The 144,179-nt window shown below is 45.2% G+C and overlaps 1 protein-coding gene across 1 annotated transcript; it reads right to left on the reverse strand.

Moving 5' to 3' along the window:
- Nucleotides 1-8,657: 8,657 nt before the first annotated feature.
- ARGLU1 (arginine and glutamate rich 1) lies at nt 8,658-116,771 on the reverse strand. Its single transcript, XM_085622897.1, has 4 exons — nt 116,110-116,771; nt 80,537-80,762; nt 77,998-78,081; nt 8,658-9,473 (listed from the first exon to the last, which is right to left on the reverse strand). The coding sequence occupies exons 1-4, from the start codon at nt 116,508-116,510 to the stop codon at nt 9,309-9,311; spliced, it is 876 nt and encodes a 291-aa protein (XP_085479023.1). The 5' UTR covers nt 116,511-116,771; the 3' UTR covers nt 8,658-9,308.
- Between the last annotated feature and the right edge of the window lie 27,408 nt (nt 116,772-144,179).

The following is a 144,179-nucleotide window of genomic DNA, read 5'->3' on the forward strand; positions in this document are numbered from 1 at the left end:
TTCTGTATAGTCTGCGGTCATGAATTAGATGCCTTCCCTTTCTTTTATCTTTACCAATGTACATGTTTACAGCACAATGAGACAACTAATTTATTTAGGTCTGTTTACATGCCTGTCCTACTTCTGTTTGTGACTTCGACACGCAAACCGCTGGTTGTACAGGTCTATATAAGCATGTGTGATTTGTTATTGGAGGTCATGTTACAATATGTGCAACTTGAAATACATTTCACGGTAATAGTCATTTGTTAAGGAGTGAAATCCTCTTCTAGATAGGCTGGGTTCTCATATTATAAAACTATTTACTAGGGAATACCAGAAACATTTAGCCTAGATGGAATCCGTGAGTGATATTTTTCCCCATATCACTTTCTCAATAACTACCTTTCTTGAAACTTATGTGAGGTCAATTATCCACACCATTTACAGTCTAGTGGCCTCACCAACACTATCTTTTCTTGTTGTTTCACTAGGACTGTTTTGTTAAAGGCCACTCAGTCTGTCTTTATACACATTTCTCATAGGTTTCCACCATACACCTAGTTTGTGAGTACGGGAGACGCCCCGCCCCCACTTGGAACCGTGAAGCTCAGATGTATCCTTCAATAGTGTAAGTGGCCGTGGATTATAAAATACATTATTATAACCACTTGCATGTAAATACACTGCTTTTGTTTTACATTAACTGTTAATACACATGAATCACTCACTCTTCAGTGCCCAGAAGTGAGCTCAGTATGCTAAAAGTTGTATATATTTGTTCTGGGGAACACACAAAATATAATAGCCTATAATTTTTAATGGTTCCTTCTGAGAATGTAGCATGCCACGATATGCTGTGGGTGAGGCGACCTCTCAAATATCTTTTTGAGCCAATAGGCAAGGCGATTTCCCCACTTGGGAAAATAGATCTATTTTTACCAATTTCCTTGTATACCCAAGCACCTCGTTTGTATTCAGTATATTGATAAGAGGATGTGCCTAAGTAGGTTTCTTCCTCTTCTCCCCTGGTGACTGCATTGCATTTGCAGATAGTCTGAAGAGAGACTGGTCCTTCATGAGCATTATTTTGGTGTTTGGCTCCGCTTCACTCGCTTCAAAGGAGTCAGTGAATTGGTCTTGTCAATCGACAGAACACACAAAATCACCCATGTGGGAAGATTTAGGGATAGCTAACAAACTTCTGCAGGTATTGCTGGCAATAGAGATCCAGAAATGGGCAGGAATTTCTGCTTTCAATGATTCTTTAACACAAAAGCATCTTGAATAGTTTTTTAGGTTGGACACCCTTGGTTAGTAGTCCCCCAAACATTTGGACTTCACCCCTCCTGTTTTGCCTAACTTGTTTTTTGTTTGACTTTACCACTGCTACAGTGCTTGTGCTTTCTCCTTTTAACATGGTAAAAGTGGCCTACACGCAATTGGCATATTTCATGTACTTATAAGTCCATAGCAAAGTGGTACTACGGGTACCCAGGGCCTGTAAATTAACTAATACTAGTAGGCCTGCAACACTTATTGTGCCATTCATTTAAGAAGCCCTTTAAAACATGTCTCAGATCGGCCACTGAAGCCTTTGTGTGTAGTTCTTAAACTGTCATTTCAACCTGGCAAAGTAAACCTATTCCAGGCCAAAACCTCCCATTTTAATTTACATGAGTCACCCCTAAGGTAGGCCCTAAACTGCCTATGGGGCAGGGTGCATTGTATTTAAAAAGTTAGAGATGTACGTTTAAGTTTTACATGTCTTGGTAGTGAAAAACTCCTATTTTTCACTACTGTGATGCCCAGTTCTCCCATAGGATAACTTTGACTAACCTTTTTACTTTTAAGAAGTGATATCTTAAGTTTGAGAGCATGGAGTAAAGTCATGTTTGGTGTCTGAGGAATTGTAATTTAAATCCCTCTTTAATGGTGGTCAGATTTTAAGCCACAATTTTGAAAATGGCAACTTTAGAAAGTTAGCATTTTCTTTGGTGAATGCTACCTGTTTCCTGGGTCACATGGCTATTTGCATTGTAATTGCATTTATATAGCGCTTACTACCCCTGACGAGGCGTCGAAGTGCTTGTTTGGCGAGTAGCACACTACTCTGGGACCCATAGAGGATTGGTGTTGAATTAGTATAGTGAAACATGCAAGTACATTTTAAGTGGTGGATAGGTTAGTCAGTTATTTGGAATGATAGCACAAGGATAGAGGAAGAAAAAAGGTTTGTACTTGTATAGCGCTTGTTACCCCAGATGGGATGTTGAAGCACGCTATTCAGGAAGCCCATAAAGGATTAGTGGTGAATTAGTATGGTGAAATATGAAAGTAATTTGAGTGGTGGATATTACTCAGTCAGTTGGAGTGAGAAGATAGAGGGATAAAAGGGAAGAAAGGTTTGCATTCATATAGCACTTGTTACCCCTGATGGGCATTGAAGCGCTTTTCTGGCGAGTAGCACGCCACTCCGGAACCCATAAAGGATTAGTGTTGAAAATTAGTATAGTAAACTATGAAGTAATTTGAGTAGTGGATATGTTATTCAGTTATTTGGCTAGAGAAGGTTAGGTGGCGGGATAGAAGAGGGAAAGAGGTTTGTATTTAGATAGCGCTTGCTACCCCTGATGGGGTTTAGAAGCGCAAGTAGCACGCTACTCTGGAACCCATAAAGGATTAGTGTTGAATTAGTATAGTTGAATATGGAATCTGAGAAGTGAACATGTTAGTCTGTTAATTTTGATAGAAAAGGATAGTGGAGGGATAAAAGAGTGAAGTATTTTTTTTTTTAAGGTCTTAGCAGTAGGATGAGGCTTTTGGATGGGTAAAAAGGAGTTTTGGATGGGAGGAGTCAGAGGGAAGAGTTTAGAAAGGTTTGTTTTAGGGTATCCGTATAGTAAAAGAGGTGTCAGATGATGCAAGGAGGGGTAGAGTAGGAGAGAGTCTAGAAAGGCTTATTTTGGGATCATAGTAGTGGTATGGGGTTTGGGATAAATGAGAGTGGATGTAGAGGATATATTGATAGATGTATAGGATGAGAGATAGGGTAGTGCATTGGAAAGAGTAGTAGAAATAAGTCTGAGATGAGTCAGAAGGTTGGGCTAGAAGATATATTGAGAGAAGTATAGGCTGAAAAATAGGGTAGTGCATTGGAAATGCTAAATTAATAGTAAGTGATAAATATATAGATCCATAAGTACATTGAAAGTATATGGATACATAAAGGAGGTAAGTATATGTAGATTAAAGATATTGATAGAGGCACAGGATGAGAAATCGGGTAGTGCGCATTGGATATGCTTTTTCTGGAGAAAAGTAACACACATAGATCCAAGTACATGGAAGGTACATAGATGCACAATGGAAGCATGTACATGTAGACCAAAGATGATTTTTTATTTATTATTATTGCTTTCTCTCAATATAATTATTTTACATGTTTATACAAAGCAATACACAAAGATAGGTACATATCTATAGTGAAAACAAATGGTTATATACAGAGGGATATGCTGTAAATTTCTCTTTGCGTATGGTGCTTATGTGGGGAAGAGACAATTCTGGAGTCGTTTTCTGAAGATAAGGTGGTTGTCGGTGGACCTTATGTTGGGGGGTAAAGAGTTCCATAGTTTGGCTGCTTGAACAGAGAAGGATGTGCCACCCATGGTTTTTTTATTGACTCTTGGAATTTTGAGGCGAGATGCACCTTTAGAGCAGAGGTTTCTTTGTTGAATGTGTTTGGTGATTTTATTCCTGATGAAGAGCGGTCCCATTCCATGTATTGCTAAGTGGGTGATACAAAGCAGCTTGAACTTAGATCTTCTGGCAACCGGTAACCAATGTAGGGCTTTCAAGGCAGGGGAGATGTGGTCTTGTGGTTTGATATGCAAGAGTAGTCTGGCAGCCGAGTTCTGAATCCGTTGTAGTCTTTTCAGGATGATCCCTGGTAGAGGCTATTGGCGTAATCGAGTTTGGACAGAACAAGGGAGATGGTAGCTTGGACCTTGTGTGGAAATCCCAAATGAGGCAAAATTCGTTGCAGCGTTATAGTGCCAAAGCTTGATCTTGCTAGTTTGTCCACTTGGGCATTCATCCAGAGCTTGGAGTCCATTGTCATTCCGAGGTTTACTTCCTTCAATACTTTAGGTGGTGATACCAGTTCATTAGGCCATGTGGCAAGTGGGTTGTAATGTTTCCAGACGCCACACGTGAGTATTTCAGTTTTTGAAGCATTCAATTTGAGATGGCTCCAAGTCATCCACTGATCCACGGCTCTGAGACAGCTGAAAATTGTTGATTTTCCAATGTCTTTGGGGCATTCCAGTTGAAGGAGTATTTGCGTGTCATCTGCATAGTTATAGCACGTGAGGTGAAATTTATTGATCAGTACTGGTAATGACTTCATGTTGATGTTGAAAAGCATGGGTGAGATGATAGAACCTTGAGGGACCCCTGCTTTTGTGGAGTACGATTTGGAAGAGAAAGGTGGGGTATGGATGACATTAGTTCTGTTTCGAAGGTAGGACGCGATCCAGTCTAGAATTTGTAGTTGGCCTTTCTGTATTCCTCCCAGACAGCATCACAATAGAGGGTCTGAATGTTGGCAGGATCGGCCCGCTCCGAATTGCAAATGTGTGTAGGTGACAGCTCCGGCCCGCCATCCTGCCAAAGGCACTGGCCCAACTCGCGCACAAAGGAGTTCACACACAAATTACGTCACACTAGACAATATGGGGCCAGGGCAAGGAGGCAGAAAATTCCATACATTTCTGTAAGGGAAAAGGTATACAAATGGGACACTCAGACTCACTCATCAGTACTCTTCCCGGACCTGTGGATACTGCAGAATGACACCCTTCTTCTTGAGGCCTGCCCTGCTTGCTGAGAAGAAAGACTGGACCTGCTCCCTTCATCCTATACTGAAGTGACTCCAAAGGTCAAGCTGACTGATCTGAGCTATAAGGACAACAAGCTACACAGGCCGTTCTGCAGCTGATCTGCTACAACTGGAACTACCTGGACCTGATGGTGTCTGCTGGAGTGAGTTCCGGATCCCGCAGAGGTGCCTCCAAGGTCCTGGACCATTCATGTGACAGGGGTGGGCTCCTCCTGGAAGAAAGGGAGCAATCCTGAAGTTTTGGGCTACAGTGAGCAGGCCTGAAGATCTTGGCACATGTGCTACCATGAAGCTGAAGTAGACCACACTCTTCGTGCCACAGTGACAACTAGCAGTGCGAGAGCTGCACTTTGCACTACAACACCGCCAGACTGAGTCTACTGCCAATGCGAATCTTCAACAATGACAATCTGCGACGCCCAAGAGGATCCTTGTGCTACAGCACGATCTAGGACGCTCTCCCTGCTTCTCATGGCCTCCTCCACAGTGAACAGAACTCTATGCGCTAGACTCTAGAAGGGACCTTTAGCAGCAGGACTAGCCTGGTCTCTATCAGGCCTGCGCTCCTTTGTGGTCAGCTTGAACTTGAGACTTTCACCTGGTCTCACACAGCCAGATCACAGCGAGTGGCACTTTGTGCTTTTGGGCGCTACAATTACCTTGAATCTTTTAAATTACATCTCTAGTTCTGACTGGATTTGTTGTCTTGGTGTCAATTTAAATTTTCCTCTTTTTCTAAACTTTATACTTCACGCATTGCCTCCCAGTTAAGCCGGACTCCTTTTGTGCTAAGTTACCAGAGGGTTGGTTAATTTCATGACTTTGTGGTTCACCCTGACAGAGACCATGGTTGTTGCTTGAGAAGGAAATCAACCCTCAACCAACAACCCAATTTCTCACAGTTCTCTGTTTCTCTGGAATATAGACTCTGGTCTAAAGGGTTGTTTCTGCAGGTTTACGGACGCCTCTTCCGTACTAAGGTCATATAGGATTTTGTACAGTTTTCAGAGTAAAAGAAAGTGGTGTTGTACTTTTCCCCACCAGAGTGACATGCAGACTGGAGAGGAGTTAGTCTGAAAATGGAGTGATTTTTCCCAGTTTTAAGCACACATGTTTAACCCTGCCTTTCCTTATAAGGGGTGTATTGATGACGGACGAGGTTCAATCCTGAATTGCTGATGGCACCATCTGCCTGCCTCTATTGAGATCCACTGAACTTTTCCGCTCGACCAAAAGCTTAAAAAATGTCGGCTTCACTAAAACACCTGTGCCACTCCTCCTCACATGAGGGTGCAATCAGGCTTCGACTGAGAAAGGCAGGAACACTATTTTAGATTGCACATCATGCCTTTGGGACCTTGGTGCTAACCATGACAATTTCTTTTATACCAAACAAGGATAGGTCTGTGATAGTCAAGTCAGTAGAGTGGATCAATTCCCTGATCACTTGATTTGAGACCAGAGGATACTCATGAATATCTTCTCCGCACTTGTTGGAGGTTTTTTCATTAACCTATGGATGTTCTCTCACAAAGATCTGTTGGAACTACCCTAGAGCGCTGTAGGACTGGCTGCTTTCACAGCTATCGCAGCTATGCCACATACCTTTACTGATACAATGCCCGATATTTTGCCCACAGGTGACATGTAAATTTCAAACAGACTTGTCTTTTCCCCCTCCCTCCTTTTTCCTTCAGGCCCACAAAAAAATACTAGAACAGCCACAAATCAGCAATCTTTGTGATGGCTTGAATAAGAAACACTTCTTCTATGAGCTTGGAAAAGCGGAGAACCAAAGTTCATGGTCTTTAGGAAACCTGTGGTTGGAGAATCTCCATTATGACACATGAAGAAGGGTCTGTCAGGGGACCATTGAGCTCTGCAAGGACAAATACATCAAGAAATGTAATGTCGTCCACCGGGGAAGACCCTTGATGGTGGTGACAGTGTACTATGCAGATGTTAAAGGCCCATCATCCGCATCCATTCAGAGAGATCATTGACTCAGGGTACTCTCTTCCTTTTGGAGATGTGGCTGGCTCGGTATGGCGAAGGGGAGCGAGAGAAGCAGGAAGTATGCAAAGGATCCTGAATGCCTCTCGGGTTTTGGAGAAAGAACAAACAACTATATTAACATTGAAATGTCTTCAATCAACACTGAAGACCAGTGTGACGATGAGTGGGGAGATGTTGAATGATGAGGCTTCAAACGACATGAAACCAAACGGGATTGCATGTCAAGTGCCTAGATGCTTATTTGTGCCTTAATATCATTTTGAGATCCACGATGTGGATACCTCAACATCGACCAGAAGTTTCAGCAGCGACGCAAATGTTAATGTTTCTATTACAATCCGTGGATGATCTTCTGAGGCGGTGCTTGGAGGATAATGGTAACATGCTGCATTTCTAATTTTTAAAGGAAAGAAAAACGTTAAAAATACAAGTTATAATGGATCTATATTTTCCATTGTAACTGATTGTTAACGTAAGTTGATTGAATCAAACTGTGCTCAATTTATTTGCAAACAATGATTACTACTAAGGAAGATCCAAGAAATCCCTTGAAATACTGTGTGCAGTACAACTTTTATTATTCATTCATTCACTGTTTTAAGATTTAGGATTGTAAAAAAGCTTCACTTGAAATCCAAAAAGGGTACTTAAGGATAATAGTTAATCTAGGTTAAAGGTTACATACATCACATTATTCCACGGGAGGTACAGAGGGTGCACAGTCCAACCAATGAAATAAAGCATTTCTTTTTAGAATTGATTTGTAAATCCATGGATGGGAAATTACATTGCAAATTGAATGGTAGCCTGATTTGAGAGTAATGCGTTTGGATTATATTTACACACATATACATCTATGTATGAAAAAAGTAACCCCATCCGATATCAAGATCATCTGCAGTTAGTTCCTGCTCAATCTAAACAAGTTGATTAATCTTTTTTTCCTCTTGAACAGACTCTAGATACAGAGAATGCATTACATGATACCTTATTTACGGTCAGTGTACTGCCAATAATTTCCCAGGGAAAAGAACATGAAAAGATCACTGCAATCCGTTTAAAACATGGCATACTACAAAAGTAGTATTGAAATGGGGACAGTTCATTTTTAATCAAAACAAATATTTGCAGAAAACCAATTTGATAACCATGCCTAAGATTTGGTACCCGCACATGCTGTTTAGAAAAGTCATTAAAACTGCCCTTGATGTCAATTCATAACTTGGCATTCTATTTAGTCCCAGTTGTTGTTGCATTGTCCTGTTTATACCGTCTCTGATACACTAAAGCAATGAGTAGGTATGATTGGAGAGGTTCATATACAGTACACATTGCCACACTTTAAGAAAGCGCTACATAAAACATACTTGTATTTATTCAACATAACAAAAGAAATCTTCATTGTTGACGTATTTTCCTCACTCTTAAGATGATTATCATCAAATATTTTTAAAGAGTGATCCTGTGCAACAGAATAGAATCTAAAGAAAAAAAAGAAGATGATGGTGGAGGGGGACTATCCGATGCACACCCATGTTCCTCTTCAACAAACTAAATACTTAGTGATCGGGGACTGCGCAAACATCCAGCAAGTTACTAGGGCGTATTAATCTACGATAATTGTGGCATTGCTGTTTTTATGCAATCGTTGCACTACTTATTTGTAGGTAATAACTGATAACCACCAACAGAAATGATTACTTTACAAAACCAAGGAGCAGAACACTTCGGAACCTCATGAAATAGTCAAACAAAATCCTTGAAGGAGCGCATTTAAGACTTTATTTTATTCAGTAAATTGGGTTATTTACACAATGGGTTTGGGAAGCTGGCTTTGTTTTTACATTCTGATTAAAAGATTCACCAGAGACAATACTGAACTTTATATATTTATACACAAATTTGTTGAACTGATTAGACCATCTGTATCCTTACCTGTATCAGGAACACCAAGTGCAACAACGGAACAGTATCCTAGACACCGTCTTAATACATCACAGAGGTCCAGTAATACTCTGGGAAATTTGTTGCAAATACCAAGTAAAAAACAAAAAAACAAAAAGCAGATGTGTTTTGTACAAAAATCTGAGTTTGTAAAACTCTGACATAGTGGGTCACTTAAAAACCTTATCAGATCTTGTGCTGCAATTGGTGACCTAATCCTTTCAGATCACTTCCGGAATCAAAATGGAACAAATACATTATTCTCTAAAATACACCGATCTGATAAGGATTTGACCTAATAGAACTCAAGTTAAAAGGAAAACAAGTTAAGAAATTCAGAGCACAGCCCCTATTAGAACAAACTAACTTTCCAAAAAAAAAAAAAAGTCAAAAGAAAAAAAATAAAAATCACTTCAACATGAAGCTACTATACAAAGTTTTTTTTCTTAGAAAGTTCTGTGTATATTTAATCAGGAGTTTTTAATGAAAATGACAGTTTTGGCCGCGACTTCCCCTTTCCCAGGATCATTTTTTGCTCTTCCTTTTGTTGACGCTGCCTCTCCTGTTCAAGTTTCATCCTCTCCTCATGAATTTTTCTTTGCTCCTCAACAATTTTTAATTGCTCTTCAGCCTGCACATAAGCATATATAAAATTATATTAATACAAATATATAAATCTTTTCTTTACCTTATAGCGAAGAGTACAGTTTTTCAACATATGCTTATAATAAAGAAGTTACATTGCATATTATATAGTTGAAACTATAATAAAATGTGATTAACTAGGGCGTGAACATTACCACAAGACTCAATGAACTATAAGAATCTGAACATGATAGGTTTATTAGACTTCATACAAGTTTGTCCCTGCAATTTACTGCCGTGGATGCTGGCACACAAGTACCATTTCCCTTTTTAGTACCCAACTACAGGGACAGTCTTCTACAGCTGAGGTCTGTTGGTTGTTTTCATTATTTGTGTAAGTGTTGCATGTTGGTCTACTTCTATACTGGAACTGTCCTGGAGAAAATGCACATCTTATATCCACTGCAGATGTTGTGGGGAATGCCAACAGAACTCTGGCTTGGCATAAGGAAGGGGATAAGCCATTTAGTGGACAGAACTGCAGGTCATGACAAAAAAGCCAATAATAAAACTAAAAGGGGGAAAAAGCAAGCCCAAAGATGGATAGAGCAGGTAGAAATGAAATAGGCAAACAATGGGGAAAACAGTCTTTGTTTCTCATTTGAATTTTTAAGCTTCAACGTACAGAACAAAACCCACAAATACCTTTTCACTGCAGGTAAATACATGTTCAGCTGAGTATATTCAACACACCATGCAAATCAGTAGGGCCGCTATCAGCACTCCTTTAAACATCAAAGCATTGACATGCATGCTTTGAAATGTCGACATGTTTCAAATGAAAGCTTTCTGGTATTAAGACTATCCAAATATATGTGCCCTGGATAATCTGATAATCTTACGGTTTCAATTCAGTAACCGGGGGGGGGGGGGGGGGGGGCAATGGTACCATATCTAAAACCCACCAAGAGTGCCTAGTCAGCCAATCCCCAAAAGTCTCCATATTTTGCTTTAAAACTTCAGGATAGAAAGGCATTTCACCTAGCAACACATGAATGTTATATTGCATGGGGCAGCTTAACCCTTCATGACCTTCTTGCAAGCATAAGTAGGCTTTCGCATGTGTTTAAGGATATACAGTTACATTGTTTAATGATCCTACCATACACACTTTTAACCTTTTCTGTGTTATTCCATTTATTGACACACCACACTAAGACTTAAGAGGAAAAGATGCATTGTAAGATGTAAAACAAACATTTAAACCAGTTTCAGGTTTCTAGAAGTTTTACCTCCCTCTCTCTTGGGAACTTTGGTCTAGTTATAATCAATTTCATCATACTATCTTTTATATTCTAGCAGCGATGGAGGCTTTGTTTGGTAACACTTTGCCTTTAGTCCAAAAAGTTCTAATTTAGCATTAAAACACTATCCTTAAGCAAAATTGATACAAACTTTAGGGAGTGTTTTTGCATATGTAGAAGTAGACTCTGAATAATATATGTCTTACTGCCAAGGTCCCATAAATACGTGACTTGTAAAGTCCTTGTGATGTCACATGTAAACTTTGGGCTGATTCAACTCTGCTGTTAGTCTGTTGGAAAGCCTGACCTAGGAAGGGTAGTGGGTTGTGTTATACTCCTTCCACCTCTAAATAGCTGCCCTGAACAAATTAAAACGGATATTCAAGGCATAGCCTGAATGCAGCGAATCGCTACAATTTAACACAAGACGAGGCCAGTTTGACTGTGTCATATGCTAAATGATTGGTATTTACACTTGAGGTAATTTAGAACTGCAATTAGAAGATGGGTGAATACTATTCATCCAAGCTATTTGATTTGCAATTTATTTTCTAAAAGCACTGCCAATTCTTTTCAAATAAAATTGCCTTTAGGTGTGCAAAATGAAAGAAAAATAAAAGAAAAAATAATACAAATCAAACCATGATTAAGGATAGAAGGCAAAAAAGCGAGCATTTTGCAAGTTTTTATACAAGTAATCTATTGCTTCTATGTGGCAACACATAAAATCCCTTAAATCCAAGAATCAAATAAACTAGAACCAATATCTTTATGGGACTACAAAACAATACCAACAGTCCTACAAGCTAGTCTTAAATACGTCCATATTGAGTTTCCATTCTTTGTTCAACTTCGGTTTACGTTTAAATTTCACTACTCGTTTATCATTATTTGAAAACAATATTTTGTATGTTTATCTAAACCACGAAGGCTTGCGCTAACATTGATATGGACTCTGAAAGTGGAAAAACTGGTAGTTGGGACTCTGATATAATCATTAGGATAACCTCAATTACAGTAACAAACAACTTTTCTAAAATAAAAAACTACAAATGGTTCCTTTAAGGTGGTCAGCAGTGGACGTATTTCTTTGGCTGATGCCAACTACGGAGGCAGTCACAATATACCATGCTGAAATGGTTTATGGATGTTGGAAGAGATATTAAAGTTGAAAACTATGAATGGAGAAAGAAAACAAAATGTAACCTGGTTAATCTATTCTTAAAGAAATAATGTGCTAGGACCTATTAAGGTATGCAGAAATAACTGAGTAATACTCGAGTCTCCTTTAATCACAATATTGGTTAATGGGTTAAAAAATTATTATAGGAAGTGAGTGGATTATTTTTTTGATATACTAGTGATTTGGTTGATAGTGTTTCCAAATCAAATTCTTTATGGCAGCCTACGTTTAACAGATTCTATGGCAGTACCCAGAGGCAAGGATTAGGCTTGTCTTTCACATTTATTAACCAGCAGCCTTTCGAAAACAACAATTTTTATTTAAAAAACGTTTCCACTGTGACGTTGGGAGAGTCAGACAACAAATGTAAATATAGGGGTTCCCCTGATACTTAATGGGGTTCCTAAGTCAGGGATACAAAAGCAATTTTATAAGAATATACTTAGGCAACTACAATGAATGGAGACACCAAAGCTTAAATACCAAAACCCAGATCACAAAATGAAATAGAATATTTTAATTATATAAAAGAGAATAGAATATTTTAATTATATAAAAGAGGATAGAAAATTATCATAAATACATATATTTCAATCTATATATCATACAATAAGCTAAACATACCTGTTTATTGTTATTTGACGTAACAACCCCAACATTGTCATTCTTCTTTATTCATCCTTCATTATTTTTTAAGCTATCTAATATTTTAATATTGCATAATTATAATGATAAATGCATAAATATGTTGTATATTTACATCTCACATGGAGGACATATTCTGTTAATCTCCATTTAATGACTTATTTTTTCCGATAAAATATAATTTAAAAAAAAACTTTTTACCAGTCTACAATGTTTTTTTCGTCAACTGTGAAAGTTGTTTTGGACAGGTTTTTCATCTCCATCATGGCTTGTTCCAATCACTACGTGCGTTTCAGCTTGACAGCCTTCATCAGGAAGCCATGTATATTAAAAACCTGGTATATCTCAGTACTTCCAGGTTTAAGACTATCTTTGATGGAGTCTATGGCAAACAGGACCGATGTTCTTGACCATATACGAGGCAGAGTCAATTTACAGTGGAGCTCAATGTGATATGCGCCTGAAAGTCATTCTTTGGTCCAGCAAGGAGCTGTTGCAGAGTGTTTCAAGAATCAGGGATTCACACGTCGAATACACCAAAGAAGAGAGAACACCGCGTCTCTGTGCTGGTATCATTACGCGGTGGCGCGACCATGATGTGGTCTTTCTGTTAGTATCGCCACTGGACCATGCGTCGGGGGTGGAGAATTACCATTTAGCATGCGCATCGACAGCGCCTCACAATCCTTTCAGAAACCGCAATTATTAAAAAAACAATGTTTCCACTGAGGCGTTGGGAGAGTCCTAGCAGACTCTTTTTCTTCACTGCTCCAGCAGCATACAGATAAGTGCCTTTCATGTTTCTTGACACTCGGAATTGCAGTTACTTAAATTGACATTGAGCTGCTTCATTATCTACCGTCTCACTTGTTGTGCGAGTTTGCCTAATGTGCGATTTCCCTCCATTTGGGCGACCGTGGGACCGTTCTTGTTTCTCATCTAGCTGCTATTTAACTGCCAGGCTCGTGGTGCAGTCATCTGGCCGCAAGGGGGCCCGCACAAGTACTGTCTAGCGCTCAGCGCGTCTCTACGTTCTGGCGGCCGGCACGCGACAATTTCACTGTCAGATTTCACTGAAACTCATCCAGCTGCGACTCAATACGGGGAAAGTTTTAAGAGTTTTAAGAACTTTAATTCTGGGCAGTTTTCCACTGACTATTTTAAAGTCCGTTCCATCACCAGCAAGCCATTCTCTGAAGAATTTGATGGAGAATGATAAAAGGCCCAAAGGGCAAGGCCCTGTAGAGGTGTGGTCAAAGCGACTCGACAAACATTTTAGATATATTTCGATACGCAGACTGTTAAAAGCGATCGAAACAATACCGATGAGGGGAATAGTGTTGCACGAAAAGAGCACTGTCGCGGTTTCAAACCAGAGCACAGGCACACACATCCGAACCCAAAACCAGTAAGAGAACAATCTAACAATGGAAGGGGTGCCCATGTGCATTATCACGAAGAGTCACCACTACCTCGTGACTCCGACTTCTTCGAAGAAAAACAACTTGCACACATCCTTACCCAACAATAGATGGCAGGAGTATGCAAAGCATGTGCATCTACAGCCACACATGCCTTGAACAAGACCTTTATCAAGAACATTCCAATTAGGAGAACTACCCCTTTCACTAGCAAACATGTAATGCAATTGAAATTGCCCAGGGGATAAGTAGGATGGTCAAGGATAAACATGCCAGTTTTGAAAATAAAATGAGACAGGAACAGCAATTTTCAATTAGTGTGGATCGCAAAAGTGTGACTCTGCTTGTGTGCTTCACAGATGTGAACTACACTGACAAGCTTTTTTTCGGTGCATTGTTTCCAAAGTTTCAAAATCAGCTAGAAATGAGAAGGGGGTTCATCCAGTTTAAATATGAACACTACAGTTAACTGTCTACGTAATATGAACATCATTTCCTTCAGAGATCAGAGCAAGGTTTGAAGAGCCATAACATTTATCTAAAAGACTGATATGCAATGGTGTGTAATTCTGTGCTCATACTGCAAGTTTGAAGCTCCAGCCAGTAGACATTCACTTTTAGATCAAAGAATCATCTGTCAAGGAACTCTTCCAGAGTCCATAAGGAGCAACGTTGATGGATGAGTTTGAGAGGACTCCACGTGGGAATACAATGCAATCAATTTGAGCATTCTTTGGGAGCGCCATGGAAGTCAGATTTTTCTGCAAAATAAGCAACTGCATCTTCACAGGAAGACCATGACTGCTGTGGTATCTTAGACTGCTCAAATTAATTAAAGTATGTGGTGGGAAGATAGGGAATTGGCCAGCGGGATGTTTAATTAAACCAATGGATGTTAGGAAATGGACCTCCATTGCCCTAACTGATTCCTGGGTGCAAGAACCTTCAATCTCCATACACTCACACATGGGAGTAACTAACTGTGTGGGCACTATAGAGCTCTCCTCACCCAGCAGTGGAAATGCTTCTAAATAGAAGGGTTTGGTATTATATCCCTCATTCCCACACAATTAAGCCATGCACAACTTGTGCCATGACATCACCATAGTAAATCTTGAATTATAACTCATTACGCAATCAATAGGATAGACCAGCAGGAATTAGCTTAAAGCGGACAGTGAAGAACAGCCACAGAACAGTGTCTCGAATTATAAAGGCAAAACAAGTTTTAACAGCTTTGGAAGTACCTTCAAAGGTGCATCTGATGCTGCAGGTGGTGAGGGCTACACCACTGCTCCAAACAATTCTGTTGTGGGGAGTTGTGATCATTCTTTTCAGGCGTAAGCAAAAGCTTTTGATGAACCAGGAAGCATTGAGTTGATTGCACCTGTGTCTTAAATAATGATAACAGAGGGTCTGAGGACAAGTAAACAGCCCTGTAATCTCATTGTGCACCAATGCAGAGCAAGGAACGATCAGGACACCTCTAATGACACGGGTCCAAAAGAGGAACAATTATAAGGAAAGTTGCAGTTTTGTAGGGCTCTAGGTGCTGGTTGGCACAGGTGGCGGTGTAAGTTAAGGGAGTCAGAAAGGCACAAGTCCGTTCTAGCAGGTCTCAGACTTCGTGGAAAAGTACACATGGTCTGAACTCCAGTGAGACATGAGTTGCAATGAGTTATCAAATGAGGAGGAAAAGCCTGTAGGCAAGTAGCTTTGCTTCATCAGCATGCCCAGCAGCGACTGGACTCTCCCCAGTCACACTACGTGGTCTTAAGGTTGCAATAAAGTTCGAATGGCCAGTCAGCACACGCAAACCTTTGATTCAGACAGACTTTGCAAGACAAAGCTCAACATAACAGCACGGGAAGAGCTGAGATAAGGCAGGTTCTCTACATAAGTCAGTCTCTACCTTCTTCTCTGTACAGACTTCAGCAAGTGCTTTCCTCAGTCTGAATATATTTCATACTCATTCAAGGGAGAAAGCAGTTATACTGCATTTAGATTCAACCTGCATCTGTACAAGTGTATACAGCTCATTCAAAGTCAAAACGTGAACTTAGAACATAAGAGTCAGAGTTGGGATCAAGCTTTCTTGCTACTAAAATTTAAACGTAAAATAATTTGGAGGGAACCAAAATGGTAACTTACCTGTACAAGACTATTTGCAGCTTGATGGCTTTCTGGATTCTGTGCATTATTCGCCTTCTATTGATTGGGTCCTGAATTGTCCGTTTTCTTCTCTCTCTCTTTTTTACCTTGACTGGGCGCATTGGACTACCACTAGGTACTGTGTCAGTCTTGGATGACATCAGAAGTACCCCCAGGAAGCTCCACTGTGTGACATGCAGGTGTGAAAGCACCTTTGGGAAGAGTTTGTGATAGGTTCTCATTGCTATTCTGTCCTTGTGTTCTTGGATGTATGGTTCCTGCATGTTGAGTGCCTGCTATTTGCTAACCTGTGCAGCACGGTTATGACTACTAGGCAGGCCATATTTAAGGCGAGAAACTGGAGTCCTGCCATATGCATGGGTTCAAAGGGTGGTTTCATTAGTTTTGTGAGAACCAGCTTGAGGTTTCATGTGGGTGCTTCTCTGGGTGGTGCCACTCTTTTTGCCTCTTCCACAAAACCTTTGGACCATTGGCATTTGGAAGAAACTCCTTCCTTACTAGGACACCGCTTGTGTACGCTAGAATGGCTGCTCGGTGTCCCTTCAGCATTGCTTAGAAAAGGCATTAGCCAGGTAGGTGTGCGATACATTTCAGATTCTCTCCTCCGGTGTCCTTATGTTTGTAGCTTAGATCATGTCTGATGGATTGTCTCCCCTACACACTGCAAATCTCCGCACTCATTTTCTGGTGGAGGTGGTAGGGTGGCCGGTGAAACCAGAAAGTGTTCAAGCTGCAAAACTATTCCTACAGGGGAATAACCGTTTCGCTTTGCAGCACGAATCTTTCTGGATTCACATGCTGTGCCTTGTGTAGCAGTATTCTCTTGTCCCTTGGGTGTTTGAGGACTCTTCCCCACCAGTGCCTCCTTTTTTTGCTTGGATGTCACCACAGTAATGTTTAGTAACGGTCTGTACTGAGGACGATGTGGCAGCCATGCAGATGTCATTAACTAAGACAATATCTACGAGGGCTGGTAATGACCCTTTCTTCCTCATGGAGTGTGCCCCTGGGTCTTTTGTCCAGTGCCAGACTGGAGCAGTCACATGAGGAGCCTGACTTTTGGTATGAGCGGTATGCATGGTGCCATCATGCCCAGCAGTTTCCCCAGTCCTCAGTGTCAGAGATTGCTTCTTCTGGTAGAGTCGAACATCTTGCGCCAAAATCTAGACCCTTCTCTGTACAGGGAACGCTCACTCGCGTTTTGAGTCTAGTCTGGTTCGTAGGAATATTTTCCCTTTCTGGTACTGTGGAGGACTTTTCAAGGTTGATGAAAAAAACAATTTATGCGTTTGCATAACCTTGTTTGTGTTGTCTCTGCACTGCTTGTTCGATTTTATTTTGTCTTTATGAGCCAGCATTTCAGGCAGTGGTATAAGTGGTTCCCCTTTCTTCTTATGTGCGCAACCACGGCAGCTAAATATTTTGTAAACACCCTCAGTGCTGATTTTACCCTGAAGGGCAACACTGAACTGGTAGCGCGCCAGGTCTATGACAAATGTCAGGAACGTTGTTTTTTGTTCATTGGTACGTGTAGATGTGTACTTTAGGTCTATTGTTGTCACCCTTTCTGAGGAGTGGGATGACCTCTGTGTTTTCATCTGAAATTTTGTGTCTAAATGTATCTGTTCAGAGCTCTAAGATCCATGATGGACCTTAGGTACAAGTCTCGTTTTGACACGAAGAAGTGGGATTGCTCCTCTTCGGACAGTGGTACCTTTTCAAAGCTCTTTTCTGAAACAGGTTTGAGGTTTAATTTTTTTAAGTATTATCTAAGCAATATCCGTGACGGATTATGTTGAGTATCCATTTGTCGGAGGGGATAGTGTGCCATTCCCTAAGGAATGCTCCGGTTCTGCCCCTAATGGTGCGGAGTTCAGCAGAGGGTGCTCGGAGGAGTCATGATGCTGCGCCTCTTCAACATCCTCTCCCTTGAAAGGACTGCCCTTGTTGTCCGTTGTATTGCCATTGTGCTGGAGTTCTCTTGCTAGGTTGTGTGGCGAATGATGTATGGGAGGCTGATGGTTGTGAACCTCCTCATGCACTCAATTCCCTTCATGGGGTGGTTGCCTTCCTGAATTGTAGTTCACCCATAGATGTGTCTGTCTCATTGTCCTTAATTCCCTAAATGCACTCTTCAACCGACGATCTGAAGAGGGACTCTCCAAAAAGGGTATATTCACCACGGCTGCCTGCACCTCTTGCCTGAGTCCAGATACTCTTGGTCCAGGGTGTGGTACGAGTGCAGAGTTGCCTACTGGAGGTGTCTGCCACGTCTAGGGCTGACTTCACACAGGTGTTACTGATAGTCTTGTCCTCCCTGACAAGTGCCTTTCCTCTCTCCTGGTATTGCTTTGGGAAGATGCTACTGGTGGGCATATCTGTTTAGGAGGGCGATGGGGGTAGCAAAACTCCACTGGACTGCCGCTGACCTCAATTTTCCTGTCCACCACTTTGTTTTCTCCATCGTGTGATGGGCCCACTGATTAGGCACGCTTGTGTGCAAAGGAGATAATGGAATGATGTTCTGGAGTACGGTCTTAAGTAGGAAGTACGACTCCACTTCTTCCTCACAGTTATGCCGTAGTAGTTTGCTGCTGTTTCACCACCATGTTATACACAGATGTTGCCAGGGGACGACAGCGTCGATGGGTATGTATCCATACCTTCCTCCAGTGAGTCTGTGTCCCACCAGTCCATCCTGCCACGCCCTTGTAGGGGCTTTAGTCTAATTCCTCCTCGAAGGCCTTTCTATTTTCAGCTACATTTGGCGTTGGCGTGATTTCTAGCTCTTTTGCCTTGACCGATGTTACCTTCGAAGGCCGGAGTGAGATCATGTATTCCCTGAAGGAGTCAAACAACTAGTTTTCTCTTTTGATTAAGTCCTTTATTTTGGCCTGAAGACACTTTTCGACATCAACCACCTTATTCTCAGCGTCTACCATTCTTTTAATTTCCGAAAAGGGAGACATCTCGCTTCCATGCCATGTGCCCCCTTTCGGGGCAGAGGCTGATTTAGAGGGTTTGCATCTTGCTGTGGGGTGTGTGTAAGAGTGCATCTGTCACCTTCAAGCTCAGACTGGGCCTCTTTTGGGGTCTTTCAGCAACAAATCCTTCTGCGCCTATCCCTTCTCGGCTTCTATAGTCTCCTTTTCAGAATCTTGCAGCTGTGCCCTTCCTGCATAGTTGTCATCGTACAGCTCCGCTGTCCCTGGGGTCTCTTTTTGCAGCGGTGCAGTGGCACAGGGGCCCACTTCTGCTCTTCTCTTATTCTAAGAACTTGTTGAAACTCAGCACAGGAATTGCAGCCCTCCAGTGTGTGATACATGAGCAGACACAAGTTGCACACTTGATGGTTGTCTTTCTGTGCAAACTTATGGTGGCACTTACGGAAGAAACTTGAAAGGCGCGTGTTTCAAACCCTACCAGCATTCTTTTGCCATGCGATAAAGGGACCCTGTGTGTGGTGTGGTTGCTTACAGCCATTACATAAAACATATCTTCAATTGAAATGAACATTACATTTGCAGACGTACAGTTTTACTGATAAAGGTCTACAGTGCACAAACGATACGTGGAAACATCACCTAATGTTCTAATTGTATTAAAATATTTGTTTCCACTACACAATTACCAAACAATTTGCTTTTTGTAATCTGATATTCTGAAATATCTGCACAGTTCATTTAGATGTTTTGTGCTAGAAAAAAATACCCAGTAGAGCCTTTTTAAGCATAGCCGGAGTAGCCAGCATAATTGTCACATACATCCTCCCACTTTGAAGTCAGAGAAAGAAAAGTAAACACCAAGCTCCCAGGAAGACAGATCCTGACATTTGACTTCGGTCTTTGAATGCACAATAAATGTGATGAGATAAGAACAAGATGTAAAGGCCTGTTGCCAGAAATCGAGCACTGGTGGCACACTACAGTAAATAGGGTTTGGGCACCGGAAGGTAAGAAACTCAAGCTGGCAAGCCTAAAACAAACCGAGCCAGCAAACAGAAAGCAAACAAATGTGAGTTACAAACTGCAAAGTCATTGGTAAGCAATGGGCAGAACGCATTCCGAGGTGAGCTTTCCGAATGTCCCCAAGATGTTAGCAAACCAGAAAGCTGTACTGTCTGGTAGGCTTTAACCTTAAAAAAAAACAAGAGAAGGCACAAAAACGCTCAGGACCCAACCACTAGATAGCAGAATGCACAGCATGTAAATCCAGAACGATTCACACTGCAGATCATTCCAATGTGCATCATCTGGTGTTCTACGGCTCTACTGCAACTAGCCAAAGATACATTTGTATCTTACTGAAGAGGAACTGGGTTAGCTATCCATGGTACAAGAGTTCTTCGTACATTTCATTTGTATTATGATCAATCTGTTATGGACTACAGAACACATTCAATACAACTCCTAAATTGTGAAACCTAGGGTTCAGAAGAGACAAGTAGATTGTGCTCTTCAATTAATGGTCATGTTGTCTATCGGGAAGTAAAAAATCTACCACACTTCAGAGACCAAGCCAAGGCAAGGTCAGAGAAAAAGGAAAGTCAGTACCTCTTGAAGAAGGGAACTGGAAGCTGTGAAAATGTATGTGCATTGGTGAAATTTGCAGCATAATGCACTGTATGTTTCAAATTTATATAGCTCATGAAAGAGTTTATTCACTGTTCAAGTAAATTTATGAGAAAATACCAGCTCGACCGAGACAGAAGTGGAATTACCTTATAACAGTAGTATCTCTGAAGCAATGATCAGGTAACCCCAACGAGATAACTGAAGGATGAATGGTTTCATGAAGCCATCTAGAATCGGATCAAATTAGGAGTCTCAAGGTCTCGCACCAATAAATATAAGAGGGCCCATAACGGATGTAGCAAGTTTCCTCACCTCGCTATGAGCAGTTGTCAATGGTACAAAAAGAACTATGTATTAGTACCTCTTATTTTCAATTTAGGACTCCTGCAGCTTTTGCCTCTAGGTAATTGGCTTTGCCTGAGGGGGTCTGCTTAACATGTATAATGTAAGCTTTATGGAACTTCAGAATTCTGAAAATAAATTTTGCGGGCAAAACAGCAGAGGAGTTGTGAGAAATAACAAAAGCAACTGGTTGTAAGAATTAGAAATAAGGATTAAAATGATTAAGACACTACTCTGAGATTTAGTAGGCTGCAGGCTAAAAACCCTTTCTGGTGGATCTGGCAAGAACCCAATTAACCTCACGATTCTACTGACCTCGAAGTTCAAGTACTCTGATTGGAAAATGTTGCACAGTACTATAGAAGGTTTACCTTTGGATGGTATTAGCATATAGATGCACTCAGAGGACACTCCTGAATTAGATATGAGGTTCCACAAATTGAAATATAGTTTAAACTCTTACATGCATGCCGTTTCTGTTCAATTAGTAACGTTCTGTTGTGACTAAGAACCTCTTATCCTCGGCCGGTATTCTGTTAAGGTTGGTCCAAAGACAGCACAGCTGGAAGCAGATATATAATTGATAGGAACTTTGGAGTGATGGATGCTGGCAAGCGATGTGTGCAATCAGGCATGGTAAACAGTACTCTGTGCCTAATGATTGCTTTAAAGGCTGCGAGGCTTGAAATAGGATGGACGGGAGTCAAAGGGAGAAATCATAACTTTATAACCCAAGAAACATACAGAAATCTCTACCACCAAGGATGACTGTGTAAGAGGCGATATAGTCTTTTTTGGACGATGAAAATTAGGCAATGCCTTAATTTTATGACTGTTGTGAGTTTGATAAGCAGACCACATCATACAAAACTAGTATATTAATCGAGAATCGATCACATTACTGTGACCCGCCATTTGTGGAGAGGCACTCACTGGAATCGTAGTTTCTTACATGTAGGTGTAGTTTTGCAGCTTGAACTTTGTCTGGATTCATATGCTGTGCATTATTCCGCCATCTAGTAATTGGGCCTTTTTGTTATTGGTGGGCCTCGACACGTACACAAATGTCTGATCAGTCTATCGACGGTGCACTCCCTGGGATAGGCGGTATGGTCATCTGGAGGCAAGTTTGACATTTTGCGCTCAGTGGTGTAGAAAACAGATCCATTTCTGGTGTTTCCCATTTCTGAAAGATCTTTCCAATAGCTTTTTGGTTTAGTTTCCATTCGTGGGAGCATTAGGCTTGTCTGCTCAGTCAGTCCGCCTCAATATTGTCTTTCCCTGGCAGATGAACTGCTAGGATTTCCATCATTCTCTGAATTGCCCACTTCGAGTTCTTGGGCTAGCTTCGACAGGGGCAGGGATGGAGTCCCTCCCTGTTTTTTGATGTATAACATGGTGGTTGTATTGTCTGTTTGTATCAATATTGTTTCCTCCACTAGCTCTTACTGAAAGACACTTAAGGCTAGGAACACAGTTTTTAATTCCAGGATGGTGATGTATTGTACCGCATCCTATTTCTTCCAGAATCTTCGTACCTTGAGGCTTCCCATGTGAGCTCTGCAACCCATACGAGAGGGGTCTGTTGTAATCGTCACAGCTGGAGTTGGCTGAGCAAATGTTCTCCCCTGTGTTATATGTGATCTGTTCCACCACGCTATCTCTTCTTGTACCTTTTGCGTTACAACAACTAGATCTTTCCAACTCCCTGTAGCTTGAGACCATTGGTTCTGTAGTCATTCCTCTATTGGTCTGATGTGAAGTCATGCATATGGGATTAAAGAGATGCATAATGACTTCATTAATATTTTCCCCACAGTCCGCACTGTCAGAACTTGCCTCTGCCGGTAAAGCGGAGTTTCTGTTAATAGTGATGGTGTTCTCTTTTCTCTGGGAAATACCCTTCCTTGGATTGAGTTGATCCTTGCCCCCAGAAATATTTTTTTCTTGTTCCGGTGTTGGTGATGACCCTCAATGTAAATAGTGTCCTTATTATCTGTTGTATATGATCTCTGCACTTGTTGTGGGAGTTCTCTTACAAACCAGTTGTCCAGGTAAGGACAGACATGTATGCCTTGTCTTCTTAAGTATGCTGCTACTGCTAGGAACTTTGTAATTACTGTTGCTGATTTTATCCCAAACAACAGTACTAAGAACTGGTAGACAGTTGAATTCACCACAAACCTACGGTATTTCTTGTGCTGTGACTTCATTGGAATGTGCAAGTAGGCATCTTAAGTCTATAGTTGCCATGTAAACCCTTTATTGCAATTGTGGTATGACCTCTTGCAATGCTTTAACCTTCGATCTTTGCGTCTTTATAAGCCTGTTTATTAACAGTAAGTCTAGAATTGGTTGTAGGGATCAGTCTACCTTGGGAATTGGGAAAATGGTTGAGAAATGTCCTTTTCCGATTGCCTGGATACCATTTGTATTGAGTTTTTGTCCAGCAATTCCTATAATTCCTATACCTCCTTGAGAAGACGAGATGTTTCATCTTTGGAATGGGCCTTCTTTTTTGGTCCACATTCGGGAGGAATTTCATCTAATTCTATGCAATATCTGTACTGTAGTTTGTTCAGAATCCATTTGCCAGCTGTTCTCTTCCTCCACTTCTGAAAAAAGTCTTTTATTTTGCCTCCCACTGGTGTGTATAGGAGTCTTAGATCTTTGTTTGTGCATCTCACTGGTGGTGTTCGTGAGATGTTGCAGGGCTTTGCCAAGTCAATTATTGGTTGGAGCCTCCTCAATGTGGCTAACTCCATCTTCACCGAAAGGGCTGTCGTCCTTGCTGTTGGTACAGCCAGCTCGTTTGGCTGGTGGCCGATTGGTTGCCTCCCTGGTGGAAAGTTCCAGCCTGGAAGCTGCCTCTTCCTGTAGGCCCGCACGATGATACTGTCCCCTTCGTATTACCCCCTAAACTGCAATGCTTCCATAGATTGTCATTTTGTTGTCCTTTTTTAGCTGATTGAATGCTACCATAAGTAGGTTAGCCTCCGCCTCCGGCTTGAATCCTGAAATTCTCAGCCATGAACGGGGTAGGAGGGTGATTCCAGTCATCATATGGTGGCTGGATGTGTCTGCTGTGTCAAATGCCAATTGAAATGCTGTTATCTTCCGCCAAGTGTGCAGCCCTCTTTCTGTATTGTTCAGGGAGGTGCTTCCTCAGTTCCCCCATCTTTTCCCACTGTTGGTAGGCATGGCGATTAAAGGAGAGCACTGGAAAATGCAATATGCCACTGGTCCATCCTCTTGCTCAAAACAACAATTTTATAAGAGGGTCAAAAGCAGAAAGGGACTTGGTTTAAGGACTGGAGCACCTCCAATCCCTAATAGACACAATGAAACCAACAGAAGGTGCACAGTCCGTTCAGAACAAAATAGCAAACTAATAGTTATTGTAAAGGCGTATATGAGATCCTGCGAATAATTGAGACACCCCCCCGTAGGAGATAGGAGTCCATCAGCCCACCCTTAATGGCGGAGCATCGTCATCTGGAACTCCAAGGAATCACTGTCTGAGCCCGAGATCGCAGATCACCAAGGACTCTGCCTGGTGCGCAGGCTAGTGAAACCCAGAAGGAAAATAAACTCCTGCCAGGGTGTATACCCAAGTAGTCGAGGGCTCCAGTGAAGTGCAGTGCTAAAGAGTGATGTGAGGTTAAAAATGAATACTTGATCAAAAAATGTGTTTAATATGGATTAACCAAGTTTCATGTCTAAAAGAACCTATAGTCTGATATAGATTTTGCAGGCTAATTCTTGGTTCGTGTAAAAAGTGTGGTCACACTTTTTACACGAACCAAGAATTAGCCTGCAAAATCTATATCAGACTATAGGTTCTTTTAGACATGAAACTTGGTTAATCCATATTAAACACATTTTTTGATCAAGTATACACCCTGGCAGGAGTTTATTTTCCTTCTGGGTTTCACTAGCCTGCGCACCAGGCAGAGTCCTTGGTGATCTGCGATCTCGGGCTCAGACAGTGATTCCTTGGAGTTCCAGATGACGATGCTTCGCCATTAAGGGTGGGCTGATGGACTCCTATCTCCTACGGGGGGGGTGTCTCAATTATTCGCAGGATCTCATATACGCCTTTACAATAACTATTAGTTTGCTATTTTGTTCTGAACGGACTGTGCACCTTCTGTTGGTTTCATTCCATCCTCTTGCTCTCCTTGTCTGGATCCTTAGAGGAGTACTTGTAGTTTGACAAGTGGCAGGTTCCTTCAAAGATTCTCTTCCCTGGTCTAGGGCGCTAAGGAGCATTGGTATGAACTGATTCCTGGCCTGTGCTGGTATAAGTGTTTCCAGTAGGAAACTGGGGTCTTCCTTCCTTCAGCTGTACTCTGTACCTGTCTGCAGCCTTTTCTATGACTTGGTTGTACATGCCATGTCATCTGGATGCAATGGCCTGGACTATCCACCCCTTCCTCAGGGGATTCGATTTCTAGATCTTGCCACTGGGCCTCTGTGTATTCTGATTCCTAAGAGCCTTGATACAATCTTGCCAGTTATTCTTACCTCTTTGTAAAAGAGTTCCTCTTCCTCAGGTTTTGGTGTTAAAGGAGGCTCAATTTCCTCAACCTCTTTCCCCCATGATCCTTTGGCGCCGACTTTTCGGCGGGATCCGAAAGCCCTTTAGACTTTCGACGAAGTCGTCCTTTTTTTGTAGAAAGGCCACCATTTTGCCCTTGAGACTCCTCCACTAATCGATTTCTGCCATCCCTTCTTCAGCATGGACGTAGGATGTCTTTCTCTTCGGCGAAATGTCTTTTGAAGAAGTTTTGAAGATGTTTTGGTCATCGAGCTTTGATGTTCTGCATGCAACCTGTCTGTGTTCAGCATCGAAACGTCCTTTCCATGAACGTCCTTCGATGACTTGAATTTCTCTGGAGTTCTTCCTCCTGCGGTGTCCCCTTTGAGGGGTTCCTTGTCTCAGGCATGCCTGTGGCTGGCAAGTGTTTTGACGTTGAGGCTCCCTTCGATGCCCTTGAGTGAGATTTGCTTGGCTCTGGCGTTTTCTTTGAGGAAGATGGATCTCTTTGTCTCCAGGCCTTCTACGTCGACGATCAGCAGGTCGGTGTCCGATGTTTCACCCTCTGCATCTTCAGCACTCCACTTGAGAGACCAAGGTCTCTTAGTGATGGAGTAGTCTGTTGTTCCTGCATGGAGCGATATGATGACCTAGGTCTCTCTCTCTCTCTCTCACCCATAGCGTCTTCGATGTGAACAAGGAGCAGGCTTCACAGTCTACGCTCCTGTGGTCTACGGGCAGACAGAGGTTGCAGACCGGGTAGGGTGGCAATTTTGGCTGAACTGGAACGGTATGTTCTCCATTAGGTCACACAGGGAGCCCGCTGAACGGGCATTCTCTAAATCATTTGAGGAAATTCTTCTCCTTCGCCGAATTATCCTCTAGTACCTCTAGGTCTGTATTGTTTTGTGTATTTGATTCTGTGAACTTTGTTATCTTTTCCGAACTTCCTCATGTTGGAGAGCCTTTAGCAAGCATCCAGCTCCAAAGGCAGAAAAAAGAATTTGAATATGGCGAACAAATGTAGGAGCTTTCGGTGGAAGCAGTAAGACGTCACCAAAAACACCAAATGGGGGTCCATTTACACCCATCAACAACAAAAAGTCCCAACCACTAGATGTCGGAATAATGCACAGCACAGAAAAGATTCACGAGGTAAAACTGAAAGTACCAGGTTTAAGGTGCTATATAAATCCCTACTTTTGCTTGGCTAATAAAGAGTGGTGGGTTTGATGAAATTTCAGACCTTTCTTGCATAAGCTAGGTTTTAGGCATCCCTGCCCTACTAACAAGAAAACAACTTTCCTGTATGTTGTGCTAATTTGTTTGGCCGAAAACATACAGGCATAACGAAGCACATCTAAACAAATTAAGGCAAATATGGCAAGTGCTCTTTGACAACAGATGTGATGGATAATGGGAAATGAGAAAGATACTGGCAGTATGCCCTGTTTTGAAGAAAGACATCAACTAAAGTACTATAGACTCTACAAAATGAGACATGGTGTGCATGCATAGTCTTTATGCCTAATGCATAAAATAAGGCAGGGACTCGGTCCGCCGTCAATTTCCACCCTGATTCGCCCATACAAAGCCAAGCGTAAACTTAGATCAGATGATCTGCATCTGGCTGAGATCCCTAGGATCAAGAGATCCAGAAGTGGTAGCAGACTTTTTTCCTACAACGCCTCCAAACTCTGGAACGCCTTGCCGCTTCACCTATGCATAACCCCTGACCACATAGGTTTCCGGAAGCAAATAAAGACTTGGCTCTTTCCTTAGCCCCTCTGGTTCTCCTGTTGTCGGTTACTAGCGCTGGGATGCTTCCGGGTAGCCATGCGCTCTATAAATGTTTTTCCATTCCATGTGTGAGAGAGGAGTCCATGGCTTACTGTGCTCCAAGTGGAAAAGCAGTGATGGATGGAAATTTGCTAAGGGGCACCCTAGTCACCACCTTCCTGCAACACATAGCTCAGCTGAATTTAGCACTGGTGTTGGTATAGGTATATATTTATTGTTTCAAAAGTCTCAGTGGAAAAATCCATGGGCCCGCACTAAGGTATTATGAGAATATCACATCCTGGGGAAAGAAAAATCAAGAGTTCTAGCCAGATTAATTTAGGCAGCTTGAATCTTTTAAATGGAGGTACATAGGCCAATGGTCACATGTGGCAGGGGATGTCAATCATAAATCAATGACCAGTAAAGAAATTAATTAATCAGTAAGAATATATACAGTTAGACTTCATTCACACCCAACATGACAAAACGGGTGATGTATAACTTTAGCCATTGTATTGAAATTGTAAACTATTTTTATATACATCAAATACTTGCAGTATAATCATTTAAATAGTACTTTAGGAACAGTGAGGAAACTACTCAAGTGACAAATAAAACACTGTAACCAAAAAAATGCTCGAGAGGTCTTAGTTTCAATCCTAGAGTACATAGTGGTATAACCTAATGCACCCTTACTAGATTTGATAACAAAAAACCAGCTCCATTAGTAATTGATGACGTTTTAACACCAAATGGCATTGTGTGTTTGTGGGTCTCAACAGGAATTCACCCATTAGAATACTGTGAGCAGAAGTATCCATCAAACTATTTCTGCACTGTAAATTTAATGGTGCAGAGTACTTGAGGAGGTCCCAGTCAGGGCAGAGGAATGCCATAAAAATGCTGTTCTACTACAATTGACCTAAGCTGTTTCTAGGGATCACCTCCAGTAGCTGCAGACCATTGAATTTGCAATGTGAAGACCTTTTAGTGAATAGTTTTGACTGAAGTAGCCAAAATTGGTGTAGTGTAATCACGGAAGAGGCACAAGGGAAAATAGCCACATTTATTCTCACATTTAGAAAGCGTAAAGTGAAGGAACTGAATCCAAGAGTACAGAGCAAGAATTTTCAAGTGGAACATGGTTCTGCAGATTCGAACCTTCTGAATCATAAAACAGCAGCCATTATCTTTGGAAAGCTTGATGTGCTTAGCAGTTGTATTTGGCATAGGGCCTCACACTGGACATAGCTGGTCTTCGAGCACAGAGTCTAAATAGAAGAAATAGAACGATAGTTTAAGCCTATCTGTCCCTGATGAGCAGGCTTCGGGGCAATTCATAGCTATCTTCGGCATTAGGGAGTCCCCACAACAGTTGTGGACCGGTACATACAGACTTAACATGGAGAGACATTGTTCGTCAGCAGTTCCACTCATTTAGAGAGAGGCATTTAAGCGTGTATAAATACAAAGATATGGTATACTGAGAGAAGTCCTGTGATCCTGCTTCTGTGACATGAAGTTCATTTGAGTCCTCAAGTGGCAAAAAGAGGGCCAGCAAAAAGTGAGCCTCCTAAAAAATAAAAACTGCGGAACGAACTCTTAATGCAGCTGTGTTCTGGGCAGGTGCAAAACAAGCCCAAGCAGGCAGTGTGCTTTGGGAAATTAAGATAAGCACAAAAGACATTGCTTGATGCTGACCACAAGAGGTAAGGGAAGGCCAGATACAAACATAGAAGTGAGTGGTCCACCAGAGGGAAAGAGAAAAAATTAAAGCTTGCAGTTGGTGTGCAAAAGATTCACACTCAAAGTCAGAAAAAACAACTGTGTACAGACCTGGTTGGCATGTAGGCGGAGGGATGGACCCCACATGGCGTGCATACCCCTGTGGCCTTCCCTGCTCAGTTTGTTCAATGCTGTGCCACTGATAGAATGGTCTTATGCTAGAAATCTAGAGCCAGGTGGACTAAAGGCTAAAGGTACTCTTCTGCATAGACGAACTGCAGACTGCCACTTACAGACCATTTCACAGATGTTTTGCCTTGGTTAAAGCAGAACAAGAGCTACTTGGCCAGACTTTATGGAAGAAAAGGGTACTATTTGAGTGACTGTCATTCTTAGAACATCACAATCACCAAGTCAGACCATCAACTTACTGGTCACACTTGTATCATTAAAGGAATATGCACAAATCAGTAAACCTCTGTAACCGATTTGTCTTCTGTCCCAAACAGTTTCTGCAGCTACCAAGTTAGTGTTCAGATTTAACTAGAAGGCATCTAGGTTAATCTCAAAGTAATTCACTGAATGGCTGCTGCCTGCACAACATTAAACGTAATGGAATTGGCTGTGCCTGAAAACAGACTGAAGCGGTTCGGTTACTTGCCTCTACCTTTCCACTGTCCTTCACTGCTGATTCAAAGCAAAAAATGTAACTGACATCCAACAATGACAACTCTTTTATACTTTAGGCAGTCCTTCAACAATGCCAGCTCCACGAGTCTTGCTCTCCCATACGAGACTTATGTGCGAACTGATCCAATCGTAATCGAACAAGAGAGAACTAGGCTAACCCTTGCAATTAAAGGATTTATACAAATCTTAATTATTCTCAAGAATATTCTTATCACGTAATCGGTGAAAAAAGCAGGGCTGAAATCTGAAGCACTGTGTGGGATCCAGTAAGTGGCCAAGTTTCCCTCAGTGATATACTATCAAGTATGCACTTAAAAAGCAGGTTAAGGCAAGGTCATGCACATGTGTTTTTCCCATTATAGTACTATAAGGCATTGCAGATTCTTGTACCACATCACATCTCAAATCGTGTACTAATCAGAACCACATATGATCCTGGACGCCACCAATTGAAGCTTGCTGTAGATATCACTTCATATCCTTAAAAAGAAGCTGTCTCTTGTGAGACATTAGGTCGTGAAGACCACATGGTTTTAGGCAGGTGATGCAGATCTATCACAGCAATTTGTGCTGAAATTAATATACTGAATGGGCAAGTTTCAGAAAAAACATTCTTCCTCCGACAAGAGTCAGGATCTCGACCTGACTTGCCAATTGATGTAGAACCTAGACGAAGTGTTGCTCCTCCTCATTAACACTAAAAAGCCCCAAATACTCTTCTTCAGACCACAGGTTGCACAAGGTCTGAATAAGGATCTGCCTCCCTAAAGATTTGACCATTTCCATAAGTGTCTTTGTTTTGGTTCAACTCACCAAAAACAACACTCTTCCTCAGGAGATGCTGCAAGAGGGTTTACAAAGCAACTTTGAGGGGGGAAAAAGATCATTTTCAAATTAAGTACCCAAAAAGCACTTACTACAGAAAGATTGGAGCTTCAGGGTAACATACAATCTCATCTGAAAGGGTTACAACTCCAAGAGAACTGATGTGCAACTCAGTCCTGCAAAATCCATACACCTTAAAACAGTTCCCCCTTGGTGGCACGCTGTTGTCGTCATGACAAAGTCTAGGTTGGATACGAAGCTGGTGGCATGAGGGAAACTAGAAGTTGCCAGGAAACATTTTTCCATTGTAACCTCCACATTATGTAAACAAGCTACTTAGCAGAAAATGGGAAGCCACACCTTTTCGATGTTCATTCCACCAGGAAATAAAGTCTGTCAAAAAGTGTTCAGTCTGATTAGAAGATGCTATAGCATCCGAAATTGGGAGGTTTACAAATTAATTTCTCAGCATATGATTATATTCATGATTGTCAATATCAAAGTTCTCAACATTCATAGCATCAGCGTACAGAGCAGTAGTAGTCAAGGCACAGATTGACTAGGCTGTGGGACAGGAGACCTACCCTGAAAGTCACACCTTGAGCAAGTGCTATCGGAACCCACAGCACAGAGTTCTTTAGACTGCCTTCATAATACATGAGTTGTAACACTGTTCCTAACAATGCTTTTCACAATGTCAAATCTGTGCCTTAGATGCTGGTCTTGCAGAGGATCCGGGCCAGAATTTTCATTGCCACCCTGTAGGAATGACATGTAGATGGCCAACATCCTTTATTTCTTCTCAACCATTTCACCATAGGCTCCACAGTTATCATGCAAGGTGAAAAGATGCAATTTTAGAAGTGGCATTGAGATTTTGAATGGACAATAACGGTGTAGGCTACCTACCCTGAAACTACAGCAATCCTAAGATCTTGGAACTGTGCTTATAACCCTAAAAAACCCAACCACCACCAGGTAGTTACTAGGTTTTTCAAAGCTGCTGTAATCCAATCTCTTGTATAATCCTTAACCACTTTTTCCTACAAAACTGCCACCATTTAGACAACACTAAGTAAATCACATTGTCAGAAGCACATGTGAACCGCCTAAGCATTTTTTAATCTTGTCCACACTGTGGTACTCAAAGTATCTGATGTGTGGATGAGCAGGTTGGAGCATCCCTTGTTAACAGCATAATAACCATCTCTCTCTTGCACAGGTGTGTAAACTGCTTACTATACTTTGGAAAACAAGCTGTAAATCCTTAGCAATTTTATGTAGGGCTTCTAACTCTGGATTTTTAATTGACAACCAACAGGACCTAACCTTCGGTCTCTTTTGCTTTGTATATCAAGAAGTTGCTGCAGTGAAGTCTTGCTGCTCTATGGATCTAGCGGTCCACAAATCTTTGGTTGGACTGATGGTTTAGGCTATTAATTCTCAGGGCATTTCCACCTCATCCATGATCTATTGTGGTTGAGCATATTCTGATGTACTGTTTCGTCTGTCCTGTGGCATGCTTCGAGTGCACTGGGTGTAAGCTTTCACTTTGCAGGAAGCTAGATTGGTTTTTTGGTGTACAAGAGTAGTTTGTAGCCAGTCATCTTTTATTCTGATGGTGGTGTCCAGGAAATGGGCTCTTTATGGTAAGTACAAATGTGTGAAGTTGAATGCTTGGTTAAATTCATCATCATTCACTGTGAACCCATGTGAGGCATGTTCCTCTACAGTCCCCATGAGGAAGAGGCGATCCATATGGCTATGGCCTATGTACCGGAATGACCGATAAATCTGAGGCACTAAGAAGTCACTTGTCAGTTTTATCCTATAACCAAAGCATGAAAATGCTGCTTCTCTCATTATAAATCTGTTCAGTAGTTTTTTTTAAAATTTTAGTGTTGGGTCAGTTAATTTAATGCCACTTTTTTTAGGCTGACTCAGTAATCATAAAGCTCCTGAGTTCTAATAATTCAAAATATATTTTCATAAATAAGTGACTTGTTGATGAAGAGGTACAATTATTTTTCTCCTATGTTTGGAATCTGAATTCAGTCAAACCTGAGATTGGTGCTGACACAAACACAGCCGAAAGGCACAATGAGTAGGTTCATTCTCATTAGAAGAGGGTAGATAAGTAGAAAGAGTGGTAAGAAAACTTTTTCATGAAAAGGGGGGAGAAAAACATTTATCATATGCTTGCAGTTGCCCTTTTAAATTTTTAACCATCTTCCAGAGCTCATGAGTTTGCAAAGAATGATTTTCTCCAAGTGTGAGAAGCTGGCCTGGTATAAGATGTCCACTAATGTCAGCGGGCACCTTGCACCAGTCCAGACAACCCTTATGGTGATCTAAGAGGTGTCAGACAACCTTAGAAAGCTATCCAAGTGGTAGCTGTGGAGAGCAGCCTTCAGACTTGGAGTATAAAGCAGCTTGTTTTACCAGAATGCAATCTTATAGTATAGGTGAAATGAAAAAGAACCAAACAAAGTATTTGTAAAATATGTATTTATTATATACCACTATCTAGTACGTTACAGTATCTCCTACACAGAGATAGACACAAAGCACACAATACTTAACCTCTTCAGTGCCCATGACGAGATAGTCTCGTCATGGAGCACGGTTGCACTGTGCCCATGACGAGACTATCTCGTCATGAACCCCACCCACTAGTGCAACGTCCGGCACAGGAGGGGGAAAGGGCGTGGCACTGAAGGGGTTAAGCGAAGAAATCACAGTAAATAGCACTAAAACCCCGTGGGCCACAGGGGGGAGGGACCAAACCATTTACTGAGAAAGTGGAATAAGAACCACGACTCGAGTCAGGACAATGTCGAGAGGACAGAGAATTGCTGGGGACCCACAGAACCACCCAAGGTAAATAGATAGTGACCTCAAGGAGAGCGTGTGCAGTGTGTGAACACTACTGCGTGCTCCATACACGTCTATGTGCAAATCGCAGTTGGGTTTTTAAAAAGAGTAGGGACCCTTCCCAGTGGACCCTGAAGAAACCCTGTGGAAGACAGAAGGTAGGAGAGCCACCCCACCCGTGGATACTGTGGTACCTAAGTTACGTATCCCAGGGAAGCCGGGTGCATAGGTGTGAAGTGGCATCGGAAACCACCGTCAAACCCAATGGAGGTCTTCATGAAAGTGCCGCTGCTGGAAGAGGAGAAAGTGTCCAGAGGAATCCAAATGAGGATTCTTAAAGACGAGTACCTGAAAGCAGAGGGGACGGTGTCTATGTCACTCAGAGGTGAACAGGAGAGACGGATGCCCTCGGATGTCGGGTGCTTCATGAAAGAGGACGGTGACCTTGACTCTACAGCTGCGGGGACCCGGCAACGCTGAGGACGACCAGGACCCGGATTTGAATCCAGTCGAAGGATGTCGAGTGCTGAGGGGTCGGTGCCTGGCAGGAGCACCAACAAGCCTTGGCAAATGCAACCCACACAGACAGTCAAGAAGGTGCACGGTTGTGACCAGCAAGGTCCAGGAGACCCACCACAGTCAGTCAGGGCAGGCCCTGAGCAATCAAGGGAGCCCAAAGAAAACAGTGACCCTCAAATGGACCCACAGGCAAAATGCACAGGAGTCGCAAGAGGACCTCAAGCAGCTCACCAAAGAGAGGCAGGCCACGATGCGGTGTGGCCGAAGATTCTGGTCACTGGAAGTGCTCGAGGTTGGGGCTACTTGGAGCCCGAAGGTCTTTTTGCAAAGATGTCAACAAGCTTTTGTAACTGCAAATGGACAGTATCCAGGGTTCGGTTATTGCAACCCCTATAAGGACTACTGGCCTCAAACTTGCTAAGAGGTAGAGGAGGCCTTGGGAGCTGAAAAAAACCCACCACATGTGATGCACAGCCCAGAGTCCGGAGAAGCTCTTAAGTACCCTAGGGAAAGGGTTGGGAAGATTCACGGGAGGCTCCTAGGGGAGGGTCAGAACAGGAGGGAGGTTACTCCCATGTCCTTTGTCCAGTTTTACACCAGAGCGGAAGCAAACGGCTCCCAGGACTGGTTTGAACTAGACTATGCACAGGGACACCAAATGTGCACCTCCTGCAGACTTTCAGGCCTTGGCATGCGCACCTATCTTCCACTAGATGCCTGTTCACTCCTTCAATTGATTGGACCAAACGGATGGCTAGTTTTTTTCATGATAAAATTACGGACATCCAAAATTCTTTTAAGAGTAAATCTTGTGAAGAAAAGACTCAGGATTTTATGCAAGTTATAGGTCTTACGCAATTTCCCAACATAATCCTTAATCAGTCCCTTTCTATCATGAAAAGTCTTAAGTCTGGTTCGCCCTCCGATGCTTGTCCTGCTAAAAATCTATCAGCCATAGCGGAAGTTATCAACCCCACTGTAAGTATTATTCTAAACTCTCTTTTACAGGAGGGCCTTATGCCGCAAACTTGGAAAAGCGCCAAAATGTTACCACTTTTAAAAAGAAAACAAGGCCGACCGACGATGTCAGCAATTATAGACCGATTTCTTTATTACCCTTTTTCGCCAAAGTGCTGGAAAAATTTATAAATAAAGTCATTACAGACTTCTCCGAAGCGAATAATCTTCTCCACCCTAGTCAATCAGGCTTTAGAGCCAATTTCAGCACAGAAACAGCTCTGCTGTAGATGGTTGAGACTGTTAAAACTGTGTTGGATAGGGGTGGTAGTGCAGTGTAGGTGCTGCTCGATCTCTCCGCGGCCTTTCGATACCGTCCCTCATAACCTTTTATTACAAAGGTTGGAGAGGGGCGGGATCGGAGGTCTGGTCCTGAAATGGATGAGATCTTTCCTCAGCAACCGGTCTCAAACGGTGTGGGCACCCCCTTTCTCAGCTGAAATCCCTGTTTTGAATGTCGGGGTTCCACAGGGTTCTATCCTTAGCCCTACACTATTTAATTTGTACATTGCCCCCCTCGCCCTTCTGGCTGAAAAACACGGAGCCAAATAGTATCATACGCCGACGACACTCAGTTAGTGAGAAGGGTTCGGAGTTCGATGGGGAATGTATAAGAAACTGTCTCGGGAAGATCTTTCCTTGGTTTAATAATAACCAACTAAAATGTAATTCTGATAAATCGGAAATTATTTTCTTTGGCCCCCAAGCCCATGAAGCCTGGCTCTCCTGGTAGCCACATGACATGTCTCCCCCGCTCTCGGAAGTGACACTTGTAAAGAACCTGGGGGTTAAATTTGACTCTGCTCTTTCCATGAAGACGCAAATCCAATCTGTCACTGGCACATGCTTCGGGATAATGAAGATGCTGAAAAACTTCCTTCCACTTCTTCCTGTATCACACCGAAAAACTGTGGTACAGGCTCTGGTGTTGTCTAGACTAGACTACGTAAACTCTCTATAGCCTAGTCTTCCCGAGTATTTATTAAGTCGGCTACAAATTATCCAAAATGTGGCAGCCAGGGCCATCTTTCTGACCAAGCCTAGAACTCATACTACTCAACTGCTGTCTTCACTTCACTGGATCCCAGTGAAAAAAAGAATTTACTTTAAGGTTTTGTTTTTTAAATCCCTCCACAGGATTGGGGCTCCGTACCTACGAGAAAGATTTCAGCCTTACACTCCTCAACGTTCTTTAAGATCCTCCTCTCAGTCCCTTGCCGTAATTCCTAAATTTAGGCTCTCACGGGTCGGAGGAAGATCTTTTCAAGTCACGGCCTCCCGCCTTTGGAATGGTTTCCCTACCTCTTTCTGTCAGAATTCTGATCTTTTGTCCTTCAGACGTAATCTGAAGACGTGGCTCTTTCAGCTCTAGCTTTCCCTCATTTATTTTCTTCGGATGGCTTTCTAGGGCATTTATTTTTCTGCGTTTGTTGGTTGTCTGTGGTCATCTGTAGCGCCGGGACACTCTTTGGAGTAGCCGTGCGCTGTGTAAATCACGAATAACATAACATAACCTACCCAGCCCTAATACACTAACTCCTGTCTGGGAGGTGGTCACACCTCCCTGTGACAGGATGCCTATTGCCCTGCCTTCCCCTGCTTAAGCTTGGCTCAGCAGCAGGAGGGCAGAAACGGGTCTCTGGTCAGCAGATAGCATTTTGTGCTGTCTGGGACTAGAAGGCTGGTACCGGGAACACAGACTGAGGGCTCTTCCAGTGCTTGGAATCATACCTCCCACAACATTTTCGGTGTGGGGTATGATTCCAACATGTTTGATAGCAAGCATGGTAGGAGTCGTTGCAGCCACTTAAGATGGTTATCTCACGCGATGCCCTTCTATATAGTATATGGCTGCTTCACTGACAACACGGAAAAATGGACTCTGTAGGCTGCAGGAGTGTCCTGCTCATGCAGGGGCACCCTCTCACTTAGAACCAAGCACCCTGCCCTCAGGATTGTCATGTGTAAAGGCCTGCTACAGGGGTGACATAGGTTTTAAGTGCAGTGAACCTATATTTTAATAAGTGGTGCAAGCAGTTCCATTTTGAATGGTCGCTCATGGGTGGCATAATGCATGCTTAAGCCCATGGGAGACCTCTGGGATACCTATGCCCAGGGTACATGGGTAACATATACCAGTTTAGGGAGAAGCCAAGAAGGCCGGACAGATTTGATACGATCTGGCTCTGCCGCCAGCCGGCTGTCAGGAGTGTTTTTTGAGCTCCAACGTTGCGGATCAACGCAGGAATCGGTGTCGGACAAAGTGGGGAACCGCAGGAGCCTAATATATGTGGCTGGCCCACAAGGAAAGCATTGTTATCGCTGGATTTGCCGGCGTGCTACGAACCACAAAAATGGTGCCGAACCCCGGAGGTCCAATCTCCAACTGATGAGACGGACAGGGTGCTGCTGAGAATGAAGCAGTGGCAGCATCAGAGGGGCACAGGGCTTTAAAGAGACCACAAGCAGAAGTAGCTACCGGCACACACGGGCAGTGCGGTTGCGGGCTGGTTCCGGTGAATCGAGCACCCCAGGGCTCTTGGTTGCAGCGGCTCAGAGCCAGAGGGGTTGTGTACGCAGCGCTTCAGCTGGGGCGCACTTACCTGCGCTCTCCAAGGCCAGTGAGTTGCAGGATGGATGGAACATGGAGAAGATTCCCTCTTTCGGCGCTCCCGTTCCCAACATGGCAGCCGCAGCACCAAGGCGGACAAACCCCAGTCACAGAGGTCCAGGAGGCACCAGATAAGTGGGAGGTCACAAGGGGGAGGCCTCTGGGTCCGCAGAGGAGCAGAGTGAAGACTAGGCACGAGGAGAGTACAAAACTGTACCCAAAGCCTGACCCTAAGATGGACGCCACTGGGGACATCTGACACGTGGAGCTATCCCTTGTTTTAGACCCAAAACCAGCAGTACACGGGTCCAGGAAGGATCGTACCTGCGGGGACGCCTTGATGCGATCTGACGTGGCGACGGGGCTTCGGAACTGCGACAGCCAGCCAGGCTAAGGCCCAAAAGTAGCAGCACACCAGGTCCAGGAAAGATGATGCCTGTCCCTAAAATGGCAGCCTACCCCCGCCGAATGTATAACCGAATATGGGGATCAGCTAAGCGCCCTTGGCTAACTTTAAATAATCAACTCACTACCCAATCAAAGCAGCAGAGAATGCAAGAAAAGAGTGAGCCTGAGCCTCCCCCACGACCTAAATTTTACACAAACTCCTAAGCGCAAAGAGATCGAACAGCATGGCCCATGTCAGGTGGGGCTGCCTAGACAGCTACAGAGGAGATCGGCTCTGGGTCACCCCCGTGGCCGTCACCTACCTAGCCGGACCTTGGACATAGTTCTCCACGTCTCTACCTCCTCTGATCCCTTACCTCATGCCTCTTCCTTCCATGCCACATTCGTCTTGTATGATGTACCTATGTAACATTGCTATCAGTTTGTCTTTTTTGAGTATGTAGTGCCATGGTCCAGTAACTTTGTAACCACGTAACCTCACAAATCCTTATGTAAAGAGCTCAAATACCTCCGGGTCTAGCCAGCGCTATATAAAACTTCTCAAATAAAATAAATAAATAAATATACTAAGGACTGACAAGGGTACCCCAGTATCCAATCTGGGATGTACCTAGGTGCTGAACATTACAGATTAGAGAGAAAGCAGATAGACTGGGGTCCTGATTTGCGGGATCCCAGTTAGACTAGTCAAAAACAGCATCACATCAAGCAAAAAGTGGGCGTAACCGTAAGAAGCAGATCTTACTTTCCTACACCAAGACAGTAGAAAGTGAAAGCAAATTTAAAGCACTGCTGCAATACAAGTTTCAGAGACAGCTACCAATGAAAGAGAGGGCAATAATTTGTTGAATATAAAAGCATCTGTTCGTGGTATGTAATGCTGTAGATTCATATGCTTTGCATTCTGCCATCTAGTGTTGGGCTCGGACTTGGACAACTTGTTTTTGTTCCTAGAAGTCTTTCGAGTCACTAGAAGTGGCGTCTCTTCTTTTAGTTAGTTGGCAATGCACACAGGTATCAACACCATGGTTAGATTATTTTCCCGCAGGCGGATGAGGATGAGATAGAGCACGAAAATGCACAAAGATGTCAATGAAACCGAAAATAAAAGTTAAGGAGGAAACCGTTATCTGCAACTACCAAAGGTATCCGGGGAGGAGGGTGGCGCATGTGAATCTACAGAGCTACATGCCACAGACGCTTACAGGGTAATATTTCATTTGGGAAATGTGCAGCTGTAGCTAAGCATTGCATAGAATGTAAAGCAGTTCCCCCTATAAAGGCAGTGGCTAGCCGGAGGATGTTTCGGAACATTGACAAAGCGTCTTGGGCTTGCTGTCTCGCTAGGGCATCCACATAACATTTGGTGAATGTGTGCAGCGTGGATTAGGAGGCTGCTTAACAGATATCATCTATTGGAATGTTTTCGAAGAAAGCCATTGAGGCTGCTCTTTTACATGTAGATTGTGGTCTTGGGGGAGCAGGGAGCTGTCTTTTGGCTTTAGCATATCAGGTTTGAATACATTTGACGAGCTATCTCGGCTGCCTTTGTGTGGTTCTGAAAAGGCTACAAATATCTGTTGAATTTCACAAAATGGTTTTGTCCCATCAATGTAGTACATGAGGGCCCTCTTTATGTCTAATGTGTTAAGTACCCTCTCTGTCACTGATTTTGGACGTGGAAAGAACACCGGTAGTATAATTGTCTGGTAAAAAAAAAAAAAAATCACCTTGGGTAGAAATTTTGGATTAGTTCCAAGGCCTACTCTATCAGGGTGTACCTTAAAAAAAGGTTCCTCTAACGTGAGTGATTGAATCTCGCTTACCCTTTTAAAGGAAGTGATGGCAACTAAGAACGCCATCTCTCAGGATAAATAAATTGTAGAGGATAAAAATGAAGGGGCTCACAGGAAGGCTCCATAAGCCTGGCAAGGACTACATTGAGATTCCAGGATGGGACTGGGAGTATCCTGGAAAGGATAACCCTCTTGAGACCCTCCATGAAAGCTTTAACAGTGATTCTGAACAGAGAGGAGTGGCCCCTGTTTTGTAAGCATGCTGCCACTGCAGCTAAATGTGGATGTATGGATGGATGGATTGATGGGTAAGCCAGGCCTGAGCACTGCAGGTGCAACTGTTAGCAATGTCCTGTAGGATTAGTTACTTACCTGTAATCCTAGTTCTCATCCAGGGGTATACTCATTAAAGTCATAATCTATGAATAATCCCCGCCCACGTGCGGGAACCCGGAGCATATAGAAAATACATATATATGCATATGTGAAAACATATACATGTAGCCTAAATTGTTTCAAACATGGCAAAAATGCTGAAAATTACATAGGTTTGCATTGTAGTACCCCTAACCCATAAGGAAAAAAGGAAGCACTAAACCAATCGTCACACAACAATGCTTTATTGGCATAAAGCAAACTTGTAATTGCAGGCATTTGCCTGCAAACTGCAGTAGAGTATCAAGAAAACAAAGAAAACTGACACCTTGCCTTTAAGGCATTAGAGTAGGGGGACCGTGCCTTTAAGACCTGTAGGAGACCCCTTGCTCCCATGATGCACCACAGGTGACAGTTAGGTCAGTTCTTTTTGATGGTGCACACGCACCTGAGTAGATCTGCAATCAATAAACAATAACTTGAGGAGAATGCTCGTCCGGGGAGGTGGGTGGGTCGCTTATGACTTTGATGAGTATACCCCTGAATGAGAACTAGGATTACAGGTAAGTAACTAATCCTTCTCATCCAGGGGATACTCATCAATAGTCAATCTATGAATAGAGTAGCAAGCCCATACCCAAATTCTCGCGGACGAGCAATAAAGCATCTAGAACATGCAGTAACATCACATTCGCATAGCAGTTATGCAAACAAATTCCTTAAAGAGGCCTGCCCCACCTGGGTGTCGGCCTGTGCGTCTGAATCTAGGCAATAAGGGAGTGTAAAGGTATGTATAGAGCGCCATGTAGTTGCTTTGCAAATTTCAGAAATGGGAACGTAGCGAAGGAGAGCTACAGTAGAAGCTTTCCCTCTAGTAGTGTGTGCTCTTGGTCTAACCTGTAGAACCTTGTGGGCCAGTTGATAAGACAAGGCTATGCAGGAAACAATCCATCTAGAAATAGACCTTTTGGAAGCAGCCAGCCCGGTATTTGTTGGACCGTAATTGACAAAGAGCCTGTCAGACTTTCTAAGCGAAAGTGTTTTTGCAAGATAAAATTTCAATACCCTCCGGAGGTCTAGAGAATGTAAAGCTCTCTCCGGGGGAGTGGTTGGCTGAGGAAAGAAAGTGGGCAGCGTGATAACCTGATTAATGTGGAAATCCGAGACCACCTTGGGCAGGAAGCTCGGATGAGTACGTAGTACCACTCTATTGGCGTGGAAAACAGTGTAAGGTTCCTTGCAGCACAGGGCCTGAATCTCACTCACCCTGCGGGCAGAAGTGATGGCTACTAAGAAGGCAGCCTTCCAGGTCAGATGCTGCAAGGACGCCTTATGAATAGGTTCGAAAGGAGCCCCCATGAACTTGGAGAGAACTATGTTGAGCTCCCAGGGAGGAGAAGGAGACCTCACTGGTGGAAATACTTTAAGCCCTTCTAGGAAATCTTTGACTACCGGCTGCTGGAAGAATGAGGCCTGGGTAGGAGATTTTCTATAAGCTGTGATAGCAGCTAAGTGGACTCTGATAGAAGTGCACTTTAAACCAGACTTTGCCAAGTGCAATAAGTAGGGGAGAATAACCTGTTCTTGACCCTGGATTGGTTATCTCTACACCAAATGTAGAACCTCTTCCACTTGAAGGCATAAGACTTCCTAGTGGAAGGCCTTTTTGCTTCTCGAAGAATGTTCATAAAGTCCGCCGGAAGATCTAAATGTCCGTACTGGATGACTTCAGGAGGCATGCCGTCAAGCGAAGGGAGGGGAGGTTGGGATGGAACACTCTCCCCTGGTTCTTGGTCAGTAAGTTCGGCAGGCAAGGCAATCTCCGGTGTGGCACCTCTGACAGCTGGAGGAGATCCGGATACCATCACTGGCTGGGACACTCCGGAGCTATTAGGATCATCCTTGCTCTGGTCCTGTAGAATTTCTGTATGACCGCTGGGATGAGAGGGAGAGGAGAAAAAGCGTACAGCAATGTCTGCGACCAGCTGATCAAAAGTGCATTTCCCCGTGATCCCTGTTGGGGAAACCTGGAGGCGAAGACGGGGCATTTTTTGTTTGCAGTGTCTGCGAAAAGGTCGATGTCCGGTACTCCCCCACTGCCGGAAGATCTCTTGGGCGACGTCTTCGTTGAGCACCCAGTCGTGCGCTTCTACGAAGTCTCTGCTGAGGCTGTCTGCCTGCACGTTCAGGGTTCCTGGCAGGTGTACTGCGATGATTGAAAGACATTTCGCCAGTAGCCACCGCCAAATGGACTGAGCTTCCAGAGACAGGACTCGTGACTTGGTGCCTCACTGCTTGTTCAAATAGAACATAGTTGTTGTGTTGTCTGTCTGAAGCTGAACGTGGCTTGTTTGGATAGAAGGATACAGGGATTTAAGAGCCAGATGGACTGCTCGTAGCTCCAAAATATTTATGTAATAAGTTCTTTCGGTATTGGACCAGAGACCTTGTACCTGAAGCTGGTCCATATGAGCACCCCAGCCCTGCATTGAGGCATCTGTGACCACTGTCTGTGTCGGAGGCGTCTGATGGGAGGGGACGCCTTGAAGCAGATGGGAGCGTTTCATCCACCATCTGATGGAGTCTCTGGCGGCTTGGTGGAGAAAAACAAGATCTTCCCAGCGACCCGACCTCTGCGACCACTGATCTTCTAGCGCTTGTTGTAGAGGTCGCATGTGAAGGAGTGCATTGGGTACAATGTAAATGCACGAAGCCATCGACCCCAGAAGTGAAGACACTTGCCTGGCAGTGGGGAATGCAGTGTCGAGAAGCGTGTGGCATTTCTGAAGCATGGATGATAACCTCTCCTCCGAAGGACACACGCTTGCCTTTGCGGAGTCCAGAGAGGCGCCCAGATAGTGTATCCGCTGAGTGGGATTGAGGACAGACTTTTTGTAGTTGACTTGTAATCCCAATGACTGTAGTAGATTGAGGCAGAACGAGAGATGGCTCTGGAGTAGAACAGGAGTGGAACTCTTCAGGAGCCAAGTCCAGATCGGGATAGACGAAGCTCTTCCGCTTGCGGAGGAAGGCAGCTACCACCGCCATACACTTGGAGAATGTCCGTGGGGCGGATTTGAGGGCGAACGGCAGAACTCTGTACTGGTAGTGCGGACGAGAGTTCTGAAACCTGAGGAATTTGATGTTTCACTGAGACAGGAATATGAAAATAGGCGTCCTGCAGGTCGATGGCACACATCCAGTCTCCCTGGTGAAGGTGCGGGAAGATTTGATGCAGGGCTAGCATTCTGAACTTTTCCTTCTTGACAAATCTGTTGAGCAGACGCAGGTCGAGGATGGGTCTGTACTCAGACTACTCCTTGCTTTTTAACTAGAAAATAGCGGGAGTAAAGTCCTTGATTTCTTTGGAGGGGTGGTACTTCCTCTATGGCGTTCTTGGAGCGGAGTGTAGCTACTTCGTCCAGTAAAAGCCGATTTGAAGGTGCTGCCACTGTGGGGGTACTTGCGGAGGGGGGAGACTTGAACCTCAGCAAGTAGCCATGCTGTACAATATTCAGTGCCCATTTGTCTCTTGTAATGGCTTCCCACTCTTCCAGGTGAAAACTGATACTTCCTCCTACCGGAGTGGCGAACGGGCGCGGAGGAAGTAAGGCCTCACTGTTTGGAAGGCTGCTTGGTGGAGGACTGCTGCTGTTTGGCGTTCCCTCTCCCTCTGCCACGACCCCTTTGTTGGAATTGGGGTCTCTGCTGGTTCTGAGAGGACCATTGAGGTGTTTGAACACGCTGATGAAAGGGACGTTTGTCACCCTGACGAAAGCGCTTCCGATATTCCTTGCGCTTCTCCAGCCCAACAGCCTTGACGGTGTCCATCTCTGCTTTCATTTTTGTTCATTTGGTCATCAGCGTGAGCACCAAACAAGGATAAACCGTTAAAAGGCAAGTTAAGAATTTTCTTTTGAGCATCAGGCTTGAGGCCTATTAGTCTCAGCCAGGCAGAGCGTCGAGAGCATACGCCATGGGAGTATCCATGTGCGGCGAGGTCCGAAGCATCCGCAGCCGCACTTATGATCTGATTGGCTACAAGTCCACCTTCAAGGAGAATTTCGTGGAAATCCTGTCTGTCTTCCCTTGGAAGCTTTTCAGCGAATCTGGAGTGAACCCCAAAGTGAACGATCATAACGCCCCAGAAGGGCTGAAGCACTCGCCACTTTCATGTATGAAGCAGATGTGTTGCACATCTTCCTGCCATAGGAATCCATCTGCTTACTGTCTTTGTCTGGGGGGACAGAAGAGGAAACAGACGCAGAGTGCGACTTCATGGCAGCCGCCACAATAACGGAGTCTGCTGGCGGGTCCGCCCTTAGGAATAAGGGATCCTCGGCTGGAGCCTTATACTTCTTGGCGATCCTTGAAGGCACAGAGCCCACCATAGCAGGAGTGAGAAATGCGGCCATAGCTGGCTCCAACGGAAGTAACGGTCTAGGTGCTGATCGGTGGTGTAAAGTATCAAATATAATCGATGTGGAAACCACAGGGGTGTGCAACGTGATGTTCAATTTCTGCGCACCTCTACCCAGGACCTCAGAGCAAGTAGCGATGTCATCAATAGGAGACACTCGTGACTCCGTAATCGTGACGTTTTTGAAACCCCATAGGGACCCGCAGCAAATGGCCTCCTATCGCCCCATATCAATGTTGTCCGCTGATTGCAAACTCCTCTGGAAAACTAGCGGACAGATACGTGCAAATCATACGCTCCTTGGTCCACCCAGATCAGTGCGGATTTATACCCGGCAGACGCACGTCCCAGAACATACGTCGGGTTTTCCACATTCAAGATCAGGTGAGGGGGGAATATACCCCCGAGCGGCCTGTCTCATCCTAGATCTTGAGAAGGCCTTTGATTCCCTCACGTGGCAGTTTCTGTTTTCGGTGCTACAGAGAGCAGGCTTCGGGTCTACCCTCCTAGCGTATACGCGCCTACTGTACACCGGGCTGACATCGCGGATACGCCTGGGCCGGTATATATCGACGGAGTTTGCGGTTCAGAGGGGCACGCGACAGGGCTGCCCGCTGTCCCCTCTACTTTTTGCTCTGGCGCTTGAGCCCCTCGCCATACGACTTCGGCGGGAAGGGGAGAGTTGGGGTATACCGGTAGCAGGCACAGTGCATAGCGTTTCCTTATACGCGGATGACCTGTTGATCTATGTGCGGGACATTACGGACGACCTGACTCCCCTTTGGGAGACTGACGGAATTTACAGCGGCCTCGGGACTGCGGGTGAACTGGGATAAGTCCACGATATACCCGCTGCATCCGGATCTAACCCCACAGGAGGTTCGCCTGGGCGCTCAGCGGGTGCCCTGGAGTGCGGAAGCCCCTCGATACCTCGGGGTCCGCCTATACCACTCCTCCACAGATATGTTCGAGGGTAATCATAATAGGGCATTGGCGAGTATTAGGGCTCCGATCGGATTCTGTAGAAGCCTTCCGTTAGCTCCAATTGGGAGAGTGGCATTGGCCAAAATGATCATTGTCCCAAGATTATTGTATTTCTTTACCAATCTGCCAGTAATTCCGCCCAGAGCCTTTTTTCGGGAGCTAGACTCCCTCCTCAGCGCACTCATCTGGGGGTCCGCCAGACACAGAATAGCCCTGAAAAAATTGCAGTTGCCCACCTCACAGGGCGGCCTGGGAGCCCCCTCATTCGAGGCCTACTTCCTAGCAGCACAGCTGCAGTGGCTGACGCACTGGACGGCAGACAGGTATACTGTGGAGACTCACACCATCTCAGGACGGATATCGGTCCCGGAGATCCGTCGCCTACTGCTCCCTGGCACCAAACCAAAACGCACATACTCTATGCAGGTGTCAGTGGCACGTAGGTGCATGTTGAGGATACACCGCATGTCCCCGGGGACCCCATTGTACTCCCCTCTACTCACCCTGGCGGGATGGCCCAAACAGGAACACTACTACACAACAAGCGCGGTCCGCACGTGGACATCGTGTGGCATAACGGAAGTGGAGTCCCTTTTTGAGGACGGGCAACTAAGACCGTTCCACAGCCTTGTGGAAGACTACGATCTTCCCCCGGGACAATTTCTGCTTCGCCGCCAACTCCTAGATAGCTACCGACCATATCAGGACCTAATCAAAGGGGAACCACGCACACATCCAGTTCTTCACACGATCCTACACATGGGAGCAGGGCAACATTTAACGACATGGCTTTACAAAGCCATTCGGGAACTGACTAATAAACCACTAGAGACCCTGAGGGCTACCTGGGAGGCTGAAATCGGGCGCGCACTACATGATAGGGAGTGGGAGAGGGCTTTGGAGTACCCTAAGAAGGTCTCTAGAAACGCACGCTTTAAGAATATCCAATATTTCATTCTGCACAGGGCCTATTTAACACCTGCACGCCTCCATTGATTCTACCCCGACACTCAGTCCCTATGTCCCAGATGCCTCGAACGGAATGCAGATTTCCAACATATGTTTTGGAATTGTTCCGTCATTAAAATTTTCTGGCACCACATTCATACTGCTTTGGGTACCCTCACAGGGCTGGCCTGCATGAACACGTGGGAGGCCTGCGCCATAGGCATCTTTCGCGCAAGTAAGCAGCACAAGGTGCGGACCCGTTTTCTCTCCCTTGCGGTGCTCTTAGCCAAACGCAGCATCGCCATGCACTGGCGCTCCCCCACCGGTCCACCGCTGGCGGCTTGGGTGGGAGCTACACACAAATGGGTGGCGGCTGAGGACGAGACATTACGGGAGGAGGAGGTGAGACGGGTCCGCAAACACCCTATATCTATGGAATGGGCCATACTATTATATCAGTTCAAGCAGCTAACCCCGGGAGCAGATCCAACAGACGGCCCGCCCGCAATGTCAGCCCTGCACACGCAGTCACAGACCCTACCCAACCAATCTTTCGAAATAACGACCGCATGAACTCCTCACAAACACCAGCATCAGGTGTGCTATAGTGGCTTTAGGTCGAATCGAATATGATAGGCAACCGTGAGTCACAGTGGTGCCTTACCCATACGACGTTCCATACCCTCGCTAGAGATTCTGGAGATGTTCTTCCATGCCCGTTCCCTAGGTTATGCCCCGTTACACCCCAGTTCCTGTGCCATGTCTGGAACCTGAGACAACAGGGTATACACATCACGATATATCTAAGTTGTTTATGCTCCCACTTGATGTATCACCAGTATATGCAGATATTATGTACCACCATGGAATGTACAGTCTGACTTCACTATTCGAAAACTTTGTATGTTGTACGATGTGTGAAATATGAAAATGGCAATAAAAATATGTTTAAAAAAAAATAGGAGACACTCGTGATGGAGGAGAGGAGGAAAAGGTCGGAGAATAGTCCCGGACCGAGGACCTCGTTGAGGAAGACCATGTGGGTGATCTTGTGCGTCACCTCTTGTGGGGACAGTTACTGTGATGAGCCCTGGACCGTGATCTGTGTCTAGAAGGAGATCTTGGCCTTCTGTGAGGAGAACGATCCCTGGATCGTGACCAGCGTGTAGGTGACCTTGGCCTTTCAGGAGAAGACTTGCTTCTACGCGGAGAAATTCTGGAGGGCGAATACGTGCAAGAATAGTCTGAGCCCGGACTTCTGCCACCACCTGTACCCACATTCTCCAACCAGCGAGGTGAAAGTCCAAACTTCTCTGTCGCCTTAGGTGATTTCTCCGGAGAAATCTGTACGATATGTAGACCTGGAGATGATGATCGATCCCTTGATGATCTAGATCTGGTTCTAATCCCAGTTCTATCCCTCGACGTCGAACGTCTCGACGTCGATGATGTTTGTGTCACCATCGGTGCCGATTGCTGGGAATGCCGCTCCGCTCTCGACGCCGATCGCCTATGGCGATGCGGAGACCTCGACGTCGACCTACGTCGTCGAGCTGGTGACTTCGACGTCGGTCTTCGCCGGCGGTCCAGTGTTTTCGACGTCGATCTTCCATAACGTCGAGTTGAGGCTGACCTCCTCGACGTCGAATGATGAGCCTTTGACAAAGACCTTGACGTCGACAGGCCCACTTGAGGCGAGATATAAGTCGCCGCAGCTCTCCACGCTGACCCCCTCGAGGTCGACGGAGAGTGTCTCGACGTCGATGGAAGCCTCGAGGTCGACTGAGACTGTCCGGATCTCATCGGACTAACAGCCTTCGAGCCCGAAGTGCCGTGCCTCGACGCCGACTTACTTGTATGCGGCGGAGAATCCCGACGTCGAGATGGATCTCTTGACGCAGAAGAAGCCCTGGGTCTTTTAGACGGTGACTTCGACGTCGAATCTCCTGGAACCTTGGTCTTCCTGGGATCAGGAGAGGTGGTATGTCGCCGTTTCTGAAGTCGTCTAGCTGAAGAGGGTGGTTTGAAGGATGTATGGTCGCCTTCATGACGGTTTCTTTCCTTCTCCAGCTGGGCATGCAGCTTTATGCTCTCTCTATCGCACAGAGTGCGCCTGGAAAAGTTCTGGCAGTGGGGGCACTGGTCAGGATTGTGTGAAGTTGGAAGACACACAATACACACCGAGTGTGTATCTGCCAGTGCCATCTTATTTCCACAGGAAGGGCATTTCCTGAATAAAGCAGGCATTCTGACTGGAAAAAATTAGAATATACTAAGGAAACCAGCAGAATAAGCTTACAGGAGCCAGAAAACGTCGAATTTTCTGAGAAAATCTGAAGACAAAAAACTTTCAGTCAAAAAACTGAAGAGCTCAAGCTCCAGGATCCTCATAGAAGGAGCCGGAAAAAAGAACTGACCTAACTGTCACCTGTGGTGCATCATGGGAGCAAGGGGTCTCCTACAGGTCTTAAAGGCACGGCCCCCCTACTCTAATGCCTTAAAGGCAAGGTGTCGGTTTTCTTTGTTTTCTTGATACTCTACTGCAGTTTACTTTATGGCAATAAAGCATTGTTGTGTGACAATTGGTTTAGTGCTTCCTTTTTTCCTTATGGGTTAGGGGTACTACAATGCAAACCTATGTAATTTTCAGCATTTTTGCCATGTTTGAAACAATTTAGGCTTCATGTATATGTTTTCACATATACATATATATGTATTTTCTATATGCTCCGTGATCCCGCACGTGGGCGGGGATTATTCATAGATGACTATTGATGAGTATCCCCTGGATGAGAACTGTTGGTTTCAGTAGGTTAATGTGTACAGGTAGACAGTAGAGGACAAACCTCTTCTACTTTATGGCAAAGCAGGCCCTAGTAGTGGGGTGACTGGCTACACTGAAGATGGCCATGTCCTCATGGGGTAAACTTATGTATGTAAACTAGGACCCCTGTTGCCAGATCACTAGATTGAGCTGCCTGGGTTTGGGATGTCTCAGGGTACCCTGTTGTTGAGTGAGAAGGTTCGGTCTGCTAAGCAGCTTCTCGTGAGGAGCTACTGACAGCTCGAGGAGGGTTGTGAACTAAGGTTGTTTGGGCCATGTGGGACCCACTAGTATTAGGGTGAGGGAGGTTTGCTGAAACTACTGAATCACGTACAGAGGGAGTTGGAGAGGCAGAAAAGCGTAGGCAAATATCCCCGACAATGCACTAACTGTGGAAACCTGAAGGCGAAGCTAGGGCATTTGGCGTTTTTGGCAGTTGCGACCAGACCTATGTCGAGAAACCCCAATGCTGAAAGCAGGACTTCTTGGGAGGGGAGTGAATCAGGCTCATGGACTTGTTGCTAAATCCTACTGATCGTGTCTGCAAAGTAGTTATCCGCTCCCAGAAGGTAATGTTAGGTGAACTTTGTAGTGTGTCGCCCATCGCTAAATGTACTGCGTCAACCCAGACAGCTGGGAGGAGTGCATGTCCCCCTGTTTCTGTAGGTAGTACACGGCAGCCATTTTGTCTGTCTCGAGCAGGACTGTTTTGTGCTTAATGTAACTGAAGAATGCTTTGAGAACCAACTGGACTGCCCACAACTCCAGATAGCTATTGTGAAAGGTTTGTTGGAGGGAGTCCACAAACCCTTTAACAGTGATGTCCTGTAGATGTGCCTCCCAGCTCGTGAGAGAGGCATCCGTGGTAATGACCACTTAGGGAACAGGGTCTAGAAAAGGCTTGCCTCGCAACAAATTGTTGCTGCTCCACCAGTGTGAAGAGAAACCAGCGCTGGACTTTATCAACACTAAATCTTCCGATAGACCCACTGGGTTGCGAGGCACTCTTGGATCGGAGGCATGTGAGAACAATGGCGATACAAGAAGCCATCATGCCGAGAAGGCGCATCACAGTGCATACAGTTAGCCGATGATCCGACTGAAAAAGAGGCAGCAGGGACTGAAAGGCTTATATTTAAGCAGGACTGGGGTAAGCCTTTCCAATGACTGAATCCAATATTGTCCCTAGTAAGGGTTGTATCTGTAGTGGCTGAAGATGGAATTTTCCCACAATGATGGTGGAGCCTATATCATGAAGGAGATATAAGGTGATTTGCGTGTGAGCTAAGACACCTCTGCTTGTTTGCACTCTCCATCAGCCAGCCATCAAGGTACAGAAAGATATTGACGCCACTCCTCCAGCAATGATCAGCGACCACTGGCAGACATTTGGTGAAAACTATGGGCACGGTGGTAACACCAAAGGGCGGAACCTTGAATTTTAAGTGCTGTCCCCTTACCATGAATCTGAGATAGCAGCGATGTGCAGGGTGGATTGGGATACGGAAATAGGCGTGCTCTTAAGTCGAGGGAAGTCATGAAGTCGCGTTGCCACAAAAGTGGTGTGACATCTTGGAGAATGGCCATGTGGAAATGCTTCAGCAGTATCTACTTGTTGAAGGGTTGAAGGTTTAGAGACCTGTCTTTTTGGGGAATTAGAAAGTACAGTGCGTACACTCCTGTGCCGAAATAATGAGCTGGCACCGACTCTCTGGCACCCTTGAGCAAAAGGGTGGCTATCTTCTCTTGGAGATGTTGTTGAAGGGAAAGGGAGTGCTTGTGTGGTGTAATGTTTGGTTGGGGCAGTGAGCTCCAAACAGTAATCATGCTCTATAATTGCAAGGACCCACTGGTCTGAGGTGATGTTTTGCCTTTGTGAACGGGACCCCTGCAAACATCCCCCTACAGGTGCTGAGTGATCGGAAGGAAGAGAGAGAGTGTACTGCTTGTGAGAGTGGCTCCCTTACCTGCTCCAGCTCTACTCCTGCCTTTGGTATTGTTTCCCCAATAGGTGCGTCTGGAGTATTCTCGGCTACTGTTGCTACCTCCGATAGGAGGAGCAAGCCTCCAGGGAGGTGGCTTACATGCTGCCACAAAACTGTGCGCAGTGAAAAGTAGTTTGAGGCCATGGGGACTGGGAAGCCATCTTCACTTTGGCTGTTTCAGTGTCTTTTTTTATTTGCTCCAGCGTCTGATCAATGTTTGAGTCCAAGATGTATTCTTCATCAAATGAAGTTTATAAAATGCTGCTGGACTTCTGGCTTAAAGCTAGAGATACGTAGCCAAGCATGCATGTATATTAAGAAACTGGAGTTACCTCACCTGGCAGCGGTGTCAGCCACAGCAAGGGGGCATCTAAAGAAGTGTTGGGAGATAAATTGTATGAGCTCCCTAATTTCATCCCACTGGGCAAGGTCAGATCTCGCTAACAGCCCTACAAAATTGGCAAAGTGCCACCAAGTCGCTAATTGCAAGACAACTCTTTTCCCCACCACATCAATCTTTTTACTTTACCTATCTGGGGGCAGGGAGTCCCAGGTGCCCTGGCACATTTGCATGCGGCATGTAGCACCCGCGAGTCCAGCAGGACCTGGCCTCTCGAGTAGGGTGGGTAAAAGGACGATAGAGTATACTTTTTGTCACCCCTTGGGGAGATGGTCTGGTGGGAACAGGAGAGCGAGGAAAAAGATGCAGGAGCAGGCCTTGGGAGTAGCCGAATGGTGGCCATATCTGGTCTCTTTCTGTTTTGGAGGCGGTGGAGGCTCCTACACCAGCTTCTACTCAAAAGGTGAGCTGCCTCTTGTGAGGGAGATTCTGCTGCATTGCGATGAAGGCTTAGCAATAATCTTGCTTGTGTGAGGGTGAAGCGAGGTTTGTTTGGCCTTTGAGGCCCCTTTTGACATTGATCAATGTTACAAACCCAAAGAGTCCTTTGGAGCTGGCGTCAATCCACCAAAGGGCGCAGAGGAAGATGTTGGTGTCAATGCAGGACGGGACGTATGCGGCAGACTCGGTGCCGGAGCCAGCTGGCAATGACTGGGATGTAGTGGCAGCCTGATGCTAAATGGTAACTTACCTGTAGGAGTAGTTTTGCAACTTGAAGGATTTTCTAGATTGACTTGCTGCGCACTATTCTGTCATCTATGTGATTGGGTCTGAAACTGTCTCCTTGGATAGTAGTCCTTTCTTTAATTTTCCTTTATTCTTTATTTTTGTTGTTGGGCGTAGATGGTACCTACCATTTGGGGTTTGTTCCAGCCTCCTGTAACGTCAGATGCCCCCCTCGAAAGCCCCACTCTGGGTCGCCATGTTCAGATTATTTTTATTGCTGGCTGCCTGTTACTGTATTGAATAACTATCCTGTTTACACGTCTCATCTAATTTCTTGGGGAGGCGGATGGGTCGCATGTGAATACAGAAAATGTTTCAAGCTGCAAAACTACTCCTACAGATAAGTAACCATTTCGTTTTACAGCATGAATCTTGTATAGTGTTTTGGGAATGTGTGTGTTGATGACCATGTGTCTGCCGTACAGCTGTTGTTAAGTGGAACATTAAGCAGGAAGGCTATTGTTGCTTTCTTGCTGAGTGTGCTCTTGGTTTTGTCTCTAACTGAATGTAAATGTTTTGCAACACATTTGAATAATCTGTGTCATCGACCTAGCGATGGTGCTCTTTGTAACTGGTTCTCATCTGTTATTTTCTGCAAATGATATGAAGAGTTGTTTTCCCTTCCTGAAGGTTTTTGTTTTTTCAACATAATACAATATTGCCCTGCGGGCGTCCAGATGGTATATTCCTCCTTCTGCTTGAGTCTTCGGATCTAAGAAAAACCTTGGTATCTGAATAACTTGGTTTATGTGAAAATAGGATATTACTTTCGGGAGGAATAGTGGGTTAGTCTCCATGACTATCCTGGCTTTGTGCATTTACATGGGATTCACAGCAGTTTACTCCCCACTTTCCCGGCTTCATCACCCAGCCTGCACCAGGCCACAGGACAGTCCAGTGTCTCCAGTCAGCGATTTTAAGCATAACAGCTTCGCGCAGTTCCCTGCTGCTTTCCTGGCCAAGTGCTTCCTTCTGCGGGTCTGGGACTTCATCCCACCCCAGCCTAGACCAGGCCCGAGGTGGGCCCAGTGTTCCAGCAGCGCTCTTAAGTGTATCAGCTACCCACAGCGTGGGATTCACGTGGGGCGCTTGCGCTTGGGCAAAGACCAGGCCAATCTTCACCCAGAAGAGCAAGAGGCCGGGACTACTTTCCTTCATCTGCAGCTCGCTGGCCCCACCTTTGAAGACGAGTCTTCTGGCTGCACAATTTCTTGGTGGTTGCTGGTTCTGGAAAGTGTAGCACTATTTCATTCTTATACTCAATTTCTTTGTGGCCCTTGTACATCAGGGAATAACAATGGGCAAACGGAAAATGCCAGGGGATGGAGTAACTGCTTCTGCCAGCACCTCGGGAGGTACAACCCTCGACTCATTTCTGGCCTGTGCAGTCAATGGTTCCAAGGAAATTGAACTAGCCGAAAGTCGTCTCTACCGGGACTTTGGAGTTGCCCCTGGTTGTCCTTTAATTTCCCTGGCAGGTCAATCCGCACATCTCACCACTTCAGTTCCACCTAGCACCCTGGGACTGGTGCCCGACATGGCTACAGTTCAGATTGCTGCCCTACCCGCTCCTATATCTACCTGTAATTTGGACGCCATGCAATTCCTTGACAGTAAACCCTAAAAAGAAAGCGCAAAATGAAGCATGGGGGTCGTGCTCAATCATGACTCAATCTTAGTAGTAGTACTGGTCGTAAGGAATCTGTAGAACCCCCCTTGCTGCAGTTTGAGCAGGACTCTACTAGGCCTGCAGTTGAGGCTGGTGAACAATCACCTATTGACTGGGATGGAATTTTGGACAGATTATAGTCTTCTGTGCATGCATGTTTCTCTCTCTTGTTGGATAAGATTTGTTATATGGAGCTTACTGTTAGCCAGTTAATCCACTCCTTAAACGTTACTCTTGCTCAGCAGGCCCTTAGCTCTGCTTGGAATAGCACTGCTCCAGCTGTCCCAGTTAGGTTACCAGGATAGTGTTGGTCCTGGTCTGCCCCCTAAAGCCCAATTTGATTCATGCCCCCCTCCCTCTGTCGGGCGCATGAGGGGTAGGTGGTTCTGGGGCGAAAATCTTAGGATTGGGGCTTTGGACAGGGCAACTCGACAAGTGACTAACATGCAGAGTATAGCCTCTCCCCCATCCAGAGTCCCGATTGAACCTCTCCCCTGCCTGCTGCCGTCCATACGTGGTCATTTTAACAGGAGTTTCCCACCTCAGTGGTCCAGTGAGCCTTATGTGAACCTTAAAAATAAAGTTTTTCACTAGTTGACTCGCCATACATATTCTAAAATACCCGAATATGAGGACATCCTATTGGTAAGGAGGGTGGGCCCATCTCCCAAGAACATTAGAGGGGATTGCGTGGTTATTAATTGTAGAAACCCTGGTCTGGCCCAGCGGTTGGTCAAAAGTGGGGTTAGAGTCTGTTTGGTGGGAGACCACATTTACCTTGTTCCCCTGGGGTTTCTTTATATGCACTTGGTACCCAGGATAAGTGTGAGATTTAAGCCCCTGCCTCTCTGGATTGCAGCTGGTGGTAGGTTTTCAGTTCCGACCTCCAATAGATTTTCTCCCCATTTGACTTGGCTGGTTTAAACTGGCACCCAGTTCTGCTAACTAGTAACAGCGATATTCCGGCTGTTGGGCTAGTGGCCCTTAATCTCCCACTCACCAAGGCAGGGCCATCCCCCACTATTCCCTCATGTTCGGACCCTACTTCTTTTGAAGAGTGTACGTTCAATAATAGTTGTGTTAGGCCTCCTTTTGTATCCCCCATAGCCTTGGGAGTCTCACATTTTGGGTGACTGTCTCACATTTGCCCTCCCATACTAAGATAGTCTCCTGGAATATTGCTGCCTTGGCATCTAAACCAGAGAGCTCCAATTGTTTTTTTTCCCCGCAGATTCATTTGACACAGCACCAAGCAGGTTTTGTTTATTTTTCACTGGCTGCTCCCACCTCAGGGAGGGTCAGACATTCGGGAAGGCTGTCAGTTTGGATCAAAACCACTCTCTGCTGTACGTCTAAGGAGATTGCATTCGGTAGTGCTGACGCAGTGTTTTCCTTTCCATCAGGTAGGGTACACTACTTGTATAACGTGTACTGTAGGCATGGGGTTAATGGTGTTGAGCTACAGATAATTTAATTGGTACACATATGGCTGACCTACCTGCAGACACTTTTAGAACAGTGGCAGATGATTTTAATTGAAAATTTGAGTCGCTGTCTGTCCTCCAAAAGGATCCTATTTGCTAATGAAGATCTATCATGAGGAGTTCCTGGTCTTTACCCCCCGCCTCCGGGATAAAAGGTGGTCTGCTGCTGTGAGTCAGATAAACGCTTTCACATATAGCCATGGTCCCTCGGGTTGTGTAATTAGAGAAAGGAAGGCCACATCGGAGAGGATGCGGCCAAATGGCCAGAGCGGTCGACCTCGAAGCTAGGGAACTGGGTTCAAGTCTCGGCTGGGACGCTCAACATCTTGTGACTCTGGACAAATCTCTTAACCTCCATGTGCCTAACAAAATGAATGTGTCCATCTGTAATGCAACTGGTGCTCATGTAAAGCGCGGATACCTTTGGGTCGGAATTGTGCTATATAAAACCCACCAAAAAATGAGGCCCCCTGGTACACCAAATCGTGCCGACTGGCTAGGCTAGTATACCTTCGGCCTGCTTTTGATTTTGTCCCAGAAAATCACCATGGAAGGTGCCTGGGTATCCTATAGACGCTTTAACCAGATTACATTCGAACAACTATGCACATGTTAGATGAGGGCCACAGGGCGAATTGACAAACCCAATCCTGGTTAATCAGAGATAAAGACAGAGGTTAGCTCCTACCCTCTTTCTCTTATACATTAATGATTAAGTGTCACAGCTTGAGTAACGTGAGGGGGATGCACCACGTCTTGGCGGGGTTAAGATCCCAGCCCTACTGTTTGCAGACTATAACCTCCTGTTATCAAAATCTCGTATAGGGATCCAGAACCTTCTGGATGGTTTTGGGTCCTTCTGCAGGCAGCAGGGGCTGGATATCAACCTTGCAAGACCAAATGAACAAGTTACTTACCTTCGGTAACGCTTTCTCTGGAGGATACAGTATCTGTCTGTGGATTCCTCACCTCATGAATTACCCCAACGCACAGCATTCCACTGAAACTTTTTTCCTCAGCTCACCCACATCGACTAGGACGTCAAAAAGTAACGACTCCGCGTGACGTCAGCTGAGCCTAAAGATGACCATGTCGGTGTGCTGATGTCAGTCCCACCCATTTATTCCGTGCCTTCGAGGTGAACGGGTAAACCGACAATATTTGTACAAGTATACACAGTATACAAACACAGAAAAAACAGGAAATTTCTCTTCCTAGACATTAACTATTGTCAAACATCACGGGATTCCAACAATAAATCATTAAAAAATACACAATGTTTTTTGGTATAAGCAGACAGGCAACGGGGAGGCGGAGGGGTCAGTGAGGAAGGATACTGTATCCACCAGAAAAAGCGATACTGAGGTAAGTAACTTGCTCTTCGGATGGATACATCTGCCTGTGGATTCCTCACCTTATGAATTGTATCCCCAAGCATTGGTGCCTGCCTGCACCACAAAATCCTGCAGCACAGAACTAGCAAAATGGCCGTACCTCTTCACCTCTGAATCCAAGCTATAATGCTTTGCAAAAGTGTGGAGGGAGGCCTAAGTTGCGGCCTAGGAGATGTCTACCACAGGGACACCTCCAGCTAAAGCCGAATAAGACGACTTAGCTCTGGTATAATGAGCTCACATACCTTCAGGAGACTCCTTCTTGGCTAAAGTGTAGCAGATCTTGACACAGAAGATCCACCTGGACAGCGTTCTTTTGTGGATAGCCTGGCCCTTTATTTTGCCCACATATCCGGTGAAGAGTTGATCACCCAACCTGAAGTCCTTAGACCTGTCCAGGTAGAAGAGGACTGCTCTTTTAAAGGTCCAGACAATGAAGTCTCTCCTCCTCCTTGGAAGGGTGAGGGTAGAAAAGAGGTAAAGTAATTGATTGCCCTAGGTGAAAAGGAGTAACCACCTTAGGCAGGAAAGCAGATCTGGTCCTGAAAACCATCTTATCCTCATGGAATTATGTAAATGGAGGCTTGGAGCTAAGAGCTTGCAACTCACTCACCATCCTAGCGGAAGTGATTGCAACCAAAACTATTGTTTTAAACTCCCAAAACCGGGACATCTATGCAATGGTTCAAAGGGTGAACCCATCAAGGAAGCGAGAACGAAATTAAAATCCCACTGAGGCATGATAAATGGAGTGGGAGGAAACCTACTTGTGAGACCACTAATGAATCTTATAACTATGGGAGATTTAAGCAACAAGGGTTGATCTGGTAAAATAGAGAAAACCCGACAAGTGGCCATTAACAGCTACAGCACAACCCTGTTGTGCTAGGGAAAGAGCGAAACTCAGAATATCAGACAAATGGACCTGCAAAGGATCAATTTCTCGCCACACCAATTAACACACTAGGCCCACCTACCAGAATAGACAGACTTGGTGGCATGTCTCCTGGCTGATAAAATAACATCCACCACATCCGGTGGGGGAGAGAAAGAGCTCAGGTTGCCGGATTCAATCTACAGGCATCAAGGTGCAGGAGTAGAACTGCCACTACGAGAGGAGGTCTGCGCTGAGAGGGAGACGGAGCAGAGGGTGCGATGAGAGGTAAAAGACACACCCTTCTCGGCCAATCTGGAGCGATCAATATGATGTGGGCCCGGTCTTAACCAATCTTCCTCAGATCTCGAGGAATCAAGGGTATGGGAGGAAACACGTAAAGAAGCTGTTAGCTCCAGTTATCTGAAATGCGTCCCCCAACGCTCCCCGCATCGGATACCGGAGACTGCAAAAAGAGGCACAGTGCCCATTCGTGTGAGTGGTAAACAGGTCTAACTGAGGAAACCCCCACACCCTGAAAAAGTAATGACCACCTCTGGGTGGAGACGCCACTCGTGATCGGCAGAAGACTGCTGACAGACTGTCCGAACGCACATTCAGCTCCCCGGCCAGATGATTTGCGATAACGCAAATCTGATGGTCCTGAGCCCAGGACCAGAGTAGCAGAGCCTCTCTGCAAAGATACAACCCTACTCCTCCCGGTTTGTTGATGTACCACATTGCGGTAGTGTTGTCCGCCAGGACCTGAACAGACTGATCGTGAAGTGAGGGAAGAAAGGCAAGAGAGCCAAACCTGATCGCTGCAGTGTCTCTTGAGATCCTGACCACCTCTTCGAGATCTCAGTTGTGTTGAAACCACTGCCTGCAGAGGTACCACTGGAGGGCCGTCATATGCCAACGTGCATGGTTGATCAACAGCATGCAGCAAGCAAGCAAGACCTCAGGACTGGAACAGCAGCTCCATTCTGAAAAAGTGGAATCATAGCCTGGATGTCTCGAATCCTCTGTAGAGGTAGGAAGGCACGACTCACAGTAGTGTCCAGTACTGCCCCTATGAACAGGTTGCGCCGAGAGGGAACCAGGTGAGATTTGGGTACATTTATGGAAAACCCAAAGTCTAACAACAGTCATGTTGTCACTTGCAAATAATGCAGCACAATCTCTGGCGACTTGAGCAGCCAGTTGTTCAGATAGAGAAAAACAGGAACCCCGACTTTCTGTGATGTGCTGCCACCACCATCATCACCTTTGTGAAGACTCGAGGTGCAGAAATTAGGCCGAACTGAAGAATGGCAAACTGGTAGTACTGAGAGCCCACCGTAAAACAAAGATACTTCCGATGCCACTTCAGGATGGGTATGTGATAATACGCATCCTGTAAAATCGATCAACACCATCCGGTCTTTCTTTTGTAGCACAAGAACCACCTTACCCGGGGTCAACATCTTGAATTTCTCCTGCTTGAGGTAAAAATTAAAAACCCTGAGGTCTAGGATCGGCCTCAAGCGACCATTCCTAATGATCTCCCCACAGTCCTCTCGGTCAGAGACTGACCCTTCCAGTAAAGGAGATCTTGTGTTATAGCCTGGACAATCTGCTCACATGGAAATGCTTTTGCTTGAACTGTGTTTATTCTTGCGCCACAGAAAGTTTCTGCTGTCCTGGAGTAGGTAAAGACTTCTCCATATTTATTGTGAATCCCAATTTTGGTAGTGTTGCCATCACTGGGTTTATGTAGTTTTCGCACCCGTGTGTGAATTTGCTCTAACCAGCTAGTCGTCTAAGAACGGGTAAACATGTATTCCCTTTCTTCTCAGGTAAGCGGCTACAGCTGCCAGGCACTTTGTGGATACTCTGGGAGCTGAATTTATGCCAAAGGGCAGCAGTATGAATTCGGAATGTGTTTCGTTTATTACAAAATGCAGGAACTTCAGTTGTCCATGATTCATTGCAATGTGCACACAGGCATCATTCAGGTCGATAGTTGCCATGTAATCTCCCTGTTGAAGTCGGGGGATAGCCTCCTTTAGAGTTGACATTTTGAACGTCTGTTCTTATAAACTTGTTTAGGAAGCGATGGTCTAGTATGGGTCGCAGTGTTTTTCTTCTAGTTTTGGGATTGGAAGTATGTTGAGTAGACTCCATGACTGATCTCCTTTGAGAGTACATTGTCTATTGCTTGTTTTTGTAACAGTTCCTTTGCTTTCTTTTGAAGATAAATTATTTCTGCTTTTGTGTGGGTATTGCGTTTTGGGCACCTTGTTGGAGGGTGATTTTCCAATTCTATGTAACAGCCATATTGAATTACATTGATGTTACTTTCCTTCACTCTTGGAGGATGTCTCCTATTCTTCCCCCCACTGGGCGTGTGTGCAGGTGATAGTCCCAGGTTATCTTGTCACTTGGTAGCTGCTGCCGCTCCCCTTGAAGGCAGGCTCTTTCCACTTGCTCCAATGCTGTGTTGCAGTCTGTGCTTGGCCTGTATTTTGGGAGGCTTGGTGCGATGACACTGATTGAACACCCTCCCCTTGCCCATTTCCTGGTGGCTTTCTAAAGGAGGTGGCTCCTCTTCTTTGCTGGCCCCTAAACTGCAGGGCACCCATCAACTTAGCTGTTGCCATCTACTGCAACCAAACAAGTGCTCCCCCATTGAAAGGGGTGCTGATGATGTTGTTCTGTACCTCGTTTTCTATCCCCAACATTCTTAGTCATGCACTGCATCCTACGGTTGTCTTCGTCACTAGTTGCCCCGCCACTGTGTCTGCGGCGTCCAATGCAGACTTTGAGCACGTTTGGCTACAATGCTCTTCGGATATTGTTCAGGCAGGTGCTTCATTAGTTCTGATGGTTATACCTGTTCAGCAAGGCGTTGGAGGTTGCTATGCATGATTTCTAATTTTCTTCCCACCATTTCTATCCTCTTGCTTTCTCTATCTGAAGGAGGACCAGAGGTGGTTGAAATATTTTCTCACTTTCTGGCGGTGGCTACAATAATGGGAGTCCGCCACCACATTGCCCTGAATGTATGGTGGATCCTTGGAGAAATGTTTATATTGTTTCTGAACCCTGGAAGGCACTGACCTGCAGGTTGCTGGCTCTTTAAACGCCTCTCTTCCCTGATCCAAGATGCTTGTGAGCACTGGCAAGAACTGATTTGGCAATGGCAAGAAATGATTTTATTTTTTAGAGGGTATTTGATGTATTGGTACAGACCTTGTTCCTCATAGAAGAGCTCTTGTTGTTCTTCGAGGTTCTGATGTCAGAGGGGGTTCCAATTCCCCCAAATCTTCATCCTCTATTGTGCTTTCCGTCAAAGGTTTCAATGGAATTCGAAAACCCTGTAGGGAGGAGTCCAATTCCCTTTTCTTTTGAAGGATTGTGGCAATTTCAGCTTTAGGAGGTCTTTTCTTGTACTATTTCGAGAGCATGTTCTTCAGCGTCGAGCAGAGGTTACATTTTCTTTTTTGACGTCGAAGTTTCCGCTGCTATTGGTTGAGATGCAGTCTTCTTTCTCTCGGCTCTGATCTTCTTTTGACGCAGATGTCTTTTAGGAGGCTTTCCCACATGTGGTATACTTTGTATGGGAACCAAGGGGTTCTTTTTGCCTCCACTTCCCTTCTGTCAGTGAGATTTTCAGCATCGAGGCAAACTTGTGTGGTCTGGAGTCCGAAACTTCGACTTGACCACTACCATCTATTTCGGAGTTATCTGTACGGATTTCTCCTTTGGTCTCATGAGGATTACCCTTCGGTGTCACAGCCCTCTTCCGCGGCATTATCTTCTTCCTCACTGAACAGCCAAACATCTCAGTGATGTTGTTTCTTTCTGCCCGTGCATTATGTGATGTACATGCCTCTGCTGCTCTCGAGTTTTGGTTTGAACTTCGTGCAGGCCTTGCAGGATGCAACTTGTGATCGATTGGTAGACAAAGACTGCGCACTTGATAGGTGCCCCTCTGGGCAGAAGCGGAATGGTCTCTTCATTTCACACCCAGCAGGGAGCCCCCTGTTGGCGCACTCTCTCTCAATGCAAGTTCCACTTACTTCAATATTTTCTTGGAATTTGTTGGAGGCTCATTAAAACCCCTTTTCAGTTCAGTTCATAAACTTTATTCGGGTAACTTAATACCCATAAAAGCACAACATCATAAAAAATAAATAGCAAAATGGAGGATTGACAGTACACGATAATCAAACATTTGTAATAATATAACTATAGCATTATTTGATAAGTTTGATGACAAATTAAAAAAGAACCTAATTGGTAATAAATATTTTACTGTTAATAAAACATATCAGCTAGCAATTACACAGAGTAAGTCAATCGGGTAAAAACTCAGGGATCGGGCATAGTCTTACGTGCTCTGGTGGCAATTCTCAAAAAGGTGCTTATGCGAAGGATCAGCTCTTCATCAGCGAGGGAAACTAAGCATGTGTAAGCATTATCCAAACTAATAGGTCTTGTCTTTTTGAAAAATGGATTTAAAAACCACTTACTATATTTTGTGTAGTACTTACAAACAAAAAAAATGTAAAATTGATTGGCCACTTACCCCGTCACAAGGGCATGGTACATGATCAAGATTATGATGATAGACAAGAGGAAAACACAATGCAAATCTGACAGTTTCTGCTCTAAGGCAGAGTAATAGGCTCCTTTCCCAGTAGCTCATGCGTAGGGTGAGATATATAGTTAGAGAATGATAATGCTGTTCTATAGACATGTAACTAAGAACAGAAGATTTCTTGGATTCCAGGCCAATCCTTTCTGAGTTATATAAAAACTAAAGGGCATCTCTAAGCTCCTTTTTTGGCACAGTGTCAGCTATATTTGGATTTTGGAAAATACTTCCTTTATTAACACTACACAGGCTTTGATGTACTCCACTCAGCCAAGGAATTTCCATCCCTTTCTCACACATAAAAGGCAGTCATTAATAAGCTCTCTAGTGAGGGAGGCAGCATGGTTCTTCCATACCGATAGTCAAAAAAGGGCAGGACGGGCGAGTATAAAATCCGATATAAAATTAGGATTGAGTTCTCTGTGGCAAATGTATTGTGAGGTAGAGATTGGGATGCCCAAAAGTTCCCTGCAGAATCTATTTTCTTCCTGCTGGATGCAGGAACAATTTGCAATGCCCCAAATCTCAGCCCCGTAGGTGGCCACAGGGACGCACTGTAACTTAAAAATGTTTAAAATGGCCCTTTTACTTTGCTAAATCGATTATTTTCTTCTGATTTCTTGGACGAAAATACAGTTTGCTTCCTCTTGGGGTTTGGAGATCTTGAGAATGCTTCCAGACCCGACTACAGAAAAAAGGAATCTGAAGATGGCGACCAAGAGTGGGACTTCAGGGGAGGCCGTCAGAGGAGGCTGGAACAAATACTAAATGGTGGGGACCGCCAACACACAAAAAAAAAAAAGGGGCAAAGTAATCCATGGAGAATGTTCTGGGCCCAACCACTGGATGGTGGAACAATGCACAACGTGTAAATCCAGAAAAGATTCACGCTGCAAAAATCTGTGTCCCTGAATGTGGGCCCGAAGCCCGGCCCCTGGAAGGGGGATAAGTGCCTTGGTGTAGTATGGCACTCTACTCAATGTGGTCTTCTGACCTTGAACCGCAACTGGCTGTGTATCTGGGTTTCCAGAATCAAGCATGCAATCATGTTATGGCCTGAAGGCTACTGACTGTCCGGCCCCTACGTCTTCTCCCCCTTTGACCTCTTCCCTTTAAGATGTCAGGTGTATTCATTGTTGCTGTTGCATGGTAGGCCAAACGAGTCAACAGTCTCGACAATTCTAAATGCTTTTTTTATGACCGGAATGCGAGGCAGGCAGAGCAGGAGGCCTCGTTGTGGTGCAGTGACCAACAAAGGTCGCTGATGGCATGTTCGTCTGTCCACGAGTACTTCGAATGGCAATGTGGACAGCAAGTTGCCGGACAGGGGCGAGGCCCCGTGCGGGCATCTGAAACACTGTTGATGCGAAACTGCTGCAGTAAACTACGAGGTTGAGAAGAAATGTAGCGCATCGAAGGATTGCTCTAGGGCTATCTGGAGCAGATATATCAAGAGGCCCTGGCGAAGAGCGCCACGCAGTGTTCACTCAATGCCCCCGCAAAGCACGTTCGACTCAGCTGGCGGAAGAAAACAGTTTATCCATGAAGTTAATGCCGATGCACAGTTGTCACTTAACAGAGGAGTCACTGCACCTCGTGTCTCGAAAGACTTCTTCAAACAAAAACAGGTTGTACACGTCCAAGCCCAACACTAAATGACAGGAGTATGCAAACCACGTGAATCTACAAGTACACATGCCAGTAACATTGGTGATTCCTTGCCAACAATCCAGTGAATTTACAGGAAGCTACGAGCACAGAAATAAGATGTTTGGTAAATATACAAGCTTGTTTTTTTTAAGTGTAGGAATTCTGGCACGGGTCGCACGCAGGGCCTGGCATGATGCATAGGCAGGTGCTCAGTATGCCCTACTAAGGCTCACAGGCTGGAGGGTACAGGGCCTGGCTGCAGCATAGGCTTAATGTCTAATTCCCGCTGCAACTGACAGGTGAAAAACACTGACTGCAAGGTTTCTGGCTATTTGTCGCCTTCAGAGGTTTAGAGTTCAAGAGACAAGACTCTGGTCTAGTCCCCGTTACTCAATGCTGAGAGTACATTGTGGTGATCTTGATTATCAGAATTAAAACCATCTACAATCTTTTTGAAGGCAGTAAAATACAAGCATTTACAATGCAATAGGTCTCGCATTATTAAAGTTTGAGCTATTGGTGTTGCATTATTTAGCAATGCCAATAGCTCAAACTTTAATAATGCGAGACCTATTGCTTTGGAAATGCTTGTTATAGATTCATTCTCATCTCAGTCATTATGACATGTCCACCCTCCCTGATCCAGGCCTTTGACAGCTTTGGATTACAGGAAGTGATAGGGGATGCTAACCTATTTATGGTACTCCTTACTGGGGTAGGTGGGGTTTCGTTTCCTATCCTTATAAACAAGAGCCCACAGATATTCGATAATACTTGTAATAGAATGGATCATAGAACACAACCGCACAAGTAACGCCGGCACTGCAGGGCGGGCGCCCGACCTGCTCGTCTGAGATTTTAGGAGGTTATATAATGTCCTCGGTGAGCCAGTGCCAGCAAAATATCCCCGCACAACTTACAAGGCAGCAAATCTAATACAATTCCATTCGCTTTGCGTTAAGAATAGAAGAAAGTTTGATTTGTCTCCAAAGCCTGCTTGTAATTCGTTCAGGACCTCAGGACACCTTCCTATATAGTTTGCTGCTAGCTGGGTGTGGAGGGATCCTAGAAGTTGTACTACTATTGTTCTGATGCGAAGCAGCGGAAACATTGGTCATATAATTGTCTGAATGTTTGTTGATTATGATGGGTGGGTTCTAATCAAAAGTGTTGCCTCTTTCCCCTTTCCGCCTGCCCCATCCCTGTTGCTTCTTTCCCCTGTTGAGTCCAATGCAGAGAGGATGTGGCGTAGCAGCCACAGCTACCGACTTTGGGGCTGGTAAACCGGGTTCGAGTCTCGGTGTCGGAGCAATAGCGTGTGATTCTGGGCAAATCACCTCAGCTGCGTGCCTACCAAAAACTAATGTAACTGGTGCACAGGGAAAGCACTCCAGTACCTCTGGGTTGAGTTCACGCTTTATAAAACTGCAAAAAAATAAACAATACTTTACACTAGGACTCATTCAGTTTTAGGTCTCAGCTGGACCGAACATGCGCTGTCACTTCAGTGCTGGTGTTGAGTTCACTGTTCCACTCCTTATGAAACCCAAAAAAGCACTGAGACGTGGGCGGCGCTGACCACATCATAGCACTTTTTTCAGTGACTTTCAGCCATGCTGAACAGCATATGTTCTGCTATACAACATGGCTAAGAGACATTCACATTGACAACGCCAATAGCTCTCAGTTTGCCAAGACCTATCAGCTCTGCCAATGCTTGTTTTTAGTGTCAGAGAGCTTCTCTTGCTAACCTCGACACCCTCTGATGAAAAATACCATACGAGGTCGGCGAGGATTCATTTTCCTCTATGACTGCATGAATGTATGGTAATACCAGAAGGGGTTTGGCTGTTTCTTTGAGGTGTGTTGCACTATTTATATCTATGTTTGTTTACAGAGACGGGGGAGAAAGAAGCACACGAGGAAGACAGCAACATGTAGCGTGTGGGGGGAGAGAGTAGTAGCACGGGGAAAGACACACATGGAAGAGACAGCAACTGAAGTGCAGATGAGTAAGAGTAACATGGAACGTGGGGGAGGCTGCTGGAAAACACAAGCTCTCCACATGGAGTGCTTTAGCAATAAGAACAAGGCATTGAAACTGTTAAAGGGGTGGGCAGTAATAAACCAACCCTTCAAGCAAACAGAGGAACTCCCTTACATGCCGTGCATAGCTGCTGGCAGGCCACTCCCTCTGTTCACTAAGGCTGCGGCTGCAACCAAAAGGAAAACTCAACCAGGACAGATTTAACCTGCGTTTTTCAGGAAGAACTGCAATCCCAGGCTTTGTGCAAGTCGGATTCCCTGCACAATAACACAGGCTTGCTCAACTTTTGCTACAAGCTTTATCACCGTCACAGCTGAGCCGAAGGCCGATGTTATGGCCCACGCTCCCAGACAGCCCTAGCTTTTTAGCTAACTGCACTTTGCATGCTGGGACTTCAGCCCGTACATTTAACTGGGAAGGGTAAACTACATGTCGCATAATTAGGCCCACTAGAATTTTGCGATTGTGAGGCCACTGCGGGCTTTGCGGAATTTTGGATTTGCCGCATTTGCCACATTATCCATCTGCTACATAATATGTAGATTGCCATGTAGTTAGACACTTGGCAAAAGGTTGATTTGTTGCCTTTCTGTTGCTTTTTACTATATTTGGGTTTTTAATTGGTACTAATGAGGTGCATTATTTTGCCTTTTCTGGTTACATAATTTAGTCCGTGTTGCAGCATAATAATGCCCTCCCCTGCCGCATAATTCCAGTGGCCATGGTCATAATGCAGAGTGAGGTAGGCTAGAAAGCCAGGCCTCGCCGAGGGAGTCACTCCAAGTGAGTCGACAAGTATGATTTTCCAACACTTGCCATACACAGGGGTGAAAACCTGACAGACAGACACAACAGACACACACGCTCCGCTGCCCTGGGTCTGCTTTTTTTTGCATAAATATTGTTGTAGTTTCCTTTTCTTTCCACAATGATTGCAGAACTTCAAAACAGAAAACAAAAGGAAGAAGCATAACTGGTTAATTTACTCAAGCAGGAATGGAACCACGCAGAGCTCGGAAGTTCTCCACTTCCGAGGGCGAGTGACTCGTCTGGTGCAGCTTTCGATTTGCATTCTCGGAGGCATCTAACTAATCTCATTAGAAAGTTAGGACTTGAAATGGTACAAACAGGCCCTCGATTGGTTGAGGATGTGGGTACTTGGAGAGAACTGTGTGATGAACTTGAAGCAGTTTGAAGGTAGTGCATCCGGCTGAATGCACAGTAGAAGGCACCCAACGACCTACTGTGTTGGAGCATGTATGAGGTGAATGCGAATGTAACAGGCGATGACGTCATATGTTAAGCCTACACTTAATTCGGCACTTTGTTTTTGTGAAAAGCTAATAGGCCTGTGTAAGAGGTTAAAATGCAATAAATCGAAAGTATAAGAAAAAGCAGCATTGAATGACCCAGACGCAAAGAAACACCCTGGTCTGGATGTAGTACTCGTGCATGGACCTGGGAAATTTGAGAGCGCGGGACAGGTTTGATAACCACCTACAAAGGGGTTTAAATATCAGCTGTTGAAGCTGCAAAGGACTCATCACCTTTTACTGCACACCCACTCCCCTCATTGGTCCATTCTGACTAGACGGGCATCGGCTGCTGTTCAACGCAACACGCTGGGTTTATTATGGGCAGGCACCTTATTAGCTTTGCAAATACTAGACACATGCACCTCTTTCACACAATTCTGTGATCCTGGGCATATTTCTTTATGTCACTGTACCCTCTTACCTATGAAAGTGTGTAGAAAAAAAATAGGGGAGCACAAGTACCCGTGTACCAAGTCTCAATAAGATAGCTCGCTGCTGGGATGATGCAACTAGGACACTGCTGAATAGTTATTACGTGACCCGGGCTTTTATCCTCTCTGACCAAGAATGATCTTGTGGTGTCAAAGACTGCAATCTCCGCATGTGATCGGCCACCATTCCGCTGCCCCTTTCCTCTATTCTGTGTGAGACCTTGCACGATCTAGCACTCCCTCTCTTCAGCACAATTTGCGGACTGACCGAGGCTGGCCAGTCCCAACAGCTTTTGGGCCCCTAGGGAATGGATTTAGGATAGAAATACGACTTTGAGTCTATAAAGACAGCCCCAAAGTTTATAGTACAGTCCAGGGTGACCTCATGGAAACAGGCTGTCAGTGGCCCTCTCCTCGCTGCTCGTGTGTCTCGCCTGATTAGTCTGGCGCAAACTTGCTTTTCGCTCGCGACCGAAAGAATCTGTGGTGGGTTTTACTTTGCCTTAAAATGGGAAAGGAATGCCCAGGTTTGCTTTGGTGCAGAAATGTGCTTACTGTGCGCCCGCCTTTGGCCAGTTGCGTGCAGTCTTTGAGAAAAAGACGCAGGCAAAGGCCAATAGCAGCCCACAAAAGGAAATGCACACGCACGAGCGTGTGCGATTCCTAGGGCAGCTTCAAAACCCCGTTTTTCACCTACTACAGGTCTCACGCTGCGCGAGCACTGCGGCGCAGTGCAACGCTAGGCACGAGACCATATTTTTTTTTTTTTAGGCTTCATAATTAGAGAACCTACCATGCGCTCCAGATTCTGTGGTACCGAAAGTCCTTCATAGTCCACGTGCCTTGGACAGAGAATCTAAACGAGCTGCCCATACCACAAGAGGAGCTTGTCACAATGACTATGAAGGCAATTCCAGAAAGGATGGTACTCAAATTAAGTGAGTCTTTGGAAGGTACTACTAAAGTAGCGTTTGCAAAGATACCTAGCACAAAGTGAGTTTGTCCTGCAAGTTGCCTCTGTTGTGCCATCAAGGATGCTCTATGCACTGCAGAAGAAGTGTAATTGTGAGGCAAAATGTGCAGCTGGAGATCTCATAATACCCAAAAGAAAAAACAATTTAACGAGTAGCTATGGTCAAACTCCCTTGAAGTTCATAGTTCTATGGGACAAGTGACAGCCCCTTACAAAGGAAAATCTTCACTGTGTTGGGTCCAATGTAATGGGTGATTCTGGGGTTTTTGATTCGTAACTTGAAACGGTTGCCTGAAAATCTTGAACTTGCTCGCTTTCTGCAAAGATTGAGCTTTATTAGCCAGTCCTCTAGAGTATAGGTAGATTAAGACTTTTCTTAGCCGTGTTGCTACTGCCGCCATAAATTCTGAAATGCTTCTTGGGGTGCATATCAGCAAAATATGGTACTCTGTACTAATACTGGAATTTTGTTGCCACAAACTGTTTTTGTGCTTGATGTGTGGTATCTTGTTCAATCCTCAATTCACTTGAAGGGAGATTTGGTATAGTGGCAATATCCATAACATTTTTTTTATCCATTTATTTTGCCATTTTAAAATCGCGAATGATAAACTGGTTTGGGAGTATTGCAAACAAATTTAGATTCCATTGCCTGCTTTTGCAGAGGATGTAGGTCTCTGCTTGAAAAGAACTTGACAATATAGGCAGATTCTCTGGGGTTACTGTGGGTGGATGCGTTTTAAACAGTAGGCCATAATAATTTGGCACATATAAAGCATTCATCTGTGTTCTGATAGATCCCCACTCATTGGAAAAGTATACAAACAAAGGTAAGTGAAAGAACAACTGTCTGGTTGAAGCAAGAAGTTGCAGTCCATCTCTTCTGCTGAATGGTCTTGACCGATGGCAAAGTTGTTTCTATTGTGGGTGTTGGTATTCAACAGATGGACTTTAACACTTCAACGGTGAAGATCCATTCTATTCTTTAATCAATCAGGGTTTGTAAAGCTCGGCTACTCACAAGTGAGGGTCTTAAGGTGCTTATACCTGTAATGAATGAGGGTTAGGAAACCTCTCACTTTGTTGGCTCAACTATTTATTAATGTTTCAGGTAACATTTTGATTCACCAGTGTGAGGTCTGAAAAGAACTCAAACAGAGGAGAGGAAACTGACTATCTTTGTGCTGCAGGCTTTATTATTCCTGTAAGCCAGAGGCATGGTTTAAGGGTACCATGGAAGAATTAGTTGACTACCAAATCCGAAATATCAACCGAAGCACTAATTGTTTGGTCAACTACTAGTGTATTCACACAGATTCAGAGTACATTTTTCAATTGGTTCTCATAATGGCCTAATAGAGGCATGGAGAGCAATTTTTATGGCTGTTGCTACAGACTGACCTCTGTGCCATCACCTGTAGATCTTGGTTTTCATTTTAAGTTGGTAGACCGGTCAAATGGAGCAGTAAATTGACTTTTTCTTTTAATAGTCACCAATCTGTCTGAGGACCTGCTCTAAAAAATGTGGGATCCTGCTTGGGAAAGATTTATGTAGTGGTAATCAAACACTTCAACACATCCACTGTGAGTAGATCCAGAATAAACAGGACAAGAAGCACTGACAGAACTTGCGACTGCTGTCTTTAATTTTTTATTTATTTTTTAAAAGAGAAAAAATGGAAGCTGGGTGTTCGACAGGCACCCATCAAGATGCTGAACTTAAATTCAACTCACGAGAGCCCTATGGAAGATGTAGTATTAATAGAAAACGTTAGGCTCTGAGCCTGCTGATGACAGTACAAGATTATAGTTTATCTGTCTACGTAAAAGATGTGTACCTCCATCATGAAGTAATAGATGAGGAAGTAGATTTGTTCTTTGGAGGCATCTCTTTTCTGGAAGGATGCTTCCTGTTTGAGTAAGGTTGTCTCTAAGGAAGAGCAAGCCCTACCAACTGACCTCTGATGCCCACATGCTGACTCAAGGACTGAACTACCGAAGACTCCATGGAGATGCTACCTGAACTCCCTGCCTCAGTTATCACTGGGTAATGGTGGAAATAGATGCTTTGAGTGCCTGGTACTCTGACACCGACGCAGGTTATAATGCGGACAGCGAGTTCCGCCTTGTGGTTGATAACATCATAGATACCAATGCAGTCTATAATGGTGGGAAGGGTGACATCGCATATTTGCTTGAAGCCAATTACCACAAAGTGAAGACAGGACTGAGGTGTGGAGTAAGCCGCCTTTCCTGCCTACAACAACTCTGCCTTTAATCTCTTTCATTCTTTTAGCATGTTCAGCTCTGCCTCGTACTACGATGCTCACTCTTTCTTAGGGGCGTCCCTGGATGTTTGGTGGCAAAATTCACTCTTCTACAATGTGCAAGTCTTGAAAGCATGCGAGTCCTTTTATGTATTTTCTCTGCAACAGTATAGAAGCTCCCTCTTGACAAAAAAACATGAATCATTCATAGCTAATATAAACAGATATCAACTATCTTAACACACCTGCCTTTGAAAGATATCCAGTAAATATGAAAAAAATTAAAAAGGCAAAACGTCAAATTTATGTTCACCGCATCAGCCTTTATTTTCCTCATCTTCTGTTTTCTTTTTAAAAATACTCAGTAATATTGTCCTAAAGCAAATCCTGAATAGGCACATTTTTAAAAATCAAATTCAGCAACTACGGTCTATAGATGGGCTGTTCTGTATTTTTACATTTGAAAATTGAATTTTAAAGATCATGATTTTGCATGGGACCTGGCACATAAGCAGGACTGCTCAAAGGTGCATTTGTTTTAGTGAAGATCACACATAAAACATCCACAAGAGCCAACTTTGATGGCAGTGCAGGACTCATATTGTCACGGATGACCGATATGTGGAAAATCTCTAACAGAGTTGGCGTACTTGAAAACAGGATTGTGAAATAACACTAGCATGTATGTACCCTATAAGCATAGATGACATCGCTTCCACATTACTGAAACTAAAAGTGGAAGATGCATTAGAGCGATCAGTTATATTAATTATTAGGGTGAAGAGAAGGAAAACTTAAGGGCCAAAAATGGAACTCTGTGGAAACTTGGATTAAAAGTGGCCTAAAAGTGACAAGCTGTTAAAGTGTAATGCTCAGCACGCATATATGGCTCCACTACCATGTCTGACTGTGGGGGCACCACCTAAGACATTTACCATCAGGCCACTCAACTAAAGATGTCATTCTATAGGGTTTTTACATGCACTGTGCTTATCAGGCTCCATAATGCAACACTTTTTAATGATTCCAGCCAAAATGTACAAATATGTAAGTTCTACTGAAATAGAAAATAATCTAAGACTACACCATTTTTCCATGAACTATACAAGTTTGGAACTTGGTGGAAGGCCGGTAACACCTATCAGTGAATAGGAAAGGGTTGCTTGCTAACTTATGATGCCAGATAATTTTTTTTTTTTTAAACTAAGCTACTTATCATAACTAACGATGCTCCTGGTGGATAAACTACCCCAACTCCCCTCCAAACACCACACTGGATCTAGAAACGTTACCATATTTTCCAGAGCAGCTAGGAGGTGCCATACAGCTATGGCTGCTTATATAGTACTTTCCTCAGATGTCTCGGACTTGGGAGTCACACGGAACCACCCTCCGTCCAGTCATAAGTTCCAGTCATTTTTTCCACACCCTCAGAGGCAGAACATAGACCAATGTAACAATGACAAATGGCAGAGTATACAAAACTAACCTGAGAAGGAGTTAGCAGTACCCCAAGAAAACTCCTCGACCAGGGTGGTGGCAGAAGGTGAGAAATCTGCATGTAGGCAGTAACCATCAGAATGATTATTACTAAGGCTAAATAGATTATTCTTTTGATCAATAATTCTACACTAGATTCCTCACCAGGCAGATACACAGAAAGCGGTGGGAGTCTGAGAAGATTATTTAGCCAAAAATTCTTGCAACTTGGACCTGGTGAAATGAAATTTCTTAAGGAACTGAGAAGACATTAGTGCCTCACGAAGGTGTGGATTGAGGCGGATGTAACATCTCTGCAGAGGTCAAAACAACACAGTAAATGCAGAAGAAGCTGCTTTACTCTGGGTGGCTCCTTCTTGGCCAAGGCATAAAGCAATTTGATGCAAGTTATTATCCAGCAGTAAATGTTCCTCTGGACACGCCAAAACCTCAATAACTGGTATTTCATGTGGTTTTCCATAGTTCTACTGGCTTACAAGCAGACAGCTGCAGAGGGTCAACCAATAAAGCTGCTCTTTCACCTCTAAGACATGGAGGGGGGTAAAATACTGGCAGCATTTTGGAATACCTTTCATGACATTCTAACATCAGTTTAGCCAAAAAAGGTGTATGCCGGGAAAGAAAAATGTCAACGACAGATGGACAGAAAGGGCTTACAGCACACTTGTCTCCCGCATAGCGGTGATGGTGACAAAGCGGTCTTCAAAGTAAAAAGCTTCACAGAACAGCTCTGAATGGTCTCAAATGGTGTCCTCTTCAAAAACTAAGAATACAATTAAAGGGTGACACTTTTGCGCTGTGGAGAATTTAACGTTTGACTTTTTGTGCACAGGAAAAGATTTTTTACAGAGCAATAGTGTACATGAGCACTCCAAAGGAGACAGATGATAGGATAGCTGGAGGTTGGTCGTGGGGTACTGTCACAAAAAAAGCTCTAGAACCTGCCTGCAATAGCCAGTTACATGAATAGACCTGACCCACAACTAATGACATGATCTTTGAGAGTACCAGAGTGCCTGATGTATGGCCAAAGGAGAGTACAGTGAACTGGGAGTGAGTGAAACTTGAGACATATTAGATGCGCCTGTGACTGCAGGATTGGGACATGAAAATAGGTGTCTTGCATCTCTAAGTACAACATCCAATCCTTGTAATCCAAAGCCAGAATAACAAGGACAAATCATGAACTTTACCATGTAAAGGAATGATTCAAGGTCCAGAAAACAAAGAAGGCAGGTGTGGGGTTTGAGGGCAGTAGGCAGAATAAGAAATGTGTCCCCCGCTGGACACAATTTCTTTGAATGAGGTCAATTTAAAGCGGTTTTGTTGCTGGGTGGGGAGGAGGAAGAAGAGTAATATTGTTACTCATGATGCCTGTTTTTGGCACACCCTGAAACACCTTTGCTATAAAGAGTGTTCAGGGGTTTTTGGCAAAAGGACTGGTTCCTCAAAAAGTCCAGAAGTTTCAATGTTGTTGATGGGACTGGTGCACTGAGTGGAAAAAAAGACTCAGTGAGTACTCCATGTAACAGCTCTAATTAACCTGCTCCAGTGCAGTACACATTAGGGAAATTTAAATTAGGATTAAGTCGTACAGAGGAGTTACTACATGCATAGAAGGGGTATGACACCATGATAGATTATTACGTGGAAGGCACTTTAACATACATTTTTGGGTCAGTAGTACTTAACCAATTGGGAAGGTGGATGGGTAGAACTTGATATGTTAACACTTCCTGCTGCTTTCAATGTTCCTCCAGCCCACTACCAGTTAAGCCACTTGAATTACTATGGTGGTGCCGACTTTGCTGAACTGAGTAATGACGGAGAGTATATGGTTGATGAACTGCTGATGATAGTAAAATTCTTGGGTGGTCACAGTGTGTTTCGTTTCCACCTTCCCGCGTCCCACGCCTATGATGTGGATTCCCCTCTCCGCCGCCTCAATGTTGTTGCTAAGGGACCTGTTATCGCCCTTGTCTAAAGGCCTCTATTGCCTTTTAAAGGTCCCCACCCGATGCAGACCCTTTAAGCTGGTGAGACTGGAGCAGCCAGGCTTGTGATGAGCAGATCTTTGTGGGTGGGTAGCTGGCAAGGCAATCTCTGCTTCCCTTTAGGAAGGAGTTCTATACCAGACACACAGCATCCATAGCCATTCTGACCTATAATTGGCAATGCACTGCTTGACCATATACTGCTTTCTCAGTAAATGCCTAAACACTGTATCAAGGCTTAGAGAGAAAAAATAAAAACCCACATGCAGCCCATGACTTCTCCTTCACCTGGTAGAAGTTGTTTCACATGTTAACCGTCTGGAAATCTGAACTGCTCGGTTTGATTTAGTAGCATATTGTTTCAGTTTAGACAAGAGATTGCACATAAGGCCTCCAAACCCAGCTAACAGCGACTGTTCATCAGGAAATCCAGGGGCCATTCACCTAGATTACCAGTAAGGTGTGAGACTGAACTGCGAGGCTCTGCATAGGTACGTATCCTCTTCAAGTCTAACCCAATGCTTAGTGGTTCCGCAGTCAGTTGTAGTTGAATTTAGGCTTCATGATAAAATGTTCACATTGATCGCCTATATATACACACATGACAACATAGCTACAGATCATGTCTTATTGTATTCAACAGCACAGTTGGAGTAGACATTTTAGATTAATGCCTTCAGGTTCAGAAGGCGCTTCTAGAGTTTTGCAAAGAAACCAGTGTTCGGGAATGTTAACTGCCTAGCTGGTTTGTTCATAAAAAGATTTTCTTGAGGCAAAAACTCTACATCATTCTAGCCCCGTCAGACTTACCAGCCCACATTTCAGGTTTGCCTACAAAAGTCATTTGATGCTAGCAATTATGTTGCACCTCTTCCTAAATAGTCTGTCTAGGAGGACCATGCTCTAAGGCAGACTGCCTCTGCAAATGCACAAAGCCATAAGCAGTAAAGTATAAAACGCTCCCAAACCTTCAGGCAGGGATTTTCCTGAAAAATAGGTGAGTTCATGCAGTGGCATGTCCTACAATCCTTAAATTCCTGGCTTGACTGTATTCCAAAGCAAATTCTTTTTGTAGTCATTCAAAAATGCGAATCAACAAAGTTCGTCTTTTAAATAGGATGGCTACTACTACAAGCCAGCTTCTTTCAATGCAATACATTGAAAAGGGTTCACATTTAAGACCAAATGGATTTAATATTTAAGAGGTGCAAATGCAGCCAATATGTAAACTACAAGGCTGAAACTGCCAGGACGTTAGAGGTTTCTGTTAAAATGCCTAGTACTTTGGTCTAAACTGACAAAGCCATTTGTGCATTCAAGTTCAAAGTAGGACCCAATATACAAGTGCCACAAACTGGTGAAAAATATGTTCTAGAAGCAAACAGGTTGAGTTTCAAGGCGCAGATGCTTTGCAAAATAAATTAAAATAGACAAACTATCAAGTTTTTGGGCATTCACAAACTTTTACCAGGCCGGATCATTTTCTGGTAGAGAGCAGTAGTAAATCTGGAGGAGAGATAACTCCAAAAGCATCTTCCAAGTGAAGCAAAACATTTATTCTTTGCTCTTTTGTTAAGTACTGATTCATAAATGTTGTGTAACAGTAATAAATACTAACACTTGTGAATACTACTGGAAAAGCAACAACTGTTGAAGCTCCTGGGAATATACACGGAATGACAAAAAAAGTACATCTACTCTAAATAGAAGGGTGAACCTGGAGTTGTAGCTCTAAAACTTGTTGAAGAATCACCCCCCAGTGAAAAACGTCACCTGGTAGTGCATAAATATTCTTCTTAGGGTAGGGGAAGAGAATAAGCATACAAAGGAGTTAGTGCTTTTTTTTCTTTTCAAAACACTGTTTACTGGACCTGCTACCTGCTTTTCAAAAATGGAAAAATACTGTACCAGTTCGCATCATTCGTGTTGCTGCTGGAAAACACAATCTGAATTCAGTGGTAACAACCTAGTGGTCCTTCTATAGAAAGGTGGTTTGGGGATGCCATGGAATAGTTGTTGGCTCATCATGGTGTGAACAGACAACTGGGACCATATGGACACTCAAGACTGGCACTCAATGGCCGAAACCCTATTGGAGAATTTTCTTAACCCACCAGTGCAGACGCCCCAGATAACAGTGATAAACCCTCCTGACTGCTCAAACCACCCGAGTTGTATATCAGAGAAAAGGAAGTCAGTGCTTTCTAGAGAAGGGCATTGCTTTATATTGGAATCATTTGTGATGTATCGAAACAGATGTTGAATTGTGCTGGGGAACTTCATGTGCGGAGACGCCGTCTTTGTTTTGATCTGATACAAAAAGAATATTTATAAGAATGTAGTTTTGATAAAAAAAGAAAAGTTTAGAAGAATCTGTGTGAAGCACATTCATCAGCCAGCTACTGTAAAAAATGTATGGAATAGTCTCGAGTGAGCAAGAAAGTACCAGGTTATCTGAAATATTAACAGGACAAGTAAAAAATTGGTAAACTTAACTCTAATCAGATTAAGACAATGTACAATTCTGGTGGAAAAATCATACACATTGCCTTAAAACTTCTGCTCTCCCACTGAAGACTGGATTAGGGAGATCAGAACTCATGCATAGTCTTCTTTAGAGAATGAATAGTTGGAAGGTCAGCCTAAAGATAGGGGTGGGGTTGAACAAGCTTGTTGCTTAAAGAGAGAGGTAATGGCATCTCCACATACTCAGAAGATCCAAACAAATAAAACCACACCTCTACAGGATGTAGAAGACACCAGAAGCAGATCTTGTGTTCTATACTTCTCTTTGCCAACCTTTTCTTTTACAGATTAGCACCAACAATGTGCGAAGCTTCTTAAACAAGATAATTGACCTGTTGAATGCCATGGTTAGATGTTTCTAAAAAAAAAAATCTCAAAAAGTAATGGAAAACACCATGCCTTCTAAATACAAACGGACTGGGAATAAAGACTGCTGAGCAATCGTTTGAATGAAGATAATGCAACTGAATTAATTACGTTTGGCCCGGTTGAGGAGCCTTGGAGTAAGATTTTCGGGATGCTAGAATGCATTTTAACTACAATGATTTTGTCCACACATAGCAATAATAAAATGGAGATTACACAGAATTCTTAGTAGTGGTACATTTAAAAGTGCAAAACACAACACTAAATAAATCCACGTTTACCAGCTGTACAAAAGCTAAAGTACTATATTTTGAAAATGGCATCAGAAATATTGTACGTGTACATACCAATTTAGCTTGTGCATCAGCAATTTTACGATTATTCTCTTCCAATATTCGCTCCAGTTCCTCACGCTTAGCGCGTTCTTCCTCCTAAAGGGGGGATACGGAAAAGTATTAAGGGAAGAAAAGCAATATGTGGGGCTCCTTGTCCTTTCTTTCTTCAAAGTCCTTTCTGTGCAATGACTTGAAGGGTAGCCCTTCAGACTGCCTTCTCTCTCAAAAGTAAGCAGTGCTGCCACTGAAGTGGCATGTTGCACTAGATTTAAATCAACCCACCCAGACCAAACAGCATCCAACTAAACCCTCCCTAATCAGAAGCCTGGAAATTATTACCAATACTTTAATATCACACAAATCAACAAGGACAACTACATAAATGGAAATTATTTACCAAATTAAAAATATATATAAATTATATAAATAAAGTGAATAGTAAGTCTCACCAATTACGCACGTATACCTACGTTACTTCTTTACCTATACTCCTTTAATCAGCATTAAAAGTTGGATATTTACTGTCTTGTCCAGTGTCCTGCAGAGTGTGCTCCTCAGCTGCGATACGCACCAGCTTCCTCTTTAAAATGATTTGTACTGTTAGCTTGGCAACACCTGCCATCAGCAGCTCAACCATTTACATGAAACAACATACAAGGGAGGCTGAGCTGAGGAATGCAGATGTTTATGGTAAGAAGGAACAAAAATATGTAAATCAATCCTAAGGCAAACAATTAATAAGAAAAGTACATTTACTGTTAGTGAAAAATACAGAGGGTAATCCATACTTCATGGAGCGGTGGGCTTTTGTTGCAACCTCCAAAAATTAGCTCTCAATACGGTCACCAGTTGGCGAGAAATTTAAGACAGAATTAACTGTCACGTGAGGTGCAAAAAGACTATAGCAAACAGATGAATGGCTTGGAAACTTGGATTCCAGTTACATTACATGATACTAGTGAAGAGAATTGGAAATTTGGAAAAAGTCAGATGAAGTGCATGTGGTTGTATTTCAGGGTATGTCACATACAGCCAAATAATTTACAATGGTGGTTCTATGACCAGAGGATATTCTGTGTGAAAAAAAATGTTAATAGGTAACAAAACAACTATGAGAAGAAAAACATCAGACCATGATTAGTAACTAGCTACTGACTTGCACCCTTTACTCCAGGACCATACAGGTACTAATGGTTGAAATATTTAAAGGAAACAAACTAAAAATCACTGGGATAAAGGCTTAACTGCATTCTGCGAAGCAAAATTAAATTGCAGATAAGCCATAGTAAAGCATTTTAAGACAAAATGTTCCCCCGAAGTGTAGATTATTGCAAATTGAATACGATCAGTAGACAAGTGATATTAAGTATCTAGCACACTTCTGCTGGCCATCCTTGAAATACATCTACATTTCAGGATGTCGGAGTGGAATACAAAAGTAATTACCAACAAATCATTCTACAGTGAAATTACCAAAAAAATGTGCATCAGAATCACCATCTCAGAATGCCCGTGTAAAATGAAGAGTACAAGGAAAGGCAAGGAAAGAATAAACCCTTCATTTTAAGATCCTGGAGCCATTAGTAATATGATTACTTGAAGTCTTTAGTAGCAAATTACTGTCATAGAAAGACATTCCTCATGTTTTCAGTTTACTAAAATAAAAAAGAAACACCCATACCATCACTTGACAAATTCAATACAACAGGTTGCTAAATAGTAAACACTAGTAGTTGAACAGTGGATGACAAAATGAAGACTGTATAGATAGAGAAGAGGAGAGGCAGCATGTGCTGAAATGGCCACAAGGCATGAAAAGGCTTAAGTGCACTAAAAATTCTAGGTTTCAATAAAACTCGCCTCATTTTAGACAACGGTTTGGGCATGTCACCCTTCACCAGGACTTTGGAATATGTGCTCCCTCTGTATACTTCAATAGAGGCTGAGTAAAGGCTACAAATAGATGACAAAACGGTAAGGAGAGGGTGGCGAATATGCCCACTCATTACAATGATTTAGAAATAGTTTTTCAAAAGATCAATAATGTATAAGCAGCGGTGTATTAAAGGATGAGATTACATAATATGCTTCCTAGTTAGCTACATTTATCGGACCTGGAGGCCAAAAGCAGACACTGTAGTTTAGGGGCCATGCTATGTATCTGGGTGAAAATAATTCTCTAATCTGAATTTAAAGCAATATATGTCAGTCAGTCAGTCTGTAGAAGAAAAACAGATAGGACTGTATATTTCCCACAGCCATGGCAAAAGTTTCAAACACTTCTGAAATATGTATGTGGGCCATTTCTATTATCGATTAACAGTAAATGTATTTTAAGATAGTGCTTGTGAGCTCCATTTGTTAATACAAGCTGGAAATAAGGTTCACAGCAACAGATTTGTAAAAGTAAAAAAAAAAAAAAAAAAATAATCAAAAAAAAAATCTGAATTAGATGTGATACACTACATCATCTAAATAATACAGGAGGTACATCCCGAAACTGAAAGTTTTGCCATGGACTGTCTCTACTTCTCAAACGACCAAGCGTTACCTCTCTAGCTTTTTGAGCTGCAAGCTCTGCTTGTCGCTGTCGCTCGAGTTCTTCGAGCAACTGCTTTTCCATGATGCGCTTGGCTTCCTCCACTCTACGGAGAACCTCTCGCTCAATTTCATCTTTTCGTTTCTCTAGCTCCTCCTCCACTCGCTTGGCCACCAGCTCTTCCACTCTCCGCGCCGTCTCTTCCTCTATGAGCTTCTCCTCGATTTCTTGTTGCCGCCTATTGAGAACAAGGAAACAAAATGTCTGCTTGAAATGATGTACAATAGATTTATTTTTAAATGTATATGATTTTTAACATACAAATCCCTAAACAATAGCATGCACCAATGCATATGAGGGGTCATCAAAAAAACAATATAAAGCTTGTCATCCCGGGGCAACACAAATACTGCTTGCAAATCAAACTCAAATAATGCACGCGAGGAGGCAGTTGAGATATCTGAATAAAGCTGGTTTACTGATAAGTGTTCATGATAATTAGCTGTAGAATACGGAGATGGAGTAGGCAAAAACTTCTAAAGAAGATGTACACCCTAACGGACAAGTTACTTACCTTCGGTAACAATATATCTGTAAGAAACATAGGTTAGTTATAGATTCCTTACCTTAGAATTACCCCAGGCGTCAGACTGGATCCGGAAAGTTTTGTTAGCAGTACCCCTGCGCGTCGGAAGGTGGCATCGTCGACTCCGCGTACGCCATTGGCGTCATGGCAGCTACATAGACGCCGCCCTCGCGTCTATGTAGTCAGTTCTGTACACTACTTTCCACGCCAGAAGCGCAGAGCCATGCAAGACACTGACCACCGGTACACAAAACTAGGGCCCTGAAAGAAGTCCTTAATCCTAGAAGTCAGTTCTCACGGGGAGGATAGGGTGGGGCGGTAAGGAATCTATAACTAACCTGTGTTTCTTACAGATATATCGTTACAGAAGGTAAGTAACTTGTTCATCTGAAACAAACAGTTATAGATTCCTCATCTTAGAATAGATACCCCAGGAATACCAACCACAGAGGTGGGTCTGCGAACTAAGTTCACACCAGAAAGTCCTGGAGAACAGAATGGCCAAAGAAGTCGTCTCTCCGGACTTGGCTGTCCAGGCAGTAGTGCTTGGTGAACGTGTGCAGCGATGCCCACGTAGCTGCCTGACAGATGCCATTAAGGGGGCCTCCCTGTCCCAAAGCAGTGGTGGAATGAGCGTGCAGTCCCACTGGCGGCACCTTCTTTGCCAAGGAATAGCAAACTTTGGTGCACAGAACGACCCACCTGGAGATGGTCCATTTGTGCATGGCCCGACCTTTCTTAGCGCCGACGTAACCAACAAAGAGCTGGTCGTCCAGCCTTAATTGTTTGGTGCGATCCAAGTAAAAGGAAATCGCACGTTTTGAATCCAGATGGTGGAGCCTCTCTTACCTCTTTGGAAGGATGCGGAGGAAGAAAGGTAGGCAGGCATAGTGATGGTTTGGCCAATGTGGAAAGAAGTAACCACCATGGGAAGAAAGGAAGGTCGAGTTCTAAGGACGACTTTGTCCGGATTGACAGCCAGAAAGGGAGGCTTGGAAGAGAGAGCTTGCAGCTCACTCACCCTGCGTGCAGAGGTGATGGCCACCAGAAAGGCAGTTTTCAAAGTGAGAAGCCTGAGAGGACAGTTATGCAGCGGCTCAAAGGGAGCGCACAGGAGATATGTAAGAACCAAGTTCAAGTCCCACTGGGGCATTATGAAGGGAATAGGAGGAAAAAGATGAGTAATGCCTTTAAGAAATCTATTTACAACAGGGGACTTGAAAAGAGAAGGCGGATTAGGAAGCCTAAGGAAGGCTGAAATGGCCAAGAGGTAGCCCTTTAGAGTGCCCAGAACAGAGACCTGTTGGGCCAAAGAAAGGAGGAAGAGAACCTCAGAAAGAGGGGCGAAAGGGGATCCACAGCCTTTACTGTGCACCATGCCACAAATTTGTTCCATCTGCAGGCGTATACAGTCTTAGTGGAGGGACGCCTGGCAGCCACGATAACATCGCAGACTTCGGGAGGCAGGTCAAACGACGTCAACTGCCGTCGCTCAAACTCCACACAAGGAGCTGGAGGCTGGACAAGTTCGGGTGGAGGACCGTCCCCTGCGTCTGCGACAGAAGATCCTCCTGAAGAGGCAGCCTGATCGGAGGATCGATGGCCATGTTGAGCAGCTCAGGATACCAGACTCTTCGTGCCCAATCCGGAGCCACAACAATGACTTGGGGCCTGGTCACGCTTGATCTTCTTCAGCACTCAGGGCAGAAGTGGTATAGACGGAAAGACGTATAGAAGACCGCATCCCCACTCACAACGAAATGCGTTGCCTAGCAAGTGCCGCCTTGGAAATTCCAACACGTAGAACTGCTGGCATTGCGCGTTCTCTTTGGTGGCGAATAGATCTAACCAAGGCTCTCCCCACGTCTAAAAGAGTCCTTGCACCACCTCCTCGTGAAGACGCCACTCGTGATCCATCATGTACCTGTGGCCGAGTTCGTCCACACTGGCGTTCAGGGAACCTGCCAGGTGTTGAACCACCAGGGATATGCCCTGATGTTCCAGCCATGTCCAGAGGTGGAGGGCCTCCTGACATAAGGTCCACGACCCCACCTGCCTTGTTTGTTGCAGCACCACATGGCGGTGGTGTTTTCCGTGATCACCTGCACTACTCTTCCCCGGAAGCTCCCGAAGGTTGATGTGGAGCCCGGACTCCGTCGGAGACCAGAGGCCTCTGATATCCGTCTCCCCCATGTGGCCGCCCCATCCCAGAAGTGATGTATCGGTCACCACTGTGAACTCTGGTTGAGGAAGGGAGTGGGATCTGCCGTTGACCCAATCCTGGTTCATTAGCCACCACTGCAATTGGTGTGCAGTGCCCTCCAAGATCTGGACGCAATCGGACAGGTTCCCCTGATGTTGTGCCCACTGGAACTTCAGGTCCCACTGCAGAGCCCGCATATGCCATCTGGCATGGTCCACCAGCAGGATGCAGGAGGCCATCAGGCCCAGTAGCCTGAGGGTCACCTTGACCCAAACCCGGGATAGAGGCCGAAAGATCGGAATCATAGCCCGAATATCCCGGACTTGCTGTTCGGGAGGATAGACCCAAAACTGCGTTGTGTCCAGAACCGCTCCGATGAAGAGGAGCTTCTGAGAGGGAGTCAGGTGTGACTTTGGCAAGTTGATGGTGAACCCCAGCGAATGCAGGTCAGCCGTAGTCTGGAGGTGGGAGACGACAGCCTGGGGTGAGTCCGCCTTCAACAGTCAGTCGTCGAGATGGGGGGAAGACTGGAACCCCTGATCTGCGCAGATGAGCTGCGACCACCATCATTACTTTCGTGAACACCAGAGGCGCGCTGGTAAGGCCAAAGCGGAGAACGGTAAACTGAAAGTGCTCGTGGCCTACCGTGAACTGCAGGCAACGCCGGCAGTTCAGGGAATGTGAAAATAAGCGTCCTGCAAGTCCAAAGCTACCATCCAGTCTCCAGGGTCAAGGGCAGACAGGACCTGAGCTAGCGTCAACATTTTGAACTCCTCCTTCTGGAGGAAGCGGTTGACGTTCCCGAGATCCAACATAGGATCCTTCTTGGGAACCAGAAAGTAGTGGGAATAGCAACCACAACCTACTTCTGGGACAGGAACACACTCGATGGCTCCCTTGGCCAAGAGTGCATAAACTTCCTGTTGGAGAAGGGCCAGATGAGCCCCCCAGACATGCAATGGTACTGAGGTGGCATGGCGGGAGGGGTAGCCTCGAAGGGGAGGGAGTATCTCCTTCGGACTATTTGCAAAACCCACCTGTCCAACGTGATGGTGCGCCAGTGGGGGAGGTGATGGTGAATCCTGCCACCCAATGGCGTTTGGTGGCCTTGAAAGGTCGGACTAGGAAGGTTTGGAGGCTGATGCAGAGGGGGCTGTGGTGGACTGGCCTGCAAGCTGGCCACCATTCAACATGTACATATGGCTAACTACCCAACTGATCTCAATACCAGTTACACCTCCAAATACAAGCACAATACTCAACTAAATTAGAGTGGAAAATCACAAGGAGCACTACAAAAAACGTAATTACCTTTCTCAAAATCCTTAGATGGATGAAAAACGAACTTCGGTCTAAATACTGAAATTCAGAGCCCGCTATTGGCAACCTTCTCTTCAATTGGTCAGGGGGAAAAAGTGTGTGCCAAATCCAGCCAAAAAAAGGGATTCTTAGTTTATGGCCGATATGGTTCTCTCTTTTGGTTGTTAATTGCACCAGAGTAACCAATAACAGCTTCTTTCTCATGTTTCAGAGAAGGACATTTCTGTTTTTATAACTACCTTACCTATCAAGCCTGGACAGTTGAACCTCTTATGTGCCAAGGACGTACTGGAGACATCCGTAGCACCAGTGATCAGGTGCTGAGGACGCCTCTAGCACGTCCTGGCACCAGAAGCAACAAATCCCTCTGGAGCAAGCACTAGAGGAATTTCATTTTACTGAATTCAGCCTCGGGAGCTGGGAAAGAGCATCCCCAGTACCAGAGGCTGTTTTTTCACTCCTCTGTAATGTCAAGATTTCAGGCTGCCCACGACGGAGTGCAGGCCGGCTACTGGACCCACGCAAGGCCAGCCAAGCAAAAGTACCTTAATCTGTGTTGCAGCACCAGATTAGTCTACGATCCCGACGCAGTTTGGTTTGTAGCGCCAGATGTCTCCACGCAACTGCGGTGATGCAGCTGTTTCGTTGAGCACAGCGCTGGTTCAGAGTGCAGCAGTTCCGAAGGCGATGTGCCCGGTTAATCCACGCTGGAGAGGTAATGGGTTGGTTCAGGAGCAGGGGTTCTGTAGGCGATGCAGCAGTTCAGAGTGCGCTGCGCTGGTCCATGCAATAGCGGTGATGCCATCGACCCCCATCTCGCAACAGGTGATGGGTCTGTTTCAGTCAGCACTATGGCGTCTATGCACAGGTCTGGCAGTTGCAGCCATTTTATACTCTCTTCTGAAGGCCCTGGACTGGGTTGGCACCCCTCGGCAGAGCAGGACTTGTAGCAATCAAAGCCCAGGTGCTGTTTGAAGATGGGAGTGAAGTCTTTGATATCCCTGAGACTTCAGCAACAGGAAGCAAGCCGACAAGTAATTGGAGAAACTTAGGTTCTGGGATGTAGAGGTGCAGGTCCGGGCCTCCTCACTCCAAGGCAACAAGCAGCAGTCCAGCACAGCAAAGCCGTTCATCAAAGTGGCAATCCCTCCTGGACAGTGCACAAGACCCTGCCTTTCCTGATCTGACTCCAGGATGGTATGCAATCCTTCGTGTGGGGACAGGAAACAGCCCATTCAGGTGTAAAGTGTCAACTCCTCCCTCCCATACTGCTCAGGAAAGGGTAGGTGTGACCGAGTAGCCATCAACATGAAGATGACTACTCAGTCACACCTAACCTTTTTAGGTCAAGCCTAGCACAGCTCGCAAGCGCTGCTCTAGCAGATAACCTTTTGCAATCGGTCTGCACTTTTTAAACACTCGTGTTTGTGGCGGCATCCACCTTGTGGAAGCGAGCAGCGGCACGCAGGGGCCATCTGTTTCCAATTAGCGTGGCCGCGCGCACTTATTTAGATTTGCCTGCTCGCGGACCACAAAGGTCAGGCAATGCGTTCACAGCACTGCTCATAGAAAAGTGCAAGCAGTAAAGCGTATAACCCATATTTGTTAATATGTGGCAAGTAAATCAAGCCTTAGATCATTTTATTGTATTCAATATACAGTGTTTTAAAGAGCAGTGGCATGGCCTGAATACGGCTGCCACCCCGCATATAGGCGCGCAGCCACGCTGTGGAAGTCCCGGGGTAAATGGACACCGGCTCTGTGTTCGCGCACCTCAGAAGGAGACAGCGAGAGTACGCGGACGACCTGGCCGGACTGTAGTGGAGCTTGTGCGCTCCTCCCCGGGATCCCCGTACGTAAGGCGTCCCAGGTGCAGTGCAGGCCGGGATGGGTCGCCGCTGACCGCTCTAGACCGGGGCATCCCCATTGCGACGCCGAGCCCTCTAATGCTGCTCACAGGGTTGTTCTAACACCCCCGAACTGGAGTCCCTTTACCAGCCGTGCCCGCATGTCTCACGCCGCCCCCATGGAGACCAGGAAGTTCACCCGGGCGATGAGCAAACCGGGCACCGCGGCCGAACTGCGGCAGAGCGTGTCCGAGTTGGTGCGGAGCTCAGTGCTGCTGGTGAGTGCACTCCTCTCAAAAATGCCCATTAACTCCAGCGCACAGATAGAGTATCTAACTTAGTACTCTTGCTTTGAAACGGACACTAGGTTTTCTTGTGCATGAGCTGCTCTCCCCCCAAAAAAGGCAATGCTATTGAGCCTGGATTGCCTCCCACCAGACCTCTTACCTTGCCCATTGACTATCCACTTGTACAATGTATGAAATCATGTATCCACACAAACTCTTGTCCCCTGCAAGCATAGAACATACCTACATTGACATAGCTTGCTTCAACACTTGCCTAAACTATAATTTCTATAACTCGCTTACTAAATGTAAATTGTCTTTCTGATCTATGCATGGACTGCCCTTCTGTAACGTGCTTGCTGTGTACATGGACTCCCACCCCTTGCACTTGTTCATTTATTGCCACCACCTTCTTTGCAAGGACGGCCCCCTGCGACCAATCGCGAGGTACAAAGACTGTAGTGAAGCATGCATGGCCTTTTATTAGTGGTACTGTAATATTCATGTTCGAAGTATTTATTTTTCAAGATACAGAACGTTATTGCTGGTATATGATAAATGTGAATTTATTATTTTCATATCATGACCGCATTTTCAGAAATGTTATTTTCAAGAACAGTGAAGTTACATAGCAGGGTAACAGCAATCCCAGGTTAATACTTTGTGTTGTCAGTAATTCCTGGCACTTGTTTCACTAGCAAACATAGATGGCTATAGTAACTAACATGAACTGAAATCTGGGTTGAATCCTAAAAAACAGCATCTGCCAACCACAGGGGTCAACTTAATGTCTGCTATCTCTTTCCAAGACTTCATTTTACAAGGTTATTTGTTCTTGCTTATGTCTGTTGGTGAACCCTCTAGCAATAGTATTGAATTCTAATGCTCTCCGAGACTACCTAATTTGAGGTTACTAGTGTGTTTCGCAACAACTCTGGCAAAATACATGCAGGAAAGAGAAACAGGAAGTCATGTTCAGAAATCAACTTGGATACAATGGCTTTGGGCATAGGAAGGGAAAGTCAGAAATTGCCTGTTGCCCTTCTAGTGATGGGAGAGGATTGTTTTGAAGGTTTTCAAATTGCAGGATGGAATGGGTGGCTCTGGTGATTGGAGGAAGTGCTTTGCAATGGGGGGTGGGAAAAAGGAGGAAGAAGGCCGAGAAGTTTTCTAAAGCTGCAACAAAACAAACAAGAATTGGCATAGCCAAAGGTCTCGCTTTTGGGACCTTACAAGTATTTAGTTATGCAGCACAATATCCTTGGTGCAACAACATCAACTGTTGCATAGCTAAACACTTTTAAGGTCCCAAAGGCGAGACCTATTGGCTATGCCAATGCTTGTTTCTGTCTAGAGAGACTGCAGGAAGTCAGCTGTCACCCACACCAGACGTGTATTCCAGGGACAGGAAGAAGGCACCAAATGGTTTAAGTAAGAGAATACCAAATTTCTAAAAGTGGCATTTTCAGAACTGCAGTTTAAAAACCAACTTCTTTATACATTGTGTTTTTAAATTGTGAGTCCATAAACACCACATTCTGGGGTCCCATCTCTTCCCAATTGGAAACGGAACTTATAAAGCCAATCCCAATGTTATCCTATGCAAGAGAGAGGCCACGCAGTAGGAAAAAAAGAATTTAAGAGTATTTCACTACCAGGACAGGTAAAACTTAAAAAGGTATGTGTTCTACCTTTTAAATACACTGCACCTTACCCATAGGCTGTCCAGGGCCTACCTCAGGGGTGACCTATATGTAATGAAAAGGAAGGTTTGGGCCTTGCAAGTAGGTTAATGTGCCTGATCAAAACAGGCTCTGGAGAGGAATTGGGGAACATGGCGGTCACTAGCTGAACGGCTGCAAGCTCCCAGGAGGAACTCGTTTACTTCAGTGTTGGCGGCCTCCCCAGTCTCCCCCTCCTACAACCTGCACTTACCTGCACACCACGTTCCACCCTCTATCCTCGATGTACCTGCTCCGGCAGCCCTACGGCGGGTCTTCAGCTGAAGTAAGCTGTAAGGCTGGGGAAATCCCATTCTGGGCAACAGCCGCAAACAAGTGGCAGCCTGTGTTCAGATGCGGGTCTGCAGCGGCAGTCAGCACAGGACGATAGCAGAATTCCTGTTGTCACTTGGCAGTCTACAACCACAGTAAAAGTACTGGAGGAGTATTCTGGGTACAGCAAAAGAGGTCCGGGGGGGGGGGGGGGGGACACACGGGTGTTCAACCCCTGTTGTCTATGGAGAGGAGTAGTATGCCCTCAGAGAAAGCAACTAAATTCAGCAGTAAGGTCTCGAGGTACACTCTGCGCAATAGAGCAGTTACAACAGCAGAGGGTAAGTATGTCCCCCAGTATATGTCGCCCCACGTGCTAAGGAGATTGGGGCAGGTCAGAACTATTTCCTCAGTAAGGCAGTAGAAACAGAGTTTACAGTGGAAACTAGGAAAACTGGGAAAGTCTGGAAAACTGTCTGGTAAGAGCCCGTGGGGATGGGATAAAAGGATCCTGCCCCTTCGGAATAGGGTGACCGCCCCCACACCCCCCCACCTTTAAAAGGAACCTCCCCCAAAGACAGGAGCTAAGTAAGAAAAATCTTAGCAAACTTCCTCTCATACAAGAGGCGATATTATGTACAGCTTTAAGGAATGGCCCAGTCACGGTTGGTCCTTATTCCCTTTTGATTAGATCAGTCGTACGTCAGGCAAAAGATCAGAAGCAGTGGTAATTAGGTAAAAGAATGAAGGAACTACACAAGTTAGGGTCAAAGGCTCAACTGAAAATCCCGTCAATGCTACGGGTTATGTGAATAATAAAATGCATAATTATCGAACAGTGGAAGAGGCATACGCCCTGGTTGAACTCATTAACAAGCATTGGCATAGACAATAGGTCTCGCTTTTGGGACATTATAAGTGTTTAGCCATGCAACAGTTGATGTTGCTATTAAATGTAATAAGAGGAACAGAGGGCTGTTATGAACAGGTCCAGCACACGGAGCCCAAACGTGAGTCTAAATATAAAGATGTGTGCTGTTCCTAGCGGGTGAGACTGGAAGACGGAGGCCTACTATAATCTAGAAGTCAGTGAAATCAGGAGAAACTTCCTCCTTTAGGAAAAAGACCCTCACACATCCAGCCAGCTAGATGTCATGCTTCATCATCAGGTCTGCTCCGAATCGGGGCGGCGCTGCAATCCCCGATCGGCACCCTTATCGGGGCCTTTTGATGGAGATCTTTATTCCTTTAAAGCCGGTTGGTGTAGTGCGGGTGAGGGCCCTAGGTGAAGTGTGTTCAAAAAATGCAATATTAAAACAAGTAGGTGGGGCCCAAAATAAGAAAATTTCATAAATAGGAGCCCACTCTTGACTAAAAACACAAGGACGCGCCACCCTACTGCAAGGTAATAAGGTTGGCGCTAAAAGAGGTCAACATGTTTCTTGCTATGGTTAATTAAACCGCAATTCATCAGGACAAAACAAAAAGAGTTCACACACTTACTGGTAGTGATAGCACCTATTAGCACTTACCACTGATACAGCACCCTAATAAGTGGTTACTTAAGTTGGAGAAAAACCTATATGTACCTGAAAGAGAGAATAAACAGAACAGGTACATAGTAAAACGACATAAGATAACAGTAAGTAAGCCTCATGTTCTATGCACCCATGAAGTGATGTCAGGCAGCACTCGTGATACACTAAAATACAGTTGTGATGACAACAAGTGCTGTGGAGAATTCACACATGTATTAAAAATCAAGCGAGCAGTACAAAAAGTGTGCACAATAAAACCTGTTGCAGAAATAGCACATATGTAATTATTCTAGAAACCACCAACAACTCATTAAGAAAATAAGTTTCTCACGCCACGAAGAGCGTACAGTGATTCAATTGCCATGGGTCACTTATCAACTCACCCCATAGTGATGCGTAAGGGACTCCAACAAATCAGGGCCGGACTATAACACCGAATAGTGCAGTGTTCTGTCATGATACATAAACAAAACAACAGTATTGGTATAAAGATGACAAAATATGACTTGGTAAATGAAGGTAACAGTAGACGGGACATCCGATGTTAAAGTTACCGATAAGAACAGATCAGGGTTCTCAGTACAACATATGGTTGGACGGGACTCAAAACCATTGGCACCCATATCGGGGTTAGTATAACCATAACAGACGCAGTCACAGTCAGCCCAAATGGACTCCAAAGTTATATCCCTATTATGTTATGTTAAACGGGTCACCCATGAGGACCGCACCCACCATTGAACAGAGGGAACACCAGATGATAGCATTTGTATCTAGGCAACAACGAGGGCTGTAAACTGGTCCCAAGAGACTGAAAAAATAATAATAAACCCCAGGGCGCAGTATGTTACCGCCTCGTTACAGCGAGCCCACTCCTTCAAAAACCGCCACTGGCAGTTGAATAATCGGGGGAAGCCAGTGTCTAGCACTGGTATTGCGTAGAGCACATAAAAGCACTTACTTATTCCCTTCTTGCAGGAAACGGCGGTTCCTACCCTTCGTCCGAACCGATTCGGGGGACGTTGCCAAATGGCCGTTGGGCTCCATAAAAGGAAACCGGAGCCAATCAACGTAGAAAGGAGTCAAGGGAGCGCGCTCCAATTCCGGGTGCGTCACGGGAGTGGGACGTCGCGTGTCAATCCCAGGACGTGAGGGGGCGGGATTAAAAAGTCGCCAGCCAATCGCAAGATGGAAGTTGATTAAACAGCGTCAGCCAGAGTTAGCTCACGAGTAAAGATAGCGTGGTGACGTCTGAAAGATCACCCGATAGACTATCGTGGTTGATCTTGTAACGTAAATACGGGGCATATAATTAAATCAAATGCAGTGCACTCAAGGTATAAATGGCATATTAGGATTGTATGGGGCCCTCAAAGACTACTCCATGGGATCTCCTCATTTAGCCCTTCCCTATGAGTTGAAAGCCTCATCACCCACCTCTGTTCCAGCTGGAACAATGTTGTTCTTGTTAATGTTCCTACCAGATTGTAGGACTATCCACTGCAGCGAGTCCGGAGAATGTTGTTTATTATCAAAGTGTGTGGTCATTTTTGTGTTTGTTTTTTTGCACCGGAAGTTGTTTCTGTGCTCAATGATCCTTGTTTTGACCGGTCTCGTGGTCATCCCTATGTAGGCGAGGTTGCAGGGACAGGTAATCAAGTATATACAATTCGGGGTGTTGCAGTCGGTATGATTCCTGCATTCCCAAGTAAACCCATTAGGGAAGGTGACATTCTTGGTGATCTTAGTCAGGGGGCATACCACACATGAACCACAGGGGTAGTGTCCCGTAACAGGGGGAAGGTGCCATAAAGTGGACTGCGTGGTGCCCTTGGGTTTCTGCGGTCTCGTATGTATCAATTTCTCTTTCAAATTCGTAGTGCGTTTGAAGGCAAAATGTGGGGTTGTGATTGTGAGATCCCCAGTCTGTAAAATCCCCCAATGCTTCTTAATGATCTTTTTTAGCATATAAGAATTGGGAGTGAAGGTTGTCACACACGTGATCGAGTCATCCGTAGGTCGCTCTCTAGGTTCAAGTAGCCCCTCCCGGTCATTGTTCCGGGCACGTTTGAATGATCTACTCACATCCAGGCTGCGATACCCCCTGTCACGGAGATTTCTCGTCAGCACTTTGGATTCCTTTTTGAAATCAGTTATGGAGCTACAATTCCTCCTAATGCGGAGGAACTGTCCAAATGGTAAGTTCTGTTTTAGGGCACGTGGATGGTAACTTTGAAAATGTAAGAGGCTGTTCCTATCAGTGGGCTTACGGTAGAGTGTGGTACTCATTGTATGGTCGTCTAATTGAATCAAAAGGTCCAAGAATGGGATCTGTTGATCAGAAATGGTACCAGTGAACCTTAAGTAGGGGTTTAGAGTGTTAATCCAAGAGCAAAACTCTTCACAGTGGGCTCGGTCACCTTTCCAGAATACTAGAATATCGTCAATAAAGCGCCTCCAAAGTAGGATGTTGGCTCTGTAAGGGTTAGTGTTGTTCTGGATAGACCTCTCCTCGAAGGCCGCCATATAGATACAGGCCACACTTGGGGCGAAGGTGCTCCCCATTGAAGTGCCCTGTATCTGATGGTATAATTGTCCCTCAAACTCAAAAAAATTCTCTGTTAGGGCTATCGAGGCACATTCGAGGACAAAGGGACGTGGGGTAGCTGAGTCCCAATCTAACCCACTGAGGACGTCCTCAATAACATCCAGGGTGGCTCTCTGTGGTATATTTGTGTAGAGGGCCTCAACATCCAGGGTAATGAGATAATCAATTTCCCCCTGGTGTTGAGAACCCTCCAACAGTCTGAGGACATCAGTGGTATCCCTCAATAATGAGTGGATCCCCTGTACTACTGGTTTGAGGAAGTGGTCCACGAACCTAGAAAGAGGTTCCAAAAGGGATCCGATTCCAGACACAAGGGGTCTCCCTGGAACGGGAGAGGTACCTTTGTGTATTTCCGGGAGACAATCAATCCTAATATGCCATTTATACCTTGAGTGCACTGCATTTGATTTAATTATATGCCCCGTATTTACGTTACAAGATCAACCACAATAGTCTATCGGGTGATCTTTCAGACGTCACCACGCTATCTTTACTCGTGAGCTAACTCTGGCTGACGCTGTTTAATCAACTTCCATCTTGCGATTGGCTGGCGACTTTTTAATCCCGCCCCCTCACGTCCTGGGATTGACACGCGACGTCCCACTCCCGTGACGCACCCGGAAGTGGAGCGAGCTCCCTTGACTCTGCCCGGGCTTCCTTTCTACGTTGATTGGCTCCGGTTTCCTTTTATGGAGCCCAACGGCCATTTGGCAACGTCCCCCGAATCGGTTCGGACGAAGGGTAGGGACAGCCGTTTCCTGCAAGAAGGGAATAAGTAAGTGCTTTTATGTGCTCTACGCAGTACCAGTGCTAGACACTGGCTTCCCCCGATTATTCTACCGCCAGTGGCGGTTTTTGAAGGAGTGGACTCGCTGTAACGAGGCGGTAACATACTGCGCCCTGGGGTTTATTATTATTTTTTCAGCCTCTTGGGACCAGTTTACAGCCCTCGTTGTTGCCTAGATACAAATGCTATCATCTGGTGTTCCCTCCGTTCAATGGTGGGTGCGGTCCTCATGGGTGAACCGTTTAACATAACATAATAGGGATATAACTTTGGAGTCCATTTGGGCTGACTGTGACTGCGTCTGTTATGGTTATACTAACCCTGATATGGGTGCCAATGGTTTTGAGTCCCGTCCAACCATATGTTGTACCGAGAACCCTGATCTGTTCTTATCGGTAACTTTAACATCGGATGTCCCCGTCTACTGTTACCTTCATTTACCAAGTCATATTTTGTCATCTTTATACCAATACTGTTGTTTTGTTTATGTATCATGACAGAACACTGCACTATTCAGTGTTATAGTCCGGCCCTGATTTGTTGGAGTCCCTTACGCATCACTATGGGGTGAGTTGATAAGTGACCCATGGCAATTGAATCACTGTACGCTCTTCATGGCGTGAGAAACTTATTTTCTTAATGAGTTGTTGGTGGTTTCTAGAATAATTACATATGTGCTATTTCTGCAACAGGTTTTATTGTGCACACTTTTTGTACTGCTCGCTTGATTTTTAATACATGTGTGAATTCTCCACAGCACTTGTTGTCATCACAACTGTATTTTAGTGTATCACGAGTGCTGCCTGACATCACTTCATGGGTGCATAGAACATGAGGCTTACTTACTGTTATCTTATGTCGTTTTACTATGTACCTGTTCTGTTTATTCTCTCTTTCAGGTACATATAGGTTTTTCTCCAACTTAAGTAACCACTTATTAGGGTGCTGTATCAGTGGTAAGTGCTAATAGGTGCTATCACTACCAGTAAGTGTGTGAACTCTTTTTGTTTTGTCCTGATGAATTGCGGTTTACTTAACCATAGTCCCCTCTATGTGCCTCTCTTCACCGGCGCTGACCCTAAATATATGTCTTAAAAGCGGCCAGTATGCACACTAAACGTGTTTCCGCGAATTCCTTCTCACCTTTTAATCCTCTGCTTGAAGAAGTGGAGTTCAGGCCTCCTTAGGACATCCGGGTTTCGCTGGCAGAGGGTGAACAAGGCCAGCAGCTTGGGTCGGTGTGCGCCTGGCTGGGGGGTTCAGTCTCAAGGAGTTGTTCACGCAAGGAAGCGATGAGAGTACAATACAATAAAGTTTTATGATGGAGACTAGGGCTTGGGAGAGCAGGGGGTGGTGTAAAGAGACAGTGGGTGATGGCGGGTTTTCTAAGGGAGGCTTATGCTCAGAACAGCTGACCTTGGAGCGGGGGGTGGGTCAAAGCTAAGCTCACTTGAGTATAACTAATCCTCAGTAGGGAAGCTCAACTGGGAGTTTATGCCTTCTAGCAATGAGAGGATTCGCCGGGGTGGGTTGGTGGGAGGACAAGGTGGTGGGGTAGGGCACAGGGTGGGGAGCAATGGGAATTTTTTTTTTAAAGTCCTAACCAATTAGGGGCAACCACTTGTGTAACGATAATGTATCTAAATAAGGGTCCTATGGCCCCAGATCATGATGGGGAGTAGTAGGGAGGTTTCATTCATAACGTGGCATGTAAATGGCCTCAAAATTAATAAAACAGACAGGAGAGACTGGTTATGAGATATTTAGAAGATAGCTTAGCCCATATAATTATATTACAAGACACACATTTAACGGCCAGCGAGCGCAGAGCCCTCTTCGCCAAATTTAGATAGATAAAAAAAGTATGTTGTCTCAGACTAGACAATGCATTCTAAGGGAGTGGCCATCTTGATAAGGAGGGGAGCTGGGGTTGAGGTTATGTCTTCACAAACAGGCAGCCCCGAGATGTGATGAATTAGAGTTTGTGTGTGTTGGTTTTTATGGGCCGAACCACGATGATCCTCAATATATAATAACAATACATAATCTTGAGTGGAATTTAGTGGAGGTTACAATCCTGCTAATTATAGGGGGAAATTTGAAAACCCCCCTGGACTCTCTTTTAGATAGATTCCCTAGGAAGTACCTTGCTCATTCCCCTAAGACGAGATAAGCCGATAAAACATGCTGCATGATATAGGCTTAGTAGCTGTATGGAGATGCTTAAAGGGTTCAAGGGGCTATACTTTTCATATCAAGAAGTATGGCCACTCCTCTATACTGAATTATATTTTGCTGGATACAGCCCAAGCCGGGAAAATAAAAGAAGTTAACCAGTTGCCAGGGCATATCTTAGACCGTGCGGCAGTCAGCATGACGCTTATGTGTTTGAGAGGTCAAAGTAATGCACGGTGGGCATTAAAAAGGAGGAACCTCCTGGAACTACACAGCCGCAGCTTTGGGAAGAAAAAACTAGTGTAGAGTTCTTTTTAGTCTATGCTGGCTCAGCCCACTGGATATAATCTGGGATACTTTTAAAGCTTATAGTAAAGGGGTGTTGAAAAGTCTGGCATTTGGTGAAAATAGGGCTGAAAGAGTTAAACTAAATAGAGTGGAGAAAAGAAAGGGGTTATTGGAGGCCGAGATCCAGCAGCAAAATGCATGTCCAAATAGTGACTGGGAGAACAATTTGAATTCGGGGAGAAAGCAGGGGCACTGCTAGCATGGAGGGCTAGGGTTGTGAAGTCTAGAAACTTCATTAGGGAATTGGTAATCAATTCGCTGGGAGATGTTGCGAACAAGGCAGAGGAAATGCAGGGCCTCTTTACGGAGCTGAAGACGAACAAGGTCCATCCTGACCCAGAGGGACATAGCGCTTGGCTGGACGGTGTAGGTTTTTGGGGATTACTAAGGAAGGTAGAGAATGCATGGACGCCCGATAACCGAGGAGGAAATTAGGACACACCTCCAGCGATTAAAGAGGGGAAAGGCCGCCGGTCCCAATGCAATACCCTCAGAGTTTTTTTAAGACCCTAACGGAAGAAATGATTTCTGAATAGGAATTGCTATTTAACTTAATTGATTTGAGGGGAGGACGGTTTCCAAGTTCATGGAACGAGGCCACAATTGTTATGGTTTTAACACCAGCCAATGACCCTCGGAAGGCAGATTCCTATCCCCCAATCTCCCTGTAAAATGCAGATTATAAAATCTTCATGCGCATTTTGGCAGGGAGATGGCCAAGGTAGCCCCCCACTTGTTGCATCTGGATAAGAAAGGATGTGCGCCAAAGATGCAAATTTAAGAACTTACGCAGCAACCAATAGGTACTATTGATCTAGCCACCGCTCGCTCGACTCCCTTGGCCGTGGTCACAATTGATGCGGCTAAAGCATTCGATGGAGTATGCTGGGCTTACCTATAGATGGTCCTGGTGGTAATGGGATTCAGTCAAGGTTTTATCTCCACTCTCCGAACATTATATAAAAACTCCTCAGCTAGCATTCTCCTTAATGGATCTTCGACCCAGAGTGTTACCATTCAAAGGGGCACTAGGGCAGGGGTGCCCCTTGTCACCTCTTGTTTGATATTAATATTTAAGTCTCCCTGTTTTCTGTTTTACTGATTTGTACAGATGAATACAGACACAAAACCATTTATTTTCTTCTCTGTATTTATTTTTAAATGTGGACAAAAATGGAAATTGGGTTGCTTTGAGTGATATGAAATAGTCTCTGCCGTGACTGCCAGGCCAATGTGTGTACTGATAGGTAAGGGGGTTAAAAAATGAAAGGAAGTTTAGTAAAGAGGCTTCAGCAGCATTAGATATGCACAAGGATGTTACTGTAATTTGCATATTTTCATATAGGTACATTGAATTATCTTCTGCAGGTGGTCATGTCACTGAAACCAGGCAGGCATTCAAGCAGGATTGCATATTTATCATTAAATAAATGTGTAAATAAACCAGTTTCTGCTTCATTTTTTCACAAAACCCTAAGAAAATGAGGATAGAAACAGATAACATTAGCAAAAAAGAACTATGGATAAATACCGTCAGAAAAGGCAAAGAAATAAATGCCATACAACCGGGAGCCTTATTTATATTGAGACATTAGCACAACTGCTTGGCAATGATAGCCATGTTATCCATTTTAACTCCCCTCCCTCTCTTACCAATAAGATTGTGCGGTGTGCAGATGACCTGACAATCTATACATGTGATCCCACCCAAACTATACCTAGGGTGGAGAGGTTGGTAGTGGAGTTTGGTGCTTTTTCAGGATAGATGGTCAACAACTCGAAGACTGAGATAATGTGCTGGAATTTAGATGGTTGGAGGGGGAAGTATCAGCAGCGTTAAAATATCTTGGGATGGTTATTGTTAACCCAGTGGAGGTAATACCAGCTTACAATTTGAATAAGGTGACTAAGGAGGTCGATATCATGTTATCAAGATGAAAGAGCCTGCAATGACAATCTATAGTTGAGTGAACCTTATTAAGATGTCGATCCTCCCTAAATTTACTTATCTATTTAAATGTATTCTCCTTACTTCCCAAGATCAATCATCAACATGATTCAGGGGGAAACATCCAGTTTTATATAGGCTCCAATTGGGGCAAGACTGTCTTGGAAGAAGTTGAAGCGCAGGCTCAAGAAGGGAGGTTTAGTCCCACCGGATTGGAACTTATATGGCATAGTATTTCAGTTTAAAAACCTCTGGATGCTTCTTGGAAAACCAGACAGCTCTACATGGGGAAAGCTTTCAGGTGAAATGATAAAGGAGTTTGGAGAGTGCAGTTTTTCGTACAAGTTTGGAGCTTCAAACTAAGGTGCGACTAAAGGTTTTAAAGACAGCATTAAACCTATGGTGTAAGGTGAGGAAGAAACTAAATATGGGCAGAGTCTCCCATTAAGGTAGGCAGGGATGGCGATTTGGGGGGAGGACTTCATCACAGTGCAGGGAATTTTACCATGGGTAGTCCTGCAAGCCAAAACTCAGGATAGCTTTCTAGGTTTAGATATAAACAGTTGTCATCCTGGCTTGCTACCTCGGCCTTGGAGATAAGGGGATACTGGGAATTAGAGTCCACTCTCCAGGATGGGAGAACTAAAAGGAAGGGAGTAGCCACTTGGTACTGGAAGCTCCTGGATGCTGAAGATAAGAACATGATGGCATCATATAGGATGTGGGAGGATACTATTCAGGGGCTGGACATACAACCATTATGGAATTGCTCCTTGAAACTGCCAACAGATTATTGGACACCTAAAATAAATCCAAGTTCGTAAAACAACCTACTCCCAGGTTTAGAAGATGTGGGTTTCTGAAAGTAGATGAACATGCCTTGTTCACCTGGGCATATATTGAGTCAACCTTAAAAGATATTCGGGAAGTTGCCATTGCATTATTATGTTAAGTTTTATTGAGGGTGGATAATACCACACATAGTACACTGAGCAGAGATCAACCCGGTCTTATCTTTTAGCTGCTACTGCTAGCCAGGAGGGAGATTTGTAAACATTGAATTGACCCATTACCTCAGAGTGTAATAAATTGGATTAATACAGCTAAATCGATCTGCAGTCTGCATATGGAAGGCATTTCAAGAAGTATGTGTGTGGTGTGGGATGAGTTTATCAGATGGACTGGCCTAGAGGGAAGAGACATGGATAGAACATAAGATCCAATGATCACACCAATGGCACAGCTTAAGATTAAAGCCCGGCAGGCTGGATCAGTTTGGATGAAACAACATGAATGCAACAGATCGAGTGTCGGTCAGAATGGGTTTGGCGGTCTGAGTATTGAAGACACTGTGGTGATTTGAGGACGGGAAAAAACACAAGTAAATATAATTTGCACGGTCTGTTAAAGACTCCAGCCAGTTTGTTCCCTGTAGTTAGTGACCACAGATTCACCCTTCTCCAACTATTTCAGTGTTTGAGGGTCTGTAGAAACATCCGGGTCAGTTTCAGCAGTGTTGAAAAATCGGCATGGGGTCGCCATTGGCTGCTTCTCCAGGAGAAAATAAAGTGCACGACCGCTATAATAACGGGTGCTTGCAAAATAAATATGTAAATAAAACAATTTAAAAGGAGCACGTTCAAACCACACCGTAAAAGAAATGAATAAGCACGACTGCTTTAGTTGAAGCGGACCACACTGTTAAGTACATAAGCAGTTTAATAATATAAAAGCGGGTGGGTGCTGGGATGTTATGGGTGGAATAGGGTAAGAGCATTTAAGAAAATAGTGCTTACCAACTTATAAAGCAGACCGTGTAATACCACCAGTAAAAGGTACAGTTGTTATGGGAGGTAACAAATGCAGACAAGGCTGTACCAAGGAGGAACTAACAAGCCTATTTATTAATTAGAAGCCAGCATTTACGAAGGACAAGGACACAAGCCAACGACAAATATGGGTGGAGTGGGCGGGGCTTCCAGTGCATACCTTAATACAGCATGCCTCGCAGAGCGAGCAGTGCATGCGCTCTGCCGCTAGGCTCGACCTAAAAACACAGGCTCTGCAGTGACCAGTCGAGTCATGTTTAAATGGTGGCACTATCAGTGCTGCAAGCCCACTAAGCGGCATTTGATTTACAGGCCTTGAGCACACACTGGGCACTTTACTAGGAGCTTAAAAGTAAAAAAAATATGCCAAAAGTGGATAAACCAATGTTACCTTTTTTTTATTTAAGTAAAGAGCACATGTACTTTAGCACTGGTTAGCAGTGGTAAAGTGCCCAGGCATAAAGACAGCAAAAACAAGGTGGAGTCCCGGGTGGTGTGACTCGGTGGATCCAACAATATTTTACCCACAATTTACTGCAAACTTCAAAACTTTGCCTAAAACCTAAAATCGCACCATTTACCCTACATTTTTGTGACGTAAACTTCCAAAATCAGTAAGAGTTTACAATATTCCTACCACCCAGCGTACCCCCACTTGTCCCGACAAAAATGCTTCCCTACTTGTGTGACTTGGCCTAGTGTTGCCGACTGGTACAAATCAAACCAGTGTCAATTAGAAACGCTACAAATGACTTTCATTGACCTTGGTTTGATGCTAGCCTGTCACATGCACTGGGACCAGCCACACAAGCGAAGTAGCATGTTTACTGGGACAAGTGGGAGAACACTGCGTGGTAGGAAATTTGTGGATTCCTGCAGTAGAAGTTTACGTCACAGAAACGCAAGGAAAATGTGCAATTTGAGACAAAGTTTGAGGTTTGCAAGGCATTGTGGGTAACAAAACTTGGTGGGATTTATGCTAGGCATACCACCCTGGACTCCCGTGGGTGTCTAGTTTTCAGAAATGTCTGGGGTTGGTAGATTTTTCTGGGTGGCAGTCGCGCCCCTGCCCCAAAAAAATTAGTTGCTACCCCCATTGCCAAATCAGATCATTTTTGTGACAGGAAATGTCTCCACATTGTATTTTAGCTCCTTTGCTGTTGGGGGCACTAGGCCTACCTACACGAGAGATACCGTTTTTATTGGGTGACTTGGGGAAATGTTAGGTGGTAGGAAATCTGTGGCTCTGTGCAGATTCCAGAACTTTCCAGGAAAATGTGTTTTAGTCAAAGATTGAGGTTCGCAAGTGTTAGAAAACATTTTGAGAGCCACACACGTCACCTTACCATGCGTGTCTAGTTTTTAAAAAAGTAGAGTTTTTTTTATGATTTCCTAGATGCTGGCTGAGCTAGGGCCCAAAACCCACAGCTAGCCACACTGCAAAAACAGGATACATTTTTAGTTGAAAAATGTGATGCGTCCATGTAGTGCTTTTGAGGGAACTAGCCCTACCCACATAAGTGAGGTACCATTTTCATCGGGACGCTTTGGACAATACTGGGCAGAAGGAAATTTGTGGCTCCCCACAGATTGCAGCAGTTTTTATCCGGACACATGTGGGAATACAGAACATATTACCGATTTGTATTTTGCAACATTTTTGCCTTGCAAATGTAAGCAGTGTGTAAGAAAGAAGAAATTTTGATAAATGCCCTCTGAATCACATGGTAGCATGGGTACCCACAAATTCAGAGAAGTACAAATAACCGCTGCTCATAAACACTGTATCTGGGGTCTATTTCAGAAATACATAGGTTTCTTTGATACCCATTTTCACTCTTTATTTTACTATGTAAATTGCTCTATACCCTGTACGCAGTGAAAAAACATTGTGCGGTGCAGTTCAGTTGTTGGCTCTGGGTTTTCCAGGTTCTTAGCGAAGCTACACACACTGTATATCTCTGCAACCAGAAGGGTCTAGCAGACGTAACGACATGTTGCTTTTGTAAATCTGCCATTGTGACAAGAAACTACAAATTAAAACGTAAGCCCAAATGTCTGTTTTTTGTAGTAATTTTCAATGATTTTTTTTCCAAGGCTAGTGTCTTTGGAAAACCCTTGAGATCTACACAAATGACCCCTTGCTGAATTTATACTTTGCCTACTTTTCAGAAACCTATAGATTTCACGATTCACCCATAGATTTCACCCTGCGTTTGCATCACAACCTGGAAGTAGGTTAAAGCACACAAAAAAATAGGACAAAACGGGATACCTTTTTGGAGAAGGGCAAAACTGTGGCATTTTTTTTTTGACTCAGCTCAGCATATTCCTGATAGCCAGGAAAATGGCAACTGTGGCAAAACTTTCGTTGATGCCATTTTTAGGGGAAAAAACAACCTTGTGTGTGGAGCACTCCCTCTCCCCCCCCCCCCCATAACCCCCCACCACCCGGAGAATCCACCACCCCTGGGTACCTTTACAATCCCCAGGATGTTGGTAAAACCACTTAAAAAACCATAGGTTTCACACATGTTATAGTTAGCTAGGCATTTCCCTCGTAAAAAACCAATGAAATTCCCCCGTTATACTTAGTGCAGGCAACTATAACTCACGCGACCGCAATCCTCTGCTGATGACGTCAGATATTACATCACTGATGACATATGTGTCTTTCTGAAGAAAAAAAAAATGTAATATATGTATAGCTAAAGATGAATGGAAGAAGACATGGGTAAATAAGTGTCTAAATACAGTGATGTAATATCTGACGTCATCAGCAGAGGATTGCGGTCGCGTGAGTTATAGTTGCTTGCACTAACTATAACGGGGGAATTTCATTGGTTTTTTACGAGGGAAATGCCCAGCTAACTATAACATGTGTGAAACCTATGGTTTTTTAAGTGAATTTGCAAGGTTTTTTAAATGCTAATTCCTAACTATAACGTGTGTGAAACCTATGGTTTTCAGTGAATATATATATATATATATATATATATATATATATATATATATATATATATATATATATATTCACTGAAAAAACCATAGGTTTCACACGTTATAGTTAGCTGGACATTTTACTGATAAAAAAACCTATGAAATTCCCCCGTTATAGTTAGTGCAGGCAACTATAACTCACGCGACCGCAATCCTCTGCTGATGCGAATACTGTATTTAGACACTTATTTGCCCATGTCTTCTTCCATTAAATTTTAGCTATACATATATTACAAATATTTTTTTTTCATAAAGACACATATGTCATCAGCAGAGGATTGCGGTCGCGTGAGTTATAGTTGCCTGCACTAACTATAACGGGGGAATTTCATAGGTTTTTTTATCAGTAAAATATCCACCTAACTATAACATGTGTGAAACCTATGGTTTTTTCAGTGAATTTGCAAGGTTTTTTAAATGCTAATTCCTAACTATAACGTGTGTGAAACCTATGGTTTTTTCAGTGAATTTGTACGTTTTTTAAATGCTAAGTTACTTTACGCCATTCGTGGCGTGCGCGCCCAGTTAACGCAGTTCGTTCCGTGCGCGCACGGTGCGCTTCGCGCACCGTGCGCACACAGTGAGCACGCGGTGCGCTTCGCGCACCGCGCGCCCACTTTACGCAGTTAGTGCCGTACACGCACGGTGGGCACGCGGTACGCACCGCGTGCCCACGTTACGCTGGATGGGCCATGTACGCACGATGCGCTTCGCGCACCGTGCGCACATGAAGGGCGTATTATGCGCTTCGTTGTGCAAGGTAAACTTTTAAATTTTCATTGATTATTTATGCAATGCACAAATGGTGCCCTTCGGGCACCATTTGCACACGGGGTGGGGAGAGTATGGTTACTTTTTTTTTTTTTTAAACTTTTACATTTTCAGTTGATATTATATGCTATGCACAAATGGTGCCCTTCAGGCACCATTTGCACATGGGGTGGGGAGAGTATGGTTAATTTTTTTTATTTTTTTTATTTTACCGTACGCGTACGGTAAGCGTAATCGGCGATTTTACGAAAAAAAAAAAAAAATTCCTTTTTGGCCTTGGGGGTTCTTTGGGGACACCATCAACAAGGCTAGGGGGTTAGGAGCTGTCTAAACAGCCCCTTTACATGTTTTTTGCCTTTGTTTTTCCTCCCCCCCCTCAGAGTGCGAGAGAGAAAATGGCGGCCGCCGCTTCCTGGTTTCGACCGATTCGAATGTTTACTAAGATCTAACAGCCAATCAGAATCGCGCTCGTCACCGTACGCGTACGGTAAGCTTACCGTAAGCTGCCACAGATATATATATATATTGATTTAAATGCTATTTTCTCAGGAACTACTGAACAGATTTACACCAGACCTACAAAAGGCACTTCCTTGACCTGAGGACTACCTCTCTGCCAAATTTCAAGTAACTCTGTTCAGCCGTTCGGGCTGTAGCTGTGTCTAAAGGTCCTATGGAAAAATGCATGGGAAAAACGCGTTTTGGGACCCCCCTTTTTTCTCAGCCCCCGCTTGACGAATCCCCCCGAGACTTTCAGGGTAGGAGCGGAGCGTAGCGCCCCACCTATTTTGAAAATTTCGCGAGGATTCGTCGACCGGCGCCAAAGTTATTCCAAATAGAATGTTGCGGTTTTCCTATGGAAACAGGGTCCTAACTATAACTACCTACTAGCGACTGCCAGTAGGTAAATAATATATATATATATATATATATATATATATATATATTACCTACTGGCAGTCGCCAGTAGGTAGTTATAGTTAGGACCACGTTTCCATAGGAAAACCTCAACATTCTATTTTGAATAACTTTGGCGCCGGTCGACGAATCCTCGCGAATTTCTCAAAATAGGTGGGGCGCTACGCTCCGCTCCTACCCTGAAAGTCTCGGGGGGATTCGTCAAGCGGGGGCTGAGATAAAAGGGGGGTCCCAAAACGCGTTTTTCCCATGCATTTTTCCATAGGACCTTTAGAACGAGCTACAGCCCGAACGGCTGAACAGAATTACTAGAAATTTGGCAGAGAGGTAGTCCCTAGGTCAAGGAAGTGCCTTTTGTAGGTTTGGTGTAAATCTGTTCAGTAGATTCTGAGAAAATAGCCTTTAAATCAATATATATATCTGAGCCCGCTTACCGTACGCTTACCGTAAGCTTACGGTGGCGTGCGCGAGCGCGATTCTGATTGGCTCTTAGATCTTAGTAAACATTCGAATCGGCCGAAACCAGGAAGCGGCGTCCGCCATTTTGTCTCTCGCACTGAGTGTTGTTTATCAAACATGATGGCCAAAAACATGTTACGGGGCTGTTTTGACAACTCCCTCCCACATAGTCATGTTGAGGGAGTCCCCAAACATCCCCCAAGAGCAAAAACGGTTTTATTTTTTTTTCGGCAATTTCGCGGGGTACGCTTACCGTACGCTTACCGTACGCTTACCGTACGCTTACGGTAAAAAAATAAAAATAAAAAAAACACTATCCACACTTACCCCACCCCCTGTGCTTTTGGTGGCCGCAGGCCACCAAATGTGCAGGGCTTATTAATAGAGAAAAAAAACGTAATTTTGGCAAAATGAAATTATAAAATCGAAATAAAAAAAACACTATCCACATTGACCTCACCCCCTGTGCTTTTGGTGGCCGAAGGCCACCAAATGTACAGGGCTTATTAAAGTTGATAAAAACCGTGCACGGAACGAACTGCGTTAAGTGGGCGCGCACGCCACAAATGGCGTAAAGTAACTTAGCATTTAAAAAACCGTACAAATTCACTGAAAAAACCATAGGTTTCACACACGTTATAGTTAGGAAATAGCATTTAAAAAACCTTGCTAATTCACTGAAAAAACCATAGGTTTCACACATGTTATAGTTAGCTGGACATTTTACTGATAAAAAACCAATGAAATTCCCCCGTTATAGTTACTGTAGGCAACTATAACTCACGCGACCGTAATCCTCTGCTGATGACATATGTGTCTTTATGAAAAAAAAATATTTGTAATATATGTATAGCTAAAATTTAATGGAAGAAGATATGGGCAAATAAGTGTCTAAATACAGTATTAGCATCAGCAGAGGATTACGGTCGCGTGAGTTATAGTTGCCTACAGTAACTATAACGGGGGAATTTCATTGGTTTTTTATCAGTAAAATGTCCAGCTAACTATAACATGTGTGAAACCTATGGTTTTTTCAGTGAATATATATATATATATATATATATATATATATATATATATATATATATATATAAGATTTGGCATGGACAGATTATGTGGAAAAAAGGTTGTGGAGGCCTAACCATGGCTTACCCCAAATAGCAAACAAACATTGGCAAAGTCAACATGTCTCGCCTATGCAAGCGCTATTGGGTTTTAGCCATGTTGTATACCAGTATGGCTGCTGTTCAGCATGGCTAAACACTAGTGGTGTAGAGGAATGTGGCGTGGAGTGTTGTACAGAGGTATTTCGAAGAGTGGAGCAGAGCGCTATAGAGTGGAGTGGCAGAGTGCTGTGTATTAGAGTGACATTCTGTGGATTAATGTAAAGTGCCATAGAGCAGAGTGGACTGGTGTAGAGAGGCAAAGTATAGTGGCATAGAAAGCAGCGGCACTGAATTAATCAGCATACAATGCAGCACCGAAGATCAGAGTGGTGCATAGTAGAGTGGAGTGGAACGGAGTGATGAGGGCAGTGGCACAGAGTAGAGTCAAGTGACAGAGTGCAGAGGCGTAGTGTGGTGTAGAGTAGAGTATAACGTGGAGTGGTGCAGGGCAGAGTAAAATGGTGTAGAGTGCTGTGGCGTAGATTAGAGTGGCGTTCAGTGGAATGCCATAGAGTGCAGGGTCATAGAGTGGAGTGTTACAGAGTGCAATGGCGTAGAGTGTATTGGTATAGAGTGCAGTGTTACAGATGGGCATAGAGTATGGTGGTGTAGAGTGGAGCTGTGCAGAGTAATTTGGTGTGGGCTAGACGGGAGCTGTGTAGAGTTCAGTGGTTAAGAGTGCAGTGGCATAGAGTAAAATGGTGAAGAGTGCATTGGCACAGGGTAGAGAGGCATAGAGTGCAGTGGGATAGAGGGGGTACAGTGCAGCGGTGTGGTGTAAAGTGGAGTGGTGTAGAGTGGAATATTCATGGTGTGGTAGCACACTGCCATTGCAGTCAACACATTTTCAATTGAAGCGACCGTTACATTTGCACAGACATAGTTTTACTATTAAAACGATTCAGTGTATAGACGGAAATGTGCGGAAATTGCATCACCTACTGTAATGATTTGATCATATTGAAGTATTTGTTCCCAACACATATACAGAAACAATTTAAATATGTGCTAGAAAAACACTCTTTCCTACCCCTGGTGTCCAGCAAGATTGTCACATAAATCCTCTCACTTTAAAGTCAGAGAAAGAAATGTAATCAAGCTCCCTTAGAAGACAGCGCCTGGCATTTGACCTTGGTCTTAGAAAGACAGCAAATGTGACGAGATAAGAACAAGATGTACAGGCCCGTTTACAGAAAAGAAGCATTCAGAAGGATACTGTAATATGGTTCGGGCAGCGAAAGGAACAAACTCAGGGCAAACAGCCTAAAAACAAAAGGCCAAACCCAAAGGGGATGATGGACGGAGTGTTGAACATTGCAAGCACTCCCCCAGTCAACTGATCTGGGTTTAATCCATCATCATTCTTTAGCTCACTCTGCCACCCCAGTACAGACATGGGCATACGCAAATCAGTCTGACCCTGTGCCACATGGGAACAGTCCAGCCCGAACTGCCAAGTCATGTCTTCCCTGGACCGGAAAGAAGCACCCTGAGACCAGTTTCTGGCTAATCCGCAGTCATCAGCCAGGCTAGCTTGAATCCAGTGGCAAAGTGAGCAAGGGACCTACGTTTGGGCATACCCTGCCAACAAAAGGCCAGCAAATAGAAAGCAAGAACATTTGAGATGCAAACCACAAAGCCAATGGCAAGTAACGGGCAAAGAGCATTCCTAGGTAAACTTTCTGGAAGTCCCCAAGATGTCTTCAGCAAACCAGACAGCTTGCTGCCTGGTAGGCTGCGACCTATAAATGGGCTTAGCATTCTAGGGAGAAAAGGCCTAGCAGCGAAAGGGTTAAGGTTTAAAGATAAAGATACGGAAACTACAAATGCTGGAAAACCAAGGAAGAAAACAATTTCATTTAAAAAAAATCCTCACATCACACTGTTCTTTAAAAGATCCGCATTAATTTCCAATGGTAAAGTGATAATAATCACAAGCTTCTGTACGTCCTCAAAGTTCACACAGGCCTCGGATCACAATATATTCAATTACAGTTGATGGGATAAGTTTCAAAGTTCAACCTAAGATCCTGGAAGGCCAGGCCAGATTTAACCTTAATACTCATGGAGGAAAATATTTCTGCATGTTTGAAGCACAACTCAGGAATACTCTGTGCACAAAACCTAAGAATCTATTTAACATGGGATCATTTAAAAAAAAGAAAAAACACAAGAACAACCATATTCAAAGAAGTCTTTTGATCTACCTTGGTATCCTCTAGATTCACCTGCACTTGAAGCAGAAACGGCGCCTCTGTGCGCAGTTTGACTCTTGCTGAAGGATGAATCTGAACTCTCTACATGCATGACCTGATCTTGTTCAATTCTGATACTGCCTCATCCAAAGCAAGCATTCAAAATATTATATGAACTGCTTTCTCCTCAAGGCCATCAGCGCTTCAAAGTGGCTTTGTCACAATTCAACACTACATAACAAATTAATCAAACCAAAGGAAATGCGAAAGTTAAACGAGTCCAACTGCTTGATATCCAAATCGTTCCAATAGACAGCAACATGTCGCCAACTGCGTAATGGAATGGTTGAGCAGGCAGGGGAAACTAAGAGGAGCCAGTTATTCAAAACACCTATGTCCAGAAGGCAAGGCGACAGCACTCAAAATTAATAGAGTGAACTGACTGCATGAGCTTGAGAACAGAAGAATAGAACTGACAGAGTAGGCAGTACTAGAGTGCTTAAAGGAGACTACCAATATAGATCATCTAGCTTCCAGTCCAACATCTCCAAGGCATTGACAGGGACTCAATACTCAATATTGGGAATTATTTTGTGTGGCTGTGTTTCATCCAGCAGCATTTGGAAGAAGCCTTTGGTCTAACATGGTGCTTCCAACCCACCCACGTGGTGTTGCTGTGTGTGGGTGAATTTTCAGGCGAGCAAAGGGGTGGGGATGTTTGGGGGCACCTTGTGAATCTGTTGTTGGGGAATGGTTGCATTGTGGTCAGGAATAGCAGATGGGTGGGATAAGTTTAAGAGTTTGGTGTGATAGGTAGATCATAGCCAGGATTGGAGAGGCAGCATTACATTCCGGATGCATCCCAGGTGACCAAGGGCAAACGTGCTCAAATAAGCAGCAAGTTCCACCAGGCCCTCAAGCCCGAAATAAGTCTCACCAGCAGGTGTGGAGTGTTCAAGAGTTTAGCAGTGCATCCCGTCCGCAGGCGATCACAGCGGCTGCAGCTTGGCTCAGGTAAGTCAGCCTGACACGGCCCAAGTGGGTGCACTCAGCGAGGGCAGAGCCTCTCATTTACTGTTGTGCTCCTGAAGCTATCAGCAGCATTCTACAGCTCCCCTGGAGGGCGTTTGGCTCCCGATGGGGGCGGCTATGACAATCCTGTCTTGGGTTCCTTGCATAAGTGAAGGTGCGTGGGTGCACCCACGCGCTCCCACGGCATCCTCACTTCTCTGGCATATAGGGGAAAGAAGTCACAGTCCTTGGTGTTCCTGGTGATTCCCTCTAACATACTGGGTCATTGCAAGTCAATGTTCATGGCATTCGGCGTGTTCAATACAGTGAAGTTATCTGCGGCGACCCTTAAAGCAAGGCAGTCTTTTCCTACTGGCATAATGGAGTTGCCGCACCTCTACCACCCAAGGCTTCCTTCCACCTTTACCAATTTGCAGTTTTTACACAGCTATCTTCAAAGTGGCTCTTCCCTGGCATACAGGTTCGCCGACTAAGTCCTGCATGCGGGCAACAACCAGATCTGTCTAGTAGCAGTTTCCTTGCACAGAAGTCCACTCAACAGGCCTCCCAACTTGACCTCTCTCCCTCTTCTTTACAGGGCACATTAATCTTGGCAAACAAGAAGGCTCTGGTGTTCCAGGATACGTGGTCTGATACCAATAGAAATTATCACAGTTGATAAACTTGTGTTGAAAGATTTCTACACACCTAATCAAAGCCCTGATTTTGTTCCATAAAACATTCGTCTCCAAGAAAAAAAATGCTCTTGAACTAAAAAGGAACAATGTTATTGTAATAAAACCATAGGATAATGGAGGTGGCATAGTCATCTTATGATGATGAGATTCACAGAGATTAATAATGCAGAACATTATGTGGCACTGGACCACAATCCACTAGCAGGAGTCCAAACCATCAAAGAGCTAACAACTAAAGCTAAATAGGAAGGTTTTTAGGCCAAGAGTTCCTTTTTCTTAATAACAATAACCCAGAGACTTCTGTTTTGTACACACAAAAATTTACAAAAACTTGAAAAATCCTCCAGACAGACCAATTCTCTCAGGATCAGGCTCTATCTTAGAAACCCTTGGGCAATACACTGATTTTTTCATTAGAGACATTGTACCTCTTATAAAGAAATATGTGAAGGATAGTACTCATTTAAACAAACTACGAGAAGACTTGACTTTTGACCCCACTAGTAATAATAGACAGAGGCCCTGTACACGAACATTCCCCAAGAAGGGGGTATTCGTGTTGCAGAAAACAGACTGAAATCCAGGCCATCTCCAGTTCTGGTGCCTACCAACTTCATCTTTGAATTACTAGAAATTACTCTGACAAAATGTAATTGTAAATATTATTTTCAATGCAAAGGGACATCAAGGGGAGCAGTTTCTGCCCCTAATTTTGCTACTCTTTTTGATGATTACCTTGAAATGGCCTCCATCCCGAATACTTCAAATCCATTTTGCCCTGATTCTACTATGGAAAAGTTATAGATTTTGTATTTTGGCTGAACAACTGCCAACCTGACTCTAGATTCATATTGCACAGTAGCAATCAAAAAATAGATTTAGATCTCACAATTAAGATTTTAAATTTTTGTATGTCCCTTATGGTATTACATACATTTATAGGTTTCGCCTGCACAGCGCTTGCTATTGTATTCAATACAAGTCTTAAGAGAGGCTTACATCCCGCCCCCTTGCTTTTCATTGGTTCCTGTGCTTGCCACTTCTGCGACTCTGCTTCTATTGACTGTAACATACAGTTTCCTACATTTACCAATGCTTGTTACAGTGTTGTCTTATTAGTTTCCAGACACGGAGTACTGTTTGCACCTGCTTTTTGTGGAACCCACCCAGCCTGACTTTAATATGGTTGCCAGACACCAATGCACGTATGTAGCAACATGTTTCATTTTAGCCCTTTTTTCATGTTTACGACACCTTCGTAATTATGCATGATAATGACTCCAAAACACACATAGAATCAGTTTGAAATCCCTAAGACGCAGGTGTACACAGGATTCTCTAGTTGCATGTACTGATCTAACCTGCACTAAATATATATTTTCAGCAACCTTTGGAGTAATTTGTTAAGTCTAGAATCATCGTCTCCTTTTCATGTCTCATTGTACAGCGCCTGCCTTAATGAGGCACAGCTTTGTCGTTCACTTTGAAAAACGCAGTAAGCAGCAACTGCATCAACACAAGGAGTCGTTTGATACTCTGCCACTTACAAACGTAGGAATGAAATACATGATTAGGCCTCAACTCTACTGCTTTCAAGTTAGGCTATGTGCTGACTCTGCCAAACTGACATTCTATGAGGGTTCAATCTGTGAGTATGATGTATGCATGCATACATGGATACACTCTCGCCGTCACATCTGATAGCAGCCCATGTCGGTTAACGTCGCATTGTGTGCAAATTCCTTTAAAATAATTACGATTTATTCTTGGGTCTACTTTGGCCCCTGTATACCAACATTAACCTTAAAGATTCAACTACATTTCCTGTCATTTAGGAATAGATTTTGGCCCATGTATGCAGCCACTACCCACTAAACCGGTTGTGTTTCAATCAATATTGCTGCCCTCTTGGAAGGACAGCCTGGACTTCTAGTCCTTCATGGTGAGTCCTCACACCCCAACCATTTTGTTTTGTTTGTTTTTCTCAACCTCTTCCCCCCCCCCCCCCCCCCAAACGGAGCTGATCAATTGTTTTCCCCTCAGCAGTTCATAACCTCTTGCTGTTGCTGCTCTTACTCAGTAATTAGGAGAGCTTAACTTCTTGAGGTAAGAACAATTGTGCCCCTTTCTCCTTCCCCAAAACCCCTTCTGTTCCTTAAGCAGCCCTTGTGACTGAGGTCTTTTATTATTTTTCCCACAATCCTGATCGTTTCTTCTCCCAATTCGGGGAGAAATTCCTTGTGATAAAACGGAGCAGGAGTACCCACTCATGTACATTTGCCTACATTGCATAATTTCATTTTATTCAGACCGTGTGCTCGCCCCTTCACCGCAGTCCTGATGACCTCTAATGAGCCAAGGTCAAAACGCTGTCGGCCATAAGACACCATAGGCTTCTACCATGACCCATCTATGCGAATTGAGGAATCAATACTATACATCTTTCCTTTGTTTGGATGCACTTTTTCACGTTTAATTCATAGCATCAGTTGTGCACATTGTTTCACATGACTGATCTGTATTGATACATTTACTATTAATAAATGTAACTAAATATAACTAGCTTTTGGTTGCTTTTTGGAATTAAACTCATGAATCACTAAGATCAGAAAAATGTTATAGCTTTTGGAACAAAGTACTATTGTGGAGATAGTATGACTACACTGATCTGCAAAAGTGTTTTCCTTTTAAATAAGTCTACAGTGATCCACTGTTGTACGTTATATATCAAAAAATCCCAAATGCTCACTTTTGTGGTAGTGTGGGCGAACAGTTTAGGCTTATCAGAGGGTAGTGTTAATGTATTTGTTGAACACACAGAGTCAACAAATGAAACACACTCAAGAACAAATTCGAGACCAATTTAGAAAAATAAGTATTTTTATATTCATTTTTAACACCAAGAAGTATGTTAGGGTGTAAGTACTTTTCAGTTTAGCAGGTAAGTAAAACTGTTCACTTAAATGCATCTTTACGCATTAATGCTTTCCTATGGAGATAAAAGAATACACTGCATATGGATATTTAGAAATGATTCTCAGGGGACCCTCTAGGGACTTTAGGTGGTAGGGGGCCAAGATCCACAGTGCTACCAGCAGTTCAAGTTTACCTGCCCTGGGGTGTCCAGGCACAGAGGTGTTGGGACAGGTTGACAGCCTTGCGTGCTACACCATCGGCAAAGAGGGGGCCACCTAGAAAACAGTAGGAAGAGGGAAACTTGGGAGCAAGTCCGGAAGCTCCCAAAGGAGGCTCAGTTTGTGGAGGTCCTGGGAGTAGGGAAGCACCGTTGGTTGTCGTGGACCCAGACCGGGGAGCTTTGGTGCAGAGGGCTTTGGTCGGCTGTTGCTCATGTGTCAAAGGCACACACGGGTCTCTGTTAGACCTGCACAAGGTGACAAAACAGGACACCAGATCACTCTCTGTGCTGGTCTCTGCTGTGTCGACATCCCTCATCAGCTGCTCAATCTTTGTGGCATTGGAGTCCAGATTGGACTCAAACAAACTTTGGTTGATGCAAGGGGTCCGGTACCCCAGGTACTGGTGCAGGAGCCTCTGGTTGATCCCGGCGTCTTCTTATTTGATCTGGCCTCAGAGGGCATGGGCTCTTCCCTGCAGGGGTCAGAAACATGTGTGGTGGCAGGAGGATGATATCAATCGGCAAACTAAGAGGCTGGTAGGTTTTCGGGAGGCACCTCTAAGGTGACCTCTGGGTGCATGTTTTTATAAACCCACCACTGGCACCAGTAGGGATTTATTAAGACAAGGTGTTTTATACCAAACACCATAGGTTTCAGTGAAGCCTTCATGTAGCTGGGGAACACGTAATGACCAGTACATATACTTTAAATGACTTCCCTGTTCACTGGTACTATCTAGCAACAGCACTGGGGCATATCTACTCATTCAGCTATGTCCTCATGGTGTATATTGCACTCTGCCGTAGGTATACAAGGCCTGCTTTAGGGGTCACTCATGTATATTGCATGCAGCGTCTGAGGACATGACACATAGGGTGTGTGCCATGTTGCGTTTTCACATTTATATACACCATTTCAGGCAGTCTGCATTAGTTTGGTTGTGGATCCCTTAAGGTCGCACAATACATGATGCTGCCCTTAGGGACCCATATAGTACACATGTTCTAAGTACCATTTACCAGGGATTTACTACCGTGCTAAGTGTCTTGCCAACTGGGGAACAATTGCAGCTACCTTGTTTTACGGAAAGAGCACTGCGAAACTGTCTAGCAGGAACCCAATGCACTACAGTCAAAACTGCATCAAATACCAGGCAAAGAAAATTGGGGTGATCATGTCAAAAAGGAGCACATTCCTGCAATCAGAATCCAAGAGAGATCCAGGGCACCAACATACTTTTTGCCACTCCTTGAAAACCCATTAGTTGCCACTAATTACTCATGTAATTCAGACTAAGCATCCCTTTCACGAGCAAGATCCAGAATAAAGGTTATCCACCAACTTCAAGCCAGACCAGAAGACTACGACAACCTCTAAAAAGCATGTTACATGGGTGCCAGAGGAGCAGAATCAGTTTACGTAGCAGACAAGACTTCAACTTCTTGCAAAGCAACCAGCTGTATACGACAAAAGTGGATCACAAAATATTTCTGTTGCATGGATAGAATCTGCAGCTCTCTGAAATACTCTGCTACAACTAGGACTGAAAAGGAGATCATAAAATGAAGAAAAGGGGCCCTTGTTTGTTGCAAACCATTTTGTGGATGATGGTGTGTTACCTAAATTGCTTTAAAACTGATGTCCCCTTGGGTGTAGACAGTCTAGTTCGCATCTACTCTTTACTTGCCCATATTACCTTAATAAACATTTACTAAATGGTCTTGGTGAACATTCTGAGTTCACTTACAGATTACAAATCAATGTGGTTTTGCTAGTCAAGTCCAAATCCAAGATGGATCTCATCAGGCCTAAGATCCTACCTCTACTGGACAACCGAAACACAACATGTACATAAGTGATTTGCTGACCCCTAATCAGGCATTCCCACCATACACATCAAGACTTGAATTCATGAACCCATCCACCGCCATATAATAACACCTTAACATGTGCCTCTGCCCTTACTGTGTATTTACTTGCACATAACGCTATCCAAGGCGAAGGCCTCGAAGACATTTGTAAGCCTAGGAAATATTTATCAGCCATTCCACCACACAAATGTTCTACCCTGTGAATTAACCACTTGTTGACTCCAACTTACGTATCATGCAACAATATTAAATCCCTGACACGTTTCACCTCCGTGAGTCCTAAATACAGGGACGACCCAACTCTTGCAGCCCAGCACAACGACCGCCCACTACATTCTTCATGTAGCACCCATAAGTATGAGCCACGGGCACCGCCCCCACAGCATAAAATATGACACCGCACCAATGAATAAAAAGTATCTCCATCGCCACACCTCCAGCATGAAGCTGCAGAGATATGCGCTACACCTCCAACAAGAAGCCGTAGCCACAACTAGACCTCACCATGAAGCCACAACGCATGCACCGGCCCTCAGCATAAAACCGCAGACACCCCCAGCCATTAAGTTGTAAACACACACACGCTCCCCCTCCCCAACACAGGTCGAAGACATGCACCACTTCGTTTGCAACACAAGACATGTTGCACCTTTTCTTTTGGGTCTCGGACATATGGTCTTTCCTGTCTGATGCTTCAAACGCATGCACCCTCTTATGAAACCTCAGTAAGCTGCAACTTCCAGTAGAAGATCTTAAAACTGTGTGAGATCTTAGATTCGAACACATACCCTACACAAGGTCGTAGACATGCAGGATGTCCACGACACACTCATTCATCGCCAGACAGCCCTTTTATGGTGCAGTCCCTGATCCCTAAACAGGTACTCACAGCTTGCGCTGCCGCTCGTATTCGGCTTTGCGCTCCTCCTCCTCGCGCTTCTGCTTCTCGTCCAGAGTGCTGCGCTTGCTCAGGGTGCGCCCGAAGATATCCACGCGTTCCGGTGGGGTGACTGGCCTCTCCCGTTCCCTCTCGCGCTCCCGCTCACGTTCCCTTTCTCGCTCTCGTTCCCGCCGTGCTGCCGCAGCTGCCGCGGCCGCTGCAGCCGCTGACGCAGCGGCGTTAGACCGGGACCGTGAGCGCGACTCCCGCCGCCGGTTGCGCTTACTCTCCCGTGACTTTGAACGCTTGCGCACGCGCTCCTTGTCGCGCGAGCGGCTGCGCTTCTTGTTGTGCTTGCTGCTCTTGACGTGCTTGGAGCGGGACGAGCTGCGGCTGCGAGAGCGGCCCATGGCCGAGTCTGCAGAGGAGTTGACGGGAAGGCGCCCACTGGCCAGAAGACTATAAATTGAAGCTGCTGCTACGAGCAGATATCGCCCTCTGAGAATAAGCTGACGCCAGGCACCTCCTCCTCCTGGTCTTCAAACCAAAAAGCTGAGAAATCGCCGCCACCGGACACCAGCGCGAAGAAACCGACAGGCCGCGCACAGAAAAACCTCCCAGACAAGATGGCGGACAGGCTAGACTTCTCGCGCGACTTGCTATCCCACAATGCAAGACGACTGCTTGACTCAGGACTGACGGCATCACCCGAGGACTTCGGAGCGTCTCCGGAAACAGACGAATGTCTTCGGATAGTTAATTTCCTCAGCTACAAACGTGGAAGGTGTCAGGCTGGAGTCACTATGTAAACAAAATGTATCAGAACTGTCAAAACGAGCAGCGCTGCTCTGACAACTCGGATGTGTTCTCTTGGGCATCTTGTGCAGGAAGCGGCCATGTTTGACGGTTAAAAATCCGTCGAAGGAAGCATTTGCTTGATTCACTAAGCATAATAATACTAATTTATTACCTGCGAAGATTAAATCTCACCGACATCCTGCAACATACTTTTTTTTTCTTTTTAAACGATTGATATCCAACTTTTAAATATAGAACCGAAAACTTGTCATACTTTCGTTTTAAATGACATAGTATTTTTTTTTAATGTAGTTCGGCTGGAAGGTATGTAGATTAAACAAGCTACCAATGATATTGTAGCACTGAATACAAAAATTAGAAGCTTAAAACTGGAAATTTTGGGGCACACAATTGCAATCATTCTAGAAATTTAGGGTAAGCACAGTGATTAGAAAGTATCTCTTGATCCTATTTTTAATTGTTTTGGAATCGATCCCTCACAAAAGAGAATTCCGGTGTTAAGTAATGTGGCTCGCAGGAAGACGAGTAAAAGTACTTTATTGGTGGAAATGAAAGCACCACCAGGTACACGTCTTCAAGCTCCAGTAGCCTCTCCAAACTGTCCTCATCAAGTCACGGCATGGACCTAGTTATTCTAGAATGGAAAACCAGGGCCGTGGGACAATGCATTCAAACATAAACACACAACACATCTTCCTCCTTTAACCCCTTGCGTGCTCATGACGGAACCACTCTGTCAGGAGCCACGGGCCGCTGTGTGCTCATGACGGAGTGGTTCCGTCATGCTGCGGCCGCTCCGCCCACGTGGCGCTGATTCCCCGCCTGTGCGGGCGAATAATGCGAGTGGGCGGAGTCGTGACGGAACCACTCCGTCATGAGCACAGCGCGCCCGTGGCTCATGACGGAGTGGTTCCGTCACGAGCATGGCGGCGCCGCGCTGACCCCGAACCCCCCCAGCGCCGCGGCGGAATTTGTGCCGCGGCGAAGGGGTTAATAATAAAAAAATATATATATATATATAAATGTCCCCCAAAAAGCTCCGAGCTTTCGAAGATGCACACCACAAGGTAGGTTTGACAAAACCTGTTTATTCATGAAGCGGTATGATGAAACCCAGTTCATTTATCGCCCTGACGCGTTTCAGTGCTTCCAGCACCTTCATCATAGGGTTGGCTTGTAGGCGAAACGAAAATGGACTGCCTCCTTTATTACCCATATGGCACTCGCTTTCCAGTAAGTGGTATGCCGGGAAAGGTAGTCCCAATTCTTCCTCCTCGGTGAGGTCGTTCCGCTAACAAAGTTAAACTGCCAATTGTTACAAGTAATTTACTGCCCTCCAGTGGGTCCCAGGTCTCATTTGTCCGCTCCCAATCCGAGATACCTTGTGCTGCAGGGAGGCTGCAAAATGATTTTCAGCCCCGCAGGCTCAGTCCAGTTCACAAAGGCGGTGCAACCTTCCACGGCCGGAGGCGCTGTGTATTTCATTCTCCCAAAAAGCTCCGAGCTTTCGAAGATGCACACCACAAGGTAGGTTTGACAAAACCTGTTTATTCATGAAGCGGTATGATGAAACCCAGTTCATTTATCGCCCTGACGCGTTTCAGTGCTTCCAGCACCTTCATCATAGGGTTGGCTTGTAGGCGAAACGAAAATGGACTGCCTCCTTTATTACCCATATGGCACTCGCTTTCCAGTAAGTGGTATGCCGGGAAAGGTAGTCCCAATTCTTCCTCCTCGGTGAGGTCGTTCCGCTAACAAAGTTAAACTGCCAATTGTTACAAGTAATTTACTGCCCTCCAGTGGGTCCCAGGTCTCATTTGTCCGCTCCCAATCCGAGATACCTTGTGCTGCAGGGAGGCTGCAAAATGATTTTCAGCCCCGCAGGCTCAGTCCAGTTCACAAAGGCGGTGCAACCTTCCACGGCCGGAGGCGCCGTGTATTTCATTCTCCCAAAAAGCTCCGAGCTTTCGAAGATGCACACCACAAGGTAGGTTTGACAAAACCTGTTTATTCATGAAGCGGTATGATGAAACCCAGTTCATTTATCGCCCTGACGCGTTTCAGTGCTTCCAGCACCTTCATCATAGGGTTGGCTTGTAGGCGAAACGAAAATGGACTGCCTCCTTTATTACCCATATGGCACTCGCTTTCCAGTAAGTGGTATGCCGGGAAAGGTAGTCCCAATTCTTCCTCCTCGGTGAGGTCGTTCCGCTAACAAAGTTAAACTGCCAATTGTTACAAGTAATTTACTGCCCTCCAGTGGGTCCCAGGTCTCATTTGTCCGCTCCCAATCCGAGATACCTTGTGCTGCAGGGAGGCTGCAAAATGATTTTCAGCCCCGCAGGCTCAGTCCAGTTCACAAAGGCGGTGCAACCTTCCACGGCCGGAGGCGCCGTGTATTTCATTCTCCCAAAAAGCTCCGAGCTTTCGAAGATGCACACCACAAGGTAGGTTTGACAAAACCTGTTTATTCATGAAGCGGTATGATGAAACCCAGTTCATTTATCGCCCTGACGCGTTTCAGTGCTTCCAGCACCTTCATCATAGGGTTGGCTTGTAGGCGAAACGAAAATGGACTGCCTCCTTTATTACCCATATGGCACTCGCTTTCCAGTAAGTGGTATGCCGGGAAAGGTAGTCCCAATTCTTCCTCCTCGGTGAGGTCGTTCCGCTAACAAAGTTAAACTGCCAATTGTTACAAGTAATTTACTGCCCTCCAGTGGGTCCCAGGTCTCATTTGTCCGCTCCCAATCCGAGATACCTTGTGCTGCAGGGAGGCTGCAAAATGATTTTCAGCCCCGCAGGCTCAGTCCAGTTCACAAAGGCGGTGCAACCTTCCACGGCCGGAGGCGCCGTGTATTTCATTCTCCCAAAAAGCTCCGAGCTTTCGAAGATGCACACCACAAGGTAGGTTTGACAAAACCTGTTTATTCATGAAGCGGTATGATGAAACCCAGTTCATTTATCGCCCTGACGCGTTTCAGTGCTTCCAGCACCTTCATCATAGGGTTGGCTTGTAGGCGAAACGAAAATGGACTGCCTCCTTTATTACCCATATGGCACTCGCTTTCCAGTAAGTGGTATGCCGGGAAAGGTAGTCCCAATTCTTCCTCCTCGGTGAGGTCGTTCCGCTAACAAAGTTAAACTGCCAATTGTTACAAGTAATTTACTGCCCTCCAGTGGGTCCCAGGTCTCATTTGTCCGCTCCCAATCCGAGATACCTTGTGCTGCAGGGAGGCTGCAAAATGATTTTCAGCCCCGCAGGCTCAGTCCAGTTCACAAAGGCGGTGCAACCTTCCACGGCCGGAGGCGCCGTGTATTTCATTCTCCCAAAAAGCTCCGAGCTTTCGAAGATGCACACCACAAGGTAGGTTTGACAAAACCTGTTTATTCATGAAGCGGTATGATGAAACCCAGTTCATTTATCGCCCTGACGCGTTTCAGTGCTTCCAGCACCTTCATCATAGGGTTGGCTTGTAGGCGAAACGAAAATGGACTGCCTCCTTTATTACCCATATGGCACTCGCTTTCCAGTAAGTGGTATGCCGGGAAAGGTAGTCCCAATTCTTCCTCCTCGGTGAGGTCGTTCCGCTAACAAAGTTAAACTGCCAATTGTTACAAGTAATTTACTGCCCTCCAGTGGGTCCCAGGTCTCATTTGTCCGCTCCCAATCCGAGATACCTTGTGCTGCAGGGAGGCTGCAAAATGATTTTCAGCCCCGCAGGCTCAGTCCAGTTCACAAAGGCGGTGCAACCTTCCACGGCCGGAGGCGCCGTGTATTTCATTCTCCCAAAAAGCTCCGAGCTTTCGAAGATGCACACCACAAGGTAGGTTTGACAAAACCTGTTTATTCATGAAGCGGTATGATGAAACCCAGTTCATTTATCGCCCTGACGCGTTTCAGTGCTTCCAGCACCTTCATCATAGGGTTGGCTTGTAGGCGAAACGAAAATGGACTGCCTCCTTTATTACCCATATGGCACTCGCTTTCCAGTAAGTGGTATGCCGGGAAAGGTAGTCCCAATTCTTCCTCCTCGGTGAGGTCGTTCCGCTAACAAAGTTAAACTGCCAATTGTTACAAGTAATTTACTGCCCTCCAGTGGGTCCCAGGTCTCATTTGTCCGCTCCCAATCCGAGATACCTTGTGCTGCAGGGAGGCTGCAAAATGATTTTCAGCCCCGCAGGCTCAGTCCAGTTCACAAAGGCGGTGCAACCTTCCACGGCCGGAGGCGCCGTGTATTTCATTCTCCCAAAAAGCTCCGAGCTTTCGAAGATGCACACCACAAGGTAGGTTTGACAAAACCTGTTTATTCATGAAGCGGTATGATGAAACCCAGTTCATTTATCGCCCTGACGCGTTTCAGTGCTTCCAGCACCTTCATCATAGGGTTGGCTTGTAGGCGAAACGAAAATGGACTGCCTCCTTTATTACCCATATGGCACTCGCTTTCCAGTAAGTGGTATGCCGGGAAAGGTAGTCCCAATTCTTCCTCCTCGGTGAGGTCGTTCCGCTAACAAAGTTAAACTGCCAATTGTTACAAGTAATTTACTGCCCTCCAGTGGGTCCCAGGTCTCATTTGTCCGCTCCCAATCCGAGATACCTTGTGCTGCAGGGAGGCTGCAAAATGATTTTCAGCCCCGCAGGCTCAGTCCAGTTCACAAAGGCGGTGCAACCTTCCACGGCCGGAGGCGCCGTGTATTTCATTCTCCCAAAAAGCTCCGAGCTTTCGAAGATGCACACCACAAGGTAGGTTTGACAAAACCTGTTTATTCATGAAGCGGTATGATGAAACCCAGTTCATTTATCGCCCTGACGCGTTTCAGTGCTTCCAGCACCTTCATCATAGGGTTGGCTTGTAGGCGAAACGAAAATGGACTGCCTCCTTTATTACCCATATGGCACTCGCTTTCCAGTAAGTGGTATGCCGGGAAAGGTAGTCCCAATTCTTCCTCCTCGGTGAGGTCGTTCCGCTAACAAAGTTAAACTGCCAATTGTTACAAGTAATTTACTGCCCTCCAGTGGGTCCCAGGTCTCATTTGTCCGCTCCCAATCCGAGATACCTTGTGCTGCAGGGAGGCTGCAAAATGATTTTCAGCCCCGCAGGCTCAGTCCAGTTCACAAAGGCGGTGCAACCTTCCACGGCCGGAGGCGCCGTGTATTTCATTCTCCCAAAAAGCTCCGAGCTTTCGAAGATGCACACCACAAGGTCGGTTTGACAAAACCTGTTTATTCATGAAGCGGTATGATGAAACCCAGTTCATTTATCGCCCTGACGCGTTTCAGTGCTTCCAGCACCTTCATCATAGGGTTGGCTTGTAGGCGAAACGAAAATGGACTGCCTCCTTTATTACCCATATGGCACTCGCTTTCCAGTAAGTGGTATGCCGGGAAAGGTAGTCCCAATTCTTCCTCCTCGGTGAGGTCGTTCCGCTAACAAAGTTAAACTGCCAATTGTTACAAGTAATTTACTGCCCTCCAGTGGGTCCCAGGTCTCATTTGTCCGCTCCCAATCCGAGATACCTTGTGCTGCAGGGAGGCTGCAAAATGATTTTCAGCCCCGCAGGCTCAGTCCAGTTCACAAAGGCGGTGCAACCTTCCACGGCCGGAGGCGCCGTGTATTTCATTCTCCCAAAAAGCTCCGAGCTTTCGAAGATGCACACCACAAGGTAGGTTTGACAAAACCTGTTTATTCATGAAGCGGTATGATGAAACCCAGTTCATTTATCGCCCTGACGCGTTTCAGTGCTTCCAGCACCTTCATCATAGGGTTGGCTTGTAGGCGAAACGAAAATGGACTGCCTCCTTTATTACCCATATGGCACTCGCTTTCCAGTAAGTGGTATGCCGGGAAAGGTAGTCCCAATTCTTCCTCCTCGGTGAGGTCGTTCCGCTAACAAAGTTAAACTGCCAATTGTTACAAGTAATTTACTGCCCTCCAGTGGGTCCCAGGTCTCATTTGTCCGCTCCCAATCCGAGATACCTTGTGCTGCAGGGAGGCTGCAAAATGATTTTCAGCCCCGCAGGCTCAGTCCAGTTCACAAAGGCGGTGCAACCTTCCACGGCCGGAGGCGCCGTGTATTTCATTCTCCCAAAAAGCTCCGAGCTTTCGAAGATGCACACCACAAGGTAGGTTTGACAAAACCTGTTTATTCATGAAGCGGTATGATGAAACCCAGTTCATTTATCGCCCTGACGCGTTTCAGTGCTTCCAGCACCTTCATCATAGGGTTGGCTTGTAGGCGAAACGAAAATGGACTGCCTCCTTTATTACCCATATGGCACTCGCTTTCCAGTAAGTTGTATGCCGGGAAAGGTAGTCCCAATTCTTCCTCCTCGGTGAGGTCGTTCCGCTAACAAAGTTAAACTGCCAATTGTTACAAGTAATTTACTGCCCTCCAGTGGGTCCCAGGTCTCATTTGTCCGCTCCCAATCCGAGATACCTTGTGCTGCAGGGAGGCTGCAAAATGATTTTCAGCCCCGCAGGCTCAGTCCAGTTCACAAAGGCGGTGCAACCTTCCACGGCCGGAGGCGCCGTGTATTTCATTCTCCCAAAAAGCTCCGAGCTTTCGAAGATGCACACCACAAGGTAGGTTTGACAAAACCTGTTTATTCATGAAGCGGTATGATGAAACCCAGTTCATTTATCGCCCTGACGCGTTTCAGTGCTTCCAGCACCTTCATCATAGGGTTGGCTTGTAGGCGAAACGAAAATGGACTGCCGCCTTGTGAACTGGACTGAGCCTGCGGGGCTGAAAATCATTTTGCAGCCTCCCTGCAGCACAAGGTATCTCGGATTGGGAGCGGACAAATGAGACCTGGGACCCACTGGAGGGCAGTAAATTACTTGCAACAATTGGCAGTTTAACTTTGTTAGCGGAACGACCTCACCGAGGAGGAAGAATTGGGACTACCTTTCCCGGCATACCACTTACTGGAAAGCGAGTGCCATATGGGTAATAAAGGAGGCAGTCCATTTTCGTTTCGCCTACAAGCCAACCCTATGATGAAGGTGCTGGAAGCACTGAAACGCGTCAGGGCGATAAATGAACTGGGTTTCATCATACCGCTTCATGAATAAACAGGTTTTGTCAAACCTACCTTGTGGTGTGCATCTTCGAAAGCTCGGAGCTTTTTGGGAGAATGAAATACACGGCGCCTCCGGCCGTGGAAGGTTGCACCGCCTTGTGAACTGGACTGAGCCTGCGGGGCTGAAAATCATTTTGCAGCCTCCCTGCAGCACAAGGTATCTCGGATTGGGAGCGGACAAATGAGACCTGGGACCCACTGGAGGGCAGTAAATTACTTGCAACAATTGGCAGTTTAACTTTGTTAGCGGAACGACCTCACCGAGGAGGAAGAATTGGGACTACCTTTCCCGGCATACCACTTACTGGAAAGCGAGTGCCATATGGGTAATAAAGGAGGCAGTCCATTTTCGTTTCGCCTACAAGCCAACCCTATGATGAAGGTGCTGGAAGCACTGAAACGCGTCAGGGCGATAAATGAACTGGGTTTCATCATACCGCTTCATGAATAAACAGGTTTTGTCAAACCTACCTTGTGGTGTGCATCTTCGAAAGCTCGGAGCTTTTTGGGAGAATGAAATACACGGCGCCTCCGGCCGTGGAAGGTTGCACCGCCTTGTGAACTGGACTGAGCCTGCGGGGCTGAAAATCATTTTGCAGCCTCCCTGCAGCACAAGGTATCTCGGATTGGGAGCGGACAAATGAGACCTGGGACCCACTGGAGGGCAGTAAATTACTTGCAACAATTGGCAGTTTAACTTTGTTAGCGGAACGACCTCACCGAGGAGGAAGAATTGGGACTACCTTTCCCGGCATACCACTTACTGGAAAGCGAGTGCCATATGGGTAATAAAGGAGGCAGTCCATTTTCGTTTCGCCTACAAGCCAACCCTATGATGAAGGTGCTGGAAGCACTGAAACGCGTCAGGGCGATAAATGAACTGGGTTTCATCATACCGCTTCATGAATAAACAGGTTTTGTCAAACCTACCTTGTGGTGTGCATCTTCGAAAGCTCGGAGCTTTTTGGGAGAATGAAATACACGGCGCCTCCGGCCGTGGAAGGTTGCACCGCCTTGTGAACTGGACTGAGCCTGCGGGGCTGAAAATCATTTTGCAGCCTCCCTGCAGCACAAGGTATCTCGGATTGGGAGCGGACAAATGAGACCTGGGACCCACTGGAGGGCAGTAAATTACTTGCAACAATTGGCAGTTTAACTTTGTTAGCGGAACGACCTCACCGAGGAGGAAGAATTGGGACTACCTTTCCCGGCATACCACTTACTGGAAAGCGAGTGCCATATGGGTAATAAAGGAGGCAGTCCATTTTCGTTTCGCCTACAAGCCAACCCTATGATGAAGGTGCTGGAAGCACTGAAACGCGTCAGGGCGATAAATGAACTGGGTTTCATCATACCGCTTCATGAATAAACAGGTTTTGTCAAACCTACCTTGTGGTGTGCATCTTCGAAAGCTCGGAGCTTTTTGGGAGAATGAAATACACGGCGCCTCCGGCCGTGGAAGGTTGCACCGCCTTGTGAACTGGACTGAGCCTGCGGGGCTGAAAATCATTTTGCAGCCTCCCTGCAGCACAAGGTATCTCGGATTGGGAGCGGACAAATGAGACCTGGGACCCACTGGAGGGCAGTAAATTACTTGCAACAATTGGCAGTTTAACTTTGTTAGCGGAACGACCTCACCGAGGAGGAAGAATTGGGACTACCTTTCCCGGCATACCACTTACTGGAAAGCGAGTGCCATATGGGTAATAAAGGAGGCAGTCCATTTTCGTTTCGCCTACAAGCCAACCCTATGATGAAGGTGCTGGAAGCACTGAAACGCGTCAGGGCGATAAATGAACTGGGTTTCATCATACCGCTTCATGAATAAACAGGTTTTGTCAAACCTACCTTGTGGTGTGCATCTTCGAAAGCTCGGAGCTTTTTGGGAGAATGAAATACACGGCGCCTCCGGCCGTGGAAGGTTGCACCGCCTTGTGAACTGGACTGAGCCTGCGGGGCTGAAAATCATTTTGCAGCCTCCCTGCAGCACAAGGTATCTCGGATTGGGAGCGGACAAATGAGACCTGGGACCCACTGGAGGGCAGTAAATTACTTGCAACAATTGGCAGTTTAACTTTGTTAGCGGAACGACCTCACCGAGGAGGAAGAATTGGGACTACCTTTCCCGGCATACCACTTACTGGAAAGCGAGTGCCATATGGGTAATAAAGGAGGCAGTCCATTTTCGTTTCGCCTACAAGCCAACCCTATGATGAAGGTGCTGGAAGCACTGAAACGCGTCAGGGCGATAAATGAACTGGGTTTCATCATACCGCTTCATGAATAAACAGGTTTTGTCAAACCTACCTTGTGGTGTGCATCTTCGAAAGCTCGGAGCTTTTTGGGAGAATGAAATACACGGCGCCTCCGGCCGTGGAAGGTTGCACCGCCTTGTGAACTGGACTGAGCCTGCGGGGCTGAAAATCATTTTGCAGCCTCCCTGCAGCACAAGGTATCTCGGATTGGGAGCGGACAAATGAGACCTGGGACCCACTGGAGGGCAGTAAATCACTTGCAACAATTGGCAGTTTAACTTTGTTAGCGGAACGACCTCACCGAGGAGGAAGAATTGGGACTACCTTTCCCGGCATACCACTTACTGGAAAGCGAGTGCCATATGGGTAATAAAGGAGGCAGTCCATTTTCGTTTCGCCTACAAGCCAACCCTATGATGAAGGTGCTGGAAGCACTGAAACGCGTCAGGGCGATAAATGAACTGGGTTTCATCATACCGCTTCATGAATAAACAGGTTTTGTCAAACCTACCTTGTGGTGTGCATCTTCGAAAGCTCGGAGATTTTTGGGAGAATGAAATACACGGCGCCTCCGGCCGTGGAAGGTTGCACCGCCTTGTGAACTGGACTGAGCCTGCGGGGCTGAAAATCATTTTGCAGCCTCCCTGCAGCACAAGGTATCTCGGATTGGGAGCGGACAAATGAGACCTGGGACCCACTGGAGGGCAGTAAATTACTTGCAACAATTGGCAGTTTAACTTTGTTAGCGGAACGACCTCACCGAGGAGGAAGAATTGGGACTACCTTTCCCGGCATACCACTTACTGGAAAGCGAGTGCCATATGGGTAATAAAGGAGGCAGTCCATTTTCGTTTCGCCTACAAGCCAACCCTATGATGAAGGTGCTGGAAGCACTGAAACGCGTCAGGGCGATAAATGAACTGGGTTTCATCATACCGCTTCATGAATAAACAGGTTTTGTCAAACCTACCTTGTGGTGTGCATCTTCGAAAGCTCGGAGCTTTTTGGGAGAATGAAATACACGGTGCCTCCGGCCGTGGAAGGTTGCACCGCCTTGTGAACTGGACTGAGCCTGCGGGGCTGAAAATCATTTTGCAGCCTCCCTGCAGCACAAGGTATCTCGGATTGGGAGCGGACAAATGAGACCTGGGACCCACTGGAGGGCAGTAAATTACTTGCAACAATTGGCAGTTTAACTTTGTTAGCGGAACGACCTCACCGAGGAGGAAGAATTGGGACTACCTTTCCCGGCATACCACTTACTGGAAAGCGAGTGCCATATGGGTAATAAAGGAGGCAGTCCATTTTCGTTTCGCCTACAAGCCAACCCTATGATGAAGGTGCTGGAAGCACTGAAACGCGTCAGGGCGATAAATGAACTGGGTTTCATCATACCGCTTCATGAATAAACAGGTTTTGTCAAACCTACCTTGTGGTGTGCATCTTCGAAAGCTCAGAGCTTTTTGGGAGAATATATATAAATGTATATATATTATATATATGATATAATGGAAGACAACACTGCGATAATTGTTGGAGAAGACTTTATTCCGTCACACCACCACAGTCCAGTCAGCTGGAGTCAGCTGTGGAATCTTCAGGACAAGGTAAGGCTGAACCAAGGGGAAGGAAGGAGGAGGGGGGGATGGAAAGTACCAACTAACAGATTATAACACATCTCTGATGCAAGGTGAACAAGGTAAGGGAAAGGTGAGAAGAGAGAGAGAGAGAAAAAGGAGCACAGGAAATGATACAGGAAACAGCATGAAATTGCAGTAGCATTGGTGCAAACTGAACATTACTCTGCATGAGCAAGAAAACTTGTAAAAATATAAACTCAGGTAGTCTTTGGCCCACACCTGAGTAGTCTTATTTCTCTGGGAAATTTTATGAACTTGAGGTACTATATTACCATTACTTACACCTTTATCGGAACTGTCATAGTTCTTAGCTCCTACTTGATCCGGTTTTGCACCGGGTCCTTCTCCCCCTTTGAGTGGAACAATTCTGTCCATGCTCCAGGTTTGGCCAGTCTCAAGTTGCACCACATTCTTGCCCACCTCAGTAACTCTGACGGGGTTCAGAAAGTCTAAAGGCCTCCCTCCTGCAAGGCTTAGGAAGGTCAACCCGAACCAAATCTCCTTCCTGAACTAAATGTGCGCTTATTTATTTATTTATTTATTTATTTATGGATTTGTATTGCGCTAGAATCGACTCTTCGAGAGTATCTCTGCGCATAGAAGGAAAAGATCTTTACCGCTACAGGAAACGCAAGGTGCAGTTCAGCTCAACTTGGTCATATACTCCTAAAATGATAGATAGTGATTAGATGATTAGATGATTACTAGAACAAATACGTTTTCAGCTTTTTCCTAAAGATCAGGAATTCTGAGCATTGCCTGAGCTCCAACGGTAAATTGTTCCATAATGTTGGGCCTACCACTGATAGGGCTTTCCCGCCCTGTCTGCTCCTCTTAATGGTGGGTACTTTGAGTAAGAGTTGGTTACTGGACCTAAGAGTTCGAGTAGGGTTGTAGGGAATGAATTTGTCTCTCCAATAGGAGGGTCCGGATCCATGTAGAGTTCTGTGAATAAGGCAGCATGTCTTAAAAGTAACCCTCTTATGGATAGGGAGCCAGTGCAGACTGTCGAGAAGTGGTTTAGAGCGTGTTCTTGGGGGGGCATTCAGCACAAGTCTTGCCGCAGTGTTCTGAATCACCTGGAGTTTCTCTAAGACTCCCTGGGTAGCTGACAATAGGAGCCCATTGCAGTAATCCAGGCGACTCAGCACTAAAGCCTGTACCAAGGTTTTCTTAGTGTAATCAGGTAATAGTGGGAACACTTTGCGTAGTAATCCAATGGCATGAAGACATTGTCTGATCACCCAATTACCATGTTGTTTAAGAGTGAGCTCCCGGTCAAGACGAACCCCTAGGTTCTTTACAACCAGCTTGGGTTCAGGTGCCTTACCGAGTTCACTTGGCCACCATTCAGGAGTCCACAGATTTTTAACCTCCCCAAATAGCATTACTTCTGTTTTATTCACATTGCATTGAAGGTAATTGGACCTCATCCAACTCGCAGCAGCTTTCATGCCATCTGAGAAGGCTGTCCTCACTTCGTTGGTAAGATGTTTAAAAGGGAAAATGAGCTGCGTATCATCAGCATATGAGACGGGGACAAACCCGAAGTTTCTCAATATGCTGGCCAGGGGTGCCACATAGATGTTAAAAAGAGTGGGGCTTAGACAGGAGCCCTGTGGCACCCCCTTGGTAATATAAGTTTCTTTTGACCGAAATGGGCCCATGCTGACAGTTTGGGTGCGGTCAGATAGAAAACTCTTTAACCAGGTTAACGCTAAGCTCTCAATCCCAGTAGCGGCCAGACGTTCGATTAAGATTTTATGAGATATAGTATCGAACGCCGCCGATAAATCCAACAGTACCAGGATCACCGAGTATCCTCGGTCCTGGTACATGTGAAGGTCGTCTGTCACAGATAGCAGGGCAGATTCAGTGCTGTGTTTAGGTCTAAAGCCAAACTGCGAACCATCTAGCAGACCAAATTGTTCAATGTAATGAGAAATCTGTTTATTCACATGTTTCTCTATCACCTTCCCCAAAAAAGGGAGTAGCGAGATGGGCCTTAGATTAGATAAGTCAGTCCAGGGGATGGAAGAGTTTTTTCTAATGGGCCTCACCAGCGCTTTTTTCCATTCCCCAGGGACTTGACCCTCAGTTAGGGAGAGATTAATAAGCTTTTGAATTTGCGGACTCAGACTTTTCCCTACTTTCAAGATAATTCTAGCAGGGATTATGTCTGAGGGACTGCCGCTTTTTATCTGGCCAAGATAGCCCTCAGTATCTATCAGGGAGATAGGAGAGAAGGAAGATAGAGACATATTTCCCCTCTCTGGTTCCTTTTCCAGAACAGCTGATGTATCTCCGATATTAGATAGATTGGAATTTGAGATGTCGCCATGGATCTTATTTATTTTGTTTGTGAAAAATTGGGCCACCTCGTTACAAAGTTGTTGTGAGGCTTGCTCCTGAGTTTCACAGGCTGCTGGCTTGACAAATGAGTGTAAGGTTTGATATAAGATCCTTGGGGAATTCCCTGCAGCTGTAAGAAGAGCCTGTATATGGGATTTCCGCGCATGACGAATTTCTTTGTGATATTTCGATAGAGCTATCCAAAAATAATTCTTGTCAGTGTCCTCGTGGGTCGATGGGTCGATCTCCACACTTTTTCTAATCTCCTGGCCTGTTGTTTGAGGGATCTCAGTTGTTCTGTAAACCATACCTCCTGTTTGCGTGCTAGGCGAGGTTTATATGTTTTCATAGGGGCAATCCTATTTATTGCCTGCGATATGGCCTGATTGTAGCGGTCCAATGCCTTATCTACATTAGTTCCAGGGCAAAAATGGGGATCAGCAAACTGCTCCTCGAAGTTCTCCGCAGTAATCGTATGCCATGGCCGACGCCTGGTAGAAAGGACTTGTGCCTTGGGAGGAACTTTGTCTACGTGAGAGATAAAAAATTCCAGGACAAAATGGTCCGTCCAATTGACCTGAGTAGAAGAGGCACATTGCAGGGTATTAGGTTTGTTGGAATATATAAGATCCAAAGTGTGTCCTGCAGCGTGTGTGGGACCCGTATTCATCAAAGTTAATCCCAACAGGGACATATCATTTAGTAAGGATAGCGCCTCAGCATTATCTTTCAAGTCGCTATGCACATTAAAATCTCCTAAGAGTAGGAAATCCTTCTCGGTGTCAACATGTCTGGCTAATATCTCCAGTAGCAGGAGATTGGAGGAGGTATACGGCCCAGGTGGGCGATAAACCAATGCCCCTTTATAGCTGGTTTTCATCGAGATGCTGACTTTAAAGACAAGGATTTCTAAATCAGTAGTGCTCATTTCCTCCAAAATAGAGACTGATAGGTTATTTTTATGAACAATAGCAATACCTCCCCCTGTCTTGACAGGCCTATCGAGTCTGGCAATTTTATAGCCCTCTGGGATCCCTAATGTGATGGCTGGGACAGAGTGTGATTTTAACCATGTTTCTGTTAGGAAACAGAGGTCAGGTTATATAAAAGCAACGGCATCAAAGAAGAACAGAATTGGCCAAAACACTACTGCACATAATTGGGGTGCTGTGGGCCCCATTGCACTCCACCTGCTGATCTAGTAATGGCTGTAGCCCTGATAAGCAGACTATCACCTCTTCTTGCACTCCTTCCCCACCATGTCTGACTTCAATCTTGAAACAAGTATGGTCTCTTTCTGAAAGAAAATGAGCTGCTGCAAGACTGCCCTCCTTTTTGTGCCAAAGGCGCCATCTGCCCTAATGCAGCAAGGAAAATGAACCCCCATGCCCACTTTGTATTGCAAAGCATTCATAATGATGATGTAGTGGGCCCCTGGGCAAAAGTGTCACTGCACCAGTTTCACTATTGACAGGTACTGCCTTGCTGTCACCTCAGACATTTGTTAACAACATGGGCTCCCATCCCCACCATCCCTCTCCCTCCCATCCCCACCATCCCTCTCCCTCCCATCCCCACCATCCCTCTCCCTCCCATCCCCACCATCCCTCTCCCTCCCATCCCCACCATCCCTCTCCCTCCCATCTCTCATCATCCCTCTCCCTCCCATCCCCACCATCCCTCTCCCTCCCATCTCTCATCATCCATCTCCCTCCCATCCCCACCATCCCTCTCCCTCCCATCTCTCATCATCCCTCTCCACCATCCCTCTCCCTCCCATCTCTCATCATCCCTGTCCCTCCCATCTCTCTTCATCCCTCTCCCTCCTATCCCCACCAACCCTCTCCCTCCTATCTCTCATCACCCCTCTCCCTCCCATCTCTCATCACCCCTCTCCATCATCCCTCTCCCTCCCATCTCTCATCATCCCTGTCCCTCACATCTCTCATCATCCCTCTCCGTCCCATCTCTCAACATCCCTCTTCCTCCCATCTCTCATCATCCCTATCCCTCCCATCCCCACCTTCCCTCTCCCTCCCATCTCTCATCATCCCTCTCCATCCCATCTCTCATCATCCCTTTCCGTCCCATCTCTCACCATCCCTCTCTGTCCCATCTCTCATCATCCCTCTCCCTCCCATCTCTCATCATCCTTCTCCCTCCCATCTCTCATCATCCCTCTCCGTCCCATCTCTGTATATAGTTGGACATTATGAGACTTCATTAAAGTGCAATGTGTTTACAAAAACTCACATTTCTGACTGACATTCCCATCGTTATTGCAACTATGATAATTTTGTTTTATTTTAGCTAGCGTCAACCCTAAGCCACTTCCTTTGAGCCCGACCTTGGCTGCTTGCATCCGCCCGAGAGCCAACACCAGTACTCCTGCTTCAATAGTTCTTGACTGTCCCTGCCAGTGATAGGATTAAGGAAAAAGTCTGACAGGTAGACACACATTTGTAATAAACCTTCTACACATATAGCGCACACACACTTTTACTCTCGTACATGTGCACAGGAAACAACACAAATATGTAGCTTTCTCTGAGACACGCAGAAGCACACACACAAAGAATCAGAACCAGAATATATCTACTATACGATTAATTAAAATCATTACAACAGCGTATCTTTCAACAGTAAAATGCAAAGGAAAAAAAATCACACACTTCCTCCACTGGAATACACCTTAACGCTGTGTAAAGGCTGCATCTACGGGCAGGCACCAAGACGGAGAGATCCCTCTCATATGAATGCAAGCAAATGTTTACATTCTGGTCCTAGAACCTGTGAGATAAGCAATCTTCCGCAGATGTAATTGAAGTGCTTCTCAATGTTTCGCTTACAATGCCTCATGCAGTAAATTCTAAAATGCTGTGCTAAACCAACTCACGCTTTCCAGGCATTCACTAAGCATGTCTCAAGTAAGATGAAGACACTGCAATGGCGCCACCTTTCCCTCTGTTTCTTTAAAATAGAAAACAGCAATACCTCGTCACCATTTAACACTTTTTAGGTCTCGCCTGACCCAGCGCATGCGCTGATCTGGCGAGACTTTTTGTGAGGGGTCAAAAAAGTGCTACCACTGTAGCCTAGAGCTACAGTGCATGTGCGTGGGCGCGCGCGCCTCACTTTCGCGGCCGCACGGCCGCTTTGATGTTTGATTGCGATCGCGATCACTTTCACTTTCGCGGCCGCTTTCATATTCTCCGTGAGGCAGTTTTTTTTCCTGTTTATTACTTCTGTAGTAATGGTGGCACCCGTGCGCCGCCATCACTAAAGAGCAGTAATAAACAGAAACAAGCACTGGCATAGCCAATAGGTCTCGTTTTTGGGACCTTATACGTATTTAGTTATGCAACTGTTGCATGGCTAAACACTTATAAGATCCCAAAAGCGAGACCTATTGGCTATGCCAATGCTTGTTTAATGTTCTTTAACTGCTGCATGTAAATTTCGACGGCCTGGAAACGCGACTTTTGCGCTTTCAGTCTGTCTTCATTTACATGTAATTGCTGACCCATTTGTGCCCCCCTGGGAACACATTCACGCCCCGTTCCCCAGGGGGGCACCCCCCACAGTTTGAAGACCTGTGCTATAGACAAACCCAGGGAACGGCAATGGGAACCTGCTTCGCCCCCAGTTACGCAGGTTTATACCTGGGCTGGTGGGAGGAGCAGATGGCAAATAACATCAAGGCCTTTACCCAACATGCCATCCTCTGGGCAAGATATATAGATGATCTATTTTGTTTCTGGAGAGGAACTGAAAAAGAAGCCATTGAATTTGTGAAGATCCTAAATAGGAATGAATTGAATCTAAACTTTTTGAGTGACATACAAGCGAATGAAAAAGAATTGTTGGATGTGAAAATAAGAGTTGTTGATACAAAAATTGAAGAGTCTATTATTCCGCAAAAAAACGGTGGGTAATAGCTTTTACATGCTAGCAGCTGTCACCCAGTTAATCTAATTAACAGCATACCGTATGGGGAACTCCTCAGGGGTAGGAAAAATTGTAGCTCTGAGGAGGCATTCAATGAAGAAATGAGGGTGATGAAACCGAGATTCCAAGAAAGAGGCTATTCTGAAAAAATGATAGAACAAGTAAATGAAAAAATAAGAACAGTGAAAAGGAATGAGTTATTGAAAATAAAAATCAAAGATGGCAGTGAGGTAGAACCTAATAGATTTATAACATATTTTAGTAATCAGGCATGGGAGGTAAAAGATGTCTTAAACAGTTCTGGCATGTTCTAAGTACTGATGACACACTGAACAAAGTGGTAGGAGAAAATCCTAAAATTACCTTCAGAAAATGCACTTCCTTGAAAGACATCTTATGCACTAGTACGGTACAATCCCCAATGAATCTTAATCAGATCGAGGGATTTTTTTATTTGTGGAGAGTGCAATGCATGTAAAAACAGTATCAACTACAAATAAATAGAGCTATCCAAAAGTCTCAAACCATTTGTTATCAAAAAGCATTTAACGTGCAATTCTGATTTCTGTGTTTATGCTTTGATATGTCCTTGATCACTGATTTATATCGGAAGTACAATTCATAAAGTTAAAAAACACATATTAGAGCATATGCGAGCTATTACAAAAGAGGATAAGCAATATCCTGTAGTGAGGCATTTCAAAGAAAAGCATAATAAAGATGCAAGGCTGCTTAAATTGTGGGCTCTTGATAGAATCCTGATCTCTGAAAGAGGGGGAAACAGAGCGCGAGAACTGCGACTCCTGGAATCAAAGATGATCATAAAATATGAGACCATCACCCAGAGGGTCTGAATAAAGACGAGGAACTGTCCGTTCACTTAGGCTAAAAGTGTTCTTTCAATCTTGATGTATCTATAAAAATGTGGCAATCTCTTCCCATCTTTTTATTTACCAGTTTGTTGATTTTAATTATGCACTTTATATTTTTATCTCTGTAGGAGACAAAATCAGCACCATACAAGGAAGAAGAATGCAAAAGAGCTGAAATATCGTGGTCACTGATAAAGTTTAAAAATGCTAAGAAAGTTAATATATTGCGATGTGATAGTATTCACGTAAGTCATGCCCACTGGGGCAGAATTGGATATATCTTGACTGAGGATATTATTAGCCTACTGGGGCAGAATTGACCTATGTGAAAACAATATCATATAATGTGCAATAATGTTGAAATTAAGCTTGATGCAACCTAAAAGAATTCACCTATTATGTGACATTAATAACAAATGCAAGAATTGTAATTGCAAAAGGTGAAATGACCATTTCAAAATGGAAGCCAGTTTGCTGATATCGAAGTCCTACCATTATGTTTGAAATCATGTGCACTATATGGTAATGGTGAAATGTTATGTTATGTTATTTATGCTTATAAAGCGCACGGTTACCCTAGGGTGTCCTGGCGCTAAGCACTGGATGCCTGAGGAGCATAGGCCTAAAGGTGAGAAAAAAACCATGTCTTCAAACCCTTCCGGAAAGAGATAAGATCTGGGGCATTTCTCAGTTGGAATGGAGGCGCAGTGAACAAAGCTTCTGCCTCCCCAGTTAGTTTTCTTAAAAGGGGTGATTATTACTCGTTTGGACCCAGTTGACCTTAGTGTTCTGTTTGGAATATACCATGAAAATTTGGAATTAAGGAACTCAGGACCTGTTCCATTCACAGCTTTAAAGACAATACAAAGTGCTTTGAAGCGTGATCTTAGTGGTACTGGAAGCCAATGCAATTTCTTAAGTACTCCCTTGACTGAGGCGAACCTGGGTGTTCCGGTCAGCAGTCTAGCTGCCGCGTTCTGGACCACTTGCAGCCTGTTCAAATGTTGTTTTTGAACATTAAGATATAAACTGTTGCAATAGTCGAGACGCGACATTATGAGTGCCGTAACTACAGTCCTCAGGCTCCTCTCAGACAGGAAGAACCTCATTTTCTTGATTATTCTGAGGACCATGAAGCATGCGGTAGTCACCATGCTAACTTGGTCCCCCATGGTGAGTTTATTATCCACCACTATAACAAGATTCATGGCTTTTCTTGAGGGTACTGAACACATGCCCAGATTCTCCGGCCACCACTCTGGTGTCCACACCCGTGGATTATTGCCAAATTTTAAAACCTCGGTCTTAGCCGAGTTTAGTTTTAGACAATTGGCGGACATCCAGGCTGAGATGGATCCCATACAGTCATGGAAGCGATCGCCTGCCTCCTTTTCCGCTCCCTCCGTCAGCGACAACACGATTTGTGTGTCGTTAGCGTAAGAGGTGAGCTGGAAACCATAGGACCTAATGATACCGGCCAGGGGTGCCACAAAGATTTTAAAAAGCGTGGGGCTAAGAGCTGAGCTCTGTGGCACCCCACATGGCAGTGAAAAAGGTTCTGAGATGTTACCGTCTAGGTCTACAGTTTGTGACTTGTCCAACAGGAAGGATTGTAACAGTTTCCAGGCCGAGCCACTTACACCTATTTCAGATAGCCGGTTAAGCAGTACCATGTGGTGAACCATATCAAAGGCCACGTATAGGTCTAATAGAATCAACATAGCATTACCTCCCCTATCCACGGCCTCTCTGATTTCCTCCGTAGATTTTAACAGAGCCAATTCAGTGCTATGAAAGCTCTGAACCCATATTGCGATGGATCCAAAGAGTTGTTAGAAAAAAGAAAATCACTGAGTTGTGTAACCCGTGATAAAGGAGAGGCTGCTTTGAAACGCGTCGGGCGTTTTTCGCTGTTTTGGAAATAAACTAAACACATGCTGAAAAGGAATTGGGCCCGGTATTGTTTTTTCATAACAAAAAAAGCAAAGAAGTGATTTAAGAGGTACGCGACCTCACCGTGGGCCTGCTGTAGAAAGTAGCAGGAAAATACACGAAATGGATTGAATATATATATATATATATATATATATATATACTCAGAACAAAGGCCCCGAGAGGCATTAACAATGATGAGGAACTCTTTGTACATCTCTAGGATTAGAATAGATGCTTCAAATGTTGTCTTGAACTGAAAAGCCAACTGGTGAATAACATATAAGAACTAAGTTATCACGTAATACAAGTGGTCTCAAAACCGGTACTATACCGAATTTACTCAAAAACGTAAAATGATTACGATTTGGAATTTAATTCTATGTACGATACAAATTTAACATTCAAACTTTCAAACCTGCAATATAAGGTCCAAATTTGTTAAAATCTATAATATTAGCAGGACTATGTAATCCAAAGCCTAACAAAAAAATAAATAAAAAAATAAATAAATACATTTTCAAGGAAACTTGATTGACTATGGTTTAATTTTGATAAATTGTTGATTATAAGACCACGAATCCCACAATGCATCATCATGGCAATAGTGGGTATAAATGGGTGAAAGAGACAAAGGACTCACCGTGAAAAAAGCCAAGGGCTGAAACGCGTTGGTTTGTGGAGGTTGCGAGAGGAATAAAACTTATGCTGAAAACGAGTTCCAGAGTGCCACGTTTCTTGCTTTGTTCATTAAACTGGGTCTGGATCCGACCCCTACGTAGAGCACCAGCTGGAGAGCGCGCTAAGCAAATGGGTCACATTGGATAATCATTGAATACAAAAAGCTTGGCAGCGCCCGGATTGAAGCATCGTACAGACATCAAAAGAAAGACGAAAACTTGCCCTGTGGAAGAAAAACGCTGGACGAAAGCCCGTGAAACGACGTCACAGCGAGAAGTTCCAGGGTGAGTGACATTTTGCTTTTAAATCAGCCTTGATCTGAAGCGGCCGTTTGTTTGTTCCGTGGAAAAAGTCAAGCGTGTAAACAGTACGGCTGACTAGCGAAACAGACCGGCAGGGACTGGCAGCAAAGTAAAAAAACGCGATTATATAAAATATCGCTAGCAACCTCTATTTGTGAGTAAAAGTTAGGCGGCATTACAGAATGGAAGCGCGAGCAGCGAAGCGCGCTTCCACGGCAATAATAATGTTTAAAGCTGGACCTAGAACAGAGAACATTGAGAGCCTTGAACATATCAATAAAAACAAAGTGAATATTTCAGTAAAGCAACACTTTACTAACCTTGAGAGACTATACAAGAAAGAGATAAATAAAAGCTGGGAGATAATTGCTTTAGAAAATTATCTAGAAGTCAAACGCGTGCCAAGAGGCCTCCGAATTTTTACGATGCCCACACATCCTGACACTAAGGTGGATTTATTGGAGGAATGGGTGGCAAATAACCAGGAATATTCATTTAATATGATGCGCATATTAATTAAACACGCTAAAAAAGATGTAATAGAGATCAAGAGTAAATTACAAGAATTGGAAGAAATTATTAAAAATTCATCCAATAAAGAGGAAACAGACAGAATAAGAAAAGATATGGAAATAAGACTGGAAAAGTATGAGACTGAAATCCAAGAGCGTAAACAACGGAAATTCAAAAGAGACGAACAAGACTACTTACAAGGAAGAATCCTCACCTTTGCTAAAAGATTTGACTTCCTAAAGAAAAATTATCCATGCAACAATTGCAAAAAGCAACAGACACGACGAGTGAATCAGACATCAGTGAGAATGAAAGCGCAGTGGGTACACGTGTAACTACTCAAGTTCCTTTTTTAGAGGAAATTCGATGGATGAATCTTGACAAAACCTTAACAAGAGGCAGGGGTCGAGGAAGAGGCATGAATCGAGGCCGAGGCCGAGGTCGGGGCAGGGGGGAAGAAAGCGCAAGCACATTACAGGTATCAGAAAAACCAGAAGGGCAAAGCGAAAGAAGACGTTATTCACTACGCAATCGGAAGTGATAACTGAGAACTTGATTGTCAATCTTTCAAAATATGAGCTGTCAGAAGAAGAAAGATCTCTATTGAATAAAGGCTTAACCTTCTGCCCCGAAAGCCATTTCAACTATACACAGGTCAGGATTGACCTATATAAATATGTGAGAAAGCTGAAATTAGCCAAAATACATGCCTCAAAATAAGAACAAAACATGAACAAGAATATAACTGAATTAACACCACCGGACCCAACAATCTCGATTGACCAAATGAGTGATCTAAAAACAATGTTTGATTTACTATATGATTTGGATGAGGAAGAGATGTCAGAGGAACAAGTATTATCTCATCTCAATTTTGAAGTGGATAAGAGACCGGAGAGCGGTCTAAAAAGAAAATCTAAATATTGTCCAGTATTATCTCCAGGAAATAGATTCGACTTGTTCTCTGATGTCATTATAGAGGAATTGGAAAAAATGCCAAAAATAAGGAACCAACAAAGAGAAAATCTGACTAAAGCAGAAAGAGGAGCAATCAAAAAATTAATGGAGAATGAGGCAATCATAATAAAACCGGCTGATAAGGGGGGAACCATTGTTCTCATGGATAAATCAGAGTACATTAAAGAGGCCATGAGACAGTTGAATGATACAACGAATTATTGCAGATTGAAGACCAATCCAATCAATAAAATGACTATTGAACTGAATACACAATTGCAGAAATGGCATAATGATGGTCTTTTAAGCATCAATGAACTCATGTTCCTCATGAAGGACTTCCCCCAAACACCTACTATGGTGCCGATCACGATCCTGTAAAAACCGGGTACGAACCGTCGAACGGAGCATATTCTCCGTCCGACGCGTACCCGGTCGTCAAAATCTACCAACATGGAATTACGATTCGCACGGAAACACCATTTCCGTACGAATCGTACAAAACCCCGACCGACCAAAATAAACATACAAATGCGATCCGGGAAAGCGCCGACCTGACGTCGGGACGCACGCAGCCTGCCATTCACGAACCAGGAATTACGATTCGCACCGACGTCATCCCGCACGGTGAATATTTTCCGGCAGCCAAAAACTGCCGGGAAATCAGGACGACGCGAACAAGGAGTACCAGTACGCGACGGACAGACAGGACGACGCGAACAAGGAGTACCCGTACGCGACGGACAGACATGGACCCGAACCTACGTGTCATCCCGGCCCTCATAGCAGTCGACCTCCTCTACAGGTTACGACGCAGACGCCGCAGAAGGTCAGAACAACTAAGGGAGGGGGGAAAGGGGGGAGGGTGGCAGGACTAGGGCAGGCCACAAAACACCCACCAAAGTCACACAGCACACATGCCCTGGACATACCTGACCCTCAGGCCCTGGTCACTACAAGGGGGTGGGGGCATGTCCAGCTAAGCCAGCGACCGCCACAACGGAAGTTCTTGATGACGCGAACCGGCAACACAACCAGACAGGTACGTCCCGTACCCACGCCTTAAGAGCGTGGGTACGAGTCGTACCACGCCCACACCTACGTCACCCCAACAATGGCGGGACGGCTCGTACCCACGTGGCAAAGGCCTGGGTACGGCCCGCACAAGCATCACATAGCGTGGGGACGGATATGTGCGGACCGTACCCCCACCCCGTATGCATGGAGTGTACCCCCAACCCCAACAGTGTAAGTACGACACGTACCCCCACCCGCGTATGCAAGGAGCGTACCCCCATGCCAACAGTGTAAGTACGACCCGTACCCCCACCCGCGTATGCAAGGAGCGTACCCCCAACCCCAACAGTGTAAGTACGACACGTACCCCCACCCGCGTATGCAAGGAGCGTACCCCCATGCCAACAGTGTAAGTACGACCCGTACCCCCACCCGCGTATGCAAGGAGCGTACCCCCATGCCAACAGTGTAAGTACGACCCGTACCCCCACCCGCGTATGCAAGGAGCGTACCCCCCATGCCAACAGTGTAAGTACGACCCGTACCCCCACCCGCGTATGCAAGGAGCGTACCCCCCATACCAACATTGTACGTACGACACGTACCCTCACCCGCGGACGTATGGAGCGTACCCCCCACCCCAACAGTGTAAGTACGACACGTACCCCGACCTCGAATGCATGGAGCGTACCCACATCCGTGTATGTCATGAGCGTACATATTGTGAAATAGGAGAGGTGGGTGCAGAGTCCTCCCAGCAGTGCCCTGAGACAGGAGGGGTGGGGGCCTATCACTCCCAGCAGTGCCCTGAGACAGGAGGGGTGGGTGCCTATCACTCCCAGCAGTGCCCTGAGACAGGAGGGGTGGGTGCCTATCACTCCCAGCAGTGCCCTGAGACAGGAGGGGTGTGTGCAGAGTCCTCCCAGCAGTGCCCTGAGACAGGAGGGGTGGGGGCCTATCACTCCCAGCAGTGCCCTGAGACAGGAGGGGTGGGTGCCTATCACTCCCAGCAGTGCCCTGAGACAGGAGGGGTGGGTGCAGAGTCCTCCCAGCAGTGCCCTGAGACAGGAGGGGTGTGTGCAGAGTCCTCCCAGCAGTGCCCTGAGACAGGAGGGGTGGGTGCCTATGACTCCCAGCAGTGTCCTGAGACAGGAGGGGTGGGTGCCTATCACTCTCAGCAGTGCCCTGAGACAGGAGGGGTGTGTGCAGAGTCCTCCCAGCAGTGCCCTGAGATAGGAGGGGTGGGGGCCTATCACTCCCAGCAGTGCCCTGAGACAGGAGGGGTGGGTGCCTATCACTCCCAGCAGTGCCCTGAGACAGGAGGGTGGGTGCAGAGTCCTCCCAGCAGTGCCCTGAGACGGGAGGGGTGTGTGCAGAGTCCTCCCAGCAGTGCCCTGAGACAGGAGGGGTGGGGGCCTATCACTCCCAGCAGTGCCCTGAGACAGGAGGGGTGTGTGCAGAGTCCTCCCAGCAGTGCCCTGAGACAGGAGGGGTGGGGGCCTATCACTCCCAGCAGTGCCCATGGAACGCAAAGGGTGGAGTAGCCACAGATACCATGCCCACAAATGTCAGTCAGGTGCACAAAGACCCTGCAGTACATGTACCACATGTGTGCGAGGCTGGGAGTATACGCATGCATAGGGCCAAAAAGAAAACATGTACACATGAAGTCATGTCAATAGTCCACATACACAAGTACAATGACTACCAAGGATGCCACGAATGATGCAGGTGGAGACATCGCTCAGCATGCATGTGCAAAGTTGAAGGAGTCCGTCACACACCCAGCTAATGTACACACAGCTCGGCGCTGAATATTGGGAACACCCTGCAGGGAAGAAGTCAGGGTACACAGAGGAAGGAAAACACCTTGGGACAATTGCAACATGCAGCAACTGCTTACATGAATTGAGAAAGCTAGCTAACACCGTGTGATGGCACACAGATCCCATGGTCCCCCCTATGAGCAGCACACTACTACATTTCCCACACACCCAACACATGAACACCACCCACAACCATGTAGCAGCCCCACCGACAGCTATGCCAGCAAAGCAGGAGTGTTCCAAGGGCAAAAAATAAATAGCTTTATTCAGCATGATCCAAAAACTGGTATGTAGTAAGTTCAATATTTACAAAGCCCATAGGGCAGTCCAGGAGTCACAGCTGGATGGGGGACACAGTGGGATGCGTGTCCCCTAGCTTGCCTGCACAGTTACAAGCCGTTGTCTTCCACAGGGGTGAGGGCATCAAGTGGGGGGAAGGAACAGGCACCGCAGGGACAGGAGGGCGAAGGGTAGGCGACGTGGGTGCAGGGATGGAGGACTCCACCACAGGGGGTGGGGCAGGGCCAAAGGTGGATTCTAGGAGCGTGCTGCACACCTCGGCAAGGTCCTCCAGGGACTCCCCTGCACCCGAAGGAACCACAGGCCCCAAGGAGTGGGGGGGGTCAGAGGGATGGGTCGCAGCGCCACTGGGGGAGGGTGTGGACAGGGGGGGGGACTCAACCATCCTGACCGAGGACTTCCTTGACCGCTTGCGTGGTGGCATCACTGTGGGGCTCAGGGACAGAGCGGCCATGAAGGAGTCTTTGGGGGAGATGTGGCCAGGAGAGCTGAGGGGAGGGGATTTGGAGGGAGTGGATTGGGTGGAATGCGGACTCCCACTCTGGCTGCGTGTCACACGTTTGCCCCCCGACCCAGTGGGTGTGCCTACTTCACCCTGTGTGTGCGTGTCAGGAGGTGTGCTGCGGACCTTCCCTGCTGGTGTGGTGCCTGTGTGTGTTGTGGTGGGTGCATGCTTACGTCTGTGTGTATGTGGGACAGGCATGGGAGTGGGAAGTGTGGAAGGAGCAGGGGTAGGGGGTGGGACGTAGCGCTGCAGGAGACCCACTGCTGCAGTCAGTGTGGAGTCTATGGACCTCAGCAAGTTGCGTTGGTCAGCCTGCGATGAATGAATGCCCTCCAAGTATACCTCCATGTTGTTGAGGACCTGGCTGTGGGCATGGAGGACATTAAGGATCGCAGTCTGACCAATCTGCAACTGCCGCTGGATGTCCACAGACTCAGCATTGGCGGCAGCAGTGGAGACAGGGGCGGGGGGTGCGGTGCCTGGCAGGAAGGAGACATGTGGTGACCGGGCACGTTGGGAAGGGACACGAGCAAGTGGGAGGCGGCTGATGCCAATGGAGGGGGCGGTGCGAGATGTAGGGCTGCTGTCAGATGGTGGTGCAGCCACCGTCCACTCGGAGAGATCATCCTCGGACCCGTCAGCTTCAAACTCTGTTGTGCCAGTCGACAGGTCCCCGGGTTCACTCTCCTCCGCCTCTGTCCCACTCGAAGTGCCAGGCACGATGCCACCGCTGGCACTGGTGCTCGGTCCCTCCGCGCCGTCTGTGTCCATGTCTCCCTCCGTGTCCCCCGACGATGCTGTGGGCAGGGTGAAGAGACAGAAATTAATCATACACCTGTATACATATGTCACATGAGTCAAATCTACTTAGGTCACAGTGCATAGCCTGAAACAAAGGAAGAGTTACAACTACAAAACAAGGTACATATGTAGGCCCTGCAAGACACAGTTGTGTGACCCACCATGCCATGGATAAACTATGGAGAGCATGACACAATAGCAAATGAGATGACATGGAATTTTGACTGAGGAGCAAGGCCCTGGGGACAATCCAGCACTGCATCTGCACCACA

Source organism: Triturus cristatus, chromosome 8 (assembly GCF_964204655.1).
Source record: "Triturus cristatus chromosome 8, aTriCri1.1, whole genome shotgun sequence".
NCBI classification, from domain to species: Eukaryota; Metazoa; Chordata; class Amphibia; order Caudata; family Salamandridae; genus Triturus; species Triturus cristatus.

Excerpts from the sequence above, each read along its gene's own strand:
- ARGLU1 (XM_085622897.1), bottom strand. The coding sequence starts at position 116,510 with ATGGGCCGCTCTCGCAGCCGCAGCTCGTCCCGCTCCAAGCACGTCAAG. Across the intron at positions 80,763-116,109 it reads TACGAGCGGCAGCGCAAGCT|GCGGCAACAAGAAATCGAGG; the intron begins GTGAGTACCTGT and ends TGTTCTCAATAG. Across the intron at positions 9,474-77,997 it reads CTGATGCACAAGCTAAATTG|GCTGAAGAGCAATTAAAAAT; the intron begins GTATGTACACGT and ends GCTTATGTGCAG.